The following is a 144,179-nucleotide window of genomic DNA, read 5'->3' on the forward strand; positions in this document are numbered from 1 at the left end:
TCTACCACCATACAGTGAGAACTTCAGAGATGGTGTTCCAGAGTGCTGTACATACTGACACCACTAATACCTAGTAGCACATCCTCTTGCATTGATGTATGCCTGTATTCATCATGGCATACTATCCACAAGTTCATAAAGGTACTGTTGGTCCAGATTGCCCCATCCATAAACAACCCTTTTCAATCTATCCCAGGCATGTTCAATAGGATACATGTCTGGAGAACATGCTGGCCACTCTAGTCAAGCAATGTCCTATCCTGAAGGAAGACATTCACAAGATGTGCACGATGGAGGTGTGAATTATCATCCGTGAAGACAAATACCTCACCCATATGCTGCCAATATGGTTGCACTATCGGTCGGAGGATGGCATTCACATATTGTACAGCCAATATGGTGCCTTCCATGACCATCAGCGGCATATGTCAGCCCCAAATAATGCCACCCCAAAACAGCAGGGAACATCCACCTTGCTGCACTCACTGGACAGTGTGTCTAAGGTGTTCAGCCTGACCAAGTTGCCTCCAAACACGTCTCCGATGACTGTCTAGTTGAAGGCATATGCAACACTCGTCAGTGAAGAGAATGTGATTCCAATCCCGGGAAGTCCATTTGGCATGTTGCTGGGCCCATCTGTATGGCACTGCATGGTGTTGTGGTTGCAAAGATGAACCTCACCATGGCTGTTGGGAGTGAAGTTGTGCATCATGCCACCTATTAGGCACAGCTTAGGTCATAAATGACGTCCTGTGGCTGCATGAAAAGCATTATTCAACATGGTGGTGTTGCTGTCAGGGTTCCTCCGAGCCATAATCCATAAGTAGCAGACATCCACTGCAATAGTAGCCCTCGGGCGGCCTGAATGAGGCATGTTATCAACAGTTCCTGTCTCTCTGTATCTCCTTCATGTCCAAACAACATCACTTTGGTTCACTCTTGAGACACCTGGACACTTCCCTTGTTGAGAGCCCTTCCTGGCACAAAGTAACAATGGGGATGTGATTGAGCTGTGGTATTGACCATCTAGGCATGATTGAACTACGGACAACACGAGCCGTGTACCTCCTTCCTGGTGGAACGACTGGAACTGATCGGCTGTTGGACCCCCTCCGTCTAATTGGCGCTACTCATGCATGGTTGTTTACATCTTTGGGCTGGTTTAGTTACACCTCTGAACAGTAAACAGGACTATGTCTGGGATACAGTATCCACAGACAACATCTATCTTCAGGGGTTCTGGGAGCCGGAGTGATGCAAAACTTTTTTTGATGTGTGTATAAATCATCATAGCCCTGCTTGAACTGACCTCTTGATTTGTCCCATAAATGTTCAAAGGGATTCATGTTGGACAATCTGGCTGGACAAATCATTTGCTTGAATGTCCATTATGTTCTTCAAACCAATGACAAACAATTATGGGCTGGTGATGTGTTGCATAGTTATCCATAAAAATTCCATTGTTGTTTGGGAAAATGAATTCCATGAATGGCTGAACTATTTCCAGTCAGTGGTTGGTTCAGTTTGACCAGAAGACCCAGTCCTTTCCCTGTAAATGCATCCTGAACTATTATAGAGCCATCATCAGCTTACACAGTGCTTTGTTGACAACTTGGGTCCATGGATTCGTGCAGTCTGTGCCACACTCAGACCCTACCACAAGGTCTTACCAACTGAAACTGGCACTCATCTAACCTGGCCACTTGTTCTACATTTGCCTAGTGTCCAACCGACATGGTCACAAGCCTAAGAGAGGCGCTGCAAGCGATGTCGTGGTGTTAGCAAAGCCACTCACATCTTTCGTTTGCTGCCATAGCCCATTAACACAAAATTTTACTGCACTGTTGTAAAGGATACATGCATCATACATCTCACATTGATTTCTGCAGTTATTCCACAAGTGTTGCTTGTCCGTTAGCACTGATAATGCTACAGAAATGCATCTGCTCTCAGTTGTTGAGCAATGATGAATGGCCACTGTGTTGTCCATTGTAAAGGGTAATGCCTGAAATTTCATATTCTTGGCACACTCTTGACAATGTGGATATCGAAATATTGCATTCCCCAACAATTTCGAAAAATGAATGTTCTGTGCTTCTAGCTCCAACTACCATTTCATGTACAGTCTGTTAATTCACATCATGTGGCCATAATCACATTGGAAAACTTTTCATGTAAATTACCTGAGTATGAATGACAGCTTCAGCAATGCACTGCTCTTTTATACCTTGTATGCATGATACTACTGCTTTTTGTAGATGTTCACATCACTATCCCATAACTTTTGTCACCTCAGTGTCTGTAACATACAGGGGGAACACTACATGACTAAAGTTGTATGTGATTTTAGGGCATACATGCTGCAACATTTAATACACAGAGCTGAAAGCCACAGTAGTTCATGACATCGCTGGGCATTGAGTTGAACTATTCTAGGATGACAGATATGGGTACGTCATTCCATACTGCTCCATCCCTGTACCAGATTTCATCAATTGTAGACTGGGAATGGTAAATGCTGAAAGTGGGAAATGCCAGTTTGCAAGAAAACATGCAAAAATTGTGACAGATTCACGTTACAAGTCATTTTACTCAAAGGAATACAAATTATGATAGTTTTACACCTTTTGTAATATTTGGCAGAAAAAGTATTGCAAAAGTGTAATACGCAGAATTTTTAAAAATGTCTTTATAAAAATGAAAGTTTTAGTTAACATGTAAGTGTCACATCTCACTTCCAAGAAATCAATGAATCTGCACAGCAGCACCTCCCTTATTTCTGAGCAGTAACAAAGAACATAGTATTGACATCAGTGACGAAGGACAAATAAAATTCCCTGTGCTTAGCTTCAAGAAAATCAACCACTGCTAATAGGTCCTCCCCCCCATGAACCATGGACCTTGCCATTGGTGGGCAGGCTTGTGTGCCTCAACAATACAGATAGCCGTACCGTAGGTGTAACAACAACGGAGGGGTATCTGTTGAGAGGCCAGACAAACGTGTGGTTCCTGAAGAGGGGCAGCAGCCTTTCAGTAGTTTCAGGGGCAACAGTCTGGATGATTGACTGATCTGGCCTTGTAACACTAACCAAAATGGCCTTGCTGTTCTGGTACTGCGAACGGCTGAAAACAAGGGGAAACTACAGCCGTAATTTTTCCCGAGGGCATGCAGCTTTACCGTATGATTAAATGATGATGGTGTCCTCTTGGGTAAAATATTCCAGAGGTAAAATAGTCCCCCATTCAGATCTCCGGGCGGGGACTAGTCAAGAGGATGTTGTTATCAGGAGAAAGAAAACTGGCGTTCTACGGATCAGAGCGTGGAATGTCAGATCCCTTATTCAGGCAGGTAGGTTAGAAAATTTAAAAAGGGAAATGGATAGATTAAAGTTAGATATAGTGGGAATTAGTGAAGTTTGGTAACAGGAGGAACAAGACTTTTGGTCTGGTGAATACAGGGTTATAAATACAAAATCGAATAGGGATAACGCAGGAGTAGGTTTAATAATGAATAAAAAAACAGGAGTATGGGTAAGCTACTACAAACAGCATAGTGAACGCATTATTGTGGCCAAGATAGACACAAAGCCCATGCCTACTACAGTAGTACAAGTTTATATGCCAACTAACTCTGCAGATGATGAAGAAATTGATGAAATATATGATGAGATAAAAGAAATTATTCAGGTAGTGAATGGAGATGAAAATTTAATGGTCATGGGTGACTGGAATTCGATAGTAGGAAAAGGGAGAGAAGGAAACATAGTAGGTCAATATGGATTGGGGCTAAGAAATGAAAGAGAAAGCTGCCTGGTAGAATTTTGCACAGAGCGTAACTTGATCATAGCTAACACTTGGTTAAAGGATCATGGAAGAAGGTTGTATACATGGAAGAATCCTGGGGATACTAAAAGGTATCAGATGGATTACATAATGGTAAGACAGAGATTTAGGAACCAGGTTTTAAATTGTAAGAGGGGCAGATGTGGACTCAGACCACAATCTATTGGTTATGAACTGTAGATTAAAACTGAAGAAACTACAAAAAGGTGGTAATTTAAGGAGATATGACCTGGATAAACTGACTAAACCAGAGGTTGTACAGAGTTTCAGGAACAGCATAAGGGAACAATTGACTAGGAGGGGGGAAAGAAATACAGTAGAAGAAGAATGGGCAGCTTTGAGGGATGAAGTAGGGAAGGCAGCAGAGGATGAAGTAGGTAAAAAGACGAGGGCTAGTAGAAATCCTTGGGTAACAGAAGAAATATTGAATTTAATTGATGAAAGAAGAAAATATAAAAATGCAGTAAATGAAGCAGGCAAAAACGAATACAAATGTCTCAAAAATGAGATCGACAGGAAGTGCAAATGGCTAAGAAGGGATGGCTAGAGGACAAATGTAAGGATGTAGAGGCTTATCTCACTAGGGGTAAGATAGATACTGCCTACAGGAAAATTAAAGAGACCTTTGGAGAAAGGAGAACCACTTGTATGAATATCAAGAGCTTTGATGGAAACCGAGTTCTAAGCAAAGAAGGGAAAAACCGGTAGAAGGTGACCTCGGGGAAGATCAGTTTGGATTCCGCAGAAAGATTGGAAGACATAAGGCAATATTGACCCTATGACTCATCTTAGAAGATAGATTAAGGAAAGGCAAACTTACATTTCTAGCATTTGTAGACTTCGAGAAATCTTTTGACAATGTTGACTGGATACTCTCTTTCAAATTCTGAAGGTGACAGGGGTAAAGTACAGGGAGCAAAAGACTATTTACAATTTGTACAGAAAGCAGATGGCAGTTATAAGAGTCAAGGGACATGAGAGGGATGCAGTGGTTGGGAAGGGAATGAGACAGGGTTGTAGCCTCTCCCCGATGTTATTCAATCTGTATATTGAGCAAGCAATAAAGGAAACAAATGAAAAGTTCCGAGTAGGTATTAAAATCCATAGAGAAAAAATAAAAACTTTGAGGTTGGCCAATGACATTGTAATTCTGTCAGAGATACCAAAGGACTTGGAAGAGCAGTTGAACAGAATGGACAGTGTCTTGAAAGGAGGATATAAGATGAACATCAACAAAAGCAAAACGAGGATAATGGAATGTAGTCAAATTAAGTCGGGTGATGCTGAGGGAAATAGATTAGGAAATGAGACACTTAAAGTAGTAATGGAGTTTTGCTATTTGGGGAGCAAAATAACTGATGATGGTCAAAGTAAAGAGGATATAAAACGTAAACTGGCAATGGCAAGGAAAGCGTTTCTGAAGAAGAGAAATTTGTTAACATCGAGTGTAGATTTAAGTGTCAGGAAGTTGTCTCTGAAAGTATGTGTATGGAGTGTAGCCATGTATGGAAGTGAAACATGGACGATAAATAGTTTGGACAAGAAGAGAATAGAAGTTTTTGAAATGTGGTGCTACAGAAGAATGCTGAAGATTAGATGGGTAGATAACTAATGAGGAGGTATTGAATAGAACTGAGGAGAAGACGAGTTTGTGGCACAACTTAACTAGAAGAGGGGATTGGTTGGTAGGACATGTTCTGAGGCATCAAGGTATCACCAATTTAGTATTGGAGGGCAGTGTGGAGAGTAAAAATCATAGAGGGAGACCAAGAGATGAAGACACTAAGCAGATTCAGAATGATGTAGGTTGGAGTAGGTACTGGGAGATGAAGAAGCTTGCACAGTATAGAGTAGCATGGAGAGTTACAACAAAGCAGTATGAGGACTGAAGACCACAACAACAACAACTGTATTAGTTATTTTAAAATACTTAAATATTTTTAGGGTGTAGGGCCAATTAAAACCTGTTATTTACATACTTTTTGACTGAAATTGTTAGGCATACTGTATTAACTTTATTAACTGTATTAAAGAATTAACTTTGAGATATTGTTTTTATTTAATGAACCCTGAGCCTTATTCAGAGTAAGCTTAAATGAGTTATTTCACTTATTAATCAAAGTGCTATTACTGTGTGACAGCAATATTTTATGTTTTATTCTTTTAGTGATAGTTTTTTCAGAGCTATATATTCACTGTTCTGTAATAGTCTATAAACACCATTATTACTGTAAATTAAATTATCTTTTTATGAAAATACCATCTGTGTTTATGTTTTGTTTCCTTTTTTAAAGCCAAAAAATGTCAGGTTTGTAGTTTTTCCCAGAGTGTTGAGTTATCGAGAGTTCAGTTTACAGGGTTGTAACATTGATCATATGACTCTAAAATGCTTTAAAAAACTTTAAAACTCACTATTTTTGTATCTAAGATTTAGAAAATTTCCCGGGGCAAGATCCCCAGTATGCACCCCCCTCCCCTCAATATTTTTTATAAGTCGGCACCTCTGATGATGTAATGCTTCTTGCTCCAGCAAGAAGACACTCCAATGTGTGTTGATGTGGCATATGGATCACAATGTGCTGCATTTTTGTAAATTGAGCTTTATATTCAAACAAGAGGGCAGCAGCTAATTTACCAACACGTTTCTCCTCTGTTTAAACTTACAATCAAACAAATGCGGTATGACCCTTATGGTTTTATGAAACATCCAACTTATTCCCTAAAGTCTTATGTAGAAGTTTTTAATGTGCTATGAGGGCTCATCCATGTTTTTTTGCAAGCAATCTGCCAATTCCAATTATATTTCCTTGTGTAATTATTTTTAGCTTTTGCCTTGTATTATTTGTGTTTTAATTGCCAGTTTTAGTACATCATACCATTTTTATGCTGTCTGAAAGAATAAGAGGTAGTGTGATTGTGCAGATTGACTATAAGTGAGGTGGGAAAAAGTAAGTGTAACTGAGTCAAACTTGCTCTTAGCTGTTTTTTCACATGCGAGCGTGTGTGCACGCTCTCTCTCTCCTCTCTCTCTCTCTCTCTCTCTCTCTCTCTCTCTCTTTTCTCTCTCTCTCTCCTTTCTCTGTTGAAAAGACATTTAGGACAATTTTAGAAGAATTCCTAATAGAGAATCATGTTTGACCAGTCCAAAGAACTGGCTACTAACAGTAACTCCTTTATACATCCATGTACTTCACAGTGGTTTGCAGAGTACAGATGTGGTTGTAGATATCTTCAACCTATAGTTATGTTAGTCCCACCAACAATGCATTTAGAGACTTTATCTTGCTGAAGCACTAAGCACAATTACAAAACCAAGAGGAAAAAACAGTACAGATTTTAAAATGCCATATAAGTGTGAATGTCTAAAATATATTTCTGCTGATAGTGAGAGACTTTCCCTGCGAAAGTATAAACAGCCTACTGATTAGAATTGCATATATAAGATATAAAAATGCTATCACAGTATCAGTTAACATGCTGATTGCTCTGTGATCACTGGTGGCCACAATAGAACCACACACATGATGCCATGTGGCTGCCAGGCACCACAAAGTCCACTTTGTTTAGTATGGTATAACATTCAGTGGCAAGTTTCTAATACAGACACAGAAACATGTGGCTTGTTGATGAAACATTATTGTGGATCAACATAGCCTGTGAAGACAATCTTAAGTTGTTGAGTTTCTGTCAGTTTAGACGTTGTCCTATAGTTTTGCTTCATGCAGAAGTGTGCATTACTTTGTATTTCCTGACTGAATTGATGCCGGTGTAAAGAAAATCAGGTACAATATCTTGTGCAGTTTGTAACTTTGTTTATTACAGTGTTATCTACAACAGAGCTTCCATTAGTAATTATTACAAAATGGCAATTTCACTCTATATCTGTTATAAAGTTGACTGTTAATTTATATTTTGTTACGAACAGCAAGATTTGCTTTATCAAATAATCCAAGCATAAATATTTTTAACTGAAATGGGACCCATACCATCAATCAGTGACAGGACATCATGGTATCGTAGAAGTTGAAAAATGATTCACTGTTAAAGAAGTATGGAGGATGTTGGAAGAGTCAGATTTTGATGTCAACAATCCTGCACCATTTGTGTATTCTGATGATGAAGATGCATATGTGTCCACTACCCATAATGACATACTGATGATGATAATGATTGTGTTGGTACTAGTGATGGAAACTGTGAGAAGTTCAGTGGTGCTGTTGCAGATATTAGTCAGCCTGCAGCCACTATGGAATGGTCTGATGTCAGCAGTGCTCATTTGAAAGGGATTGTATTTCCAGAGCATAAAAAGTATAATTCCCCTTATCCTATAGACAGAAATGCTTGGGCACCACAGCACACTTTCAATGTATTTTTGTTGAGGAAGTGTTAAACTGATTGTAAGTAAGGCCAATAACATGCTGTGCAGATTTTACATGGCAACAATGTAAGATTGCAGATAAAATGTTGTAAGGAAACAAATCATGAAGAAATTCATAATTTTTTTGGAATTGTTATGCACATTTATTTATTTATTTATCTCTTGTTTTGATGATCCATGTTGTGACACTATCACAGGATATGGAACGTGTCAATTTTACAAGCTTTTGGCCAGAATTTATGGTAATACATAAAACAAAACAAAAACAGTAAACAGTAACTTAGGTCCCACTACAAAAAAATACATTTTAGTGATAGAGATTACAAAACAAAAAACAGTAACTTAGGTCCCACTACAAAAATACATTTTAGAGATAGATAAAGATTACAAAATAATAAGTGTTACAGAGAAATAAATATTGCAAAATATATGTTTACAATAAAAATATTCGGTATTATAAATACAAAGTTGGGCATACATTTGCAATTTAAAATACAAGAAATGTTTAACACGGTAGTTCAGGAACTCTTCTAATGTATAAAATGATCCTTGCAATAGGAACTGCCTTAAGGTTTTTTTAAACAAGATATCATCATCTACCAAACACATAATTCTTGAAGGGAGGGCATTAAAAATCTTACAGCCACTGGAATGGACTCATTTCTGCACCATACTTAGATTTAGCTGTTCATAGTGGATATCATGTTTCCTTCTAGTACTGTGACTGTGATATGCACTATTCAGCTTAAAGATGGATTTTTCTTTCCTTATGAAGCACATCAATGAGAATATATATTGCACAATGGATGTAAGTATTTCAAGCTTCTTAAAAAGATTCCTGCATGTGGCTGTAGGATGGACTCCACACATGATCCTTATGGCTCTTTGTTGTACAGTACTTTTTAGCCAGTGGCTGATTTCCCCAAAATATAATTCCAAATGCCATAATTGCATGAAAGTAACCATAATACGCTGACTTCATGGTTTCCATATTTCTATAAGAAGAAACAATGTGCAATGCGTATGTTTCTGAACTTAGTCTTTTGCACAGATCCATGATGTGGTTTGACCAATCCAGTTTGCTATCAATATGCAAGCCTAGGTATTTTGAGGAATCTACCCTGGTTATTGTCTGCTCACCTATCTTTACAAATATTTCCTCATCTTTGGATGTTTTGTGGAACTGAATGTAGTTTGTTTTACAGTAATTTAAAATAAGACCATTAATGTTGAACCAGTTCACCGTTTCATTTAAAACCTTATTTGCCATTACCTCAAGTTTATCTACTGAATTATCAATAAGTAGTGAAGTGTCATCTGCGAAAATGGTGAATCTACAATATTCCATAGAGAGAGGAAGATCATTTATAAATATAATAAAAAGTAGGGGGCCCAGAACTGAGCCCTGCGGGACTCCACATGTGATGGTACCCCATTCTGAAGATACTGGGACACCATCTTGACTATCTACTACAACTTTTTGTTTTGTGTTTGACAGAAATGAGTCGAGCCATTTCCCTGCTGCACCACGTGTACCAAGATGTGCAGCATTTTGTAAAAGAATTTGGTGATTTACACAGTCAAATGCTTTTGTTAGGTCACAAAATATGCCAATCGCTTTCAGTTTTTTGTTGATACATTCCAAGAGTTTGCCAGTAAATGCAATGGGATTAGTACTATATCCAACAATAGAAGATTATCAAAGCACACATCCACTGTTCAGAAACAATATTTTACTTCAAGTAATGAACAGAAATTGCTTTCAGTAACTCCTCCATTGCATCTATTTTGCAGGTACGGGTGATAAAGCAGATAAGTTCAGGGAAATATTAGGTACATCATGATGAAAGTTTTGTACAGCATATACAACAGTTGGAAGGGTTGAAATAGATGAAACCATAATACCATTTAGAGGATGACTTTCATTTTTACAGTATATGCCAGGTAAAAGTCATATTAAATATGGCATTAAGGTTTCCAAATAACACAGTAGTGCTGGTTATACTCTACACATGGTCACTTATTGAGGAAACACTGGTGTTGTGTCTAACACTTCAGCAGGATGCATAAGTTGGAACTTATGCATAATTATTTTGGAGAGGGTTGAACAGTTGTTACAGAGAACTATTACACATCTGTTCCTCTCACAAAACAACTCTTTGAAAAAGAAGGCAAATTCAATGGTAAACTGAGAAAGAACAGAAGGCGTCTTCCAGCAATTATGAACAATAACATAAAAGAGGGTGAAATGGTAAGTAAAGCGTCATCCAATAGCACTATGGTTGGAAAATGAAGGACAGTTCTGTGACAAGCTAGGCTGTGACTTCCTGGACTTCTGCTGTAGGGTTGATAACTGTACAGTGTCCCTAAATGTATCATGTGTGCACTCCCCATCATCAGAGCCTTCTACCTCAGTAGCTGGCTGTGTGTGAGGTGCACACTAGATCCTTTTTAAATTATGTGACCCTCCATCCAAACCACATAATGACAGCTGTAGGAAACATGGAAATGTCAGTGCAAGACTGAAAGAAATCCCTGCCATGGGTGAGAGCATTGAAAGTCTAATGGTTAACAAAGTGCCAGAGTTTGAAGCACTCATGAACAGCAGTGAAGCTCACATAATACTAGGTACAGAAAGCTGGTTGAAAGCTGAAGTTGATAGCAGTGAGATTTATGGGGAAAAAAATTAAGTGTATATCAAAAGGATAGGAAAATGGGAAACGGAGGTGGTGTGTTTGTTGCAGTAGACAAAAAAACTCAAATCCACCGAGATAGAAATTGAAGTAGCATGTGAGACTGATTGGGCAAGACTCAGTATCAGGTGTGGGCATAGAATGATGTTTGGATCCTTCTATTGACCATGACTCACCTCCTGATGTAACTGAAAACTTTAGGAAAAACCTCATTTCACTTGTATGTTAAGTCCCCAAATATCCTGTAATCCTCAATGGAGACTTTAATCATCCAACAATCAACTGGAAAAATTACAGTTCTATTAGCAGTGTGTGCGACATGGCATATTGTGAACCACTGTTAAATGGCTTCTCTGAAAGATATGTAGAGCAGATTGTTCAGAACACCATTCATAAACAGAGATATATTAAAATTAATGGCAACAAAGAGACCTGACCTCTTTGAGGATGTCCACTTCAAAAATGGTATCAGTGAGCATGACGTGATTGTGGCAACAATGATTACCAAAGAACAAAGAACAACTTGCTTGTGTCTGTGTATGTGTGGTTGGATATGTGTGTGTGTGCGAGTGTATACCCGTCCTTTTTTCCCCCTAAGGTAAGTCTTTCCGCTCCCGGGATTGGAATGACTCCTTACCCTCTCCCTTAAAACCCACTTCCTTTCGTCTTTCCCTCTCCTTCCCTCTTTCCTGACGAAGCAACCGTTTGTTGCGAAAGCTAGAATTTTGTGTGTATGTTTGTGTTTGTTTGTGTGTCTAATGACCTGCCAGTGCTTTCATTCGGTAAGTCACATCATCTTTGTTTTTAGATATATTTCCCACGTGGGAAAAATATATCTAAAAACAAAGATGATGTGACTTACCGAATGAAAGCACTGGCAGGTCGTTAGACACACAAACAAACACAAACATACATACAAAATTCTAGCTTTCGCAACAAACGGTTGCTTCGTCAGGAAAGAGGGAAGGAGAGGGAAAGACGAAAGGAAGTGGGTTTTAAGGGAGAGGGTAAGGAGTCATTCCAATCCCGGGAGTGGAAAGACTTACCTTAGGGGGAAAAAAGGACGGGTATACACTCGCGCACACACACACATATCCAACCACACACACACACACACACACAGAGATATATATATATATATATATATATATATATATATATATATATATATATATATATATATATATATATATATATATATAAAAAACAGAGATTCCATGACTTACCAAACGGGAAAGCGCTGGTAGATAGGCACAATAAAAAACACACAAACACACACACAAAAATTCGAGCTTTCGCAACCCCCGGTTGCTTCGTCAGCAACCGGGGGTTGCGAAAGCTCGAAATTTTGTGTGTGTGTTTGTGTGTTTTTTATTGTGCCTATCTACCAGCGCTTTCCCGTTTGGTAAGTCATGGAATCTGTGTTTTTAATATATTTTTCCCATGTATAATGTTTCTTTCTATTTTATATATATATATATATATATATATATATATATATATATATATATATATACAAAGATGATGTGACTTACCAAACAAAAGCACTGGCACGTTGATAGACACACAAACAAATACAAACATACACACAAAATTCAAGCTTTCGCAACAAACTGTTGCCTCATCAGGAAAGAGGGAAGGAGAGGGAAAGACGAAAGGATATGGGTTTTAAGGGAGAGGGTAAGGAGTCATTCCAGTCCAGGGAGCGGAAAGACTTACCTTAGGGGGAAAAAGGGACTGGTATACACTCGCACACACACACATATCCATCCACACATATACAGACACAAGCAAACATATTTAAAGACAAAGAGTTTGGGCAGAGATGTCAGTCGAGGCAGAAGTGCAGAGGCAAAGATGATGTTGAATGACAGGTGAGGTATGAGTGGTGGCAACTTGAAATCAGCGGAGATTGAGGCCTGGTGGATAACGGGAAGAGAGGATATATTGAAGAGCAAGTTCCCATCTCCAGAGTTCGGCTAGGTTGGTGTTAGTGGGAAGTATCCAGATAACCCGGACGGTGTAACACTGCGCCAAGATGTGCTGGCCGTGCACCAAGGCATGTTTAGCCACAGGGTGATCCTCATTACCAACAAACACTGTCTGCCTGTGTCCATTCATGTGAATGGACAATTTGTTGCTGGTCATTCCCACATAGAATGCATCACGGTGTAGGCAGGTCAGTTGGTAGATCACGTGTGGTGCTTTCACACGTGGCTCTGCCTTTGATCGTGTACACCTTCCGGGTTACAGGACTGGAGTAGGTGGTGGTGGGAGGGTGCATGGGACAGGTTTTACACCGGGGGCCGTTACAAGGATAGGAGCCAGAGGGTAGGGAAGGTGGTTTGGGGATTTCATAGGGATGAACTAAGAGGTTACGAAGGTTAGGTGGACGGCGGAAAGACACTCTTGGTGGAGTGGGGAGGATTTCATGAAAGATGGATCTCATTTCGGGGCAGGATTTGATGAAGTCGTATCCCTGCTGGAGAGCCACATTCAGAGTCTGGTCCAGTCCCGGAAAGTATCCTGCCACAAGTGGGGCACTTTTGTGGTTCTTCTGTGGGAGGTTCTGGGTTTGAGAGGATGAGGAAGTGGCTCTGGTTATTTGCTTCTGTACCAGGTCGGGAGGGTAGTTGCGGGATGCGAAAGCTGTTGTCAGTTTGTTGGTGTAATGGTTCAGGGATTCCAGACTGGAGCAGATTCGTTTGCCACGAAGACGTATGCTGTAGGGCAGGGACCGTTTGATGTGGAATGGGTGGCAGCTGTCGTAATGGAGGTACTGTTGCTTGTTGGTGGGTTTGATGTGGACAGACGTGTGAAGCTGGCCATTGGACAGGTGGAGGTCAACATCAAGGAAAGTGGCATGGGATTTGGAGTAGGAGCAGGGGAATCTGATGGAACCAAAGGAGTTGAGGTTGGAGAGGAAATTCTGGAGTTCTTCTTCACTGTGAGTCCAGATCATGAATGTCATCAATAAATCTGTACCAAACTTTGGGTTGGCAGGCTTGGGTAACCAAGAAGGCTTCCACTAAGCGACCCATGAATAGGTTGGCATATGAGGGGGCCATCCTGGTACCCATGGCTGTTCCCTTTAATTGTTGGTATGTCTGGCCTTCAAAAGTGAAGAAGTTGTGGGTCAGGATGAAGCTGGCTAAGGTAATGAGGAAAGAGGTTTTAGGTAGGGTGGCAGGTGATCGGCGTGAAAGGAAGTGCTCCATCGCAGAGAGGCCCTGGACATGCGGGATATTTGTGTATAAGGAAGTGGCATCAATGGTTACAAGGATGGATTCTGGGGGTAACGGATTGGGTAATGATTCCAGGCGTTCGAGAAAGTGGTTGGTGTCTTTGATGAAGGATGGGAGACTGCATGTAATGGGTTGAAGGTGTTGATCTACGTAGGCGGAGATGCGTTCGGTGGGGGCTTGGTAACCAGCTACAATGGGGTGGCTGGGATGATTGGGTTTGTGAATTTTAGGAAGAAGGTAGAAGGTAGGGGTGCGGGGTGTCGGTGGGGTCAGGAGGTTGATGGAGTCAGGTGAAAGGTTTTGTAGGGGGCCTAAGGTTCTGAGGATTCCTTGAAGCTCTGCCTGGGCATCAGGAATGTGATTACCTTGGCAAACTTTGTATGTGGTGTTGTCTGAAAGCTGACGCAGTCCCTCAGCCACATACTCCCAACGATCAAGTACCACGGTTGTGGAACCCTTGTCCGCCGGAAGAATGACGAAGGATCGGTCAGCCTTCAGTTCACGGATAGCCTGTGCTTCAGCAGTGGTGATGTTGGGAGTAGGATTAAGGTTTTTTAAGAAGGATTGAGATGCAAGGCTGGAAGTCAGAAATTCCTGGAAGGTTTGGAGAGGGTGATTTTGAGGAAGAGGAGGTGGGTCCCGTTGCGACGGAGGACGGAACTGTTCCAGGCAGGGTTCAATTTGGATAGTGTCTTGGGGAGTTGGATCATTAGGAGTAGGATTAGGATCATTTTTCTTCGTGGCAAAGTGATACTTCCAGCAGAGAGTACGAGTGTAGGACAGTAAATCTTTGACGAGGGCTGTTTGGTTGAATCTGGGAGTGTGGCTGAAGGTGAGGCCTTTGGAAAGGACAGAGGTTTCGGATTGGGAGAGAGGTTTGGAGGAAAGGTTAACCACTGAATTATGGTGTTGTGGTTCCAGATTGTGTTGATTGGAATTTTGAGGCTTTGGATGGAGTGGAGCTGGAAGTGGGAGATTGAGTAGATGGGAGAGACTGGGTTTGTGTGCAATGACAGGAGGTTGAGGTTTGCTGGCAAGGTTGTGAAGGGTGAGTGAGTTGCCTTTCCGGAGGTGGGAAACCAGGAGATTGGATAGTTTTTGGAGGTGAAGGCTGGCATGCTGTTCTAATTTGCGGTTGGCCTGTAGGAGGATGCTCTGAACAGTCGGTGTGGAAGTCGGAGAGGAAAGATTGAGGACTTTTATTAAGGATAGGAGTTGACGGGTGTGTTCCTTGGCTGAGTTGATGTGTAGGTGAAGGATTAGGTGGGTGAGGGCAATGGATTGTTCAGTTTGGAACTGGTATAGGGACTGATGGAAAGAAGGGTTGCAGCCAGAGATGGGAACTTTAAGTGTGAGGCCTTAGTTATAATAGAGGGAAACATTCCACGTAGGAAAAATATATCTAAAAACAAAGATGATGTGACTTACCAAATGAAAGTGCTGGCAGGTCGACAGACACACAAACAAACACAAACATACACACAAAATTCAAGCTTTTGCAACAAACTGTTGCCTCATCAGGGAAGAGTGAAGGAGAGGGAACGACGAAAGGATGTGGGTTTTAAGGGAGAGGGTAAGGAGTCATTCCAATCCCGGGAGCGGAAAGACTTACCTTAGGGGGAAAGAAGGATGGGTATACACTCGCACACACACACACACACACATATCCATCCACACATATACAGACACAAGCAGACATATTTAAAGACAAAGAATTTGGGCAGAGATGTCAGTCGAGGCGGAAGTGCAGAGGCAAAGATGTTGTTGAATGACAGGTGAGGTATGAGTGGCGGCAACTTGAAATTTGCGGAGATTGAGGCCTGGTGGATAACGGTAAGAGAGGATATATTGAAGAGCAAGTTCCCATCTCCGGAGTTCGGATAGGTTGGTGTTAGTGGGAAGTATCCAGATAACCCGGACGGTGTAACACTGTGCCAAGATGTGCTGGCCGTGCACCAAGGCATGTTTAGCCACAGGGTGATCCTCATTACCAACAAACACTATCTGCCTGTGTCCATTCATGCGAATGGACAGTTTGTTGCTGGTCATTCCCACATAGAATGCGTCACAGTGTAGGCAGATCAGTTGGTAGATCACGTGGGTTCTTTCACACGTTGCTCTGCCTTTGATCGTGTACACCTTCCGGGTTACAGGACTGGAGTAGGTGGTGGTGGGAGGGTGCATGGGACAGGTTTTACACCGGGGGCGGTTACAAGGATAGGAGCCAGAGGGTAGGGAAGGTGGTTTGGGGATTTCATAGGGATGAACTAAGAGGTTACGAAGGTTAGGTGGACGGCGGAAAGACACTTTTGGTGGAGTGGGGAGGATTTCATGAAGTATGGATCACATTTCAGGGCAGGATTTGAGGAAGTCGTATCCCTGCTGGAGAGCCACATTCAGAGTCTGATCCAGTCCCGGAAAGTATCCTGTCACATGTGGGGCACTTTTGTGGTTCTTCTGTGGGAGGTTCTGGGTTTGAGAGGATGAGGAAGTGGCTCTGGTTATTTGCCTCTGTACCAGGTCAGGAGGGTAGTTGCGGGATGCGAAAGCTGTTGTCAGTTTGTTGGTGTAATGGTTCAGGGATTCCGGACTGGAGCAGATTCGTTTGCCACGAAGACGTATGCTGTAGGGAAGGGACCATTTGATTTGGAATGGGTGGCAGCTGTCGTAATGGAGGTACTGTTGCTTGTTGGTGGGTTTGATGTGGACGGACGTGTGAAGCTGGCCATTGGACAGGTGGAGGTCAACATCAAGGAAAGTGGCATGGGATTTGGAGTAGGACCAGGTGAATCTGATGGAACCAAAGGAGTTGAGGTTGGAGAGGAAATTCTGGAGTTCTTCTTCACTGTGAGTCCAGATCATGAATATGTCATCAATAAATCTGTACCAAACTTTGGGTTGGCAGGCCTGGGTAACCAAGAAGGCTTCCTCAAAGTGACCCATGAATAGGTTGGCATACGAAGGGGCCATCCTGGTACCCATGGCTGTTCCCTTTAATTGTTGGTATGTCTGATCTGCAAAAGTGAAAAAGTTGTGGGTCAGGATGAAGCTGGCTAAGGTAATGAGGAAAGAGGTTTTAAATAGGGTGGCAGGTGATCGGCGTGAAAGGAAGTGCTCCATCGCAGCGAGGCCCTGGATGTGCAGGATATTTGTGTATAAGGAAGTGGCATCAATGGTTACAAGGATGGATTCTGGGGGTAACAGATTGGGTAAGGATTCCAGGCGTTCGAGAAAGTGGTTGGTGTCTTTGATGAAGGATGGGAGACTGCATGTAATGGGTTGAAGGTGTTGATCTACGTAGGCAGAGATACGTTCTGTGGGGGCTTGTTAACCAGCTACAATGGGGCGGCCGGGACGATTGGGTTTGTGAATTTTAGGAAGAAGGTAGAAGGTAGGGGTGCTGGGTGTTGGTGGGGGCAGGAGGTTGATGGAGTCAGGTGAAAGGTTTTGTTAGGGGGCCTAAGGTTCTGAGGATTCCTTGAAGCTCTGCCTGGACATCAGGAATGGGATTACCTTGGCAAACTTTGTATGTGGTGTTGTCTGAAAGCTGACGCAGTCCCTCAGCCACATACTCCCGACGATCAAGTACCACAGTCGTGGAACCCTTGTCCGCCGGAAGAATGACGATGGACCGGTCAGCCTTCAGATCATGGATAGCCTGGGCTTCAGCAGTGGTGATGTTGGGAGTAGGATTAAGGTTTTTTAAGAAGGATTGAGATGCAAGGCTGGAAGTCAGAAATTCCTGGAAGGTTTGGAGGGGGTGATTTTGAGGAAGAGGAGGTGGGTCCCGCTGTGACGGAGGATGGAACTGTTCCAGGCAGGGTTCAATTTGGATAGTGTCTTGGGGAGTTGGATTATTAGGGGTAGGATTAGGATCATTTTTCTTCGTGGCAAAGTGATACTTCCAGCAGAGAGTACGAGTGTAGGACAGCAAATGTTTGACGAGGGCTGTTTGGTTGAATCTGGGAGTGGGGCTGAAGGTGAGGCCTTTGGAAAGGACAGAGGTTTCGGATTGGGAGAGAGGTTTGGAGGAAAGGTTAACCACTGAATTAGGGTGTTGTGGTACCAGATTGTGTTCATTGGAATTTTGAGGTTTTGGAGGGAGTGGAGCTGGAAGTGGGAGATTGAGTAGATGGGAGAGACTGGGTTTGTGTGCAATGAGAGGTGGTTCAGGTTTGCTGGAAAGGTTGTGAAGGGTGGGTGAGTTGCATTTCCGGAGGTGGGAAACCAGGAGTTTGGATAGTTTTTTGAGGTGAAGGGTGTTATGCTGTTCTAATTTGCGGTTGGCCTGTAGGAGGATGCTGCCTGGAACAGTTCCATCCTCCGTCGCAGCGGGACCCACCTCCTCTTCCTCAAAATCACCCTCTCCAAACCTTCCAGGAATTTCTGACTTCCAGCCTTGCAACTCAATCCTTCTTAAAAAACCTTAATCCTACTCCCAACATCACCACTGCAGAAGCCCAGGCTTCCGTGAACTGAAGGCTGACCGATCCATCGTCATTCTTCCGGCGGACAAGGGTTCCACAACCGTGGTACTTGATCGTCGGGAGTATGTGGCTGAGGGACTGCGTAAGCTTTCAGACAACACCACATACAAAGTTTGCCAAGGTAACCCCATTCCCGATGTCCAGGCGGAGCTACAAGGAATCCTCAGAACCTTAGGCCACCTGCAAAACCTTTCACATGACTCCATCAACCTCCTGACCCCACCGACACCCCGCACCCCTACCTTCTACCTTCTTCCTAAAATCCACAAACCCAATCATCCTGGCCACACCATTGTAGCTGGTACCAAGCCCCCACAGAATGTATCTCTGCCTACGTAGATCAACACCTTCAACCCATTACATGCAGTCTCCCATCCTTCATCAAAAACACCAACCACTTTCTCGAACGCCTGGAATCCTTACCCAATCTGTTACCCCTGGAAACCATCCTTGTAACCATTGATGCCACTTCCTTATACACAAATATTCCGCACATCCAGGGCCTCGCTGCGATGGAGCACTTCCTTTCACGCCGATCACCTGCCACCCTACCTAAAACCTCTTTCCTCATTACCTTAGCCAGCTTCATCCTGACCCACAACTTTTTCACTTTTGCAGATCAGACATACCAACAATTGAAGGGAACAGCCATGGGAACCAGGATGGCCCCTTTGTATGCCAACCTATTCATGGGTCACTTAGAGGGAGCCTTCTTGGTTACCCAGGCCTGCCAACCCAAAGTTTGGTACAGATTTATTGATGACATATTCATGATCTGGACTCACAGTGAAGAAGAACTCCAGAATTTCCTCTCCAACCTCAACTCCTTTGGTTCCATCAGATTCACCTGGTCCTACTCCAAATCCCATGCCACTTTCCTTGATGTTGACCTCCACCTGTCCAATGGCCAGCTTCACACGTCCGTCCACATCAAACCCACCAACAAGCAACAGTACCTCCATTACGACAGCTGCCACCCATTCCAAATCAAATGGTCCCTTCCCTACAGCATACGTCTTCGTGGCAAACGAATCTGCTGCAGTCCGGAATCCCTGAACCATTACACCAATAAACTGACAACAGCTTTCGCATCCCGCAACTACCCTCCCGACCTGGTACAGAGGCAAATAACCAGAGCCACTTCCTCATCCTCTCAAACCCAGAACCTCCCACAGAAGAACCACAAAAGTGCCCCACATGTGACAGGATACTTTCCGGGACTGGATCAGACTCTGAATGTGGCTCTCCAGCAGGGATACGACTTCCTCAAATCCTGCCCTGAAATGTGATCCATACTTCATGAAATCCTCCCCACTCCACCAAAAGTGTCTTTCCGCCATCCACCTAACCTTCGTAACCTCTTAGTTCATCCCTATGAAATCCCCAAACCACCTTCCCTACCCTCTGGCTCCTATCCTTGTAACCGCCCCCGGTGTAAAACCTGTCCCATTCACCCTCCCACCACCACCTACTCCAGTCCTGTAACCTGGAAGGTGTACACGATCGAAGGCAGAGCCACATGTGAAAGCACCCACGTGATTTACCAACTGACCTGCCTACACTGTGATGCATTCTATGTGGGAATGACCAGCAACAAACTGTCCATTCGCATGAATGGACACAGGCAGACAGTGTTTGTTGGTAATGAGGATCACCCTGTGGCTAAACATGCCTTGGTGCATGGCCAGCACATCTTGGCACAGTGTTACACCGTCTGGGTTATCTGGATACTTCCCACCAACACCAACCTATCCAAACTCCGGAGATGGGAACTTGCTCTTCAATATATCCTCTCTTCCCGTTACCCACCAGGCCTCAATCTCTGCTAATTTCAAGTTACCGCCACTCATACCTCACCTGTCATTCAACATCATCTTTGCCTCTGCACTTCCGCCTCGACTGACATCTCTGCCCAAACTCTTTGTCTTTAAATATGTCTGCTTGTGTCTGTATATGTGTGGATGGATATGTGTGTGTGTGCGAGTGTATACCAGTCCTTTTTTCCCCCTAAGGTAAGTCTTTCCGCTCCCGGGATTGGAATGACTCCTTACCCTCTCCTTTAAAACCCACTTCCTTTCGTCTTTCCCTCTCCTTCCCTCTTTCCTGCCGAAGCAACTGTTTGTTGCGAAAGCTAGAATTTTGTGTGTATGTTTGTTTGTGTGTCTATCGACCGGCCGTGTCTATCGACCGGCCAGCACTTTCGTTCGGTAAGTCACATCATATATATATATATATATATATATATATATATATATATATATATATATATATATATATATATAATTTTTTAAATTTTGATAACATCTCCAGAATTTCCCCAGAATTTCCCTGCAGTCGTGCTATTCATCTGTGTCCTCGGTGGCTCAGATGGATAGAGCGTCTGCCATGTAAGCAGGAGATCCCGAGTTCAAGTCCCGGTCGGGGCACACATTTTCGGCTGTCCACATCGAGGTATATCAACAACACCTGTTGGCACCTGAGGGTTTCCGTTAGTCATCATTTATGAAGTAAAAGTTCCTGTAGCAAAAGATAGGTTACATAGGTGGGTTAAGGGCTCAGTAATCAAGTCCCCACACTTCTTTATAATGAAATCAGGTATATCATCTACACCTGCAGAGTGTTTCATTTTGAGACTTTTTATTGTAAGCTGTACTTCTTCTACATTTGTTGGGTACAGAAACATTGATCTGCTTGAGACTTTTTCTCTGTTTCTGTCTGACGTTTTCTATTAGAGGTCTGTTGTAGTAATTTCTCTGTTACATTTATAAAATAGTTATTAAACATATTAGCTATTTCCTGTGAGTTATTAATGTTTCCCAAGCCAGCCTTTAATACTATATTATTAACTCTATTTTTGTAAGATTTGGTTTCTTTCTTCCCAACTTGCCATATTGCTTTGGTTCTGTTTGAAGCATCTTCTATGTATTTGTCGGTGTCTCATTTCTTTGCCTCCTTTATTATTTTATTTAAGATAGATTTATATTTTTTAAAGTAACTATCAAACTACTGGGTTGTGTTGTAGCTTCTTGCAATATTGTGAAGGTATTGTTTTCTAGCACAAGATTTCATTATACCACTAGTAATCCACTTGTTGCTTTTAGTGGTTTGGGTTGTTTTGGCTTTCAGTGGAAAAGCAAGATCAAAATAATATTTAAAAATATTCATGAATGTCTGAAACTTATCAGAAATAATGGGAAGGTATCTCCGTGATATACAGTCAGTGTAAAGAAACTTCCAAAGAAACAGACACTACTGCATAATATGTGTAAACCAAAGGGTAGGGCTATAAATAGAGAGGTGCTGAATGAAACACATTAGTCTGTCAAGAGAGCAATGCATGATGCCTTCAATGACATAACATAATATTGTCAAGTGACATTTACAAAATCAAAAGAAATCCTGGTCATATGTAAAGGCTGTTAGTGTCACCAAAGTTAGTGTCCAGTCCCTAGCAAATTAGACAGGAACTGAAACTGAGGGTCGCAAAGCAAAAGCTGAAATGCTTAACTCCATTTTCATGTGTTCCTTTACAAAGGAAAATCCAGGAATATTGGCACAATTTAATCCTCGTACCACTGAAAAGATAGAAATAAATGTTAGTGTCAGTGGTGTTGAGAAACAGTGAAATCATGATATCATTAAAACTGAACAAAGCTCAAGGCCCTGATGGAATCCCTGTCACATTATATACTGAATTATTTGCGACCGAGTTAGCTCCTCTTCTCACTATAATCTATTGTAGATCTGTTGAACAAAAAACCATGCCCAGTTCTTGATAAAAGGCACAGGTCTCACCCATCTACAAGAAGAATAGTAAAAGTGATCCACAAAACTACCATGAATATCCTTGACTTCAATTTGTTCTAGAATCTTAGAATGTATTCTGAGTTCAAACATAATGAGGTATCTTGAATGGAATGACCTTCTCAGTGCTAACCAGCATAGTTTTTGAAAACATTGATCATGTGAAACTCAACTCACCCTTTTCTCGCATGCCATACTGAAAGCTTTGGATCAAGGCAACCAGGTAAATGCAGTACTGCACTACACTTATTATCAAAAGTGCAATCATAGAGGACTTTTTGATAGGGAGGACACAGCATGTTATCTTGGATGGATGTCATCATCTGATGTAGAAGCAGGCCTAGCTTCACATGTGCCCATGGAAGTGTGTTGTGACCCTTATTGTTCATGTTGTGTATTAATGACCTTGCAGAAAATATTCATAGTAAAATCAGGCTTTTTGCAGATGAAGCAGTTATCTATAACGAAGTACTATCTGAGAGAAGCTGTATAAATATTCAGTCAGCTCTTGATAAGATTTCAACATAGTGCAGAGATTGGCAAGTTGCTCTAAATGTTCAGAAATGTAAAATTTTGCACTTCACAAGATGAAAAAAAATGTAATATCTTAAGACTATAATATCAATGAATCACTGTGGAATTGGCCAACTTATACAAATACCTGTGTGTAACACCCTTTAGGGATATGAAATAGAATGATCAGATAGGTTCAGTCATGGGTAAAGCAGGTGGTAGACTTCAGTTTATTGGTAGAATACTGGGGAAGTGCAATTAGTCTATAAAAGAGATTGCTTACAAATCACTTGTACCACCCATCCTAGAATATTGCTCAGGCGTGTGGAACCCGTACCAGATAGGACTAACAGGAGATATTGAACATATATAGAGAAAGTTAGCATGAGTGGTCACAGGTTTGTTTAATTTGTTTGAGAGTGTCACAAAGATACTGAAGGAACTGAACTGGCAGACTCTTGAAGTCAGATGTAAACTATTCCAAGAATGTCTGTTAACAAAGTTTCAAGAACTGGCTTTAAATGATTTCTGTATGGATATGCTACAACCCCTACATATTGCTCACATGGGGATTTTGAGGATAAGATTAGAATAATTACTGCATGCACAGAGGCATTCAAACAATCATTCTTCCCATGCTCCACATGTGAATGAAATATAAAAATGAACCTAATAACTGGTACAGTGGGACATACCCTCTGCCATGCACCTCATGGTGGTTTGCAGAATGCAGATATAGTGTAGATGTAGACAGAATGGAAGTGTTATTTCTTTAAACCAAACACATGTTAGATACGGCTCAATCAGGCAAAGAAAGGTCTGAAAATGAAAAACTAAGCAGTAGCCAGTGTTGAATATAACATAGGAAACCAAGGAGTAGAAGTTTTGGATCAAATAAGTAGTTACTTCTCATCATTACATAAAACCATTTGATGGTACCTGAGACTTCTCTGTGAATTCATCTTGGACACCTCAGTGGTAAATGGAATATTGTATGGGAAACTAACTGGAAAAACAATGCAGATGAAGTACTTCAGGAATAATGGAAAGTCCAGGATGGAATAATTACTTCTGCATGGAAATGATACAACATTTACTTGGAATGCCAACAGAGCTCAAATTGTTGCATGTCTCCAGGAGCCAACGAAGATTACCACAGTGATGTACAATGATTCCTTCTTTCTTTCACTGGTGCCATGTCCCGCACTGACGCATGGTCGGCATTGTTAGGAACGGATTTGGCAAGGTTAGTGGAAACAGGTGGCCGGATGCCCTTCCTGCCGCCACCCCGTACCCCCCCGGGACGGAATTAGAGTGGGGTAGGCTGTGCTAAGAATTAATTGTTAAGGAAAAAATCCAATAGATTGTGCTGTTTCCAAGATTAGGTAGTACAAAAGGTCACAAACTAAACAGATGAGCAAAACAGAAAAGCATGAAGACATGTGAAGAGTATTATGTGAGGATTGCTGAGCTGCATGGATATTCTGAAGCTACAATATGAATGAGGAATGTAATATTCTGTGAAAAGTGCACTAAATGGCACTGCCCACAATGTTATTCAGAGACACACTGAATATATTATTTACCTGCATACTCATGTCTAGTCATCTATTCAATAAAGTGCTTATTGTACATCTAATCATGTCCTTTCTTTTAATTTATAATTCACCTTTTTTTACACTTAGTTTCTGCATTTATTATTACTATTCAATAATTAACGTGCAATAGTAGGCAGCCTCATGACAGACTGACATGCCATATTTCTGCAGGCATCCCAGATTTCTTTCTCTTTTCAAAATCATTTCATATAAATAATCTGTGTTAATTAACTGTGGTATGAAATAACTTTATTTTATGAGATTTCCAAATTATTTTGTTAATGTGAACTGGTGTGGCCTGGGCTGGTGGCTAAATATCCATCACTAAGTGTGCAGCAGTCAGCATGTTAAATAGATGCTATGTTAAGTGTGATGCTATAGTTGTAATTATGATGCTGCTCATTTTGACAGTTGACGAATATTCCATCATGTTATAAACACATGCAAAACTAATTTTGCAGGTTGGAGCACATCTCCGACTAGACGCATCATGTGTGGATGGTGCTATCATATGGGGTAACTCATGGGGTGTGCACTTCTTACCTGATCTCTATCATGCTACTGTTACTTTGCCTGAAACACTGGCCAGACTGAGAGAAAGAAAGCAGCCAGCACGTAAAGTAGTTGCGGATGATGTGTGGCTGAAAAAGGACCTCCATAAAGTTAGTTCAATGACTGTGTACCATAAATGTTTTTTATGAGTAGATGTATAGCTCTCAAAGTTTCAAATTGCAATAAACTGAATTGATCTTAATCAACTTTCATCAATAGTATAAACATTTTTACAGTATGAAACTTTGAGATTTATATCTGTTGCATCTCGAAGATCTTATATTGAAGTATCTTGAACAGAATGATGTGCTCCACATCAACACTACTCAGCAGCTAGTGCTAAATATTAGGGTAACTTAACTGATTACAGAGGAGATTACCACTGTCTGTATACAGGAAAAGTTAGAGACATTTGTAATATGATCCATTTCTTCATGTAGGGTATCACAGCCATGTGTGTGTGTGTATTTTAAGTAGTCACTAGTTTAGTTTTCTAATGATGCACCATCTAGCTAAGTTATATTTCTAATTATTTTAGATCCAAAATGGAATAAAGACTTCCTTTCTCCTTTTCCCGGATTTCACCTCAGTCTGTAGACAAATGATGCTTTGTCACACTGTTCATTCTGGACTTGTTTTTTACAATATTGTCCTGTATGTACAGGGTGGTCAGGAACAGTCTGATAAGCTGTGCAGGGTAGGCTGTGCTAAGAATTAATTGTTAAGGAAAAAATCCAATAGATTGTGCTGTTTCCAAGTTTATTAGTACTGAAGTTAGCAAATTAGGCTGTTGCATGAACAAATACAAGTGGCCCAACAGAAACAGTGTCACCAAATGCATTCTTTGTTTGGTTTCCTAAAACCATGTGAATGGGTGAATGGCTGAGCAGTCTTGTGTGCCACCATCCATGCTGTGAGAGCAACTGACACTGATTGTATCTGATGACTTGTTTGAATTCGGACACACAATGGACTGTTTGACTGACTTCAATGTAAATTAACTTAGAAACAGTGCAACACATCGAATTTTTTTCGTTACAGTAATTTATCAGCACAGCCTACCCTGCAACACCATTACAGGTTCTCAGACTGTTTCTGACCACCTGTATATACTTATACTAATATATAGTATGTTGTGTCACTGACACATTTTTTGATATGTGCACAGACAGATTCAAATTATGTGTTATGCCACTGATATTTTTTCAATCTATGGACACACTGATTCAAATTGCTGCATTGTTTCTGTAAGTATGTCCTGCATAAGAAGTGGCAATTGATGTTTAGCATTGGAAATGAACACACAGAGTGATCTATAATGTGGCATTACTTTGGAGATGATTATTACTGTACTCAGTAAGGATTCCAATTTCAATTCTCATTCCTGTACATGATGTACTCACTTTTCGTAGTCCGATTCCAAAAGGATTTTAGAACATTACACACAATACAAAAATTTAGTGACAAGGATTATGCAAGTAGTAGAGGTGTTGTCTTGTAGCATAAGACTGCAATTTCAACCCGTATGTCAACTTTCCCTTTAACTTTCAATCTGGGTGATTGTGACTGCCATTGGTCATACAGCAAAAGTCCCATCTGTTCAGTATATTCCTATGAAGTCTATAATTTTGATTTTCAAGTTTCTGTCATTTGTGCTGATGGAATTTGCAAACACAACAATAAATGAAAGAAGCTTGAAGTATTTTGCTGCAAGATGCAGCTTAACCACATTTCTAAGTCATCCCAATAAAATATGATGTGTAAGTGAAATTGTAAAGTTCTTTTGGAATTACCCTATACTTGATGTACCTTTAACTATATATGACGGTAGTATCTGTTCCCGAAAGAACAGTTACCATGGATGACCAAGCAGCTTTGCTACAAATGAAATGATAATTAAATAGACGCCCTAGCTGCAAACAGGCGTTGATGTACTTCATTGGGGACATGTTGAAAATGTGTGCCCTGACCGGGACTCGAACCCAGGATCTCCTGCTTACATGGCAGACGCTCTGTCCATTTGAGCCACCGCGGGCACAGAGGATAGTGCGTCTGCAGGGAGTTATCCCTTGCACGCTCCCCATGAGGTCAACATTCCCAACATGTCCACACCACTACATTCACCTAATAGATGTTTGCCCATCATACTCATTACTCGTGGCAGATTAATCTACCAAGTCCCGTATGAGTTCGGGCATAGTGTGTGCATTCGCACAGGAAGGTCAATGGCCAGGAAGCCATATTTTAACTATATATGATGGTAGTATCTGTTCCCGAAAGAACAGTTACCGTGGATGACCATGCAGCTTTGCTAGAAATGAAATGATAATTAAATAGACAACCTAGCTGCAAACAGGCATTGATGTACTACATTGGGGACATGTTGAAAATGTGTGCCCTGACCGGGGACCTGTTTGCAGCTATGGTGTCTATTTAATTATCATTTCATTTCTAGCAAAGCTGCATGGTCATCCACGGTAACTGTTCTTTCGGGAACAGATACTACCGTAATATATATTTAAAATATGGCTTCATGGCCATTGATCTTCCTGTGCGAACGCACACACTATGCCCGAACTCGTACGGGACTTGGTAGATTAATCTGCCACGAGTAATGAGTATGATGGGCAAACATCTATTAGGCAAATGTAGTGGTGTGGACATGTTGGGAATGTGGACCTCACGGGGAGCGTGCAAGGGATAAGTCCCTGCAGATGCACTATCCTCTGTGCCCATGGTGGCTCAAAATGGATAGAGCGTCTGCCATGTAAGCAGGAGATCCCGGGTTCGAGTCCCGGTCGGGGCACACATTTTCAACATGTCCCCAATGAAGTACATCAACGCCTGTTTGCAGCTAGGGTGTCTATTTAATTATCATTTCATTTCTAGCAAAGCTGCATGGTCATCCATGGTAACTGTTCTTTCGGGAACAGATACTACCGTCAATAGTTAAAATATGGCTTCCTGGCCATTGACCTTCCTGTGCGAACGCACACACTATGCCCGAACTTGTACGGGACTTGGTAGATTAATCTGCCATCTGCCACGAATAATGAGTATGATGGGCAAACATCTATTAGGCGAATTTAGTGATGTGGATATTTTGGGAATGTGGACCTCACGGGGAGTGTGCAAGGGATAAGTCCCTGCAGACGCACTATCCTCTGTGCCCGCGGTGGCTCAAATGGATAGAGCATCTGCCATGTAAGCAGGAGATCCCGGGTTCGAATCCCGGTCGGGGCACCCATTTTCAACATGTCCCCAATGAAGTACATCAACACCTGTTTGCAGCTAGGGTGTCTATTTAATTATCATTTCATTGATGTAACTTTGTTCGGTTTCTTTGTACATTACACTTGAAAATGGCTTGTAATGCCACAGTTGGCCAACCATGCAAGATGTAATAAAGTGAGTACTTCTATCCACAGCTGAAGTGCTAACCTTTAAAATGTATTGTAATAAACTCGGGAAATTATTTTGTGACATCAGATACCGGTCGCCCCATGTTGGGCACCTACACTGTAGTGAATTCAAGAAATTAAATGAAATCAAAGGGGTTTCTGTATGAATATAAAAGATTGCTTATATGTTCAAAACATGAAGAAATGTATTTATTTTCTTGCTGTTTACACAAAACAAAACAAAATTATAAATCTCAGGGCTGATTTGAATAATTGACATGACTCAGTTATTAAGGGGAAGTAGGAAGGAATGAATCGTCTCACCATTCTCATTATCGTTTGTCATATACTGCTGTCAGTGGCAGGCACTGCATCGGTACAGTGCATCTCATCGGATCTGTGCTGCACATGTTGGCTGCTCTCATTAGCAATCATGGCTTTGCAGCAGGTCCCAGGTACAATCTCCATGTTGTCTGCCCGTCATCGGTTACATGGCCAAAGCTGTGCTATCACAGTGTCAGAAGGCAGATGTTGGCGATGGGTGGAAGAGTGCCCATGTCCTCTTGCTTATGCGGTGTTTCCATGACTCCCCCTTTTCACTTCTCATCCTTCTGTCCACTCAACTACTCTTCAAAACATTATTCCTTTTTGTGTTGTCAATGTAGCCCAATGACAAATTGCCATTTCATTGTCATACCTCTCTGTGCAGGGTGGAAATTTTCTATCTGGTGTGGGCTGGCGTGTGCCTCGTGAATTGGCATCTTTCTCATGATTTCACATTCTTAAGATGTTTCCTGCATTCCGAGGCTGTCAGAAGAGCAGCTACACAACACTTCTTCATAACCGCTCTCTCTGCCTGAGCCCTGGACAAACTCATGTTTGGTTTCCATCCCAAAATCTGCTGCTTCCATCATTTACAAGGAATGTCCTCACCATCAAGGAAAACATCTTCATAAGAATGCTGGCTTCTTTCACACACCAGCGCCAATTCCCCACGATTTTTGCATGCTCCTCCCTGTGCCCGTGGGTTGCTGGAATTGTTGGCACATCCCTGTTTTCTAAGGCAGGTAAAATGACTGCTGCAAGGCCAGAAGAACTCAGATGTTTCAGCGCATACATTCTTGGCATTCTGTCCTAATGGCTGCAGGTGTCAATCAGCTGTTGGCCTGCTTCCCATTTTCAGATGGGCCCTTTTGCATCATGTCCCTTCTTGAGTGAGGCGAGGTCGTCGGCCCAGCTTCTCGCTGTTTGCTTGCAGAATGTCTGCACCCAGGTGCTCATCCCAGGGAGTTCGACCCCTTCCTCCTCCATGGCCACTTGGCAAAAGTGGCTGCGGTATTGCAATATTTTAACACATTTCTAATAGGAACAGTAGTCTTAACCTTAATTTACACTTTTAGGTCCAAACAGTCTGATAAATTATAGAGATGGCTAACAAGGTACACTTGTAGAATCCCACAGCTATGCACTATGAAACATGAATTCATCACTGCCACTGAAGAGATACTGACAAATGATTTGAATATAAAAAATGATTTGATTATTCTTGGGCAGTAATTTCGAAAATCAGACTTCATCCTAACATGACAAAGAACCAGTGCGTGCTGCTACCACCTATGAAATAGTCACGTGAATGTTCAGCAACATATCCAGTACGTTCATAAATTAAACTGGTGCAAAAACTAGTACAAGACCCAAAATAACTGGAACAAGACTGTGACAACGGGACTTCTGCCATGTTGCTTATGTAACAATTTAACAAGTGCATTCATAATTTAGCATTGTTAAATACATGTTTTAATAAAACTACAATCAAAAATTTATGAATTTATACATGCCCTGCATGACTTAAACGGCAGGATGAGATAAACAGTTTCTTTATTTGGTTATCATGCTTGTTATATGGATGAAACATGAAAAGTTATATAAAGTTAAGTTCATTGGCAATGACTTTTTATTGTTATACAAATTACTACAAAATTACTCTGGGCTGAAAGATGCTACCATATTTTAAGTATCCTTATACTCAATGTTTTTAACAGAACTTTTACAGAGCAAAATTGTGACACCTTGATTCTTGTGTTATGTCAATTACCAGATTGCTTTTGTAATCAATTAATTTCATAATTACACTATCTGTGTGGTATAAAATTATCTAAATATAACATTTCAAGTGAATGGTAGTCAGTAGAGTCTGAGTTACACATATAAACAAAGTTAGTTGGCGTTCACAATAAGTTAGTGTAATATACAACATGAGTATCAAGTATTCTGGCATAGAATACTCTGGAGAATTTGGATATACAAATATGTCTCACTCTGCCACATTCCTAGTTCCCCTCCACTGGCTACCTACACTCTACAGTACTCCACCACCATATATCAGAAGGCAAAATGCTCTTGTATGGTATCCAAGAATGACATCAAGAAATCGTCCAATGTCTAAAGGACCCAGAGAGTCAGAAAATACCTCCACTTTTGAAATTAAATGGAATGAGGAGTGGACCACCAAAGCACCTCCTCTGTGGCAATACAGGGCTAGATTCAGCTGACAAGGGGAGGCCACAATGTTTTGAACGCAGATTTTCTGCAAGCTTTGTACAATTGTACTACTCCAAGAGGACAAAAAAATGTGTAAGCAGTAGCGTGTACTTTTCAAGCGTTACTGAGAAAATCGCAAGATAATTTTGGTCATCAAATATGTATCTGTGCGTGGCCATTTTAACCACGAAGTGGCTGCAGCCGAGTTGTGATGGCAAGGTAGCTCAGCATGTTCGGCCCGAGCATTAGTTACCCTTTATAATATATAAATTGAGTGAATGGATCATCGAACAAACTGAATGGGTGTCATCAGACGTCCGACCTGAAGAAATTCAATGAACAATATAGAACAATTTTTTTTTTTTTTTTTTTTTTTTAAGTATTTAGCGTTCAAGCCGCCGGATTGCTGGATTGAGTTCAGTTCGTCAGTTTTTATTTTTATTTTCAACAGTCATTTTCTTTATTATTTATATTACAATTGATATAATGGGGAAAATACGTGTAACCAGATGAAATTTTATTAATGTTATAATGTTATTTGGCAGTCTACCAATTTTTACTGTCACAAATAATGTAATTATCATAACTATCGACTAGTAAGCGACCAAATGCATAAAGTCATACTAAAAATGTATGCTTTTCCATGATTTGAGAAATCCCTTATACCTGGAAGGAGCCCAAAACGGCTTGTTACCTCCAAGTTTTGACTGGCACAGAAGGCTTTTGAAAGATGTACAATTAATTGTCGCTTACAACATTACGAGTACAAGTTGCGGGATGGTATTTTTCGTAAAAACATGGAAAACATAAAGTTAAACGGCACCGCATACGCAAGGTCTTTTGAAGTTTTCTGTGGAAAAACAAACCTTGTTAACATTTTCAAAAACATCTCTTTCAGACGATAGTTTGGAAGCAAACTATGCATACAACAGTATTTCCTTAAAAATTGGCACTGATAATTGGTTATGCAGTATCGAGTGTATTTTAAATAGGGTCTTCCGAGAAGCAATTTCTCGTTTTCTTTCGATTAAATATGAACAGTTTTGAAGACACGGACAAGCATACATTTTCAGTATCACTTTATGCGTTTGGTCATTTACTAGTCAATAGTTATGAATATTATATTATTTGTGATAGTAAAAATTAGTAGACTGCCAAATAACATTGTAAATTTAATAAAAGTTACACCTATTTTTCCCATTATATCAATTGTAATATAAATAGTAAAGAAAATGACTGTTGAAAATAAAAAAAAAAACTGACGAACGGAACTCGATCCAGAAGAGATCCACTGGCTTGAATGCCAAACACTTTAAAAAAAAAAAAAAAAACATTTTGTTCTATATTGTTCACTGAATTCGTTCAGGACGGAGTCCAATGACACCCGTTCAGTTTGTTCGTTCATCTGTTTGCTCAGTTTTTTTATTAGAAAGGGAAGCTAACGAGCTGACCGAACATGCTGAGCTACCATGCCATCACCATTCAGCTGCAGCCACTTCATGGTTAAAATGGCCCTGCACAGATACATATTTGATGACCGAAATTATCTTGCGATTTTCTCAGTAACGCTTGAGAAGTACGCGCTACTGCTTACACATTTTGTTGTCCTCTTGGAGTACTACGAGTGTACGAAGTTTACAGTAAATCCACATTCCAAACATCGTGGCCTCAACTTGTGAGTGCAAACAAATCAGAGATGCTGTGCTGCCTCAGCAGTAAAATGGGATGTCCAACAACTAGCTGCCTATGAACAGTAGAACTGAAAACCAGACTTTGAAAGACTTTACCTTCTCATCAGGGGCTATCTGGGAAAGGAAGTAGGGGTGCATACATGGTTGGAGGTTATAGCAAAATGTGGCATGTGGCTTGAGCTCCATTGACTTACCTCATGAGGGCTGTAGTTGTGGCACTGGGTGAAAACAGCGGCAGAAGTCATGCTGCCATATAGGAGGAGGCAAAATGAGAGTGCATGGCTAAGAAAGAGGCAACTGGAGGGCTTATGTGGCTGTTAAGAACATTGTGGTGTCTTGGTGTCTGTCACCCCACTTGTTGTTGTGGCCACAGCTGCTTATGATGGTGAACCAACTGGCTCTAGCTGCCCATGACTTTGAATACCGTCAACCCTTGCAGTCAATGATGATGCCTGGGGTCCATCCCAAGTGCAACCAATCTAGCAAGCCCTGATCCCTCAGTCAACATCATATTACCATGCAGGCTCCCAAATAGGGGCCCATACATTTAGCTGCTCCTTGGCTGTGTTGGGTAAACCTTTTGGCTTCAAATAGCACATAAAATCTGCTGCACTGTAAGCTAGACAAATCATTTCACTACATGAAGATGTTCAGAATGTGCCCAGAGTTAACAACATCACTATGTACTTTGATTACATGTTGGATTTTTCTTTGGACTGTTTGTACTTTGGTGTTAATGGACTCCGTTGCGTCAGCTCACAGTTTTTCTTGTGAAGCTGTTTGTCCCCATTGTCAGGCAAGTATTAATTCTAAACATAACTATTAAATTCTCCATCTAATTCATGAGCATTTGGTATTTATGGGTTTGAACGCAAGCACTACTTTGTAGAACTCATGTCTGTTGATTTTGGTCTCGCAACAGCACCACTTCTCTTATCTCTACTTTGGCATATGTAACAGATAGTGCTTGTTTTTATCTTCTGGGATAAAAAATGCATTTTTTGTGCTAAGCTGTTTCAGTTTCATGCCATCATCTCTTTGCATTTCATTTCGTACTTTACTGTCCCAAGTTTGTTTGTTAACAGGACCACCCTCCCATGGAACATTTCTCAACAGTTCTTGAGCTATTCTTTAATCACAGCTTCATGTATGTTCCATCCTTCACATATCCATAATACCGGTATTTGTTGTATTTCACCTATAACCTTTTCCTTGAAGGCATTGCTGATATGTGGATTGGCCAAGTTTCCACCACATGCTTTTTGTTGCTGTTTTCTTTAATTTTTTTCTTCTTTCTGTAAGTGTAATCATAGTCCCTTCCTAAAAGTCTGTATTGGGTCATTACATATTCTCCCATTACAAACTCACAGTTATTGAGTTATTTCAGCTGTAGTCTTCCACTCATCATCAAACGTATCTAACGTTTTCTTCCACTTCTGTAAGTAATTAACTGTCTGCCTGGCTTCTCAGAAAAGCACATTACATACTACCACATACCTTAGCATGGCACTCCGTTTCCTTATTGATTCCTCTCATTTACTCCCCATCCACCATGAAGTCAGCTGAACACCTTTTCTAGTGACCCCTAGGAAATGATTTAGATCTCCACTTAGGGTAAATCTACATCCGTTCTCAAGGCTCTTAAGTTCTTGAATCATAGCATTCCAGACAGCATCCTTTTCATCTCATCATGACCAATCTGCAGAACATAGATGCTAAGGGTATTGAAAGTCTCTTAAAAGCAAATATTGATGTTCATTATTAAGTTGTTTTCCTGCTTTCATCTTGATGGGGATAGTCAGCTTAGGCAAAATGATTGTTACACCATTCCTTCTTGCCTGTTTTTCTTTCTCGTATCTTCTGTAAGCTCAGTGTGTCATTCTCTGTCATATCAGCTACCTTTCCTGAAATGAGCTAGCTTATTTAGATGAGCCAAATCTAGACTCAGTAGCCTTTGATTGCATCTTGCAGGAAACAGGTGGGCTTCATGCCTCTAAAGGAATACTGTTGTGGTGTGCGTACTGTAAGACCTTCGGTACACACACCATCAGATTATTTGACTTGTCGCTCTAATGAAGTAGGCGAGTGTCAGCAATATGTCTCGTGGTCTTATCGTGGCATGTTTATCTTCTGCCGTTAGGTCAGATGATAGAAATGCCACTTGCATGCTTAGAGTAGCAGATTGACGGTGACCAACTTTAAACAGAACTTGATTAATTTTCACACACATTTATTAAAATAATAACAAGCATAAAAATAACTTAACTTGGTTCTGGATGCTATTTACAATTGACAATCTGAAGTTCATTTGATCTTGTTATGTTAATCTTATTCTCACATGTCTCTGATACATGACAAAGTGTCTAATCTTTTATCTTCATGACTATGTACAGGAATATGATAATCTTATTAGGCACAGACTGAAACTTGACTATAGACTGGTACAGACTGGTGCAGACAAATTCAGACTAATGGAGACTAATGCAGACTGGTGCAGATTGACTAATCGGAGGTCTGTAAACTCGTTATAATACCTCGAGCGTTCAGGTATCACTGCGCGAGTGTGATCCGCAAGGAGAAAAGGTTCTACGTTAGCAACAATCTCATTGGCTGCACTACATATTAATATGCAGATCGGCAGAAGCAGAATTTGGTCCGTCTCTAAGACAGCGCCATCTCGTAGTGCGGAGACGGATGAGCGCTGCGTCTGCGCTGTTGTGCTTAGCGTGGCGCGCTCTAGTGGGAAAGTTGTGTACGCGCTGACTATGCGGAACTATGTACACAACAACTGTAACAGTTTCTGAGGCATTTCTTGAGCTGTATCCCATCTTCATTTTCGCATTTTATTTTCCAATACCATAACTCAATGAGACATTGTTTCGTTCTTGAAAGTGCTGTACAATCTTTCCAAAGATATACCAACCACGGGAACTGTCTGTTCTGATGGAAGAACATCAGTTAAAAGTTCTTAAAACAAAGTCTATAGGTTTTGAATCACAAATCGTGAAGAGAAGACACAACACAGAAATCCACATGCTTTCACAGCAAACACCAAGAATATACATAATAAATTCTGGAAGAGTTCAATGGGCAGGCCATCTGATGAGAATGAAAAAGGGTGAAGTAGTTTCAGGAATATTCATGGTGAAATCATTTGGTAAAGTATGGGTGGGGGGGGGGGGGGGCAGGGACTTATGAGTACATGGGTAAATGAAATTAAAACAGTGCGCAGCAAGATGGGTGTAAATAACTGACAGGAAGCAGCAGAAGGTAGAAGCCTTTTGAGGCAACTTGTCAGACTGAGATGGGAGCTTCAAGTGTCTTAGAAACCAAGATGAAGATGAAGAAGAAGAAGAAGAAAATTGCTGATATAAGCCACAACATAGCACCTTTTTTTTTTTTTTTTTTTTTTTTTTTTTTTTTTTTTTTTTATATGATTGACGGAACCTACAGAAGACTAAACTTAACAGCCAGATGCTCTTCCTGTCACCATATGTCCTCCTTTGTCTAGGCTGGGGACTTGCAACAGCTTTGTTGAATCACTCAATCTACGCAGCAAGGTGTAGATGGAGATTTATTAGAGAAAGTAAAAAGAAAATACATTGATATTGTACAAGATCATCAAAGCAAAAATTAAATTTGTACTGAATAACTGCTGGGAAAACTGTGGATCTGTGGGCATGAGAAGCACTTGCAGAACAACTTCACTCTCTGCAAGGTTAAAAGACCTGAGTCAAGGCTCACACTGTAAGAAAAAACAGAATTAAAGACAAAATGATGTGAATGTAGGAACATATGTCAACATCAAAGAAACTCCATGACACTAACAATTAAAATATTACAGTGCCCTTTCACATTTTCCATACATGATTAAAATGAAAGACAAAGCCTTACCTTTAGGAATGTAGACACAATGACCATGTCCTTCAACATACAATACTTCTCATGCTTGCATACAAGAAGAATTTTTTTCAATACATTTACATCACGTTCTTTGTTGGCTGATATCCCACTTTGATGTGTAAAATGAAACTTTATGTGAACATGTTCTAATGTTACTTAAAATCTGTCTTGATTGCAAATTTTTTTATTCATATGACCGGTTTCGGGTCATTCAGAACCATCTTCAGATCTGACATTTCAGTTACAGTAGTAACCCGTCCAAATCCAGCAGCTTTCACATGCTACGTCATGTGAAAGTTGCTGGATTTGGACGGGTTACTCCTGTAACTGAAATATCAGATCTGAAGATGGTTCTGAATGAACCGAAACCAGTCATATGAATAAAAAAATTTGCAATCCAGACGGATTTTAAGTAACATCATAAAATCGCTGATTGCTGTTATCCCATAAGACATTATGTCTGTTTTTGCAAAAAATGAACATGTTCTATCTTTGAGTGAAAAACTGGGTTTTATGCTAACTTTCCAGCAGACTGATTGCCACTCAACAAGGAAATGCTTGATAGCTGTCTCAGTGCTAATAGTTCTGAAATGCCTGGACTAGCAGGACAGAGCAGGTGAGGTTATATTTGTGGAAAGGGGCCAAAATAAGTTGCTGTCAGTTACACTCAACATATAAATTTTATTAGTTAAAATACAGTGAAAGAGCTCCTTTGATTTGATTTAAATTGGCTGAAAGCCACATACGAAAATCCAGGGCCCGAGGCCTAAGCAAAGAATTGAGGTACAGGAGTTCTTCTGGAAGTTTCACTTCTTTCAAAAAAAATCCTTTTTACTTCAATAAAAATAGGCTGAAGACCACATATTAAGCAAGAACAGTGTTGCAGCTTAAGGCCAAAACAAGGATTTTGAATGTTAATTCTAAATAGGCTGAAACCCGGCTGAAGGCTGCATATCAACCAAACAATTTAATGGCTTAAAGCCTAGAAAGAAGGGCTTTCAATTTAAGAGGCTGAGGGCCTTAGCTTAAAACATTTCATGCAAACTTGGCTGAAGACCTAACACTAAAGAATAACAATATTATGACTTAAAGCAAGACCAAGCTTTTAAATTTTTAGTCTAAGAGAGATTAAAACTCAGCTGAAGGCCACATGCTAAAGAATAACAATCTTATGACTTAAGAGCAAGACAAAATTTTGAATTTTAATTTAAGAGAGATTAAACTCAGCTGAAGGCCACATACTAAAGAATACCAATCTTATGACCTAAGGGCAAGACCAAAATTTTTAAATTTTAATTTAAGAGAGATTAAAACTTGGCTGAAGCCACGCACCATGTCAAAACAATTTTATGGCTTAAGGCCTAGGAAGAAGAGCTTTGAATTTGAAAAGGCTGAGGGCCTCGGCTTAAAACATTTCAAGCAAACCCGGCTGAAGGCCTCAACCCCAAAAAATAACAATGTTATGACTTAATGGCAAGAGCAAGATTTTGAATAGTTTAAAACTCAGCTGAAAGCCACACACCATGGAGAAAATAATTTCATGGCTTAAGGCCTAAAGAGAAAAAAGCTTACAATTTTAATAGGCTAAAACTTGGCTGAAGGCCACACAGAGTACTTAAGACTAAAAGGAAATCACTATGTGGAACACAAGGAGTGGCACTCAGAAGGTTCCAAGGTTATCAGCCTTGGAAGTAACACTAATGCACATTTAGGTGAGACAGGCAGCCAGACCAACAACCTCTTAATCGGGAGGCAACCAAACTGAAGGCCAGCTGACAAACCAACCAACATCAGTCCTACTCCACCCAACATGCAAAACAGCAACAAGACATCAATAGCTCAATATTCTGGATACTGGTGCCCAATCCAAACAAGTCAGAATAAATGCCCAAACCTACCAACACACCTCAGCTGTCAAACTACACGCCGTGCTGGACAGCAACAACACGATGAAGAAAATACACTACCAAAAACTACATCAACACCAAGGGCCACAAGGCAGAAGATACTACTGGTGCACTTCATTAATGAATGAGTGAATTAAATTAAGTTAAACCCCATCCAAGAAAATGGCTGCAATTCTAGCCGACTTCAATGCACACATGTTGTTGCACGCAGGAATCTCGCAGAAAGCAACAACCAGGATCAAACGAAGAGAAGTGATAGCAGTTGAGGCTTGATAGTAGGTTAAGTGAGCACTCAACTTTAGAGTCCAAGATTGGTGAGTGACGAACTTCGTAAACCTCTCAAGAATCACCTCACAACTCCAACCGCGTGTGGATGCTGCCAGCGGCTCCGGCCAGACTCCACACGATGGGAACCTCCTCGCTGCTCTGCACCAACCAACTGACTGCCTAGGCCCAGAAACGGTCAAAGGACCAAATAAACATCAGCCGATGAGGTGATTAACCGAACAACCAAACAACGGTTGTCCCGCTCCAATCTCCTTCCGTTGGACAGTTCATGTGTATCGCCAGCGGTCGGCGAGCATTGTCTGCCCACGCCTCACTGGCGCTCTGTCCCCAACTTCACTGCTGCTGCATCCCGACTCCTCTCCTGGTCCATCTCCAACTGCCTTCCAGACACACGATGACCCGGAAATACTATCAATTGCTCCAGAGATGGTACGACAGTGCACTATCAATATGCGCTGTTGCTGCCACTCACGGGCAAGTAAGGCAGAAAGTTAGTGATGCCAGTAAATGAAATAAGAAAATGAGGTGGCAGTACCATAATAGAAGATGACAAACAATAAAAGGCATGAACACGAGCCATACATGGCTCAAGTTCTTTGAATGTTGGCAAGTGCTTCACTACTTCGGTGAGGCTCATGCATTCAGTACCTGTTGATGAACACCATAAGATTACCAATCCACAAAAGGGGAAATTGTAACTTGTATATGATGCCCTGTCACTTTCAAATTTCCTCACAGGAGCAACTGCAAAACTGGAGTGTCTCTCCTCATCCTGGATGTAGATCACTTTTTTGTCCACTGTTCTCTTGCCGTGTCTCAGGATTCACTTTGCGGCTTGACAGTGAACAATATTGGTATCATTATAAGATCTTGTTGAATGCTTAAGATATGTCATATCAAGTGGCTACAGTAGTGTACATCAGAAATCTAACAATTGCCAGCCGCTGTGGCCGAGCGGTTCTAGGCGCTTCAGTCCGGAACCGCACTGCTGCTATGGTTGCAGGTTCGAATCCTGCCTCGGGCATGGATGTTTGTGATGTCCTTAGGCTAGTCAGCTTTAAGTAGTTCTTAGTCTAGGGGACTAATGACCTCAGACATTAAGTCCCATAGTGCTTAGAGCTACTTCAACCACTCTAACAATTTCTCTGAATGGAAGATGTGTGTGGTCTTCTGCAGTGACAGCTATTGAATATATCTTACATCCAGTTTCCATGTAGACCTTACTAAGGTTAAATTCAATAATTCTGTGTGATTTTTAGAGTTCTCTAATGTAGCCATTATGACATAATGTAATTTTGTCACTTGAATTATTTTTCTTGCTGCTTACAAAATATATCATCTCCCAAGGCCATTGGCATGAGATGTGGAAGATACCATATCCTTGATTTGCTTTGTTCCATCCAAATCTGCTGAAGGAGTTATAATGTCAACCACATATATAACTAGGTAGACAATACTCTTTTCATGACTTTTGACAAACACACAGATATCAATTTGCTGGATGCATTCTGATGAATATTAGAGTTCCATCAAAGTTGCCACTTTCAACTTTCTGATGAAATTCATAAATGGATTTTCTTGTATTACATATGCTTCATCACCAGATTTCAACATTTAGAGTCTATCACTTGTGTTCTTGATTACATGGTTCTCTTTCTCAACTTCTGTCATTCTTTTTAAGGTGTTTAATGTAAGCCTGGTTGTCATGAATGCTTGTGTTACAGTGTCACTATTTAGATATCCAGTGGTTACATGAAACTGTCATATATGAATTAAGATGTCCAGTTAGAGACATGAGTAGGGTGAATGACATAATGCTTGCAACCAGAGCAAACATTTCCATAAAGTCAGTTGCAGGACATTGGTTGAAGCATTGTACAGCTGTTCTCCGTTCTCTCTGAAAGGAGAAACCATCACTACTGCAGTCAATTATTTTATTATTTGGTGGTCTGTCAACAATATACTAAAGTACGGCATCTGACTAGTGGTTTGATATCAGTTTGAACAACTTTTGATGTTCTGACCTATTTAATACATAATAGATGTTGATCTTCTAGTGTGTAGGCCAGACCAGATGTTCTGCCTGCCACCTCAATACAATAGCTGCCTGAGAAAGGGGCGAGGAAAACCCTTTGGAGCAGCACACTGAATGATCCCCAGGATGTTCACCCAGCTGATATTGTATTTCTGGGCAGGTAATGGAGCAGTCACAGACCTAAACACATATTGACAACCTGTAGTGGAAGCAGCCATTTGCAAAGATAAAAACAGAGATGACTTATGGATGCATCCACAGGGCACAGGGGATCAAGACACACCTTCTAGGAATAATCTTCTTGGCAGTTATGTGTGGTATTTCTGCTGTGGGAACTGTGAGCAGTGTAAAATAGTTAGTGGCAGTATGACAAATAGGTGCATCAATAGGGCATGAGACATCAACACATATGATCTAGGATTATCTTTCTTAGTAGTTATGAGTGGCCTTTCTGCCATGAAAATAGTTGCTAGTACAAGATAGTTAACGAGGATGTTGCAAAATTAATTTGATTGGCCAAAAGAAGAACATGAGATGGCTAATAAAGTGCATGGCGATACCCAGTGAGAGAGCTCTGCAGAATGTTAAGAGAAAGATAGTTCTGATGGTGGCCTTCCAGACTGCAAAAGAGACACTTCTCAGTGATAGTAGTGGAATATTCAGTTGGAGATGCCAGATCAGAGCCTTTGATGATGGCATTGATGAGAATTGGCTTCTGAGCACAACTGCTGCTAGCGCCAGACATCCGTCTATGTTTCTGAAGACACGCTCTACTCACAGTCCCCATGCAACCACTGGGAGATGCTGACAGCCAGCTACAGTGAATATTTAGCTGTGCAGCCAGGAGCCTAACCATCATCTGATATATGACTTGTGCTACAGCTCACAACACCCACATCAAAGTCTGCCTGCAGTTTGTCTCTCAGTAACAAAATTTTTAAAATACAGTAAGGTCTGAACGTCTGTCACCCCACTTGTTTATGCTCATAATTCATATTTATACTCCATATGTCTTTTCTCTCTCTTCAGATGATGGACACGAGGATCTACTGTGTGGACGAACGTGTTCTGGCACATGCAAGGGCTCAGGAATGTATGCGCACTAGCAAAACCTTAAGAGGTGTGCAACAAGATTTTGGGACATGATTCCATAAAGAATTTCCACCAAAGTAAATGATACTGTGATGGCAACAGAAACTCCTCAGAACTGGATTTATTTTGGATGGAAAGTGGACAGGTCAACCATCAACATGACAACTGACATGTGCAGCAGTGGCAGATCATGTGACTAGATCTTCAATAAACTCACTGTGGAAAACATCTGCTGAGCATGGAATTCCAAAAACAACTATGCTGACACAAATGAAAAAATCTTTTAGGCCAAAATTTGTAAACAAGTTGAGAGATAACGACATTTGGCAAAGACATGAAGCTTGCTCTCAAGATTACTCAATGTGTTTGTGAGGCTCCCATAGCATGGCATAGTTTCCTTCTCAGATGAATGTGCATTTTATCAATCTTTTTGGGATAGGAGTATTTTTTCTGGAGCAACAAAAGCCCATATTATAATGAAGAGTTAGAGAAAAATGCTCCACTTGTTATGATATGGGGTGCAATGTCCAGTAGGCACCTCGTAGAGTCATGTTTCTTTGACAGGTGGACAGGGAGAGGATCAGTGCATCTGCCAGCACCAATGGAGTGGCCTCTGAGGAGTCCAGATCTGACATCATGTGACAGTTCTCTGGAGGGAATAATTAAGCAGCACTTCATGAAACAACAATACCAGACAATTGATGAATTTAAGCAACTGTTATGGAGGCATTCAAGGAAATCACACTACCTATGCATCATAAAATTTCACACAGAACTTAGCACCACATCATTTTGTGCCATGGTAATGATGGTCCTGATACTGATGTTCTGGACTATTAAACGAGCTGGAATGTAAAGTATTAATTTTGAGGTCCAAAACACAGTTTGTCATAATAAATGTTTGTGACAATCTACTTACATTCTTGTGGCTGGTGCTCCCAATCCCATATTTAGTGTGTAAATGCCACAATAAAGCCCAAAATTAAGATTCTATAATTAGTAAATGGCAAAAATCTGATCACTACAACCTCTGATGCATTTGATGTGAAGTTGACATCATGTATTGAAGTTCCTTCTACATCAGTCAATGGTTTAACACTTGGCATTGGTTGCTGATCTGGTATATATCTCTTCAAGAAATATGGTGCTCACCTCATGCAAGTGCAGATCCAGGTTTTGTTGTGGGGTGGTATCATAGTAAAGTTCCACCTCCTTCTTTTGAATATAACTTGAATGTCACCCACACTTTTAACATGTCACATAAGCCAAGGGATTGAATAATAATAACAATAAAATATATAGGAGATCATAACAGAACAATAGCAATTTGTTAATATCAGTACTTATTTCATTGCTTTAATATAATTTCCAAGAAATTGATGCTCAGAGGAATTTGTAACCTGAAAAGCATATGTCTAAGAATTTGACAATTACATATGTCATGCTCATTTAAGAATGATAGTAGCAACAGATTCTCACAACTTTGGCAACAGCATAATTCACACAAATAAAACGGAGGTGTATACTCAGCATTATGAGAATTTCACATAGCACTACGTTTGTGAATACAGGTCTGCAGACTGGGGCTAAGCCAGTGTGAAAATGGGGGAAACCCTGTTTCTTTCAGTTATTTCCATTCATGTTCAGTGGAGGTGAATTCCATGTCTGCCATACCTTATGCAGCTTAGTGTGGTTTGCTGCTTCTCCTTGTGGACTTATTTACTGTGTGGAATTTGCTATTGGCAGCATGTATGGTTAGTCTGTGCATGGGCACCTTTCTTAGAGGGAATGTCCTCTGCAGGTGGTTAGCTGTTTAGCAAGTGACTGAAAAGTATCCTGTGTTGAACATAAATTGTAATGACTGATATCTGATTTATGGGCATACACCCATGGTCCAAGGCATAATTTTCTGCCTAAGGTTTAGTCTTGCAATGTTTTGAACTTCATAACAGGCTCTGTTGATCAAGAAGCTGTTAGAGACTTAAACAAACTCAAAAAAGGTGAATTGTTTATATGTATCCATACAACATTTGGTTCATGACATCATCAGACTGCTGCTTAAGATTGGGGTGTTGTGCTGACATATGCTGTGGCATTTGTAGTCGGAAGTAGTTGATGCTGTTTGTTTTATTTAGCACTAATGTCCACAACTTATCTAATTTCAATCCTTCTTCTCTTCTACTGAGATTGTTTATACAATTCTGAATTTCTATGGTCTCTTTGTGCATCCTAGAATGGTTCCTAGAATAGCAATTATTAGATCTTGCTAAAGTCGCAGTGTCAGACAAATGAATTTGATGGTTCACTGGTCCTAGTGCATGATGTGCTACAGCTGATTTATCCATCTTGGCCAGGTGGCAATTACTCTAGTGTTCCTTAAGGCAGGTGTTAATCCTCCTTTTTGTAGTTCCTCTGTACACTTAGCTGTAAGGGCATTTCATACACTGCTGCTGTGGCAATCAGTGGGTGTAGGTTCTTTGCAATGTTCAGATATTTGTGTACCTTTCCTGTTGGTTTAAACATTGTATCAATACCATGTTTTGAGATTTAGGATGGAGTCCCCTATATCTCTTTTTCAGAGTAACCATTTGTTCTGAAGGCTATTCTTAAGTGACCAATCATGCTCGTCCTACAAGTATTGTGGTCCACACATTCTTTTAGCATGGTCCACCAATGTTTTGATCGCTCCTTTTTTTTGCTTGGAATTGTGATTGAAATTTCTGTGAAGGCATCTGTCCTTGTGAGTAGCATTTCTGTAGGCTTTATGCCCTAATATTCCCTCAGGTTTTCTTGTACCTGTACATAAAAAAATGAGACCTGAGAGTCTTTCTCTTTTTTCAACAGTGAACTTCATATTACAACTAATATTATTCATAAATTTTGGAAATTCATAGGGTTCTTTTTCTCCATGAAGTCATATAATTAAAGTATCATTCACGTATCGAAATCAGCATGAGGTTTTCTTCTTTTCTGCTGCTTCTTCAATTTCTTCTTTAGTGCTAAATAAAACAAACAACGCCAATTCTGTCCCACTATAAGCTCCATAGTGTACATCAGCACCTCCACACTCTTAATTACTGGTCTGATGATGTCACAAACAGACCAAGGCATGGCTACAAGTAAACAATTCAGCTTTCTGAGCTTGTTCACATTCAGATTCTTTATTCACCGTTGACCACCTGAGGTAGAATAGGCAATTTACATGTATATTGTTGTGGTTGGCAGGAGAGCCAACACCGTGTTACTAGAGGAGGCCGAAAGGCACGTGTTTTAGCTCACGCAGGCTGGCGTGAGGTCTGGAACAGGACAAGGAAATTAAACTTTAGAAAAACGGACGTAGCTGGTGGAATACTTAACTTTAATCCATTAATGATGAACGTCGGTATTGACGGTACATGATTCACAATATCAATAGTAACTGATAATGGCGCCTTGCTAGGTCGTAGCAAATGACGTAGCTGAAGGCTATGCTAAACTATCATCTCGGCAAATGAGAAAATAAGTAGGCAGTGAACCATAGCTAACAAAGTTGGCTGTACAACTAGGGTGAGTGCTAGGAAGTCTCCCTAGACCTGCCATGTGGCGGCGCTCGGTCTGCAATCACTGATAGTGGCGACACGCCGGTTCGACGTATACAACCAGACCGCAGCCGATTTAAAGGCTACCACCTAGCAAGTGTTGTGTCTGGCGGTGAAACCACATTCCTCCCCCCAAATTGGCGTATGGTTGTGGTGTAAAGCTTCCGCCCGGCGTGGGGAGGACCCCATGTTGACATATGCGACAAGGTGGGGAGCCTAACAACAGGCGAGGCTGTGCCACGCGCACCCTGCCATTCGGACCGCGGGGAGCTAGGAAACGCCTGAAAACCTGCTCCAGGGTGCACACCAACATGCGGTGTATGTGCCCGTAGAGAGACAGGAGGGGCCAAAGGGTCAACCTCCATCGGGCCAGGGCACCTGACGGGTGAAGGCGACACATGGTCCGGAGTGGGCAAGAGTTCCATGTCGGAGGACAACTGGACCTGGGAGCGATCGGCAGCGCGTGACCCAGGGAGGCGCCCGGCGGCTGCAGCGAAGCGTCCACTGCGGGCGTAGCCGGTGGGAGAACAGGCGGCGGCGCGTCGCCATGGGGCAAAATGGAAGGCAGTGTCGTTAACACCTGGGGCTGAGGCAAGCCAGTAGATGGGTCCCCAGGGCGCTGACCGGATGGCACCGTCGCTGAAAGCAGACGGGGAGTGGCAGATCCCATGTGACGACAGAGGTGCAGCTGATTGAGATGCCAGAGGCCCCCAAAACCAGATACATAGTGCGGCCGACGCACCGAAGAATGCGCCCTTCAAGCCAACACCGTGAACCTCGATAGTGGTGATAGTAGACAACGTCACCTGGAACAAAAGCAGGTGTCTGCCACTGCACAGGAACCTGATGCGGCGGATGTAGCAAAGACATCAAGGTTCGATGGTGACGACCGTGGAGCAACTCAGCCGGCGAGCGACCATCTCGGGGCTGAAAGCGATACAAAGACAAAAAGAGCAATAACACGTCCTCCCGAGAATGCAACTCTTTCAACTGCAACATCTATGACTTGAAAGTCCTGACCAATCATTCAGCGGCACCGTTTGACTGTGGCGAAAACGGCGCGGACGTCAGATGTTGAATACCATTGGCCTTGCAGAATGACTGAAATTCTGCGGACATGAATTGTGGGCCATTGTCGGAAACAATAGTCTATGGAAGACCTTCAATGCAAAAGATAGCAGATAACGCTTGGATGGTGGCAGATGACGTCGTGGAAGACATCTGGACAACAAAAGGAAAATTACTGAATGACTCTACCACAACCAACCATCGAGCATTCCAGAATGGACCAGCAAAATTGATGTGTAAGCGTTGCCAAGAGGAAGTGGCATTTCGCCATGCAAAGAATTTCCGCAGTGGTGCTGATTGTTGATCGGCACACACCATGCAAGAAGAGGACATATTTGTAATCGCGGCATCGATTCGGAACCAAGGACAGTGCTGATGAGCAAGTTGTTTCGTTCTCCCTATTCCCCAATGTCCTTGGTGGAGAAGCAAGAGGACTGTAACGAACATGGTACCACGACCCTGAACTGATCATTATCAGAACGCAACAGCAAAACACCACATCGTACAAAAAGTCTCTCCTGGTGAGCAAAAAATCGGCGAACCAACGGATCCCCTATCCGTGACTTTGACAAGGGCCATTGCGTAGCAACAAAACGCAGAACGGTAGCAAGGACAGGGTCGGCAGCTGTGGCTGTAGCTACACGACGAAAATCAATCAGAAACGATTCAACCATGTCATCGGCTTCTGAATCAATGAACATGCTAGCAAGTTCAGAGGAATTGAATGCTCTATCCTCAGCAACAGGCAAACGGGACAACGCATCAGCGTTTCCGTGTTTAGCAGTGGACCGATACAAGATATCGTAGCAATACTGCGAGAGGAAAATAGACCAGCGAATGAATTTCTGCACTGTACGTGGAGGTACAGGCTTGTTCGGATGAAAAAGCGATGTCAAAGGTTTGTGGTCTGTCATTATGGTAAAGTGACGACCATACAATAAATCATGAAACTTTGTAACACAAAATACGAGAGCCAATGCTTCTTTCTCTATCTGTGAATAATTTCTTTGCGCAGACGAGAGCAATTTGGACGCAAAGGCAATAGGGCGATCATGCGATCCATCTTTGAGCGCAAGCACAGCACCGATCCCGAAATCCGATGCATCCAACATCAACAAAAGGGGCTTCTGGGGATCGAATGGCGTAAGGCAAGTATTGGAAAGCAACGCCGATTTCAACTGGCGAAAGGCGCATTCGCATTCCATCATCCAGATGAACGGAACACCTTTACAGCGTAAGCGATGAAGCGGAGCTGAAATGGAAGAGGCATGTGGAACATATCGGTGATAATAGTAGATTTTTCCCAGCACACTCTGTAGCTGCTTCAAATTCTGCGGCGAAGGCAAGTCTTGTATGGCAGAGAGGTGCTCGGGACTGGGATGTATGCCATGGGCATTGAGTACATGTCCCAGGTATGGCAAGTCACGAGCAAAAAACACACATTTGTCCTTCTGCAAGCGAAGACCATTTTGTTGCAAGACCTGAAATAATGTTCTGAGATTGGCTAAATGTTCTTCTTCCGTCTTTCCGGAGATCACAATATCGTCCAGATAGTTTGCTGCAGTAGGGACCGACGCACAAACAGTTTGTAGATATTGCTGAAACAATGGAGGGGCGGATGCACACCTGAATGGCAGTCGTTTGAATTGATACAACCCAAGATGTGTGTTAATCACCAAAACGTGCTGGGATTCTTCGTCCACCGGTATTTGCAAGTACGCATCTGCGAGGTCCAACTTAGAAAAATATTTGCCTGGGCACAGTTTGTCAAAAAGATCTTCCGGGCGGGGTAAAGGAAAAGTTGCAATCACTAGTTGTGGATTCACTGTTGCCTTGAAGTCCACACAAAGTCTCAATTTTCTTGAAGGTTTTGGCAAAATTACTAAGGGTGATGCCCAGAGAGAAGCCTGCACACATTCAATTACACCTTGTGATTCCAAATCGTGTAATGTTTTTGCAACCCCATCACACAATGTGTGGGGAACATTGCGTGCTCCGAAAAATTTCGGTTGCACTTTTACTTTCAGTTCCAAATGTGATTTATAGTTCTTAGCGCAACCAAGGCCCGGTGCAAAAATGTCTGCAAATTCTTCACATAGACGAGAAACACTGTCTGAAGGCACAGTCTGGTTCACTGATAGGACCTGATTTACTATAGACAAGTTAAACAACTGAAATAAATCGAAACCAAACAAGTTCACTGCAGAAGAAAAACGAAGGACGTAAAATGACACAAGTTTTGTATGTCCTTTGTATGTTGCAAGAAGGCTGCACTGTCCTAAACAGGGATTTCTTGACATGAATAGCTAGTTAACTTAACATTTGCTGCATGCAACGGAGGTGTTTGTAAGTGTCTTGATTGATCAGTGAAACTGCAGCCCCGGTATTGAGCTGGAATGGTATCACTTTGCCATTAATGTCCAAGTCCACAAAAAACTTATTGTCCTGCTGACGACAAGAGCGACTGTCTTGTGCAACGTGAACTGACACTGGTACAAAATCAGTTGCGACTTGATGGGAGTTCCGGCGATGTCGACGCACACTATTTGTTGGACGAACACAGCCACTGTTAGAGAGAGTGACACTGGGCGGAGTGGAATGAACTACATGAATTTCCATGTTCGAAGTTTCGCGAGCCTGAGTATCCTTGGTTCGATTCCGATTCCGGCGCGAAGCAAAGGGCCTGGAATGGTTTTGAGCTTTCGATCTGAGCGTTTTCTGGCAAACACTCTGAACATGCCCTTTTTTATTACAATAAAAGCAAATAGCTTGGCGTGACGGGCAATTCTCACGCGAATGTCTAGTAGTGCACCGCGGGCAGGATTTGAGCACTGCATTTGCTTGCCAGCATGGCACATGTGGCTGAGAGCCTGGCGGCAGTGGCGCGGCCGGGTGCAAGGGCTGTTTACTGTTCTGTGGAGCTCGCCCGGTGGGCCGGTTAACCTGACACATGGCTGGTGAAGTTTCAAATGATTCCTGAGCAAAGTCAAGTGCGTCCTGCCGATCCAATATGTCCATTACTTGTTGAAGGGAGGGATTGACTAGTTTCAAAATCTGTTCCCTTATACGAACATCAGAAACGTTCTGTGCAATTGCATCACGTACCATAGTATCTGAATAAGGGAGTCCACATTGACACGCAAAAGCACAATCCCTAGTAAGGCCTTGCAAGGTTGCAACCCACTCCCGATTAGTCTGACCTGCCGTACGTTTTGTACGAAAGAAGGTATACCGTTTCGCAACTACATTGACTGATTCTTTGAAATATGCATCTAATGCAGACAAAATTTCTTCGTACGACAGAGTTACTACGTTGTGTCGGGGAAATAATTTGACTATCACATGGTACGTGTTCACCCCGACTGATAACAAAAAAGGCTGCCGCTCATTACCTTGAATTCTGTAGGCAGTGAGATGGAATCCAAATTGGCGTGACCACTCTGTCCAGCTTTCCAGGGCAGCATCAAAAGGTCGAAAAGTTGGTGTAACTGTGTCTTGTGGCTGCGTTAGCAGTGGAGCGGCTGCTGCCGCATCATTTTGCGTCACACATTGACCCAGGACGAGCTGTCCAAGGGCATCCAGTAAGGCCTGCGTCTGCTGATTCTGTAAGCGATAAAATTCAGACAGTACATCTGGAGATTGTGGCGAAGCCATTACGCAAGTAAATCAGGGCAATATCGATAAGAATGCGATTTTGCCTCATCGCCAATGTTGTGGTTGGCAGGAGAGCCAACACCGTGTTACTAGAGGAGGCCGAAAGGCACACGTTTTAGCTCACGCAGGCTGGCGTGAGGTCTGGAACAGGACAAGGAAATTAGACTTTAGAAAAACGGACGTAGCTGGTGGAATACTTAACTTTAAGCCATTAATGATGAACGTCGCTCTTGACGGTACATGATTCACAATATCAATAGTAACTGATAATGGCGCCTTGCTAGGTTATAACAAATGACGTAGCTGAAGGCTATGCTAAACTATTGTCTCGGCAAATGAGAAAGTAAGTAGACAGTGAACCATCGCTAACAAAGTCGGCTGTACAACTGGGGTGAGTGCTAGGAAGTCTCTCTAGACCTGCCGTGTGGTGGCGCTCGGTCTGCAATCACTGATAGTGGCGACACGCGGGTCCGACGTATACCACCGGACCGCGGCCGATTTAAAGGCTACCACCTAGCAAGTGTGGTGTCTGGTGGTGACACCACATATATCATATAACATTTTCCTTGAATAGTAGCTTAAAGCTAAATGAGCATTGCAAATAGTGCCCATAGATGATAACATACACCGTAACATAAGATAAATACATTCAGTGACATCACATAATGTGGTATGTCTAATTTTGTTTTGCCTCTGGTATTATGGTGGTGTATGCTTTCCCTCATTTCAAAATCTGCTGTATTGTTTTTTGCATACAATGCTGAGGCATATATATAAAGATTAATAACTGTTAATATTTTCAGCTGAATTAACAGTGGCCGGTGCTCTGATCTACCAGAATTGCTCATTGCCCTTATCACTTTCTTCTGAATTTTTAGAACTTCAGTGATGTGAAGAGAGTGTCCCCATATCAGCAGTCCATACTCTTATAAGTGACTGAAAGAGTCCAAAATAAATAACTCTTAAATATCCTTTTGTCACCAGGTGCCTCAGTTTCCACATTAAATATGTAACTTGAGACAATTTTGTGCAGGTATGGTTGATGTGTGTTTCCCACGTTAACTTAGAGTCTACATGAATTCCTAGAATTTTAACTGCTTTCACCTCTATCTGTCTGTAACAGTTTCCTGAGTCATTAAAGTCTCTGATGATGTCTTCAGTCTTGGAAGACAAAATATTAGGAAAAAAATTGTGCCTTGCACCATGGCCACATATCAATAAAGCAAAAATCAGCAATAATGTAAATACCAGCTGTGAAAGTTACATTCTGTAATAACTTGTAATTTTTTTTAGAAATAATCACTTTTCAAGATTCTTAGTTTTCATGCTATTTTGTTGTCCAAAAGTTACCTGAGAACTGTGGAAATTGATGTACACAAAAATGTTAATGCTTTTCAGAAAATGATCTTGGCGGCGAGGAAGGCAGTCATTACTCGGTGATTTCACTCTTCATTCTGCACCTGATCACAAAACAAATAGTTGTCATAGACTGATTACTGGCTTGCATTGTTTATGGGTCTGTGCATGTTGGTTGGCTCCCTCTTCTGCAGATTACAATATTTTCAGTCTACTGCATCCACATCCTGTTGTGATACTTCAAAGCCACTTGTCACATGTAGACAGAACATAGAAGGGTTCATTGTCAGATGTGTAGAAGACCCCAGGAGTATCTTTCTACAGAGTTCGGTATGAGACATATTTACTGATGTTGAGCCATGTTGCATTCATTGAAATTCACAAAAGTCTACTTGTGTTCACAACTGTCATGGCGAATGAACTTCACCTCTCTTAATATGCGGAACCCACACTCCCTTTCTGTCCAAAAGTGGCGCAGTCAGAATAGCCTACACATATTCCTTATTGTCCATTATAACTGAATTTCCTCTTGTGGCGACTATCGACCAAGTTGCGTTTAGTATCTTTGTTTTACGAAGCTCTTTGCACCAGTCTGTGTCCGCACGCAAAAGTTTACACACATGGAGAGAGATCAAGAATGTATGTAACTGTATATGTGTGCTTCCAAGTAATAAAATAGTGTTTATTACATGTGGTATAGTGTGCATCATTGGATTCGGCAGTCCTACAACACTAAAACACATACTCTTCATCACAGTCTTTTCTAACAAGAGAACATTGTCACCAAATGCACAATGATGAGACATACCAAGCAATGATTTTGATGTAGTTTACTATGTTGATGGCTTCAGCTAAAAATAATGATGATAGTCCTGATTCAAACAAAATGCAGCAAACCACTTTGAAACCATTTTGTTGCAACATACTTTGACATTTTCAGTTGTTTACAAGTGTTTGTGCCTAATACATTTTAGCAGTAATATCTTTGTTAAACAAAAAGAAAGTTTACTCCATGTTTGTCTGTTTATCTGTGTGAATAAACATATTTTTGAGAATTTTCAGGAGTTACTAGTGTTATACTTAACGTATTTTATAGTAAATCTTCATTTGTGAGTTACGGTTACTATACTATGTATCATAACTGACAGCCTGTGTTACATTTAGTTTTCTGCTGTAAGAAGGGTGTATTGCACCAGTCTAGATAACAATAATATAGGAGAGTCAGAAGTTTTAATGTAAGTTACAAACAAATGCCTCCAACATGAAAGAATATTAAACTCCTAGCAGTTAGATATTGAAGCATTTCGAATAAAGTGCCGTACTTTAAAGAGCTCCTAAAAAGCACTGGAGCTCACATAATACTGTGTTCAGAAAACTGCTTTAAACTAAAAGTTGATAATGGTGAAATTTTTGGGGAAAATTCAAGTGTATATCAAAAGGATAGATGCACACAAGGCTGTCTGGGAAAGAGTTAGTATCAAGGGTAGGCATAAACAATAATGGGATCTTTGTGATCATCAGTAGTCACCCCCTCCCCTGGTGCAACAAAAATGTCGGTAAAAAGCCTAGTTAATTAGTACATAAGTTCCCTGCAACAGATAGTTCAGAAATCCACTCATTATGGGAATATGTTGGATCAAACCACAACCAACAGACCCGATCTCTCTGAGGATGTCTACTTTGATACAAATATGAATAACCATTTTGCTATTGCAGCAGTAATGGTTATCAATGCACAAAGGGCAACTAAAAAATTGTAGGAAGCTTTGCATATTCAACAAACTAGATAAAGAGGCAATAGTATCAAATCTCGAACAGGAACTTGAAGCATTTATCTTCACACTGGAGCATGTACAGGAACTCTGCCTCAACTTTAAAAGAATAGTTGACCATGCACCTAGTGGAACAGTTCATGATGGGAGGACCTCACCAAGATATACAGTCATGGTAAAAAAACCAGGGCTGTTGCTAGGTGTTTTGCCACCTTAGGCGAGAAATGAAACATGATGCCCCTTCTTTGTTACTACCCTCAGTCTCCACGATACGCCTCCATCCCCCCCCTCCCGACCCTCCCCCCCCCCCCTGCAATCAATATCCAATGGCACAACAATGCAAATCTCCTAAGGTGACCAGATGTCCTCATTTTCTGGGGACAGTCCTCAGTTTCCATGCTTTGAACTCATTTCCTTTAAAACGGAAAATAGATGCCTTCAGTTTCTCATTTTTTGTCCTCAGTTTTTGAAATTTCCAAAATAATTCAAGTAGGAAGAATGTGCTCAACATTTTAAACTAGAACTCAATTTAATATACCAGCACCACCAAATTTGGCATCAATTACTTATTTAATTGTAAGAAATTGGACTAATAAAGATGTGGAACTATATTATCAAATGTATGAATTTATCCTTGAATTTAGAAATTATACTATCCTGATGAGAGACAGGCCAAAGCATCAGACTAGTTCATCTGGGTAATTGTGTTGTTATTTTGTTTCTGTTCTAATTGAAATATTTTTAGAAATAGGAATAAATCTCATCTTTTTCATCATCCACTTTCATCAGAGTAAGTAAAGAGTTATTAAGTAACTGTTCTGTATACATTTGATAACATTTGGTGTCTTAATTTTTCCTCTTTTTCATTTTTTCTCCTCATTTTCTCAATTTTTTCATTGACTGATTTGAAATTAATTTTTTCTGGCGTTTTCCGCCCCTAAAATTTTGCTGCCCTAGGCGGCCACCTAGTCTTGCCTAATAGTGAAAATGGATCTGAAAGAAACTTCTAAAAAACAGAGACTACTACATTTTTCAGTCATTTTTCTGTATTGGCACATGCTTTTGAATGATATAAAACAAATTATTGAAACAGGTTGCTTCCAAGATCTGCCACATACAAAGCATTTTTCAGCATTATGGAACTGCCAGCATGTTTCATGCAGCATGTTGTGTATTACTGGCCATGGGGACAATGTTAATAGTAACCTCAGATTTTTCACAGATTTTCAGATGTTATCTGAAATGAAGGATTGTGCGAAAAAAACTGCAAAGGATTCAGTTGTATCTTGCTTGGATTTCAATGAGGTGCAAAGATTGACAAATTACTGTGAATTTTCAGAAACATAAAATTATGCACTTCACTAAACAAAAAACTGTAGTATCCTATGACTACAGTATCAATGATTCAGAACCAGTTAAGTTGTATCAATATTTGGGTATAGCAAGTTGGGGGATATGAAATTGAACAATTACATAGTCTCAGTTGTATATAAAGCAAGTGGCAGACTTTGGTTCTTTGGTAATACACTACAGAAATGTAGTCAAAATACAATGGAGATTGCTTAAAAAAATCGTGTGACCTATTGTAGAATACTGCTCAAGTTCGTGGGGTCCACATCCAGTAGGACTAACAAAGGATATTGAACTTACACAGAGAAGAGCAGCACAACTGCTGAGAATTTTGTTTGACCAATGGGAGAGCATAATGGATGTGCTGAAGAGTCTAAATTGGCAGACACTTGAAGATAGACAGAAGCTATACTAAGACTACCTGCCTACAAAGTTTAAAGACTCAGCTTTAAATGATGAACTTATGAATATACTACTCCTCCCTCCTCTCCCCCCTTACATATCAGTTCCATGGAGATTGTGAAGACAACATTAGACTAATAACTACATGCACAGAGGTGTTTAAACAATCGTTCTTCCTGCATTTTTTTCATGATTGGAGTGGGAAGAAGCTATAATAACTGGTGCAGTGGGATGTACCATCAGCCATGCACCCCACAGTGGTTTGCAGTGTATGAAGGTAGAAGCAGATGTCACCTGTATTCTGTACTTGAATAATGTCATTGACTGCAAACTTAAAATGTACTTGTGATTTTGTTGTTTATGAGAATGTGTTTGGAGAATGTGTTTATTGGCACTGTTCATGGCTCATTCGTTGTTTCTTCGTGAAAAACCACTCATCCTCTTAATTTTCTTTTTATTACAAGAGCTACACTTTTTCTGGTTTTGGTTTGATTTTTGTCTCATATTTGTCTTTCTCATTCATAGCACAAATCATTTACTCAAGTTAAAAAACATTGTAGCATTCACAGTTTCATTGTGGTCTGAATGCTTCCATTGTTTTCTCCCAAGAATTTTAGTTTTAGAACATTGGCATCTAGTCAATTGCCATGAGACTCAGTTGAAGTCCTAAAAACCACCATAACCATGTGGAAGACTGCAAAACAACTTTATTAACAAAAGATCACCATAAATCTTGATATCTATTGCTTGTAACTTATTCATAGTATTAAACTATTCAGAAATGTGATACATCATGACATTTCCAGCTTGTATTTCATGAAGTGTTACATATTTAAGCTGTGCTGCTGTTGAACAGGTCCTTTTGATGCAGAAATAGATTCTAGTTTAAGCTATATGTGATGTGATGTGGTGCATGTCTCAATTTGTTTCAGCTCATTTGGACTGATGGATAACATCAAATCAGCTTTTGCTTTTGTTAGGTCCTAGCCATGCTTAGTGTGTAGCTTCTCTGCTAGCTTGTTTATCATCTTCACATCACTGCAGGTCATAATATCATTGTCATTGCAATATTCATTGTGACATGTTATTCATGTCATGTTAATTGCAGCAAAGTTTCGTTTGCTATATCAATGTTTTCTGCATTCTTTACAGCAGATGGTGAAACAACAAAACATACAAAGAGGTTCAAAGCCAGCACGTTTTAACCTCAGTCAATCAACAGCAATTATAAAACATATACATGATTTGTGGCATGGCACAGAACCAGATAAGGCTGTGTCAATGGCTGTGTTCTCAGACGGCTCTTATGATGTTCCTCCAGGTTTGATGTTTACAATGCCAACAGTGTGGAAAGATCGCTCATGGAAAATCAAACAGGTGAGAATAACTGAACATTCACAATTATTTTATTTAACTAGTAATGATGGTACAGAAAAATATAGTGCATGTAAATAGGAAAATAAGGTATAAAAACATACAAAAATATTAACAAACAAGTATACATAGCAAGCGAACTTGTACAGACCTTATTAATTTCACATTTACATTCTAGGTCTATGTCCAGGGAGCTTAACTATGTAGTACACTTTGGAGAGGCCATAATGAAGTCCTATCAGTCTCCTTGAAATTTTCTTATTGGTCATTCATGAATATTGTAGCCTGCTGTTTTTCTCATTGTACCACAATCACATTCAGGGCTGGATATAATCCACCACTGATAAATGGATGCAGTTGGTTTTGATGCAGTTGAGGCAGCTTCATATTTTTCTTGGCAGCTTCACATCTGTAGGTGATATAGGCAATACTCTACAAGAACAGAGTTGCTAAATGTCATTACAAATTGTGGCAAAATGATATATAATATTTCTCATAAGATGAGAAGGCTACAGAGTATTCACAATACATTTTGTTATTGACACTGAGAGGTAGAGCTCTTAGAAATTGTAATGAGTAAAATTTATATTGCCATCCACATAGAGCTATCATAATTGACCTCATAGGTTACATTTACATTAAACATGTACTTCACTAAGCTGTTGTTACAGTGTCTACTGTTTAAATATGGTAGTTGTAATGTGATGCAAGGCCGGAGGTCCATCACTGCTGATGTGGATCTTAAAATCCTGACTGCATGATTGGTGTATTATAATATTTCTGCTCTGGTTCAGAGTTAATCATTAAAAATGTTTACTAATGGAACTGATGAGAGCTGCAACATTATGATGAAAGATGAGACATTTTGATAAAGAAAATAAAAGAAATAAAAATCATAGTTCAGAATCCACAAAGCTGGTTTTGGATGTCAGTTATTAATAGGATGATACCAGACCATGTATCATTGATATAGGTTTGAATCACTGATGCTGGCATGCATAAAAATGCATTCAACAAATTGCAATCAGATTTTGTAAACCATGAATGGACAATAAGGAAAGTTTCTATGGTTGTGCATGCAAAATTGCATATAGGCTACTACAATGGTGACCAATCAGTTGCATCACCTTATCAAGACTTCCACATTGTTTTGCCCCAAATTAATGCTGAAACAGATAAATACAGGTTAAGACAAAGTAGATGGAGTATAATACACTTTAAATAAGAACATTTCAAAGTTTAACTGATGTACTGTTATAGAATTTGTATATTAAAATGCTGCATCTCCAACAAAAGCATGCAAGTACATTGGGAGTGCAGACAGAAGAGGGTGAGGGAGATAAGATCCCTCTCTAAAGATACTAGAATCATTTGTTTCAACAGAGATTAGTTGTAGAGGCACAGATCACTTTTATATAATTGTTTACTATGTTGCATCATTCCATCTATGGAGAGGCAGGTTGTCCAGGTAATTTAGAAAAAAGGCTACTATAGTATTACAAGCCTACATCACAACTTGTCATGTTGTTATTAACCTATGCTGAAAATGTTGTTAAGAGTGGTGAAGGATATATGGTCAACAGAACAGTGAGTTAGAAATAAAACATCATGCAAAAGTTTATTAGAAGACAGTTATTAAAAGTATTCTTCGTGTGACAATCTCTTCTTGTGATTTTTAAATAGAAGACTCAAAACCATAACATACAATGTAAAGCCACAAATAGGCTATACTACATATATTTGGAACTTGTGTTTTAGAACTGATTCATATACATGTGTGTGTTTTTGTGTGTTTTATTCTAATGTAGCTATCTGATTATTTTAACGTAAAAATCTTACTTTTGCCAGAGTAAAGATTATAGTACCATTTAGCTGATGAATTTGTTGATATGTCAACTCAAAAGTATCACCAGATGCCATCGGTTAATCAGATATTTTCAGAGCAAAAATATCATTAATACTTATTATAATATTGTTACATTCCAGCCTGGATTTTCCATTGTTTGATTCATTAATACTTATCTTCCACATAAAATAATCTAGTCCAGGGTTTATTGATCATAAATAATAACCTGACGTGTTTGTCTACATTCTTCCAATACATTCTTTCCTGATGCAGCAGCTAAATTCACAATTTTTCACTGTCATTGATTCAATTTAGTTGACACTATCATTGATCCCATTTAGTTGATTAACTCAAATCCAATATTTGATATTACAGTCAGTATGAAATACAACAAATATCTGAGCAACAATGATAATACATGCCCTGCTTGACTTTGCACCAGCCTTCATGTAGAAATGTAATAATCCATGACACCAAACTCATTATTAGTTGTTTGCAAAGATGTCATGAAAAATTACATACCCACAAAAACTTCAGTGTAAAAGTATGTTTTCCAGTCATGAGGAAAATGTTTAACCCAGTCTGTTTTCTTAAATAATTATTTGCATTCAAACAAAATGTCATAAAAATATCAATTGTAAACAATTAGTTAAAAAATCTAACTTTCTACAAAACAGCATAATAATTTCAATTTTTAGCAAAGGCCTTGCAACAGTGGAAACACTGGTTCCCATCAGATCACCAAAGTTAAGCACTATCAGGCTAGGCTAGAACTTGAGCGGATCACTGTCCATGTCTGCATGTCTGCAACTGCTGTTGACAAGCAGTGTACACTCAGCCCTTGTGAGGCCAACTGAAGAGCTACTTGATTGAGAAGTAGTGGCTCCAGTTACAAAAACTGAAATTAGCTGGGAGAGCAGTTTGTTGACCACTTGCACACCATATTTACATACAGCGATGCCTATGGTGAGAGGATGACACACCAGTCATTCAGTATCGTTGGACCTTACAAGGGCTGTTCAGATGGAGTAGTTCTGTTACTAACATTTACACATGTTTCTCACACAAGAATTACATTTTTTGGTTCAGCAAGTTACTTTATACTTTATGTTATGCATTACTAAACAGTCTTGTTATATGTTATGCATTACAAAACAGTCTTGTTATATCCATTCCAGTATTCTGGAACTCCCAAAATGATAATTTTGCCTTAAAGTGGAATTAATATTTCTTCAAAATTTGACAATTTTGTTTCAGCTAATTATAAACTTATAAAAACGTTGTTACTAACTATTAAGGATAATACATTTGTTAATGACACAGTGTTTTTAGCATCAACTGGTACATAATCTACAATTTTTACATACTGTGGTGTCACCGCTAGACACCACACTTGCTAGGTGGTAACTTAAATCGGCCGCGGTCCTGTAGTACATGTCGGACCCGCGTGTCGCCACTGTGTATTCGCAAACCTAGCGCCACCACATGGCAGGTCACAAGACACGGACTTGACCTCGCCCCAGTTGTACGGACGACATAGCTTGCGACTAGACCTACCAAGTATTCCTCTCATTTGCCGAGAGACAGATTAAATAGCCTTCAGCTAGTCCATCGCTACTACCTAGCAAGGCGCCATGTGTATCATTGCTAATTGCTTACTACTATGCAAGAGATGTATTTCAACAAGAACAAGACTACATTAAAGTTAAGTATATTAAAATCTCTCTTCTTTTCTTTATAGTTTTCATCCAGTCTCCTGTTTCAGAATTTACGCCCGTCTGCGTTAGTTTCGCGTGCACCTAGCCACTCATTGTGTCGAGACCTTAGGGAATCGACACAACACATACAACACTAAATAATGAATCACAAACATGATAGGTGTGTGTGGGGACTTCAATTTCAAGTGACAATCTGTTGTATGCAATTACCATTGTCAGATATTTTCTTTGAGTGAAGTTGTATGATTGGCGTTGAAATATGCTCACTATTTTTATTTACTTAAATTTGGCATATTTTGTGACAGTACCTTTACCGTGAAATGTTTACAAGGCGATATTTGTCTTGGTTTCAGTCGTCTAGTGGAAGTATGATTCCACAATGCAGTTTTGTCAGCTGCAGAAATGACCTGGTTCAATGCGTTTGCCTCATTTTTGGTGCTTCAGATACCATTTCTTCGAATGTGGTTTCTTCTTAAAGTTTATATAAAAAAGTAGTAACATAATTCATTTTTTCCTGTTCACTAGCAAATTATTTATGACGGCAACCTGCACATTGTTCTACCATCAACACACACCAAGAGTTCACTGCCGACTGACTACAGTCAAAGACGACTCCAGCATCAAAGACATTTTACACAACAAACCTTCCACTAGTAATCAGTCTCTTTGATATTTTTCATCACATCTACTAATGTTAATCAATATGCTGTCACTCTCAAAAATATAAGTGAATTAGCATGAAATAAGGCAAATTGCAATTTAAAAAAAATCTGACAAAAATATAAGAAAACATTTACAATTTGGTATTGACAAATCCAGTAGAAAATAACACATCTCCCAGATCCATTACAGAGTGCTGCTTGCATTTGTCTGTTCTTTGCTTTTCAATGATGTGAATATACTGTGCATGTTCTCAGCAATATTACACATAATATACAGTCTATCTTATTCTGCAGTCTGCTCATGTGTCATTGCTTCTACCCACCTGGAATTCCCACAGTGTGTCTGTGACAAGCAAACCAAGATTTTTTGGCAAAATTCAAGATAAATAAAGGAGTGCTTTGCAGCAACAATGACAAGTTACAAGGAGCAACATATACTATGACAATTTTCTCAGCATGCTGACTTTAATTGTGGTTCTCCAAGTGTTTTTAAGAAATCTGCACAGACAATGAATGTGATGAAAAGTGGAAGAGACAAACTGCAACAATTTTCATAGTTTCAATAATATGGAACATTTGCATAGACCAGGGCCAGCCAAATGCTGCACATTGTGCAAAGGTGTGGAAGTGTGGCACAGTTGTGCACATCTCAGCCAGCAGGCAATGCGGAACGACAACATCTGTGACTAGACACATATAGTAAATGAGTGGTGATGGTTCTGCTTCTTGCTTACATGGAACCAGGAGGACCAAAGCACAACAGTCTTGCTTCCCTCTGGCAACTGTAGCCTTATGTGAGACATACTGAGAAATGGCGAGTACTGCATAAAAGCAAAGAATGGGAGATCTGTGTTCTCAGTCATTTAAACACAACTGGGAACTGCAATTCTTCCTTACAGCAGTAGATGAAAACTTGCAGTTTTTACTGTGCTGCTGAATAATAGGTGGCCAGCACAAGTTCGTGATCAAAAGATACTACAACTCATTTCATAAAGATGAGTGTAGTACCCTGAAAAGTGAAGAACAGCAAGCTAAATTAAGTGTGCTTATGAAAGTGGATGAGGCACATCAACAGGTTTGAAATCTAAGTCATAACAGTTGATAGCTTTTGAACTCTTCATTACTTATTACTGTACAATGTACTGTTTTCAATTTTTCAGAATAACAATCACAGTACATCTGTTGCCAGCAAGTTTCAAAATTACATCCAGGAAACAGTTTTCTGAAGAGGAGTTTGTAAAACACTGTGTCATTAAGGCTACAAAACTTTTGTGTCCCATAATCATTCACAGGTTTCAAGAAATTGTCCATTACAAACAAACAGTGACAAGACATATAAATGTTATGGCTGATGATGTGCAGAGGCAGTTAATAAATAAGGCTAGGAACTTTGTTGCTTTCTCTGTTGCATTGAATGAAGCAACAGATCATACAGATACTGCTCAGGTGGTGATATACATACAAGGTATTGATAATGATCTGTGTGTAACAGAGGATGTTTTGGGCTTAGTGGCTTTGAAAGGACCTACAACAGACGTAGATTTATCCCAAGCAGTCAAGCAAGTGATTGATGGTGTTGGTATGGATTGGAAATGGTTAATCTCAATGACCACAGATGGAGCATTGGCAATGCAATTCCATCAGAGTGGACTCATAGCACTGATGCACAAAAAGCTAGAATGTACAGAAGAGACATTGTCTCAAATTCACTGCATTCTACGTAGAGCAAAATCAGTTAAGTAAGCTATCTGAAAACACCTGGGCTTACACATTGTGAGTTTCAGCAGTTATTGGAGGAATTAGGAGAGGAATATAGTGACATATCTTACTATATTGTAGTATGCTGGCTCAGTCAAGGTAAAATGCTGAGAAGATTTTTTGATTTATGATTGGCCATGTACATTTCTTACATAGGGAGGGAAAGAAAACCAAATTAATAGATCCTTGCTGCATGTCAGACCTAGCATTTCTCATTGATATTATGTCTCGCATGAACAGCCTGAATGTCATTTTGCAAGGTGACAGTAATTTAATTTCTGATATATCAGAAAAAGTAAATGCTTTTGAATGGCAGCTTACTGTCTGGAAGAGCCAATTATTGTCTCACAACACTGCACTTTTCCCAACCTTTAATTTGGTCCATGAAAGTGCTTGATATCAAGAATACATGTCAATAATTGTAAAAATTAAGGAGCAATTTTGAGCATGTTTTGTAGATGTTATGAGTGTGTCTCCTACCATTTTATGTTTTGCACAGCTGTTTTCTGCATCATTTGAAGACGCTCCACATCATTTACAGATGGAATTAATCAATCTGCAGTGCAGTACACAGGTGAAGCACCAGTTCTTTGCAGTACCCAGTACAAAAGAATTCTAGTAAAACTTTCCACAGCAAGAATTTTCACACATGCATCATAGAACTATGAGAATTATGTTCATATTTGGATCTAGTCATGTGTGTGAAATATTTTTCTCCATAATTAAAATGAAAAATAAAGGTGTCAGTCTAGCATTAGTGACAAAACTCTTGGCAAATGCTTGCATTTGTCAATGTGTGGTGTGTTTGTGCTTGATATTAACTTTATCATTTCTCATCATCAGTGATAATATGTTTCAGAATTCTTTCTTTTTTCTAATTTAAAATTGTTATTTAGTAACTGTGCCTCATCCTCCTCCATGCTACATAGGCAAAAATTCTCATCTGAAACATTTGTTATTAAACCAGTTGTTCAGCATATACTTACATGCTTGAAAATTATCCTTTAATTATTGAGAGATGTGTGATACCCCTGCCATGAAGCATATATAGGTAACTAATCTGGGCATACAACCAATTTAATATATTTATGCACCATTTTTTAAAGTTTTGTCTTAGATGTTTATTGATAGGGCAATGGAATAACATGATACCTTCCCATGGTTGCATTACACACTGTGAAAATAGCATGAGAGTGCTCCAGGTACAGTGGATCCCAGATTGTGGTTAAAGTGAAGCAGTGACATCTGTGATTAGAGACATATACTAAATGAGTAGTGGCAGTTCCATTTCCCTGTTTACACAACTGCTAAGTGTGCAAAGTGTGACCAGGAAGTTTCACATGTGCAGCATCTCCACACATGTGCAGAATTTCTGGCCAACCCTCATGCTGAAAGTGTTTGGCACAGTTTGATCCTCTAACTGACTTAAAAAATTATTCAGATCTTGTCCTACAACCTCAGGTCAGTGTTTACTTTTGTGTTTCCTGGACATACAGACCTGTGTAGCATCACTTGACATCATTTTATTAGTGCATCTGCACCAGTGGAAATGCAGGATGATTTGAAGTTTTCTGCACTACTCAGAAATTTTAGTGAATATGCTTATATTATTAATGGTGTGGTACAAGGGTGGTTTGAAAAGTTTCCAGAATGGAAGAAAGAACTTACACCAGTGCAACTTATTTATTTTTCATTGTAGTCTTCCTGTACATTAATGCACTTCATTCAGTGATGTTCCAGTGCCTTTATCCCATTTCAAAAACTAGACTCCTGCAGGCCTGCAAAATACCTATCAACTTTGGCTGTCAGTTCTTCATTTGAAGATAATCTCCATCCACAGAAAAAAATATTGAGCTTGGGGAAGAGATGGAAGTCTTATGGAACCAAAGGAGGTTAATAAGGTTGGTGTGACAACAGTTCGTATCTAAGTTCATGTATTTATGCCATGGCAATGACACTTGCACATGGGCACCCACTGTTTTGATGAAAAATGACTGTCTTCCTTACAAAACCTGGGCTTTTGTCATGTATATTTTGCTGTAGTTGGTCCAGGAGGTTATCATAGTATTCTCTCATAATTTTTGACCAATGGGAAGATAATCTGTCAGGAGAATACTTTTCAAAACCCAGAAAACTGATGTCATGACCTTTCAGGCCAATGATATTTCCCTTGCTTTCTTCAGTAGTGATGAATCAACACATCTCCAGTGTGTTAATTGTTGTTTTGTCTCCAAGGCATAGTAGTGGACCCAAGTTCCATCTGTGGTCACAAACTGGTGCAAAAAGTCTTCTTGGTTCCTTTGAAAACAGATCAAACATTGTTCGGATTTCTGATCCTGTGTTAAGAGCTGTGGCACACATCTAACAGATAATTTTCTCATATCCAGTTCCACTCTTAAAACATTGTGTGCCTATTCAGATGAGATGATGACATCTGTAGAGCTTTATCAATTTCTTGCATTTTCAGTTGGCAATCCTTCATGAACATCTTATGCACTTTTGCAACAATTTCTGCAGTAGTGGCACTTCTTGCTGACCACGACATGGATCATCATCTAAGCCATCCTGATCAAATTTAAAATCATTTATCTACTTCGCAACAGTTGAATACAATGGAGCAAAGTTCCCCATTTTGTTCTGAAAAGTGGCAAGAATTTCCTTTGCTTTCATACCTTTCTTTACAACAGACTTAATCACTTCTTCAATCTTGATTTTTTCAAACTTCACTAATCACTACATAGGAACAACAACAGAGAGACATCCACACCACAGATCTCTCTACCCAGTGCACTGACAGGTCAAGTGTTTACACTTAAAGGATGATGTATTATTACATGGGGACCTCTACAAGTTAGTGCTGATATCTGGTGGTGATTCCATGAACTTCTAAAACTGCTCTCATAAATCACCACTTGCTACCAGCAAATTTAGAAATTTGATAAGACAAGAGTGACTTTGCACCAACAATTAATTCAGTCACTGGATCAGCAGCTGCAGCAAGCAATAAATGGACAAAAATTGGGCAGTGGAATACCTTCACAGTTTTGGAGACTCTTGCATGACCTGGTAGACACAATAAACTTGCCAGACAAGACCGTTTGAACACTTTCATTAACTAGATTACCACCACATATTCAGACACTGGTGATTCCGTGTGAATATGGGAATCTAAATTATAAGTAGCAGGCAGCATTTTTGCAATTCTGCAATCATGACAACACTATTAAGGAAGGAGCAAAATAAACAAATTGCTCTGCTGTTGCAGCTGTTTGCCAAAGGACACTGAATGCTCACAGAAATACAAGACAGTGACATCACAAGTAAACACCAAAAACTAACGGCAATGGCAGATGCCAGCCATCTACATCGTTTGGTAGTCAGCTTCAAATACTGGTTCTCTAAATTTTCTTAATAGTGTTTCCCAAAAGGAAAGCCACCTTAACTCCAGGGATTCCCGTTCGATTTTCCGAAGCATCTCTGTAACACTTATGTTTTGTTCGAACCTACCGGTAACAAATCTAGCAGTCCTCCTCTGAACTGGTTCAGTGTTTTCCTTCTATTCAACCTGGTACTGATCCCAAACACTCAAACAGTCTCAGGAATAGGTTGCACCAGCATCCTATAGTGGTTTCCTCTAGAGGTGAACCACTTTTTCCTAAAATCCTCCCAATAAACTGATGTTGACCATTTGCCTTCCCTACCACAGTTTTCACATGCTAGTTCCACCTCATATCACTTTGCAATGTTATGCTCCGATCTTTAAATGACTTGACTGTGTCAAGCTGAACACTAGTAATACTGTATCTGAACATTACAGGTTTGTTCTTCCTATTCATCTGCATTAATTTACATTTTCCCACATTTAGTGCTAGCTGCCATTCATCACACAAACTGGAAACTTTGTCCAAGTCAGCTTGTATCTTCCTACAGTCACTCAACCTTGACACCTTAACGTACACCACAAAATCATCAAAAAATGGCTCCAAGCACTATGGGACTTAGCATCTGAGGTCATCAGTCCCCTAGACTTAGAACTACTGAAACCTAACTAACCTAAGGACATCACACACATCCATGCCTAAGGCAGGATTCGAATCTGCGACCGTAGCAGCAGTGTGGTTCTGGACTGAGGTGCCTAAACTGCTCATCCACAGTGGCGAGCACAACATCAGCAAACAACTGCAGACCACTGCCCACTCCGTCTGCCAAATCATTTATAGGTATAGAGAACAACCACAGTCCTATTGTACTCCCGTGGGGCACTCCTGATGATACCCTTGTCTCTGGTGAACACTCGCCATCGAGTACAATTTACTGGGTTCTGTATGCTGCAGTTGACCTCAGAGTACATGAAACTTTCATCTGGCATTTCGTTATTGCAGATGTAAATGAGCCTTTATGCAGTGCAATTTTTAGGACAGTTCCACCTCTCTCCTGATTTAGCAGATGGCACACTTTGACACATGAGCTGCAGAGCATCTGTGATGGGTGTCATTGGTAGACCGCTCCCCCCTTCCCCTTGAAGCACCCAAACAGATAATATTCAAATTCCAAAACAATGATCAATAACCAATTGAAGAATGCATATCATCCTCTAAAATCAATTCTAGAAGCTATGAACATGAAGTATGAAGACAAAAGAAAAGAAAAGTTATATGAGGATAACCAACAGTTAAAAACAAAATTGTCCTACAAGACAATGGAACTAAAAGTGATTAAAGTGTGAATAGAGAAAATCAAGAATAAAAGAGCTCATCCCAGGAACTCATCTGTGGATCATACACCAAGTGAACTTGTAACAGTACTGAGTGACATTTGTGAACAACCAGAGGAGCACATGTAATATGACATGCGAGGAGGAGAAAAACAGTTTATGATAACAAAGTATGCCAGTAACACATGAGAAATCTTACTCCATCATGCAGGTCAGTACCACAAAATGTAAATAACAGAGCACATACTACCACCCACAGTGATATCAGTGTTCCCAGTGTTCATAGGAAAAATATATGAATAGTGATATGGTCCACAGGATAAATACCGCATCAGGGCCACCAGTTTTCCACAAGACTGACTGGCTAACTGTGGACAAGTTACGAGCCTCTCAGGCCGTTATCAATAAATTACTACAAGTGGGAATAGTACACCCTCCAGACAGCCCGTGCACATCCTTCACACATTTAGTGCCAAAGAAAAATGTTTTGTACTTCCTGTGTGGTGACTACCAAGCTCTTAACTCCTGTACAGCACCAGATCAGTACCCAGTATCTAATATCCTAATATTCAAGATTTTGCACGTGCATTTGCAGATGCCTCCATATTTAGCATCTTGAAATGCCAGAAAGTGTATTTGCAAATCCCCAAGAACCCCAAATATGTACAAAAAGTATGATAGTTATACCATTTGGACTACATGAGTTTCTTTTTGTGCCCTTCAGATTAAAAAATGCCACTCACACTTGGCAACAGTTTATAAATAAAGTACTCCATATTGTCCAGTTTCGTTTCTCTTACTAACATCTTAGTATATTCGAAACGAGCATTATATTCACACCCTCATACAGTATGGGATGATCATGAATGAAGAAAAGTGTCAACTACATAAACAAGAAATCATCTTTCTAGCTCATTCTGTGACACTGATGAGTATTAAATCAATACAGTAATACATGGATCTTATCCATCAGATGTATGGGCCAGAAACTTTCACAAATTGCGACACTTCATTGGCAGCAATCAATTTCTACCCTCACAATATACACCAGGCTGCCAAAATTCAAGTGCTGCTGACTGACACATCAGCTGAAAAGACTGCACATGGTGAACAAACACTGTCATGAATGAGTCAGGTGCAATGTGCATTTGACCAAATAAAAGGTAGTCTACACTGAGCTGTCATCTTGGTACAGCCATTGTCTTTGGCACCCTTATCAGTTCTCATTGATGCTAGTGGAACTGCTATATGTGCAGTTCTGCTGCAAATGGTCAGAGGCCAGCAACAGCTGCTATGGTTTTTTTCTCAAAAGCTTATGGCATTGCAATGCAAGTGATAAGCTTACAGCCAGAAAATGTTGGCACTTTACAAAGCAGTGAAGCATTTCTGAGAAGACAGTGAAGGCAGATCAGTCACAATTTTTACAGACAATCAGTCACGGGTGCACACCCTCCTTAGCTTGAGCAAGGATGGTATCCCATGCTGATTCTGTCACATGGATTTTATTAGCTAGTTCCCTACAGATGTTCAACATCTTAAGGGAACAGACAACATTGTGGTCAATTTCCTCTCATGTGCAAATGCAATGTCAACACCAATTATGAAGACCTTGCAGTAGTGCAACAGCAGAATCCACAAATCAAAGAATTACTACAAGACTCTGCTAATGGATTTGAGTTATGGCAGGAATACTAATTTCTGGAACTGCTACTTAACTACGGTGTACTTTGAGTAGTCCCGCAAAATTTCAGAAAACTGTTTTCCACAAACTGCACAACGTGGCTCACCCAGGGGTACAACCAACTACAAAACTGGTTATGGAATATAGGGTGACTCTCATAGAGAAGATATCAGCAGGAATTGATGGTGAGTGAAAATTAAAAATTTGTACAGTAAGCATAAGTACTGAAGTAAAACAAAAACTTTGTGTAAAGAAATAGATTAAGACCAGTAGATATATGGATATGGTAGCAGAGGTATAATAAAGTACATTTCAGTTGAGACAATTTCAAATGCAGTTATAATCCCTCTGAGTTCCTCAGTGAAACATGTTCAGCAACTCACAAGCACAATCACAGAACATTTTTGCTAAGCACTGAACTGAGTTGTCAATGTCATTTTAAATCAAATGACACACCCACATGGCCACTGCATCGACGATATGCCTACTGTCAACAATGTAGTGTTTGATGAGCGACAAGCCACCAATGATGGTTGACTCATCCACAGTTCATCCACACTGGAAGTTTAATCTTTCTCTGACACTTAAACTTGAGTGTTAATGAATTCAAGTCAGCTCCTGCACCCAACAGTCACATCTCTCACGTGTATACAGATAACTCAAGGATTGTACACTAATGTCTTAATTGCACCATCAGATCAAATATTCTCTCCTCCAGTTCACAAAACTCACAGCTTATAAGTACTTTACTCCATGACAAGAAAGTGAATCCACCCCCATGAACCATGGACCTTGCCGTTGGTGGGGAGGCTTGCGTGCCTCAGCGATACAGATAGCCGTACCATAGGTGCAACCACATCGGAGGGGTATCTGTTCAGACAAATGTGTGGTTCCTGAAGAGGGGCAGCAGCGTTTTCAGTAGTTGCAAGGGCAACAGTCTGGACGATAGACTGATCTGGCCTTGTAACACTAACCAAATCGGCCTTGCTGTGCTGGTACTGCGAACGGCTGAAAGCAAGGGGAAACTACGGCCATAATTTTTCCTGAGGGCATGCAGCTTTACTGTATGATTAAATGATGATGGCGTGCTCTTGGGTAAAATATTCCGGAGGTAAAATAGTCCCCCATTCGGATCTCCGGGCGGGGACTACTCAAGAGAAAGTTGTTATCAGGAGAAAGAAAACTGGCATTCTACGTATCGGAGCGTGGAATGTCAGATCCCTTAATCGGGCAGGTAGGTTAGAAAACTTAAAAAGGGAAATGGATAGGTTGAAGTTAGATATAGTGGGAATTAGTGAAGTTCGGAGGCAGGAGGAACAAGACTTGGTCAGGTGACTACAGGGTTATAAACACAAAATCAAAAAGGGTAATGCAGGAGTAAGTTTAATAATGAATAGGAAAATAGGAATGCGGGTAAGCTACTACAAACAGCATAGTGAACGCATTATTGTGGCCAAGATAGATACGAAGCCCACGCCTACTACAGTAGTACAAGTTTATATGCCAACTAGCTCTGCAGATGACGAAGAAATTGAAGAAATGTATGATGAAATAAAAGAAGTTAATCAGATAGTGAAGGGTGACGAAAATTTAATAGTCGTGGGTGACTGGAATTCGGTAGTAGGAAAAGGGAGAGAAGGAAACGTAGTAGGTGAATATGGATTGGGGCTAAGAAATGAAAGAGGAAGCCGCCTGGTAGAATTTTACACAGAGCAACAACTTAATCATAGCTAACACTTGATTCAAGAATCATAAAAGAAGGCTATATACATGGAAGAAGCCTGGAGATACTAACAGGTTTCAGATAGCTTATATAATGGTAAGACAGAGATTTAGGAACCAGGTTCTAAATTGTAAGACATTTCCAGAGGCAGATGTGGACTCTGACCACAATCTATTGGTTATGACCTGTAGATTAAAAGTGAAGAAACTGCAAAAAGATGGGAATTTAAGGAGATGGGACTTGGATAAACTGACTAAACCAGAGGTTGTACAGAGTTTCAGGGAGAGCATAAGGGAACAATTGACAGGAAGGGGGGAAAGAAATACAGTAGAAGAAGAATGGGTGGCTTTGAGGGATAAAGTAGTGAAGGCAGCAGAGGATCAAGCAGGTAAAAAGATGAGGGCTTATAGAAATCCTTGGGTAACAGAAGAAATATTGAATTTAATTGATGAAAAGAGAAAATATAAAAATGCAGTAAATGCAGCAGGCAAAAAGGAATACAAACGTCTCAAAAATGAGATCGGCAGGAAGTGCAAAATGGCTAAGCAGGGATGGCTAGAGGACAAATGTAAGGATGTAGAGGCTTATCTCTCTAGGGGTAAGATAGATACTGCCTACAGGAAAATTAAAGAGATCTTTGGAGATAACCACTTGCATGAACATCAAGAGCTCAGATGGAAGCCCAGTTCTAAGCAAAGAAGGGAAAGCAGAAAGGTGGAAGGAGTATATAGAGGGTCTATACAAGGGCGGTGTACTTGAGGACAATATTATGGAAATGGAAGAGGATGTTGATGAAGATGAAATGGGAGATACGATACTGCGGAAAGACCTGAGTCAAAACAAGGCCCCTGGAGTAGACAACATTCCATTAGAACTACTGACGGCCTTGGGAGAGCCAGTCCTGACAAAACACTACCATCTGGTGAGCAAGATGTATGAAACAGGTGAAATACCCTGAGACTTCAAGAAAAATATAATAATTCCAATCCCAAAGAAAGCAGGTGTTGACATATGTGAAAATTACTGAACTATCAGTTTAATAAGTCACAGCTGCAAAATACTAACGCGAATTCTTTACAGACGAATGGAAAAACTGGTAGAAGTGGACCTCGGGGAAAATCAGTTTGGATTCCGTAGAAATGTTGGAACACATGAGGCAATAATGACCCTACGACTTATCTTAGAAGCTACATTAAGGTAGGGCAAACCTACGTTTCTAGCATTTCTAGACTTAGAGAAAGCTTTTGACAATGTTGATTGGAATACTCTCTTTCAAATTCTGAAGGTGGCAGGGGTAAAATACAGGGAGCGAAAGGCTATTTATAATTTGTACAGAAACCAGATGGCAGTTATAAGAGTCGAGGGACATGAAAGGGAAGCAGTGGTTGGGAAGGGAGTGAGACAGGGTTGTAGTCTCTCCCCGATGCTATTCAATCTGTATATTGAGCAAGCAGTGAAGGAAACAAAAGAAAAATTCAGAGTAGGTATTAAAATCCATGAAGAAGAAATAAAAACTTTGAGGTTCGCCGATGACATTGTAATTCTGTCAGAGACAGCAAAGGACTTGGAAGAGCAGTTGAACGGAATGGATAGTGTCTTGAAAGGAGGATATAAGATGAACATCAACAAATGCAAAACTAGGATAGTGGAATGTAGTTGAATTAAGTCGTGTGATGCTGAGGGAATTATATTAGTAAATGAGACGCTTAAAGTAGTAAAGGAGTTTTGCTATTTGGGGAGCAAAATAACTGATGATGGTCGAAGTAGAGAGGACATAAAATGTAGACTGGCAATGGCAAGGAAAGCGTTTCTGAAGAAGAGAAATTTGTTAACAGCGAGTACAGATTTAAGTGTCAGGAAGTCATTTATGAAAGTATTGTATGGAGTGTAGCCATGTATGGAAGTGAAACATGGACAATAAATAGTTTGGACAAGAAGAGAATAGAAGCTTTTGAAATGTGGTGCTACAGAAGAATGCTGAAGATTAGATGGGTAGATCACATAACTAATGAGGAAGTATTGAATAGGATTGGGGAGAAGAGAAGTTTGTGGCACAACTTGACTAGAAGGAGGGGTCGGTTGGTAGGACATGTTCTGAGGCATCAAGGGATCACCAATTTAGTATTGGAGGGCAGCGTGGAGGGTAAAAATCGTAGAGGGAGACCAGGAGATGAATATACTAAGCGGATTCAGAAGGATGTAGGGTACTGGGAGATGATGAAGCTTGCACAGGATAGAGTAGCATGGAGAGCTGCATGAAACCAGTCTCAGGACTGAAGACCATAACAACAACAGCAAGAAAGTGGATATAGTTACTGCATTACAAGATGCCACTACTGACAAAGAATATGACTCACCATAAATTACAATCTGATCAGAACTGCCTCCAAACCACACATTATGTCAGCTTATGTGTGTGAATGTCAATAAAAGTGATGTCTGATCAAAACTAAACTATCTACCTCTCATGAAACTCAAAAACCTCCACTCTAGAGGGATGTCACTACTGTACACCATTGCCAGTCAAACAAGACAACAACATCCACTCTTTAAGAAGGATGTATCTTGCACAGTGACAATGTACTGTAACCACTCCCAGAGAATAGCTCATACTTGAACTGAGCTCAGTAAGGTGGATAACTAGAATAACACAATTCATCACTGAAAATCACTCATCAAGACTCACAAACAAAGGTGACAGATTCAACTGTGGTGAGACTAGTTCTAATAGAATTGACTTTTGAAATTTCCACATATGGAAAGGTCCACTACAGCACTGCTAAAAATGTTGCCAAAGACAACAGTTAATATCACAAGCTGTGACATCGTCATGAAAAAACGGTAACCCATATATGTAATAAGTTTCCTTTAATTTACGTCTATGGTCACAAACTTTTTGTTAACAGATTACCAGTTTCGGTCTTTAATGATCATCATCAGAACTGTTTCATAAAAACAAAGTCCTAATGCACTGCAGCCATAGTGGCGTCGTCAAATGTTAAATGCAGGTGCTGGTTCTGATTCTGCATGTAATTACATTGTCATCTGTTCATTACAGGGGAGATGAGAGGTCAAACATTTTGGATAGCCTTTGGCATAGCCATTGTTTGTATACCTACTGGAAGAACAGGCCTTCTGTAGCTATACTACACACATCAAAAAAAATTTTGCATCACCGCAGTTCCCAAAACTCCTGAAGATAGCCATTGACAGTGGATACTGTATCAAAGACACAGTTCCTTGGACTGTTCAGAGATGTCACTAAACCCGCCCAAAGATGTAAACACCCATGCTTGAGCAGCACTTATTAGATGGAGGGGTTCCAACAGCCGATCAGTTCCAGTCATTCCACCAGGAAGGACGTACACGGCTCGTGTTGTCTGTAGTTCAGCCATGCCTAGATGGTCAATACCATGGTTCAATTGTGTCCACATTGTTACTTTGTGCCAGGATGGGCTCTTAATGAGGGAAGTGTCCAGTTGTCTCGGAGTGAACAAAAGCGATGTTGTTCGGACATTGAGGAGATACGGAGAGACAGGAACTGTCAATGACATGCCTTGCTCAGACCACCCAAGGGCTACTACTGCAGTAGATGATCGCTACCTATGGATTATGGCCCAGAGGAACCCTGACAGCATCGCCACCATGTTGAATAATGCCTTTCATGCAGCCACAGGACATCATGTTTCGGCTTAAGCTGTGCGCAATAGGCAGCCTGATGCGCAACTTCACTCCTGACGTCCATGCTGAGGTCCATCTTTGCAACCATGACACCATGCAGTGTGGTACAGATGGGCCCAACAACATGCCAAATGGACAGCTCAGGATTGGCATCACCTTCTCTTCACCGATGAGTGTCACATATTTCTTCAACCAGACAAACGTCAGAGACGTGTTTGGAGAAAACCCGATCAGTCTGAATACCTTAGACACATTGTCCAGTGAGTGCAGCAAGGTGGAGGTTCCCTGATGTTTTGGGGTGGCATTATGTGGGGCTGATGTACACCACTGGTGGTTATGGAAGGTGCCGTAATGGCTGTATGATATGTGAATGCCATCCTCCGACTGATAGGGCAACCATATCAGCAGCATATTTGTGAAGCATTCATGTTAATGGATGACAATTCATGCCCCCATCATGCACATATTGTGAGTGGCTTCCTTCAGGATAACAGCATTGCTCGACTAGAGCGGCCAGCATGTTCTCCAACCCTATCGAACGTGCCTGGGATAGACTGAAAAGGGCTGTTTCTGTACGATGTGACTCACCATCCACTCTGAGGGATCTCTGCTGTATCACCATTGAGGAGTGGGACAATCTGGACCAACAGTGCCTTGATGAACTTGTGGATAGTATGCCATGATGAATACAGGCATGCGTCAATGCCAGAGGATGTCCTACTGGGTATTAGAGGTACCGGTGTGTACAGCAATCTGGACTACTACCTCTGAAGGTCTCGCTGTATGGTGGCTCAACATGCAATGTGTGGTTTTCATGAGCAATTAAAAGTGCGGAAATGATGTTTATGTTTATCTCTATTCAAATTTTCTGTGCAGGTTCTGGAACTCTCGGAACCGAGATGATGCAAAACTTTTTTATGTGTGTGTGTGTGTAGTACAGGGTCAAAATTTAAACATTACACACTCCCTTCAACCCAGAAAAACTGAGAAAATTGGCTGGTTCTTCTACATTAGGGTGGGCCTTAAATGGCTTATAAAAGCACCATTTGTTCATGGGTGCCTCCTGAGAAAACCCTGAAAAACAATGTACCACTTGTGGGGATGGTTGCTTCTATAATTTCAATTCATGGTAAATCACTGATATTTTTACTATGTGTTCTTAAGATGATGTTATTGGAAAAAATTTAAAATGTTTTTCAATATGATTTTCTGTTAGTGAGATCCAGAGGTTTTAAGTTACCATACTTACGCAGAAAACTGCAAAAATTGGTTTGCAGTAATTTTTCCAACCTGGGTTGATATCATCTAAAATACGCTCCATAGAAAATTTCTCAAGTTTTAAATCAATAGTTGTTAGACATTTACCTAGAAACATTATTTCCATATTTTTGAAAATATTAAGATACACCTAAAAAATTATGATTTTTGGGTCCCATAAGTAAACTTTGTGGGGATGACTACATCTACAATTTATATTTATGGCATAACATCAAAATTGCTACCATATATCCTTATGATGATGGTCTTGCTGACCTTGAAATTTTTCTTGTTCTCATTATCTGTTTCTGAGATCTAGAGTTACTGTACTTCTGCACATAATATCTAGTCTGAGGCATATATGTAGGTTTAAATGATTCAGTGAACACATTTTAAGGTTCTGGAGTCATCACAAGGGTTCTGAGATCATGAGACTACGTTTTCAGTTGCCATTTTTCTCCAATAAGACTTTATCCTGCACCATCTCTGCATAATGGGATGAAAAATGCTCTTTTTGGAGCACAAAAAAGTGAATATATTTCTCCTTAAAAGACTGACAGAAAAGTAGAGAACCAGTTACCTCAACACTCATTCAACCTTCCTCAATAAAAATGTTGTCTTTCGAATATGTTGGTGCTTTTTTGTGCTGAAAGAGAGTAGCAGAGCGACAGTCACAGTGTAAGACAGAGGAGATAGTGCCAGCTGGAGAGAGAGAGAGAGAGAGAGAGAGAGAGAGAGAGAGAGAGAGAGATGAGACATTGATAGTGGGAGAAAGAAAGTGGCAGCAAAAAAAAAAAAAAAAAAAAAAAAAAAAGAGAGAGCTGGATGAAGACAACAGCAGTGGGACTGAAGAGAGAGGAGATGGTAATGGTCAGTGAGAGATACCAGCAGAAAAAGAGAGAGAGAGATGAATGGCAATAGTACCAGTGGGAGTCAAAAGAGGGAGACAGTAGAAATGAAAAAGAGAAATGAGTGGAGGCATACATAGTGATGTGTCTGCGTAAGCAGAAGACACTAACGATCAAAGTCCGAAAACAATTTATTGAACTGTTCAATTAACCAAAACAAATTCTCCAAGTATAACACCAACACAAACAGTGATCCATCTTCGAATCACAACTACATACAAGAATAAGATAGAAAACAACTGAAATAATTTCCTACTAGTCTCCGCCAGAGACTTCTCCAATATACCAAGACAAATCCAGAGATCAGCGAGAAGATCCAAGCCAGGCTGCGGGGGGGCAGCTATCCAAGTCTGCTGGCGGTCGATGAACTGCCGATGTGTGGCCGAGTGCCAGCCTTATAGTGCTTCGGCGGATGAGTACCTTGGAACTATTTTCCATCACGTGGTTTGACGTGTGAAAATAGTTCCGGGATCTGCAGCGACCTCTTCCTTATGTTTATGTGGGCTGGTAGTGGCCCCTGGTGGCCATTGGTGTCTTTGCTGTGGTGTTGTTGTTGTGGTTGTTGCTGTGGCCATTCATCAATATTGCCTGTCGGTTGTGTAGTGCTTCGGTGTGCCTGCAAGGTGGGCAACCCATGGCTGCAGGCTGTCAGTTTGGTTGTTGATACTCTAGGCGCCATGATGTCTGGTGGAGAAGGCCACAGCACGTAGGCTTTTGGTTCTGGAGCCCCCAGACTATTGAACAACACAAAAAAATATTTGTCCACATACCTCCATCCCCTACACTCAACTTTATGTTTACCAGTCTGTCGGTCAAAAGTCTGAGCAACCATCCCTAAGGACATGTGTGGAGAAAAGAGAAAGACAGCAGACTGTAAGCAAGAAAGAAAGAGAAATTGGCACTGGAAGAGAAAAAGAATGGGACAAAGATAATGGTTGTGGGCAGAGAGACAGTGAAAGTGGTGGAACAATAAAAATGGATGAAGACAGTGACAGTGGGAGAGACAGGCTAGAGAAAGTGCCAGTGGCAGGGAAAGGAGACAGTGAGCGGTAGATATATATAGACAGCGGCAGTGAGAGGGAGACAGGGAATAAGCAGGCTTGACTGCAAAGAAAGACTGGATAAAAGGATTTAAAATGTTTTGTGTTAAAAGACCACAAATATGTTTATATCCCAAAATCATTGGTGTCAGGACTGAGGCAGCTAGTTCCCCAGTTTTCTGTCAGAATCTTTTAAAGAGGGGCATATCTGTCTTTTTTGTGCTCTGATAGGAGCATTTTTTTCAGCTGGTCACTTAATACATTGTGTGTTTCATATAAGACTTAATAGAGTACTGAATTTTTTGTAATTATTTATGTAAGATTTCACTCTTCATTATTACTTCTGAAAATAAATCACAAATCCTACATGCTAAAAGCATTTCATATCTATCACACTCATGCATATATGTAAGTTCCCAAAAAATTGTCACTAGTTGTGCAAATATTTCTTCAATATCACCAACCTCATATTTCCGCACTTTGATCAGTTTATTGTCAGTAGTAGTGTTTCCGTGTTTTATTTTGAACATTAATTCTGCATGATTAATTATTACCCTTCTTCACCCAAGGCATCTTCTTCTATTTCCAATCTAACCTTGTAACTCTCCACTTCATTTGAACATGTCTGCAGTAAGATCAGCTACTGGATAAACCCTCATAAAGTATACTGCAGCTTTCTCTGACAGATTTTCATTTGTACTTCTTTCTCTTCTCACTGTCCCTGCAGGTGCCCTATCCTCTGTGCTCTCGGTGGCTCAGATGGATAGAGCATCTGCCATGTAAGCAGGAGATCCGGGTTCGAGTCCCAGTCAGGGCACACATTTTCAACATGTCCCCAATGAAGATATTGTGTTTCTTTGGTGGATGACGGAATACCACTGTGGGAGGGACAGGAAGGATAGTGGGTAGGACATTCCTTATTTCAGGGCACGATAAGAGTTAGTTAAAACCCTGGCAAAGAATGTGATTCAGTTGCTCCAGTCCTGGGTGGTACCTTCCCTCCTATATAAAAGATACCAACCATTTCCTCCACCAACTTTCCATAGTTCCTCTTCCTTTACCACATGATCCACCTCCCTGTAAACTAACATCACTAATGCCCATGACCTTTCAACTAGTGAACACTACCTTTCCCAGTGCCCCAAGGATTTCAAACCTACAACCTCTTTCCTAATCGCCATGAACAACTATATCCTCACCCATAATTAATTCTCATCTGAAGGCATTACCTACAAACAAATCTGGTGTATGGCTATGGGCACTGCATGGCACCATGCTATGCCAACCTATTCTTGGGCCATATTGAGGAATCCTACATAAATACTCACAATCCCAAACCTCTCACCTGGTTCAGATTCGATGATAACATCTTCATGATCTGGACTGAGGGTAAGGACACCCTATCGACATTCCTCCAGAACCTCTACAGTTTCTCCCCCATTTGATTCACCTGGCCCTACTGAACCCAACAAGTCACCTTCCTACATGTTGACCTCCACCTACATCACTACCTCTGTCCACATCAAACCTATCAACCACCAGCAATACCTCCACTTCAACAACTGCAACCCATTTCATACCAAGAAGTCCCTTCCATACAGCCTAGCCACCCATGGCTGTTGCATCTGTAGTGATGAGCAGTTCCTCTAGAAGTACACTGAGGGTCTGAGGTCTTCACAGACTGTAATTACCCTCCCACCTTGTTCAAAATCAGATCTCCCATGCCTTATCCCTTTAGTCACCCACCATCTCCAAAAATCCCACCATCTGGCCATAGAAGAACATTCCCCTCATAACTCAGTACCTCCCAGGACTGGAGCAACTGAATCACATTCTCTACTATAGTTTCGACTACCTCTCATTGTGCTCTGAAACGAGGAATTTCGTACCCACTATCCTTCCCACCCCTCCCACAGTGGTATTCCACAACCCACCAAACCTACATTATATCCTCATCCATCCCTACACAACTCCTGCTCACAACACCTTGCTTCATGCCTCATATCCTATTAATAGACCTAGATGCAAGACCTGTCCCATACATCCTCTCACCACCACTTACTCCAGTCCGGTCACAAGCATCATCTATCCCATCAAAGGCAAGGCTACCTGCAAAACCAGTCGTGTGATCCACAAGCTAAGCTGCAACCACTGTGCTGCATTCTATGTGGGCATGAAACTAGCAAGCTGTGTGTCACCATAAAAGGCCACAAAAAAACTGGCCAAGAAATAGCTGTACTACCCCATTGCTGAGCACGCCACCCAACACAACATTCTTCATTTCAGTGATGTCCGCCCCTGGTGGCTGAGTGGTCAGCGAGACAGAAGTCAATCCTAAGAGCCCAGGTTCAATTCCAAGCTGGGTCAGAGATTTTCTCCGCTCAGGGACTGGGTGTTGTGTTGTCCTAATCATCACTATTTCATCCCCATCAACATGCATGTCGCAAAAGTGGCATCAAAATGAAAGACTCGCACCCAGCAAACGGTCTAACTGACAGGAGGCCCTAGTCACATGACATTTATTTTTATTTCAGTAACTGTTTCACAGCCTGTGCCATATGGATTGTTCCCACCAACATCAGCTCTTCTTAACTGCGCAGATGGGAACTCTCCCTGCAATTTATCCTATGTTCCTGTAACCATCATGCCTCAACCTTAGTTAGTCTTTGCCTCTACCCACTAGCCCCTTCCAAGTTCCCATTCCAGCACTACACAGCCTTCTAAACCACCAATGCACCCACAGTCTTTTTACCTCTCTCCTTTTTTACGAACCTCCCCTCTTGCCCTCCATGTGACCTCACGACTGTGCCTAGCTGCACTACCCTCTCTCCACCTCATCCCCGTACGTTCCCACAGCCAGCATTTTACCATCCCCCAACCCTACCCTACTATCCCTCCCCGCCCTAGCCTCCTCCTTAGCCCCACCACCTGGTTGTGTCCCCCATGTGCAGCTGCTCGCCATGTGGCCTCAGCAGGCAGAGACTGTGGCCATCTGTATGTGAGTTACATTCATGTGAGTGTGTGTGAGTATGTTCTATCTAGGACAACGGTCTTGTTGGCCGCAAGCTAATTTTTGGATTGTCTTTTTGTTGAGCCTATCTGCGACTCAGCATCTCAGCTATATGGAGAGTAGCAACTATCCTTTTTGTAATATTGTTAGTTTACATCCTGGATTTTCCATTGTTAAATGTTTCCTTTAAATATTTATCACATCCTCTTTTTAATTTTTGTTAGATCAGAATTTTTAAATCTCAGAAACATTAAAAAAACACTCTGTCTTCAGGCCACAAGTGGCCCATCGGAACCATTCGACTGCCGTATCATCCTCAGCTGAGGATGCGGATAGGAGGGGCGTGTGGTCAGCACACCGCACTCCCGGTCGTTATGATGGTTGTCTTTGACCGGAGCTGCTACTATTCGGTCGAGTAGCTCCTCAGTTGGCATCACGAGGCTGAGTGCACCCCGAAAAATGGCAACAGCACATGGTGGCCCGGATGGTCACCCATCCAAGTGCCGGCCACGCCCGACAGTGCTTAACTTCGGTGATCTGACGGGAACCGGTGTATCCACTGTGGCAAGGCCGTTGCCCTCAGAAACATTAAGGAACATCAAAAATATCCATTTCACAAATAGATCATTAAAGTAAACAATTTAAATAAAATTTCAAAGGGAGCTGAAACTGAATGCATTAGGCAACATAAAAGAAATGTCTTAAGTGCAGTCCATGCACCATACACTTGCTTGATCAGCTCAGCTTCTAAAACCACCCGAAAACACATGAAAGACACTTTAAAATTGCATAGCAGAAATAAATTACAGATTACACATGGGTCATCAGCCTTGACATAATAAACTTAAAACTAGAGAAACTGTGACTGTTCAAGCCACAAGTGCTTTAATGTAAATAGACAATTGGAGAAAAAGTGTTTTATAATTTTTGAGCATCTGAACACTCAGAATAAAACACACTTACCATTTAAAGGAGTCCATACAAGAGTAGTTTAAAGTTAACATTCAAATGGAAATACAAAAGTTTTGTCAACAGTTTGAACACTTGGGTATTCAATGAAAGACACACATACCATTTTAAAGAATAATCTTAATGCCTAATAAAGCAATAATGGAACTTGAACTAGAGAAAATATGCTCCCTTTCACACCTGTCCTAAGAACAACTCAGGCATGTTTCAGTTATCAGGAATGCCAATCCACATTAAGAACACAAATCAAAACAAAGCTACACAAAGCTGTATACAGGAACACAAAGCAAACTCCAGGGCCAAGAGCTCAGTAAAAGAACAGCGATTTTATCAAATCACATCCAACACTTAATCACATACAAGACTAGGTGCTCACCATTTATCTTGATGCCAGACCTTGGGAATAAGGAATGTTAACAGATGCAATCATGCAACCCCAAAGCCAAAGGGAAGCAATGATTCCTCAAATGGAGTTTGCACATTCTTCATCTTAATTTGTTGCCAACTAGAATGTGGCGGCCGGTTCTTCATCCTCATCCTCATCCTCATTGGGAAAATGACTCCAGTTAGCATCTGAGATCAGCCAACAAGACAAAACTCTGCAGAGAGGTGTGCATGTGATGAACTTCAAAAGAGCTGCAAAGCTGTCCCTTCATGAGACATCAGGGAATCTGGCAGTAAGAAACAAAATTCAGAGTAGTTCAGAATCAATATGAGTGCATGCATGGCTCATATACTTTCCTGCTATGTGGGAAGCCTCCCATGGTTTCCTTACAAAGATTAAAATTCACCTTAATCCTTGTGGGATATGTCAGTAGATGATATCGAAAATGCAAAACCAGCTGGCTAATAGTTACAAAAGATGGAAGATGATACCACATTCCATCAGTCATCATCAACAGAGAAGGTTGAAGAAGTTCCAGAGCTGCTGAGGCATGAAGATACTGACCACAACTATTTCTCCCATTATGAGAAGATACTTAAGACCCCCCACTACCACCGTCAATAACAGTTGAATTAGTGCGACACCACTGAGTGAGGTGATGCAGTGGTTAGCACACTGGATTCGCATTCCAGAGGACAAAGGTTCAAACCTACCTCTGGCCATCCAGATTTACATTTTCCATGATTTCCCTAAATTGTTCTGGGCAAATGTCAGGATGGTTCCCTCAGAAGGGCATGCCTGATTACCTTCCCTATCCTCAATAGAATCCGAGCTTCAGCTCTGTCTCTAATAACCTTGATGTTGATGGGACATTAAAACCAATCTTCCTTCCTTCCTTCCTTAGGGGGACATCAGACTACCCTCTTACCAGTGATAAATGACTGAATCATTGTTCTGCACATGCAACAAGCCATGTCAGCAATTGGTCAGAAGTGGACATCATAGAAATGGTCTGGTCGTGCTTTGTTTTGCAGCATGTCATGGCACAACGTGTCATGCTCAGGTGCAGGGATGTTCCAATGCCATCGCCAACCTTCCCTACCAACTCTCTGCTCTGGAAAGGATGGTTCAGTGAGAAATTTGCAAGTGAAGCTCTGTTGTGTGCAGTTACATTAGTCAGATATTTTCTTTGAGTTAAATTGTATCTTTGGAGTGCTAGTTGAGTAAGCCTGTGCTTTGCTTGTCTGTAGTGTCAATGTACTGTGCATGTGCTCAGCAATATTATGAATAAAATACCATCAATCCTATTCTGCAATCTGCTTGATTGTGATCCCTGGCACCTACTTACCTGGAATTCCCACATACTCATAAGAAACTACAGTGCTCAATACTGTGTATTACACATTAAACTTTCTTTAACAGATAGTCCAACGTAGGATTCAAGGCCATTACATTACAGCATGTTGTTATAACAATGGCTGTTGTGATTATGTAATGATAATTCGGGGTGCAAGTTGTAGTTTGGAGTAGAAGCTTAACTGTATGATTGAGAATGCCATCAAGAACAATGCTAAGACTGCTCCTCACACTACTTTGAAGATGGTTTTACTCTTGTGTGGCATGACAATCTCTGAATGAAGGTTTTTAATGAATGTATGTATGTGGGTGTTGGAAAATCACTCATGGAAGAGGGATTGCAGACATTTATGCAATTGTTGCATTACCTCTCACACAGTTGCATCATATACTGCATGGTGTTGGTACATATTGTGACCTTCCCAAAGTTTGTGATCGTTTGGATCACAAAATTCTTCTTGGCGAACTAAAATTGATGGCAATAATGACATCCCGCTTGCTTGGATAAGGTATTACTTTCATAAGAAGGTGATCTACCCATGCTAATAACACAGTTTGTACACAAAACAAGGAAAATATGCAGTCACTACAAACAAAACAAATTATCTTAAGTCCATATTGCAAAGCTGTGTCCAGCTTGAGCTGTAACAGAGTTCCATCGATTACAAATAGAGTAGAGCTGAATAACACCATAGTCAGTATGATAACACTCGGGGTGTGCACTTCAGCGCTCACATCAAGACTGGCTTAGGCTGGGTGTGGGCAGGGTTATAAGCCAGAGTCTATTGTGATCCCTCCTGAGGGTACACCTGAGGATCAGAGCCTTCTGAGTAATAGCGTTACAGCAGACAATAGTAGTGTTGCAACAGCTACTTTGTTTCTATGATAATGCCGGGTGGTGCCACCACACCCACTCCCCCAAGCAGTGATAACCAAGGAGGAGACAACAGCAGTGCATAGTGCATGGGAGCTGCACCAAGGAAGGTAGAGAGTTAAAGTCTGCGGACATCAATGTGGAAGGTTGAGGCAGGATGAGGCTTGATGGGTGCTGCTCAAAGTGGTACAGCGCCAGAGGGCCAGTTGGTAACAGATAAACAGGCAACTGCTGGCCAGGATGCTGGATGTGAAGTTGGTTCCAATAGCACCACAGGTGTCGGCAAGCACAGGCCACGCAATATATAAGATAGACCAATGGCTGGGTGGAGAGGATCATGTGAATCCAGGTTCTGTGGTGCCTGAACTGCTGGATCCACAATGGGGTGTGAATCCAGAAAGAAGAGAATTCTGCTCTGATGGTGGCTGCAGCATATGCAAGAGGGTGCATTGAGGATGACCACAAAACTGTTCGGCAAGGCTGCAGCCTGCATCCCTTGACATAGGTGGCACTGTATGTTACCAGATAGCTACAGAGGCCATTAGATGCAGCATTTGACATCATTTCCTTGCGGAGGTGTGGTTTAAAGGTGCAGACAAAGCATGCTGCACAGCTGTTAGAAGCCAGGGGAATGGGTATGGCGTGAAGGTGTTGAATTCCATAATGAGTGTGAAATTGTTTGAAGTCATAGGTTGTAAGTGCTGTCCTCTTATCAGAAACTAAGGAATGTAGGGTGCCTTCAGGGACAAAAGACTTTTTCCTTGGCCACTGTAATAGTGGTAGTGGTGACTTGAAAAATGCAGAACATCAATGAGAAGTGAGAAATGAATCAAATCACTCCTGATCAGTTATGTGGAACCCAAAATTAGTCCAGCAAAATCTAAGTGGATACACTCCCATTTTTCTGCAGCATTGGGTTGGGGAGAAAACCAATGGAAATGTCATCATATCCAGTCACTTGTGTTGTTCACAGCGAATAAGATGGCATAACGTCAGATTTTTATGAGCGGCGGCCGTGGCATTGCATGATGTTATGCTGAAGCTGGACCCAACTAAATCCAGGTCTGCATCAAGCTGGAAACACAACATTTCATGATGGTTGAAGTCTGAGTCGTGTCCTATGGTGAATCAGGACAGTGTGACCATACACTCCTAGAAATGGAAAAAAGAACACATTGACACCGGTGTGTCAGACCCACCATACTTGCTCCGGACACTGTGAGAGGGCTGTACAAGTAATGATCACACGCACGGCACAGCGGACACACCAGGAACCGCGGTGTTGGCCGTCGAATGGCGCTAGCTGCGCAGCATTTGTGCACCGCCGCCGTCAGTGTCAGCCAGTTTGCCGTGGCATACGGAGCTCCATCACAGTCTTTAACACTGGTAGCATGCCGCGACAGCGTGGACGTGAACCGTATGTGCAGTTGACGGACTTTGAGCGAGGGCGTATAGTGGGCATGCGGGAGGCCGGGTGGACGTACCGCCGAATTGCTCAACACGTGGGGCGTGAGGTCTCCACAGTACATCGATGTTGTCGCCAGTGGTCGGCGGAAGGTGCACGTGCCCGTCGACCTGGGACCGGACCGCAGCGATGCACGGATGCACGCCAAGACCGTAGGATCCTACGCAGTGCCGTAGGGGACCACACCGCCACTTCCCAGCAAATTAGGGACACTGTTGCTCCTGGGGTATCGGCGAGGACCATTCGCAACCGTCTCCATGAAGCTGGGCTACGGTCCCGCACACCGTTAGGCCGTCTTCCGCTCACGCCCCAACATCGTGCAGCCCGCCTCCAGTGGTGTCGCGACAGGCATGAATGGAGGGACGAATGGAGACGTGTCGTCTTCAGCGATGAGAGTCGCTTCTGCCTTGGTGCCAATGATGGTCGTATGCGTGTTTGGCACCGTGCAGGTGAGCGCCACAATCAGGACTGCATACGACCGAGGCACACAGGGCCAACACCTGGCATCATGGTGTGGGGAGCGATCTCCTACACTGGCCGTACACCACTGGTGATCGTCGAGGGGACACTGAATAGTGCACGGTACATCCAAACCGTCATCGAACCCATCGTTCTACCATTCCTAGACCGGCAAGGGAACTTGCTGTTCCAACAGGACAATGCACGTCCGCATGTATCCCGTGCCACCCAACGTGCTCTAGAAGGTGTAAGTCAACTACCCTGGCCAGCAAGATCTCCGGATCTGTCCCCCATTGAGCATGTTTGGGACTGGATGAAGCGTCGTCTCACGCGGTCTGCACGTCCGGCACGAACGCTGGTCCAACTGAGGCGCCAGGTGGAAATGGCATGGCAAGCCGTTCCACAGGACTACATCCAGCATCTCTACGATCGTCTCCATGGGAGAATAGCAGCCTGCATTGCTGCGAAAGGTGGATATACACTGTACTAGTGCCGACATTGTGCATGCTCTGTTGCCTGTGTCTATGTGCCTGTGGTTCTGTTAGTGTGATCATGTGATGTATCTGACCCCAGGAATGTGTCAATAAAGTTTCCCCTTCCTGGGACAATGAATTCACGGTGTTCTTATTTCAATTTCCAGGAGTGTATTTATGTGTAATGTTGTTGCTCGATAGTGGATAGAATAATGAAAATATAGGCGCCAGTCTTGGAGGCGTTGGATTGGTAAAATATGTCTGGAGCCAAAGATGGTAGTAATTGTGATGAGCCATGACAAGATGACATTTTTGTCCAAGTCTACATCGGTACACTGAACGCCACCAGATGATGTGTGGAGGAGGGTACTTCTTCTGTACCGCTAAATTGCTGCCCCACCTCTTTCCATGTTCCATTCGTGAATGGTGCATGGGAAGAATGATGGTTGGTAAACCTCTGTATTAGCGCTAATTTCTCGAATTTTCACGTTGTGGTCATTTTGCCAGACTCATTGGGCAGGAAGTAATATTTTGTATGTCTCCTCCCAGAATTCATTCTCTCGGAATTTCAATAGTAAACTACTCCTTGATGAACAACGCCTCTCTTATTGCGTCTGCTTCAGGAGTTTGTTGAGCATTTGTGTAACACTCTCGCGCCGGCTAAACACTGACCGATTCAGTGTCCTACATTGTGAGGATCCGAGATTGATCAACAGTACTCAAGAATCGGTCGAACATGTGTTTTCTATGCTACTTCTTTTGAGGAAGAGTTACATTTTCTTAAGATTCTTCCTATGGATCTCAGTCTGCAATCTGCTTTTCCTATTGTTTGTTTTGCGTAGTCATTCCACTTACTCCTTTCGTGGTTAATGTTTGTTTTGCATATCTTTGAAAAATAAAATGTCAAAAACTGTCTTTCTTTATGGTAAATAATACGCCTTCATTACCAAAAAAATTTTAAGCTGGCTGATTTTGAAAATCGGTAAAGTCATGAAACTAACGAGATCCATATTTTCATGTGGACCTAGTATTTTCTGAGTTAGATTTTTAATGTTAGAACAGTTTTATCAGGATCGTTATTATGGAAAAAAGTATACGGTAATAAATCAGTAGCAAAAGTCGTTTATTCTCCTGACAATTGAAAACATGACATATCGCACCCAAGTTCCATAGATCATGAATGCGACGTTTCGTAATGATGTGGAACATGTCAGTTTAACATAAGTTTTCATTACACAATATAACTTTTTTTCTTTCTTTTACAGTTACTAATTCGTTTCTAAAAATTCATCTATTGAGTGAAAGAAGTTGTGGTTCAGAAATTCTTTTCATTTGTTTTTAAATGTTTGTTGGATATCTGTCAGGCTTACTTACTGAGGTTCTCACAACATTTCAAAAGAATGTCTATGATGTATAAGAGGACACAGTTAGTTACTTCTGACATTCTTTGGTACTGAAAAGATGGGGTATTGATCTGATTTTCGTGAAACAGACACACTAAAAACACACGCCGCCCTACTTGATCGCTCACAGCCCTCTCATATCCTCTTCATGGTCCGCAGTATTTTTCTTCAGATTCTGGAAGCATCCCGCTACATGGTAGCACAAGACAAGTATGAGATACAGGCTTCTGAACGCTCAAAACTGCGATTGCTTTAGTGGCCTATCCCATCATCCATGAAAGGACTAAGGTAGTTCCGGATGGTTACTCCTAGACATTTTACAGTAGACACTGTTTCAGTAATTTATCATCAATGATGGAGTTGCACAGTAGTGTATTTCTTCTCCTATTTGTGCGCAATATATTACATTATTTAGGTCCAGGAAAAACTAACTACCAATATTTGCACAATTCATCAACTCCATGTCCTTTTGCAAATCTCTACTGTCTTCTGGCGCTGCTACCTCCTCATAGACAACCACATTATCTGCAAACAGTCTTATGGAACTTCTGCATCTACATGACTACTCTGCAATTCACATTTAAGTGCTTGGCAGAGGGTTCGTCGAACCACAATCATACTATCTCTCTACCATTCCACTCCCGAACAGCGCGCGGGAAAAACGAACACCTAAACCTTTCTGTTCGAGCTCTGATTTCTCTTATTTTATTTAGATGATCATTCCTACCTATGTAGGTTGGGCTCAACAAAATATTTTCGCATTCGGAAGAGAAAGTTGGTGACTGAAATTTCGTAAATAGATCTCGCCGCGACGAAAAACGTCTTTGCTGTAATGACTTCCATCCCAATTCGCGTATCATATCTGCCACACTCTCTCCCCTACTACGTGATAATACAAAACGAGGTGCCCTTTTTTGCACCCTTTCGATGTCCTCCGTCAATCCCACCTGGTAAGGATCCCACACCGCGCAGCAATATTCTAACAGAGGACGAACGAGTGTAGTGTAAGCTGTCTCTTTAGTGGACTTGTTGCATCTTCTAAGTGTCCTGCCAATGAAACGCAACCTTTGGCTCGCCTTCCCAACAATATTATCTACGTGGTCTTTCCAACTGAAGTTGTTCGTAATTGTAACACCCAGGTACTTAGTTGAATTGACAGCCTTGAGAATTGTACTATTTATCGAGTAATCGAATTCCAACGGATTTCTTTTGGAATTCATGTGGATCACCTCACACGTTTCGTTATTTAGCGTCAACTGCCACCTGCCACACCATACAGCAATCTTTTCTAAATCGCTTTGCAACTGATACTGGTCTTCGGATGACCTTACTAGACGGTAAATTACAGCATCATCTGCGAACAACCTAAGAGAACTGCTCAGATTTTCACCCAGGTCATTTATATAGATGAGGAACAGCAGAGGTCCCAGGACGCTTCGCTGGGGAACACCTGAGATCACTTCAGTTTTACTCGATGATTTGCCGTCTATTACTACAAACTGCGACCTTCCTGACAGGAAATCACGAATCCAGTCGCACAACTGAGACGATACCCCATAGGCCCGCAGCTTGATTAGAAGTCGCTTGTGAGGAACGGTGTCAAAAGCTTTCCGGAAATCTAGAAATACGGGATCAACTTGAGATCCCCTGTCGATAGCGGCCATTACTTCGTGCGAATAAAGAGCTAGCTGCGTTGCACAAGAAAGATGTTTTCTGAAACCATGCTGATTACGTATCAATAGATCGTTCAAATGGTTCAAATGGCTCTGAGTACTATGGGACTCAACTGCTGAGGTCATAAGTCCCCTAGAACTTAGAACTACTTAAACCTAACCAACCTAAGGACAACACACACATCCATGCCCGAGGCAGGATTCGAACCTGCGACCGTAGCGGTCGCGCGGTTCCAGACTGTAGCGCCAGAACCGCTCGGTCACCAGCGGCCGGCAATAGATCGTTCCCTTCGAGGTGATTCATAATGTTTGAATACAGTATATGCTCCAAAACCCTACTGCAAACTGACGTCAATGATATTAGGTCTGTAGTTCGATGGATTACTCCTACTACCCTTCATAAACACTGGTGCGCCGGCCGGAGTGGCCGAGCGGTTCTAGGCGCTACAGTCTAGAGCCGCGTGACCGCTACGGTCGCAGGTTCGAATCCTGCCTCGGGCATGGATGTGTGTGATGTCCTTAGGTTAGTTAGGTTTAAGTAGTTCTAAGTTCTAGGGGACTGATGACCACAACAGTTAAGTCCCATAGTGCTCAGAGCCATTTCAACCATTTAAACACTGGTGCGACCTGCGCAATTTTCCAATCTGTAGGTACAGATCTATCGGTGAGCGAGCGGTTGTATATGAGTGCTAAGTAGGGAGCTATTATATCAGCGTAATCTGAAAGGAACCTAATCGGTACACAATCTGGACCTGAAGACTTGCCCGTATCAAGCGATTTGAGTTGCTTCGCAACCCCTCAGGTATCTACTTCTAAGAAACTCATGCTAGCGGCTGTTCGTGTTTCAAATTCTGGAATATTCCATTCATCTTCCCTGGTGAAGGAATTTCGGAAAACTGCGTTCAATAACTCCGCTTTAGCGGCACAGTCGTAAGTAACAGTACCATCGGCACTGCGCAGCGAAGGTATTGACTGCGTCTTGCCGCTAGTGTACTTTACATACGACCAGAATTTCTTCGGATTTTCTACCAAATTTCGAGACAATGTTTCGTTGTTGAACCTATTAAAGGCATCTCGCATTGAAGTCCGTGCCAAATTTCGCGCGTCCGTAAATTTTAGCCAATCTTCAGGATTTCGCGTTCTTCTGAACTTGGCATGCTTTTTCCGTTGCCTCTGCAACAGCGTTCGGACCTGTTTTGTGTACCATGGGGGATCAGTTCCATCTCTTACCAATTTCTGAGGTATGAATCTCTCAATTGCTGTTGCTACTATATCTTTGAGTTTGAGCCACATCTCGTCTACATTTGCACAGTCAGATCGGAAGAAATGGAGATTGTCTCTTAGGAAGGCTTCTAGTGACACTTTATACGCTTTTTTAAATAAAATTATTTTGCGTTTGTTTCTGGTGGATTTGGAAGAAACGGTATTGAGCCTAGCTACAACGACCTTGTGATCACTAATCCCTGTATCAGTCATGATGCCGGCCGGTGTGGCCGAGCGGTTCTAGGCGCTACAGTCTGGAACCGCGCGACCGCTACGGTCGCAGGTTCGAATCCTGCCTCTGGCATGGATTTGTGTGATGTTCTTAGGTTAGTTAGGTTTAAGTAGTTCTAAGTTCTAGGCGACTGATGACCTTAGAAGTTAAGTCCCGTAGTGCTCAGAGCCATCAGTCATGATGCACTCTATCAGCTCTGGATTGTTTGTGGCTAAGAGGTCAAGTGTGTTTTGCAACCATCTACAATTCGCGTGGGTTCGTGGACCAACTGCTCGAAATAATTTTCGGAGAAAGCATTTAGTACAATCTCGGAAGATGTTTTCTGCCTACCACCGGTTTTGAACAAGTATTTTTGCCAACATATCGAGGGAAGGTTGAAGTCCCCACCAACTATAACCGTATGAGTGGGGTATTTATTTGTTACGAGACTCAAATTTTCTCTGAACTGTTCCGCAACTATATCATTGGAGTGTGTGGGTCGGTAGAATGTGCCAGTTATTAACTTAGTTCGGCTGTTAAGTATAACCTCCACCCATACCAAATCGCACGGAGTATCTACTTCGACTTCACTACAAGATAAACCACTACTGACAGACACAAACACTCCACCACCAATTCTGCCTACTCTATCTTCCCTGAACACCGTCTGAGACTTCGTAAAAATTTCTGCAGAACTTATTTCAGGCTTTAGCCAGCTTTCTGTACCTATAACGATTTCAGCTTCTGTGCTTTCTATTAGCGCTTGAAGCTCAGGGACTTTCCCAGCACAACTGCAATAATTTACAACTACAATTCCGACTGTTCCTTGATCCAAGCACGTCCTGTATTTGCCATGCACCTTTTGAGATTGCAGCCCACCCCGTACTTTCCCGAGGCCTTCTAACCTAAAAAACCGCCCAGTCCCCGCCACACAGCCTCCACTACCCGTGTAGCCGCCAGCTGAGTGTAGTGACATTTTCCAATAGATCATTTACATATGTTGTAACAGCAAAGATTCTGTTGCATTAACTTGGTGTACTCCTAAAATAATATTTACATTTGTCGATATTGTTTCTTTAAGAATGATAGGCCTATGCTGAATTCTGTATGCAAGGAAGTGAAGTCTTGAACTGAGTCACAAATCTGATCCGATATTCGGTAAGCTTGTGTTTTTTTTCAGTAAATGGCAGGGCGTGACAGTGTCAAATACCTTCCTGAAGCGAAGGAACATAGCATCAGTCTGTGCGTCGATATCTGAAGCACTGTGGATTTCATAGAGGGACAGAGCGAGCTGAGTTTCGCAAGATCTCTGTTTGCGGAATCCATGTTGATTTGTTCACAGGAGATTTTCGTCCCCCAAAAACGTCATAGTTCTTGAGCATAAAACATGTTACGCAATTCTACAATACATTGACGTCAGCAAAACAGGCCTTTAATTATACGCATCTGTGCTAGACTCTTCTTCTAAAGGTTGTTCATCTGGTCCTGATGCCTTTGCACTACTGAGCGATTATAGCTGCTTTTGCATTCCGCAGTCTCTGATCTCAGTATCTGCCCTTTCGAGGTTCGTCAGTGATTGGAAGGAGAGACCATATTACTTACTCCCTTCCGCTGTGAAACAATTCCTGAAGTCCGCAAAGTAATCATTTAAATTTCTGAACTGCGTAAATACCAGTGAGGGCTTCCCACACTGAGAAAAGAATTGTTGAGAAGCTGATAAGTTCATCACGGTATTTAGGGAATAGTATTGTGCCGATACTATGTGGTAATGCGTCAGTTGCCGCTATTAGAGCACAGCAATTTTACTATAATTTCAAATTCACAAAACGGTCAATTTTTTCTGCCATTCGACTTTAACTGCTTTTTGAAAGTTATTGAACAATATTAGAGCTATCTGCAGTACACTCTTACTTATTTTAAGTTCCCTTCATTGTTGTAACGATGATTATTATTGATCTTGCTTCTCTGCAATAGAATTTTATAACCAGATTCATTATGCATAGGGGTTTCAAAGGTAACACACTAATTACAGAAATGATGTACACACATCTTTGAAGTTATTTCCCCTACATTAATTAAAACTAGCAAATTACATTAGTTCTTACAAAGATTTGTACGTACTAACTGAACCCGGTCAAAGTCTGACTTCATATTGACCTCAACAAAGATTGATTGATCCGTGTGGTCACTACCACGAAAAATTAAAATAAAATCACAGCACTTACATATACTGCATTTCATTATTGCCGACGATACGTTCATGGAACTACGAACGAAAATTTGTGTTTTACAACAGATTACTTATGTTGCACAATATTTTGAATTAATAAAAATCTCCTGAATATTACCATGATTTTGGTTCTGTAACGGTTTCATATGAAATTCAATTAAGTGTTGACTTACAAAGGGTGCGTTTTCATTATGTTTTAATAAGATTATAAATCCCATCACTAACATGTTTTCAGCGTTTGTTATGTGTTGTTGATTCTGTTGCAAACATATATTTTGTGGAGAATAAGTATTAATGGCCCATTCCACACCTTTCAACAAGACGACAATACTAGAATGTTCTATGGACAGTAGATTTACATCATAAAAATGTATTAGGGATGGACTGTAACATAAAGATGACAGAAAAGTCAAAATTAAGCCATCAACAATATGGAAGTACAGATAGACAAGACAACAGCTCAAAATGTGTGGGAAAATACGCGACTGTAGACTCGAAAAAAGTCACAAGTCCTGATATCGGTCATTTCAGTATGTGCTCTCCCAGTGTGGCACATTACAAGAAGAAAACCAGGGTTATATATCATTAAATAGGGTGCCTGCTTAAGGAAATCATTTAAACCTTGGAAAGCTTGTTGACTGGCGGGTGATCGAAACGTGCGTCTTGACCACAGAGATAGTTCAGTGGATATGATAATTCTGCTAGGTTTGCTGTGTATCGACCATAGGAGTTAAATTTACCCAGAAATGCTTGTAACATTTTGACGCTCTCGGGGTGTGGGGAGGAAGGGGGGCGGGGGTTCGTTGTTTTATCGATCGCTGCAACATTGTCCCTTGTTGGTACAAGTCAGTTTGACCTAAATATGTCAAGGAAGATTCCATGAAAGAACACTTGCGCATGGTGTATTTACACTGTCTGCCCAAATGTTCTGAGACGTAACCGACATTCAAGTGAACGTGACCGAGCTACGTGGCGCAGTGGTTAGCACACTGGACTCGTATTCGGGAGGACGACGGTTCAATCCCGCGTCCAGCCATTCTGATTTAGGTTTTCCGTGATTTCCCTATTTTCCTCCAGGCAAATGCCGGAATGGTTCCTTTGAAAGGGCACTGCCGACTTCCTTCCCCATCATTCCCTAATCCGATGAGACCTCACTGTCTGGTCTCCTCCCCCAAACAACCCAACCCAAGTGAACGTGACGCGCGAGTTGAAGAACATTCCAAACAAGAATTTTGCTGACAATTTAACGTAGTGTTATGAACGTTCTGTGGATTGTCCGCAAGTAGCGGGACATTACGCAGAATACCTGAAGCACCCAAACCAACATCTTAACTTTTTTCTGTTTTTCTGTTGTTGTTTTTTATTAATCCAGTTTGCAAACTTTTTGGACTGACAGGGTAAGTCATCTTGCTGCAAGTCTGAGACTGTGTAGATGATGCTCTGGAGTTACATCAGTGTCCAACATATAGCCAAGTTATGCAGCACAGTTTGGGTGCCCTGTAGTAGTTGAACCATAAAACGTTGAAATATGGCAGGGGCTGAAGAGGTTCCTATAGTTAACTGATTGTAACGGTAGAGACCATATGTTGCGTTTAGCACTCGGTAAGGGCATTTGAAAATATGTCTCTGAGAGATCAGTTTTACTGAATAAGGTAAGGTGGCGTAATTTTGTAAAAACTTCATCCTGGGGAGGTAGAAGATGACTGTCGATAACATCTTGTTCGTTGATCGTTACTTTGGGATCCCCACAAAGTCTCAAGCCGCCGTTGGGTTTGTATACTGGCCCATTGTATATGGGGAGTAGGCATTAGCACAAATTCGAAAATTAGCCTGTCCGACTCTGTATCGAGGGCGTCCTTAAGAGACAAGGGCACTTTGAAAATGGCGGAGCCACCGTCGTTTCAAGAGTGTCATGCGATTCGTAATCGTGTGTCTTCCCTAATCCAGGAAACAAAATTTGGATATATCTGTTGCAAAAAGATACACTAAGGCGCCGCGAGGTCCTTGGAGTTGGGTGACATGCTGTGTGTCATGAAATGTAAATTCAAAAGCGTGAAATGACATTGTCACAAAAAACGTCCTCCACTTTGGGACTGAGAGCCACAAGAAAATTTACTCGCTGAGTGACGTAGTTCTCAATAAGTAAAACTGGAATCTTTGCTAGCAGAGGCACATAGACACATGCGCCCAAAGATTTGTGTCAGTTGCCTGCAACGGTAATGAACCTAGACGTAAGTAAGTAGACTGGTTTAGCAACGACACAGAAGCACCCATCTCCAAAAGTAATGTTACGGGGTGTTTTACCAATGAAAGGGATCAAGTACAGTTTCTGGGCTGCGTTTTGAGAAGTCTGCACTTCCGTCGATTGCTCACACGCTTGCTTCACTTCTGTAGGGTGGAAAATATCTGCACCGGAACTGCTGCAACACACGTCTTGCGAGGATCCTTTTGTGCCGCATCGGTGGCACGTTGCGCGCTGGTGAGGACAAGCGAAGCGTTCGCAGCCTGGCAACGGCTGTGCCGCTGGCGAGATCCGTCACCGCTTGTGTGGTTGTTTCGTGGACTTGAGCTGTTCGCAGATAACTTCCGCCAGATATGGATATCATTTTACACAATAAGTAACTCATCAATTCCGAGTCAGGCGTAAGCTACAATATAATATCTCATCAGAGAATCCGTGTAGTCCTTCCCATATGAACGTTTAAAATTCCAATTCTTACTTTATCACTGTAGGCTGCCAGTCCAATATCACCGTGTGATTTTCGGTGCCAAAATTCTAGCCTGGCTGCAATAATATATTTCTTTATTGATAAATATTCTTGTTAAACATTCCAGGAAACTCACGTTCTGCCGCATTCGTTAACAGCTCTAGGTTGTGTGCTAGATCATAGAGTTCAGGATTCACTTTTTGCGTTTGTGGTGACTGCCATTTTTTTTCTTACTGGTTCTACAGTAGTAGAGCATAGATTCATATTCATCAAGATGAGCCTGTTGGAGTTTTAGTTTACCGAAAGCACTCCAAGATAGTTTTACTTTTCTGTTTATTTCTATAGCTGTCCATTCTGTGGTAGTACCCATAACTTGTTATCAGTTACAAATTCGACTAGTAAAACTTTTCCTTTTGTGGAAAATCGACTATTAAATGCCTAGGTCCTATGTTCATTATCCAGAGAACGAAGTGAAATCAACAGGTAGTGACATTTCCGCCACTGCACAGCTTTTTGGGCTCCGTAGCTGCGGTACACTTAAAACCGTAACTGGTAACAAAAGTGAGTTGGTAGTATTTCATTATTATCGCAGTGCCGTAAGACGAAATCGCATGTCCAAAGTAACATTACAGCGTACTTCTTAGTAACATAGGTACTGCAATTTCGTAATTATTCGCCAGTACCAGGCCATCGACTCTCGATAAATATGACTTTCCTGGACGGGAATATGCAAAACATACGAGTTCAGGTTGTGACGCATGGACGATGACATACGGAAATTTGAGTCTGGCCGCGATCCATGTACGGATAGCCGAAGCAGGTAAAGCGACCACTCAAAAAAGCGGGAAATCCATGTAAGAGTCCAGGCGCAGAATAAATTTTCTCTGTCCCCATTGTAATATACTGTTGAGGATTGTTCATACTCGCAACTCGAAATACATTTCTTGTAGTCTGATTTTGTCTTGACGGTCCCAGCGGGAGCAATACATATTGGGGAAGATCTCTAAAATCTTCACTTAATACCGCTGTTGGTTCCTGAAATTTTGTAAGCAAGCTTCCGTGGCATGATTTTCTTGTCTTCAGAAATCTTCCAATCTAGATGTTTCAACTGTTTTTGACGCTTTGCTGAAGGTCAAACAAATCCTTGACTATTCGTGCAGCCCTTGTTTGTATACATTGTCTCCCCAGTTAGTCCTATTTGGTCCAGATCCCACACACCGCAGCAGTATTCTAAGATGATATGTGCAAATGACTTGTAAGCAGTCAGTCTTGTACACTGACTCCATTTTACTGGTATCCTGCCAATGAACGAATGTCTGGCACTCGTTTAACCTATGACTGGGACTACGCGGTCATTCCATTTCAAGACCGTACGTTTTGTTACACGCAGATGTTGATGTGAGTTGACTGATTATAACTGTGAATCACTGATTTTGTAGTCATAGGATACGACGTGTTTTCGTTTTACGAAGTCCGTAATTTGACATTTCTGCACTTTTAAAGGAAGATACCAGGCCTTGAACGATTTTGAAATTTTATCAAAATCTGATTAAATATTTCTGCACCTTTATCCAGTCGGTACGTCATTATAAGTAACTGAACTACTTGAAAAATATCTGGGTTTGCTATTAATATTGTCTGTAAGGTCATCAGTGTGCAATATGAACAACAACGATTTATTAAAGAAATGTATAGAAACATGTCTGGTTTAGTTGTTTATGTGTTAAATAAGTATATTTTAGTTTTCATCTCTTTAAAAGTGTCAGTGTATTTTCTAAGTTTATTTATGTTCTAAAGTTTTCGTGTATTGGATGATATCTGATCTCGTTTGGGGGCAAAGATCTTACTCGTACAATCAGAGAGGTTGCGAACCACTGCTGTGATAAGATATCAGGTAGAAATTATTACGAACGAGAGGAGACGAACTGCTAAATATGTGCTTTTGTACTTATCGTGGACCGCCTGGTGCAGAACCTCTGCTGAATAGGAAACGTGCTTGAACCTGGTCATGTAACACCAAGTGCTCAATAGTAAAAAACTATTGTCCCAACGTTTTGAATGCATAGCCTGAAACAATAGGCCTTGGAATGTGCAACATTAAGGGCAATTTGGCTGAGCTCCAATTCTTGGAAAATAGCGAATCTAGTAGTAAAATTAATAGTAACTAGGATTTTATAATTCCTTCACAAGTTACACATTTGTGTTTCAGACACGATAACTACACCTCACATGGATATTTCTTAAAAATTTATAAACGTAAAAGTATGTAAATCATGCAGGTAAATGTCCCATTATTTACTGATCCTTCTTCACGAGTTATTAATATATTTTTGTTTTGTTAACAGCTTCCCATTGATGCATTTGTGGAGCTGAGTATCAAGAGGATAGTGCGTGAAATTGAGGCAGAAACCAAGAGAGTAATGAAGGTTTGGGAGGAGGAAGAAAGGGCCTACACTTCTCTAAAGACTCAAGACTGAACTCAAATTAATGTTTTGTGCGTTTTGTTCTATATTATGATGTGTTCAGCGTTAATAGCTATTCATGTGGTGTAAAGGAAGATCGTGTTGAAAATATATTTATGTCTGTAAGAGAAACAATCAAAGCTCATCAGATACTCAAAAAGAAAATCAGCATACGATATTTTGGACAGCTGTTTTAGTAAATTACCGAACAACATGATTTAAGCACTCCGTAGTAAAAGGAACTTCCTTCCTATCGAGTTTTGTGATTCGACAGCTCGTCAGAAGATTACGAGTGCTCTTTGTTGTTGTGCCTGCTAATAGTCTCCAGAGAATTACCAGAAGTCAGTTATCTAGTTCCTCTGCCTTACTATCTCCTGTAATAGTGCTACAGCTTACAGAGGAAGCAATAGATGTGTAAATTTAATTACTTTTGATGGTACCAATGATTCTATCCCTTGTGTCACATACTTCAAAAATGGTACTGTCAGTAGTTAAAGAGAGGAATAAAAAGGAAATGGATTGGAGCTTAGCCAATGATCAATTTGGCTTTAGAACAGGAAAATCAATGTTCGCACTACATCAAATTTTGGAAAGAAAAGCAGAAGTAAACAGAAAAATACGTATATCATTTATCGACCTAGAAAAAGCATTCGATATGGATGATTGGAAGTTGTTATTTAAGCAATGCGCTAATTAGAACTAGACTGGAAGGACAGGCGATTAATTTTGAGTATATACCAAGTCAAAGTACTGAACTAGATACTAATGGTACAAACAAAGAAGCAAGAATGGGAAGAGGAGTAAGACAGGGATGCCCTCTATCACTTTACTTATTCCGTATTTTCACACCGATGGCAATGCGTCAATGACAAACTAAGAGAAAGAAAGAAAATGATTGAGGTGTTAAATCAAGCGATAACAAAACTAAAAATAAGTATAAGGAACACAAAAACCACGGCTATAGACGAGAAAGGGGATGAGGTAAGACTGACATAAAAATAGGCAATGAGCAACTCGTGGAAATAACCGACTTTAACTATCTTTGTAGCATTGTGCAGGAAGCAGGAAAACACTCATATGTCTCAGTGAAATCGAGAGAAGAATAACATTGTCCAAGAGTGCCTTCCAAAACAAGCACATCAGCTTCCACACTAAGAAAAGATATGTAAAGACATCTGCGTGGATTGCCCTGACATACAGATGTGAAACCTGAACATTAGCAAGGCACTAGAAAGCTCGCCTGGAAACGTGGTTCTGGAGGATTATAAGAACTTGCTGGACTGACAGAGAAACGAATGAGATTGTTCCACAGGAAACAAGAGGGAAGAAAGTACTACAAAAAGTTATAGACCGACACAAAGCAAAACTAGATGGACAGTTAATTGGACTTCATATTCTTCTACAAAACATTTTCGAAGGCAAGATCGTTGGGAAGGAAACGACGAGGCGAAGGAGAAAATCCTCTTTCTTTTTTTTATTTTAAAGCATGATCATTGGGATGGGATGTTTTTCAGTCAATGAGATAAAGAGAACCGCTGAAGAGAGAAAGCTGTGGCTACCGAGATAAGGCTTAGGTTTTTGAAACAAGAAGAATATACCAATGATGAGTCGTGCTGTGAACTAGTGTCGCTATTCAGACCTTATGTATAAAAGTAAAGTTACATGAAACACAATGATCTCATACGCTAATGTGGCTATGAAATCATACGCAACACAATCACTCCATAAAATGTTCTCGGTTAACTTACCGCATCAAACTTGATACGACAAGCTAACTCAGAACTTTTAACCCATTCCTGCCCAAGCTATGAAAAACTGTACCAAAGGATTTAATATTTAGAGAGAATATTACTTCTTACCAAAGTAGCTAACAATAAGATTAGTGCATTGTGAGTTTGGTACATACATGAATTAAAACAAATGTACATACACTAGATTACATGACCAAACGAACAACACAGCATTACGACAGTCTGTCGGTTTTGTGTGTACACAGCCAAAGATTTTCCTCGTCTACAGCAAAGGTACAGCGACAAAACGACTGGATACCCAGTGCATGAGCTTAACTCCATGCTGTTTTATGGCTCTAGATATCGAATATCGAAAGGGACTCTTTAATCCCATGGGGCAGGAAGGAATTAACGACTCTGAGATTCTGGCAGAACAAAGATGAACTCATTATGCATCGAAGGTAGCACAGAAAACGCTTCATGCTGTAGGAGTCGAGTTTATGGTATCCATATGCAGCAGTAGGTGCCCACGGGCTAATTTGAGTCTCACGGAAATGAGACGTTGTACCCACCACTCATTGTCCTCCTTCACAAAAGTTAAAAATAATGACTGCCCTCAAACCTGATGAAACAGTGACTAACTCATTTCCTGTGGGTGAAATGGTTTTATCTTCCATCTACACCACCCACTGTCCTCAAGAAATTTTCGTGTTCAAGGTATTTCGTTGAATCCACATTTCGCATACTGTCACAAAGCGAGGTTTTCACATTATCCTCCAACTTCACCAAACAAGATTTAGAAATGCTCTTCTTCGATCGTGTTTGGGCGGGAGTGGACGTACATCTTTGGGGCGTGCATCCGGAGCTACATGTGGAGTACGATGATACTTGCTTAACAAGTGAACGTGGCATGGAAAGAGGTGTCGAGCCGTGTAGTTCATCATCCTTGTCGGACATCTAGCCACAAATCCCTTCTCCAATAAAACTTGGTGAAGGACAATCGTTGCCCAATGACTGGGTTGTTGTTTGTTGTTGTGGTCTTCAGTCCTGAGACTGGTTTGATGCAGCTCTCTAGGCTACTCTATCCTGTGCAAGCTTCTTCATCTCCCAGTACTTACTGCAACCTACATCCTTCTGAATCTGCTTAGTGTATATATCTCTTGGTCTCCCTCTACGATTTTTACCCTCCACGCTGCCCTCCAATGCTAAATTTGTGATTCCTTGATGCCTCAAAACATGTCCTACGAACCGATCCCTTCTTCTAGTCAAGTTGTGCCACAAACTTCTCTTCTCCCCAATCCTATTCAACACCTCCTCATTAGTTATGTGATCTACCCATCTAATCTTCAGCATTCTTCTGTAGCACCACATTTCGAAAGCTTCTATTCTCTTCTTGTCTAAACTATCTATCGTCCATGTTTCACTTCCATATATGGCTACACTCCATACAAATACTTTCAGAAACGGCTTCCTGACATTTAAATCTATACTCGCTGTTAACAAATTTCTCTTCTTCAGAAACGCTTTCCTTGCCATTGCCAGTCTACATTTTATGTCCTCTCTACTGCAACCATCATCAGTTATTTTGCTCCCCAAATAGCAAAACTCCTTTACTACTTTAAGCGTCTCATTTCCTAATCTAATTCCCGCAGCATCACCCGACTTAATTCGACTACATTCCATTATTCTCGTTTTGCTTTTGTTGATGTTCATCTTATAGCCTCCTTTCAAGACACTGTCCATTCCATTCAACTGCTCTTCCAAGTCCTTTGCTGTCTCTGACAGAATTACAATGTCATCGGCGAACCTCAAAGTTTTTATTTCTTCTCCATGGATTTTAATGCCTACTCCAAACTTTTCTTTTGTTTCCTTCACTGCTTGCTCAATATACAGATTGAATAGCATCGGGGAGAGGCTACAATCCTGTCTCGCTCCCTTCCCAATCACTGCTTCCCTTTCAAGCCCCTCGACTCTTATAACTGCCATCTGGTTTCTGTACAAATTGTAAATAGCCTTTCGCTCTCTGTATTTTACCCCTGCCACCTTTAGAATTTGAAAGAGAGTATTCCAGTCAACATTGTCAAAAGATTTCTCTAAGTCTACAAATGCTAGAAACGTAGGTTTGCCTTTCCTTAATCTTTGTTCTAAGATAAGTCGTAAGGTAAGTATTCCCTCACGTGTTCAACATTTCTACGGAATCCAAACTGATCTTCCCCGAGATCGGCTTCTACCAGTTTTTCCATTCGTCTGTAAAGAATTCGCATTAGTATTTTGCAGCTGTGACTTATTAAACTGATAGTTCGGTAATTTTCGCACCTGTCAACACCTGCTTTCTTTGGGATTGGAATTATTATATTCTTCTTGAAGTCTGAGGGTATTTCGCCTGTCTCATACACTTTGCTCACCAGATGGTAGAGTTTTGTCAGGACTGGCTCTCCCAAGCCCGTCAGTAGTTCTAATGGAATGTTGTCTACTCCCGGGGCCTTGTTTCGACTCAGGTCTTTCAGTGCTCTGTCAAACACTTCACGCAGTATTGTATCCCCCATTTCATCTCCATCTACATCCTCTTCCATTTCTATAATATTGTCCTCATGTACAGCGCCCTTGTATAGACCCTCTATATACTCCTTCCACCTTTGTGCTTTCCCTTCTTTGCTTAAAACTGGGTTTCCATCTGAGCTCTTGATATTCATACAAGTGGCTCTCTTTTCTCCAAAGGTCTCTTTAATTTTCCTGTAGGCAGTATCTACCTTGCCCCTAGTGAGGTAAGCCTCTAAATCCTTACATTTGTCCTCTAGCCATCCCTGCTTAGCCATTTTGCTCTTCCTGTCGATCTCATTTTTGAGACGTTTATATTCCTTTTTGCCTGCTTCATTTATTGCATTTTTATATTTTCTCCTTTCATCAATTAAATTCAATATTTCTCCTGTTACCCAAGGATTTCTACTAGCCCTCGTCTTTTTACCTACTTGATCCTCTGCTGCCTACACTACTTCATCCCTCAGAGCTACCCATTGTTCTTCTACTGTATTTCTTTCCCACATTCCTGTCAATTGTTCCCTTATGCTCTCCCTGAAACTCTGTACAACCTCTGGTTTAGTCAGTTTATCCAAGTCCCATCTCCTTAAATTCCCACCTTTTTGCAGTTTCTTCAGTTTTAATCTACAGTTCATAACCAATAGATTGTGGTCAGAGTCCACATCTGCCCCTGGAAATGTCTTACAATTGAGAACCTGGTTCCTAAATCTCTGTCTTACCATTATATAAGCTATCCGAAACCTGTTAGTATCTCCAGGCTTCTTCCATGTATACAGCCTTCTTTTATGATTCTTGAACCAAGTGTTAGCTATGATTAAGTTGTTGCTCTGTGCAAAATTCTACCAGGCGGCTTCCTCTTTCATTTCTTAGCCCCAATCCATATTCACCAACTACGTTTCCTTCTCTCCCTTTTCCTACTACCGAATTCCAGTCACCCACGACTATTAAATTTTCGTCACCCTTCACTATCTGAATAATTTCTTTTATTTCATCATACATTTCTTCAATTTTTTCGTCATCTGCAGAGCTAGTTGGCATATAAACTTGTACTACTGTAGTAGGCGTGGGCTTCGTATCTATCTTTGCCACAATAATGCGTTCACTATGCTGTTTGTAGTAGCTTACCCGCATTCCTATTTTCCTATTCATTATTAAACCTACTCCTGCATTACCCTTTTTGATTTTGTGTTTATAACCCTGTAGTCACCTGACCAGAAGTCTTTTTCCTCCTGCCACCGAACTTCACTAATTCCCACAATATCTAACTTTAACCTATCCATTTCCCTTTTTAAATTTTCTAACCTGCCTGCCCGATTAAGGGATCTGACATTCCACGCTCCGATCCGTAGAATGCCAGTTTTCTTTCTCCTGATAACGACGTCCTCTTGAGTAGTCCCCGCCCGGAGATCCGAATGGGGGACTATTTTACCTCCGGAATATTTTACCCAAGAGGACGCCATCATCATTTAACCATACAGTAAAGCTGCATGCCCTCGGGAAAAATTACGGCTGTAGTTTCCCCTTGTTTTCAGCCGTTCGCAGTACCAAAACAGCAAGGCCGTTTTGGTTAGTGTTACAGGGCCAGATCAGTCAATCATCGAGACTGTTGCCCCTGCAACTACTGAAAAGGCTGCTGCTCCTCTTCAGGAACCACACGTTTGTCTGGCCTCTCAACAGATACCCCTCCGTTGTGGTTGCACCTACGGTACGGCCATCTGTATCGCTGAGGCACGCAAGACTCCCTACCAACGGCAAGGTCCATGGTTCATATGGGGGGAATGACCGGGTATTAAACATAATTACGTACATGGAAGATTATCTGAAGCATAGTAAAAAAACAGTATGAAGAGATTTCCAAGAATTCCGTAGAAACATGACTATGTAGTGTATAAGAACAATTACAAATGTTCAAGAGAGGACAAGGCGCACTTGTTACAAAAATTGGTGTTTGCGCGTTTCAAGGATGTTCGACACAATTTGTAGAATGTGCATGATAGTCACCTATCGCGTTAAGCACATGAAATTATGCGTGACGTACGAGTAACTTCAAGAGAAGCAGTGGATGGCTACATAACTCCAAACAGTGATACAGAGTTGGAAGACGTAACATAACGAAATTAAAAAAAAAAAGCATCAACTTGACGATGCTCATCAAACTGCGGAATCGGTCCGAAAATTTGTAAATGAGGTAAACAAACTTATCCAATCGTTCGTTGAGGAACCTGTTTTCAACTCCGACGAATCGGGATTTGAAGAGGACATGCATGTGAAAGGAACCCTGGAAATTAGAGGCACCACGTGAGTTCTGTCAAGACCAACTAATATCAATGCCTTTACGCATTTGTACACAATTATGCTGACTGTGAACCTAGCTGGTAAATTGGCCAGAAAGTTAATTATTATACTGCGAGAAGCTGGAGGTGCTCTGCCCCGTACGATTCTTTCTAATGTGCGTGATCTTGCAAGGGCAGGGAATATTTACGTTACAGAATGCAAGAGTGGGAAAACGGGCGTAAGAGAACTACAAGTATGGTTTGAGCACTACTTTTGGCCAATAGCTGGTCAAAACAATTAGCTTTTGCTTGTTTCCTGGTCTGCGTGTAGAAGTCATACTCCTTCTGAAAAGGATGTGTAATTGCACTTCATACCACCTGGAACTACTGGACAAATTCAGCTTCTGGATGTCTGTTTTTTCCGCACCTATGAAACATATTGTCGCACTATCTGCAGGTACGCGTTAAAGCATAACCAGTTTAACAATAAATTCCGCGACCGAGGTTTCGCATTCGGTTGGACGCCATCAAATTCAGGCAGTTCTCATCACCCCGTTATACCAATATGACTTTAGAGGTATTCTTTAAGAGTGGATTCCTAAGTGAACGTCCTGCACGGTTTGTAACTCCCAAGCAGTTCGCCTTCGATCGTGATGGCGCGCCTTCTTTCATTCGGTGTACATGGTACAAGTCAATGGTTTGTTTGAATATTTCTCGAATGTTGATGTCCATTTTGTGAAGTGTAATACATACATCCCATAGAAGGTTGATCTGTGTACCGGTTCCCGGGTTCGATTCCCGGCGGGGTCAGGGATCTTCTCTGCCTCGTGATGACTGGGTGTTGTGTGCTGTCCTTAGGTTAGGTTTAAGTAGTTCTAAGTTCTAGGGGACTGATGACCATCGATGTTAAGTCCCATAGTGCTCAGAGCCATTTGATCTGTGTACCTCCAGGACACTCATTTTCGGTCGCCCTCTTGAGGCACACTGTGAGTCATTAGCAGCTAATATAATAGTGGTTAACACAACACTTTCAAATGAGCCTAGCCTTACTCAAGACAGAACTTACGACATCGCACTCAAGAGGTTCCTTGAAAGAAGATCAGAGACAAGAGGCACCACTTCCGTCTACTGTAGCTACGTTATACACGAACGAGAGTGAACTAAATCTGATGTCGGTTTACAGATCGCAAAGGGAGACCGTAACTAAACAACAACTGAGGTGTTGCTTGATTTCGTAGCGCACCCGAAGGCTACATTATTTGATTATAATGCTCATCACTCTGCTTGGGGCTCAGACCAATACTACAGCGTCGGCAAAATGGTAGCGGAAATTGTCGACGAAGAGAACATAATCATTTTAAATGACGGTTCCCCGACGGGTATAGCTGTACCAAACCAATGACTGAGCGCCTTAGGTACATGTTTATTACGGAGACTTCACATGGAAGTAAGTCACAGAAGCCCTTCGATCTAATCATCTACACACCATTCTCAGAAGTGACACACTGACGATATTTGGTGTCACGCAGCCAGTCTACAACTGGAACATTCAGAAAGCAGACTTGAACAAGTAGACTACTAAGCTTTCGGAAAATATACAGACGTTTGCAGAATGTGGAGAAACAAGAACAGACTACGCGAACTTTATTGCTTGCATTGAAAAAGCTACAGCGGTATTTATCCGACAAAAAACCCTTTGCTTGGAAAACTCAAAAATTACTATTAAGATGGAATGAGGGATGCAATAATGCATTGCTAGAACGAAGAGAAGCGCTAAAATTATACAGGAGGCACCCTCCGGAAGAAAATTACATTAACATCAATAGGCGGCAAGCGAAAGTAAAGGGACTTTTCAAAAATTATAAGATGTCTGCTACATAGATAGTACCTGCCTTACTGCGTCAAGAAAGAGAGTATAAAGTAGTTTACACTACGCAACACAATTAAAGGGTCGCTTCTTCGAAATCTTGTAATTGTCTCCCAATGCGACGTATAGGTTTGGAATTTGGCTCCAAGCTGCCGACAACGTTCCTCTGTAGTGCTGCAAAAGCGTGGCGCCCTACGAAAAAAAGGCCAAAGCACGTCACACTTCTGCCCAACACCACCGTGGACGTGTCATACGATGGAAAGGTCGTCATGCCTCCTCTTACCCACATTTCATCCTTTCTTTCGACGCCTCTGCGACGTCCAGCATTAAAATCACGCGGTTTTGTAATGGGCGGCCGAGGAAAACATTTCAGACCCACCACCGCTCGGAATCTACTCGAAAAGTCGTCAGTAGGTGGCATAAAAGGCGTTAGCGAAACCACCATTTTCCTTAAGGCGTTGGCTGCCACACATTTCGCGGTCGAAAACGACAGTTCGCAGTGCTGTGAGCAACAGTACGACGTTCTTGACAACATCTGACGATTCAACCATTCTCTGACATCGTGGACCAGAAACCAATTGAACGTGATCGCACCGCTTTGGAGTGAAGCACGAACGTAGTTTTTGCTGTGGTGCACAGGGTGAAACGACTAAAGTGCGCGTCATATATCTTGGCGGCCGAGTTTAAGTTCGTTCTGCGCATCTGACGTCAAAACATACAGTCAGCCAATGAACAGAGAACGACGTTGCCAGATCTCGACTGTAGTACAGAGCACGGACGAGTGTCTTCAGTTTTAGAAACGTTCAGTCATAAATAAAGTAATAGAACAAAAGCAATGTCTTGATAGCAGACTTTGTTTTTTGAAAGTTTGGAAAAACCATTCTTTATGCCAATTGCTTCATTTTCTATTAATTAATTAAACCAACAAGCAATAAGACTCTTAATTCAGGCGATAGCAAGGAAAGGTGTTTGTATCAATTTCACGAACCGCTTTTTCGCAATAAAGAACAGCGGTAATTGTTTATTTCCTATTGTACTTCGACGAAGTGCGAGTAATTCATAGGCATACCAACAGTGTTTGTCAGAATTTTGCGTGACGTGTTAGAGTCCTTATTGAGAGAAATTGCAGGATGAGCTGCGTTAGCGTAATGGTTAAGGCGTTGGATTGGAAGGCGTTAGGTAATCAGTTCAAACCTTGTGCGATGCTAAATTTTATTTTTATTTTAAAACGATATCGAAGTGTCTTACTTCACGAATTTTATTCGTTTGAATGCAGTTTTTTGAAATTTCTAGTGCTTTGTCTCTTCATTAACCCTTTCGCTGCTGCAGTCACGTGCTCCCCGCATTCCGCGCTGTGCGCGATTTTGTCATCACTGCACTGCTCGCCTGTGCAGACACATGGTGTTTCCACTGCTTTGACACACTTATCATTCGAGTTCACAAAAACTATTTGGTCCAAAAATTAGATTTTTACACATCTTCTTGACTGATACCTTCCCCCCATAAATGACTTAATTTTGTTTCGATGTTCAACCCAGTTATTGTGCAGCATTAAATGTAGTAAACCATTGCACGAAATTTTGAAGAGTTTGCAGAGGTAAAAGTCCATAGCGTATACTTTCGGTATGGTCGATTTTAGTTGCCACAATGTTGAGAATGAAATGTGGACAAGGTACCTAAATTTCATATAAAATTTACTGTATAACAATATCTCATTTAATTTAAGTACCACATAGGTGTCGTATGTAATATTGAGAAATATTCCGTCTTTCGCGACTGTAATAAAAGTTTTATTTACACCGGGCGCGTTTGGCTTTATTTTAAAGCACTTCAGTCAGTCAAAGGAAGTGGGGGGAAGGTATCAGTCAAGAAGATGTGTAAAAATCTAATTTTTGGGCCAAATAGTTGTGGAATCGAATGATAAGTGTGTCAAAGCAGTCGGAAACACCATGTGTCAGCACAGGCGATCAGTGCAGTGACAAAATCGCGCACAGCACGGAATGCGGGGAGCACGTCTCTGTAGCAGCGAAAGGGTTAATGCGGCCGTGGTGGCTTTACTTCATAAACTGCGCGCTCCCCCTAAACGTAAGCTTGCGAACTATACTGTACTATGGCGCTGTTTCTGTTGGCGCGTGCGTCGTGTGCAACTGGCAACGCAGCAATCTCCCGCGTCTGGGCGGGCATGCGCGAGCCGCCAAGATAAAAGAATTCAACTATAGGAACCGTTTAAAGCTATTCAATGCAATTTGAACATGATCTGAAGTAACAAAGGGTGTTTATGTTTTTCCGGCCTTCCTGTTTCGTACCCTCCTATGGCGCGGTCATGGAGGCATGTGACACTGACACATGCGTGAATAAAACAGCGAATATTCCCTCTGAACTCCCCCTTCCTCCCCCCCCCCCTCCCCCACCCCAATTCGGCAACACTCTCAGTGCTAAACACCAGCCTGCGTTGAGCACATTAAAAATGTACGTGTACACAGAACACTTGTGACAGAGTCCAAGGCGCTTGCAAACTGGCTACCCCTCGACACTCCTCCGATTTGGCATGTCTACCAGTGGACTGTAAAGTCCGATCCTCGAGCGATGGCGGTTCGCGCAGCTCTAGACGCAGACGGCGACTGCGTTGTTGCCGGTTGTAAGCGACGGCTGCGGTGATTACTGTGCGGTTGAAGAAAGCGTTTGTACTGCTAAACTATGTCTCCCGCTTGCTTGTGCAGAATTTGTCGCTTACCACCACGATCAGCCGAAACAGGCCGGCCGGAGTGGGCGAGCGGTTCTAGGCGATGCAGTCTGGAACCGCGCGACCGGTACGGTCGCAGGTTCGAATCCTGCCTCGGGCATGGATGTGTGTGATGTCCTTAGGTTAGCTACGTTTAAGTAGTTCTAAGTTCTAGGGGACTGATGACCACAGCAGTTAAGTCCCATAGTGCTCAGAGCCATTTGAACCATTCAGCCTGTAATGTCTCTTGCAGCGGTCTCTCCGCGATATTTTCAGAAATTTTATAAATTATATAACTCAGTACATATCTCGAAATTTCTTATCTTACCGATTATCAATGCAAAGTAGTTTCAAGCCCAGTTATTCCTTGGAGCGTCCATTTACTCCATGGAATAGCTTCTCTGCTATGTATGTTTTCTCTTATGAAAAGAATGAAGGAATGCTTGCGGATTAGTCGTGAAAGAAGGAGGATGTATATGTATGTATTGTTGAGCTAGTCGCCATCTTGATGAGATTCTGTATGAGAAGGAATTTAATACATGAACTAAACTAAAGTAAGTGTGTTCGCGTATTATTTTACTGATTATTATTGACAGTGTCTGCTTACTACGCTGTGTTGCACGGGATCTGTGGGGAACGTCTGATTTACACTGGACGAACCTGCCGTTTTGTATGCTCAAGATATCCAGTTACTTCAAATAAATAGGCTAACACGGTCTTACCAGCAGATCTCCGGTCTTCCCCATGTGATCACCGAAAGTGAATAATTATTACAAATGTTTCCAGGAGATCGACTGACAATTTTCGTCGCACCGAGACTTCGAAATTGCTTCACTGCCTTATGGAATTTAAGTTAAGCTCAATTTAATCAGGATAGAACAGTATTGAACTGTGTGAATGTGATAAGCCTGCTTTGTGAATGAAAATTCCCTTAACATACGCATGTTTTTACTATCCTGATCAGTGAAGCTAAATCAGGCCGGTGTGAGAGAGGTTTTTAAATTTTAGATTCCACAAAAAATATTAAAAGCCGAGACAGCTCGCAAGAGATTGAATAAAAATTCACTAAATAAGTCGCGACGATCACGTTAATGCTCGCACTGGGTAAGAAATTCATAGCACAGCGCTGAGAACTCTACTGAACGGTCATTGGTTGCCGGAGAATGCGTGACGTAGATGCGTAGAAAAAACCTAAACGCGACCACCATCGTTCGTGACTTAACTATAGTGGGACAGTTCAAACCCGTCTCCTGTCATCCTGATTTACGTTTCCCGTGATTTCCCTAAATCATTTCAGGCAAATGTCGGGATGGTTCCTTTGAAAGGGCACGGCCGATTTCCTTCCCAATCCTTCCCTAATCCGAGCTTGTGCTCCGTCTCTGATGACCTCGTTGTCGACGGGACGTTAAACCCTAGTCTCCTCCTCCTCCTCAACTACAGTGCAGCGGCGTAGCCGGGTTGCAAGTGCCTAGGACTCCGTCAGGGATTGTCTCTATACAGGTGTATTTTTAATGGGCTGAACAAAGGTAGGAAAGCGGCTCCGAGGCTGTTGCCGAAGTGGATGGTCGTAGCGGAACCCTTTGCCGTTTTAATCACGTATATGTCGATGTGGTAGCTGCTCGTGGTCACGTCACAGGAGGGCACGAAACAGCAGGGCCGTAAAAGCATAAGCACACTTTGGTGCTTACGATCACGTTCAAATTTTGTTGAATGGTTTTGAGTGATCCCTAGTGCTTCCACTCTAAACACCAGGGCAAAAACTGAGGTTGCACTGCACTACAAGGGGGTGTGAACGCCTTCAGTGGCGTTTTTGGCTCACAAGAAGTTCCGGGAGGGGTTGAGTCGTCCAGAGGGTGTCAACAGTGTCCAAGGTTCCCAATAACGTCACCTTGTTGGCGTTTTCGACCGTGAAATGTGTGGGAATCAATGCCCCAAGAAAAGGGGTGGTTTCAGTGGCACCCTTTATGCCACATCCTGAGGCCTTTTCGTGTCGACTCTGAGAGGCGGTGTGTCTGAAATGTTTTCTCGGCCACTCATAAGTCAACTGCGTGATTTCAGTGCTGGATGTTACCGTTCTCACCTCTATCTTAAAAGCGTCAAAGAAAGGATGAAACATCAGTAGGAGGGAGTGTGACCAGTCCACGTTGTCGCCTAGGGTAGAATTATGATGGAATTTGGTGCCAATGTGAATTCATTAACCCGTATTACACCTAACGCGTTTGACCTCTTTTTCGCACGTGTCGACACCTTACTGTTTGAAGTGTTGTCTAGCCGGGGAGTCACATTGTAGGGCACAATGCTTTTGCAGATTTACAGGGTAGGGTTGTAGGCACCTTTGAGCCACATTTCAAACGTCTATGTCGCTATGGGAGACAACTACAAGGTTTTTGAAGAAGTGAAGCTATAATTGTTTTGCGCAGTGTAAATTACTGGTGCTTTCTTCCTTGACGCAGAAATGGAGGATTAGGTTTATCTTTGTTTGGGTCAGCTTCGGGCACATGTTTAAGATAATTACGCTACTGGCCATTAAAACTGCTACACCACGAAGATGACGTGCTACAGACGCGAAATTTAACCGACAGGAAGAAGATGCTGTGATACGCAGATGATTAGCTTTTCAGAGCATTCACACAAGGTTGGCGCCAGTGGCGACACCTACAACGGGCTGACATGAGGAAAGTTTCCAACCGATTTCTCATACACAAACAGCAGTTGACCGGCGTTGCCTGGTGAAACGTTGTTGTGATGCCTCGTGTAAGGAGGAGAAATGCGTACCATCACGTTTCCGACTATGATAAAGCTTAGATTGTAGCCTATCGCGATTGCGGTTTATCGTATCGCGACATTGTTGCTCTCGTTGGTCGAGCTCCAATGACTGTTAGCAGAATATGGAATCGGTGGGTTCAGGAGGATAATACGGAACGCCGTGCTGGATCCCAAGGGCGTCGTATCACTAGCAGTCGAGATGACATGCATTTTATCCGCATGTCTGTAACGGATCGTGAAGCCACGTCTCGATCCCTGACTCAACAGATGGGGACGTTTGCAAGACAACAACCATCTGCACGAACAGTTCGACGACGTTCGCAGCAGCATGGACTATCAGCTCGGAGACTATGGCTGCGGTTACCCTTGACGCTGCATCACAGACGGTAGCGCCTGGGTGCACGAATGGCAAAACGTCATTTTTTCGGATGAATCCAGGTTCTGTTTACAGCATCATGATGGTCGCATCCGTGTTTGGCGACATCACGGTGAACGCAGATTGGAAGCGTGTATTCGTCATCGCCATACTGGCGTATCACCCGGCTTGATGGTATGGGGCGCCATTGGTTACACGTCTGGGTCACCTCTTCTTCGCATTGACGGCACTTTGAACAGTAAACGGTACATTTCAGATGTGTTACGATCCTTGGCTCTGCCCTTCATTCGATCCCTGGGAAACTCTACATTTCAGCAAGATAATGCACGACCGCATGTTGCAGGTCCTTTACGGACCTTCCTGGATACAGAAAATGTTCGACTTCTGCCCTGGCCAGCACATTCTCCAGATCTTTCACCAACTGAAAACGTCTGGTCAACGGTGGCCGAGCAACTGACTCGTCATAGTACGCCAGTCACTACTCTTGATGAACTGTGGTATCGAGTTGAAGCCGCATGGGCAGCTGCACCTGCACACGCCATCCAAGTTCCGTTTGACTCAATGCCCAGCCGTATCAAGGCCGTTATTACGGCCAGAGGGGGTTGTTCTGGGTACTGATTTCTCAGGATCTATGCACCCAAATTGCGTGAAAATGTAATCACGTGTCAGTTCTAGTATAATACATTTGTCCAATCAATACCCGTTTATCATCTACATTTCTTCTTGGTGTAGCAATTTTAATGGCCAGTAGTGTAGATAGAGGTCAGTACAATGCACTTCGTGTATGCGTGGGGGGATGCAGTGTACACCGACTAGCACTCTTTACACTGAGATAACAGAAGTCATGGAAAAGCGATATGGATGTATACAGGTGGCGGTAGTATCACGTAGATAGGAGAATAAAGGGTTACTGCATTGGTGAAGTTGTCGTTTGTACTCAGTGAATTCATATGAAAAGATATCCGGCGTGATTATGGCAGCACAACAAGAATTAACAGACTTGGAAAGCAGGATGGGACTTCGAGCTAGACCCAAAGGGCATTCTATTTCGGAAGTGGATAGGGAATCCAAAATTCCGAGATCCATAGTGTCAAACGTGCGCCGAGAACGTCAAAGTTCAGGCTTTACCTCTCTCACGGACAAAACAGTGGCCGACGGCCTTCACTTAACGACCGAAAGCCAGCATAGTTTGCGTAGAGTTATCAACGCTGAAAGACAAGCAACATTGAGTGAAATAACCACAGAAATGAATGTGGCTCGTACGACGAACGTATCTGTTAGGACAGAGCGGTAAAGTCTGTCGTTCATGGGCTACGGCAGCAGACGACCTACGCGAATGCCTTTGCTAACAGAACGACACCGCCTGCAGCACCTGTCCTGGGCTCGTGACCATATCGGTTGGACCCTAGACGACTGGGAAATCGTGGTCTGGTCAGATGAGTCCCGATTTCAGTTGGTTAGATCTGATGGTAGGTTTCGAGTGTGGCCCAGACCCCACGAGCTGTGGTCCAAGCTCTCAACAACGCACTGTGCAAACTCGTGGTACTCCGTAAATGATGTTAGCAACGAATGGCCTGGGTCCTGTGGTCCAAATGAACCGATCATTGACTGTAAATGGTTGTGTTCGGCCACGTGGGGACTATTTTCAGCGGTTCATGGACTTCATGTTCCGAAACAACGATGGACTTTTGTGATCTTAGTGTAATTGAAGCACATGAGCATCCCCTAAATCTACGTGCGAAATTTTTACTCATATGGTCGAAGTTAGCCCAAGACCATCTATTACAAGAAACCTGTGCGTTAGCAGGGTTGTTCCGTTTGTATGGGTATTGGTACAGTCAAAATCTTTCTTGTGTTGTTTCCGCACTACGTGGGTACTAGTCCATTTTTAAAATGAAGCGAATCTGCAAGTCAATTATTCTCACTCGGTGCAGGCTGTCGTACCAGTCTAGTGGAACTACAAGTTGTTCTGACCAGGACTTTGGCTGTGGTTATTCAAATACTAATTGTATTTTGAGGGAATACTTCTCCTAACATAACAACGCAACATTCGTCTACACCGACGCTTTGAAGAATGAAGATGGATGTGAATGTTCGTGCTGGAATAGCAGGTGTCATATTGACACGAAATTCAAGCACCATACGGAGCTCACGACTATGATAATCGAGCTTTTCAATATTCCTCGTCAGTACACCGAGAATCGCTAAGGTTCTGATTTCGTTGTCCTTTCCGATTCTATATGTGCACTGGACCTATTAAGACATATGTACAACGGCATCCATCCATCCAGCAGCATATGACATCATGAATTTGATGTTACAGATCACAAATAGGAATCGGGACGTTACCATACCCTGACTGAAAGCACACTGTATCGTGCCTGGCAACGAAACAGCAGAGAGGCTAGCCAAGGCAGAGGTCTATGAGGGAGCGGGGGATGGAATTACCAGCTATGGACGTTTTAAACGTTACTAAAACAACAATCAAAGATAAGTAGAACACAGAATGGCAAGAAACCTCGAAATACAAAGTCAGAGATAATGCCAAAGTGAACCTAGTGCTGATTCCTAACTTCTGGCACGAGACAAATCGATGCACTGGAAGATTCACGAACACTATAACTGCTGTTACATCGTACTAGTCTGGGCGCATCCCCAATATGCGACAGCGGTGAAGAAGAGCATGTCAGTCACATCTTAATTGGCTTCATGGACAGGTGCAACGCTCCGAGCCACATCCTACAGTATCTGGTCACCATCGATTGCTGGTAGCCGACTTTTATCACCGCACTGCTTTACTTGAAAGACTTGAGAATATATTGGTTTTTAATGCCTTTTCGCTGGAAGAGCAGATCAACGTGAAATGTGATTGTACTGCAATTTTATGTTTGTGGTGATGTCCAGTCTATTAAATCCAACGTGTACTTCGGTCTTCAGTGCGTTTACATGTTTGATGATGGCTGTATGAGTCGTGCTTCAATGAAAAAAAAAAAAAAAGATACAGCAAGCGCCTAATCAGTAAGTCCACAGTACTTATAAACTATGTGTTTCGTTAGTGAAATGGATGGCTTGTGTTAGAATATCAGGTAGCGAAGACACAGAAAATAATTCATCTGAGAGCGCAGATGTGAAATAATCAGTTTCTGTGATCGAGCAGGTTGCCTGCTAGTTGAATTATCACAGCTTTCTGGACCGCTGAATCCCAGTAAGATGAGTCTGTAGCCAGTATCTTTGAGTTTCCCGCAGTCCTTGGGTGACCGTGGAAATCCAGTGTTCAGCCCCTGCAGATTTCTTGGACTGCATAAGACTTCTACAGTTTTCTTCTGCAGTGTGTACTGTTTGTCCTATGCGACTTTTACCACTCTGATAAGGAATTTCATATGGAAAATGTTTCTTCAAAAACTGCCAGAATAATGAAGAAGTGAATTTGATTTTCCTCCCACCAGCCAAGACTGTAGCTCTTCTGGGATCTGTGAAAGATGATTTGCTTTTAGGAAAGGCGGTTATTTATGAAAATTCATGAAATTAATCAGTGTCAGTTTTCTCATAGAATTCGTATCTCTGAAAAGAAGTGGGATAAGTTACTCGTATTCCATGCTGTATTTTGACAAAGTGAAGGGTTTAATTCGCCCTTAACATTATGCCTTTTTTACATATCTTTCCCTCAGTAAGTAATATGTGTAATCAAGTCTGTTCGCACTTGCTACAACAGTAAATACAAACATAACTCTCTCGTACAGAATCCAGAAAAAAACACAGGGAGCAATGGGGTTCTATCACAGTCACAGTCTGTAGAGAATGTTGGACGAGTTTTGAAACAAAGTTCCAAGAATCTTTCTGCCAAAAATTTGTCATAGACCCAGTTTCCAGTTGTTCCAGCTTCTTAAGCAGTTAAACAGCTTCAGGACTTCCCAAGGTCTCCTGAAAATGTAGTAAGAGCTGATTTTATTGCTCCTCAAGAATATCGAAGAGCATAACGGGATTTTTGACCAGTTGATCGTGTCGCTTCTGACAAAACTGACGACAGTATTGTTTTGTCCTTTTCTCCGTGGAAGCTTTACTTCGCCAGAAGTTGATGAGTATGTCACTCGTCGAAACGTCGCAGTTTGAAGACACCGCCACCCGGCTGGAAGCCCGAGAACTCTTCGCCAGCTGTATACGCCGGGAAAGCATACATTCACATTTCTTTAAAATATTTCCACTGTCCCGTACTTTCAGCAAAAGGTTGTAGATTGCTTGGAGAAATTTGAAACAGAAACTGTACGCAAAAAAGACGCAAGCTAATAAATTGTAAATCGAATTTAAAAAATAAATAAATGCGTTGACAAATACTATCATTGAATGGTGTTAAAATTCTTGACTGTCAATGTTACTACTACCGTTCAAGAGTTTAAAATGAGGGGTGTCACCCTTAAATAAAATCTGATGAATCATTTAGCTTGAACGGCATGTTCGTTTTCTCTTTCCATTGTTTGTTTCTTGTTTCGCGCGAAATTTACTATTAGCTTCTTCACACCGCTTACTGCGTTGGATGAAGAAGATATTATACCACAGAAAGACGAAACCACAACGACAGTGTAGCAAATTGAACAACCACCGGCCATGGATTTGTTTGAAAAGAGAGAAGAAAAAAGCAGATGGGTGCGGTGTAGGATAGTGGTCGATAATGTGTCAAGTAACTTCGAAACAATATCTAACAATGAACGTTCTGAAATTATAGGTAGAAATGAAATTATCTCTGATCATAGCGGACGCACTCTTCATACACACAGTCTTCCAGCAGTAACAGTACCATAATTACACACACACTATTTTAATAAAAAATATCCGGACACCCGTAATTAATGCGATAATGACCACTAATAAACTGAAATGAGCCTTTGTGATAGCAACACATGGAACTATTCGTTGCTGCAGTCATGTTCTTTGAAGCCCCACTACAACACGATCTTACCTTGCTAAGTGAAAATTTTATTTAAAACAAGAACATCGCTACTGAAGACAGTTTATTCTCACTCGTCTTTAAAAATAATGTAACCGAACGAAGTTCGTTCGATAATGAAGCTCACAAGTGCACACATGCGTGTGAGAATTTGAATAAAGGTCAGTGGGATGAAAAATAACTTCGTAAGAATTTCAAATTACATGAGTACTAATATACATGTAAATATTGTGTACAAAATGAATACGGAATCTCGTGTCTTACATGTAAGTGCCCGTCAACGGACCAGTGACGTTACATGATCATACATTTTCCGAACATAACGAAGAATACCCCTACACAGGGTGATTCCCGAAGAGATGCAAATATTTTAATATGTTATTCTACAAGCAAAACTAAAGAAAAAAGTTCATATAAACATAGCTCTGGAAATATTTAGTTACGGAACTATTCGTTGCTGCATAACAAAAGATTTTGCCTGAAATTCATCAACTTCGTTGATATGAAGCCATCTCAAAACTGTATGGGGTTAAAGTAAAGCTCGCTTTCCATTTATTTTGTTGTTATTGATCTGGTAAATCTAATAAAACATGTCCCAGACGTGTATCTGCTGTAGCTTTCCAGAACATCCAGAGAAGCAAAGACATAATTTCGAAAAAAATTTAATTTATTAACTACTTGGCCCAATTTGTTTTTTAAATTCCAGACAATTGCACAAAGTTTTCAACAGATGTTGTAGAGAATTTAATTTTGGTAAAATGATGGTAATAACGATAACTGAAACTGTATGAATGTGTCAGGTAATCTGGTTTTATTAATACCATAGCACACCTGAATTCATGTTAACTGGAAAAAACAAAGCTCAGTGTTAAGGAAGTACACACAATTTCACAATACATTCACAATAATTGTTCAAAAACGTCTCCACCGAGTTCAAGGCATTTAGTTGCACGTGTATTGCATTCATAATGCGAGCAAGTAATGACTCACGTATACTTTGTCCTCATAAACTATGTTTTTCATCTACACCATACACAAAAATCCATTGGTGTCAAACCGGGAGATCTGGGTGGCCACAGACGTGTAGCACCATGACCAATCCATTTCTGGGGAAAATGTTCATTTAAATGTTTAGTAACGGCGTTGGTGAAATGTGGAGGCGCGCCGTCATGTTGAAAATACATTTTCAATCGCGTAGCAAGTGGAACATCTTCGAGCAAACGGGGCATTTTTTCTTATGAATGGTCCAATAAAGTGAGTTGATTAAACCACACCACACAATTATGCTAAATCGATGCTGGAAATTGCGTTGTACTGTTGTATGTGGGTTCGCTTCAGACCATACGTGGTCGTTATGTAAATTGTTGATACAATCTCGAGTAAACTGTGCCTCATCAGTAAATAAAATGTATTTGTGTAATCGCCGATTAGTATTTAACTAGATCCACAACTCCAAGCGAAGGGCAGGATATCCTGGATGTAAATGACGCACTTTTTGTTTACGGTAAGGATACAGATTATTGTACTTGAGTGTACGCCATACATTAGATTGTGAAATGCCTAATTACTGAAATATACGTCGTGTACTGGTACCCGGTCACATTTGAACAGCATCCATAATATCCTCATTATCGTCTTCACGCTTCGAGCACTCGTACTGATTATGAACGATAGGTAGATAACATGTCTCTCGTAACATTCGAAATACTCCGCTAATGGTTGGTGCATTCGGATCTCTCCGAGTTGGATAACGTACGCGATATTCGTTAACTGCAGCCGTAGCATTACCATCTCATTTGCTATAAATAAACACCATATCGGCGTATTCCACTGTCGTGAATTTGAAAGGCACCCCTATTTCATAAATAATCTACAAACTACAACAGTTACTATGTGGTTTCACTTAAATACACTGTTGCTATTTTCTTTCACTGAACAATACTTCTTTCACTGAACAATACAGAAAACTAACCCGTTTCAAGGTTAGGAAACGACTGAAACATCTCAACGGTTGCCAACAATGATGTAAACGTTTCTACATTCTTAATGCAAAGTAAACAAATTTACTTATATAATAACCATTGCTTCTCTGGACGTTCTGGAAAACTACTGCACATACACGTCCGGGACATGTTTTAGTAGATTCACCATACCAGTAACAACAAAATAAATGGAAATCGTGCTTTACTTTAACCTCGTACATTTCTGCGATGGCTTCATACTAGCGAAGTTGCTAAATTTCAGGTAAAATTTTTTATTAGCCGTAACTCCGTAACTAAACATTTACGGAGCTATGTTTATATGAACTTTTTTCTTCAGTTTTACTTGTAGAATAACATATTAAAATATTTGCATATCGTTGTGAATCACCCTGTATTCATATTAACGCCCGTAATACTATTTAATGAGTGGAAAAGCAGTCAGATAAGAGACTTGCAGACCCGAATGACTGAATACAAACTGGATATTGATTGCTATGTGTTGTAACGAAAATGTGAACTCGAACAAAGGACTAGCATTGCCAACATGACATGCAAATGCAAAAGTATCTTGCGCAAAGAAGTGTCATGTTCGGCGTAACGTATAATTACGCAAAGGAACTGCAAGTAAGCAAACATCTCACCACAACGCATAACAACGTCGCTTTCTTTTACCAGAAGACAAAGCTACAGCAGGCAGGAAGGCAGAATGTGTTCCCTTTTGTCCACAAGCCGTTCGGGCTTTGTAAATTGGATCTCCGTGACAAGCAATATGATTGGATGAGTAACGTCAGAGTTCCTGTCGATACGCATGTTAATACATAGTGTGTAAGGTGTCTACAACAGACGACTTCCAAGTTACAAAGGCGCCATTCATTACGCTGTACTATTACTTGAGAATCGGCAACAATGGATAGCCCTAGTATTAAACAGTAGATAAATATATAGCATAATGAATATTATCAGTGGGATACTTGCCGGCAACAGTGGAAAATTCGAATTTTTTTTTTCGAATCTAACCCGAGGACTTTGACCAGATGTTGAAACTGACTGAAACTGCAGTACTGAAGCGCACAAATTATGCAAATGCGGTACTACATTGCGCAAAGAGAGGTTCACACACACTTGTGGTCTTTGGTAACTGAAGGTCCCTTCATGAGGTTTGATGTAGCGGTTCTAAACATCTAAGCAAAGTATATCAACGACCATCAGTGAAATATAATATACTCAGCTTTTCACTGATCTACTCAAACACTTCGTACAGATATTCAGATATTAATCTTCGTTGTACAATAGAAATATATTCTTCACAAAAAAGTGTAATAATTTGATACCAGTATGAGCTAACACCAACGGCCTTGGTGCAGCGGTAACACCGGTATCCGTCACATCACTGAAATTAAGCGCGTCGGGATGGGCTAGCTCTTGGATGACCGTCCCGTCTCCCGAGCGCTGTTGCAAAGCTGGGTGCACTCAGCCCCTGTGAGGCCACCTGAAGAGCTACTTGACTGAGACTGGCCACGAAACCAGACAACGGCCGGGAGAGCAGTGTGCTGACTACATGCTCCTCCATATCCGCATACAGTGAGGCTTGTCGGCTGGGGGTCTGTCGTTACCATTAGGCCTTACTAAGCCTGTTCCGACGGAGTCTAGTTTTTAGTAAGAACTAAGGGGTAGCACACGTAAGAAATGTTAAATGAGTAATTTTTGCTTCAGACAGACCAAAAGCATTAGATTCGGGAAGTTGTTCACAAATCTATGTGTATTAAATTTGGGGTTTCTTATTGGTTACAAAAAAGTGTATGTGACATTTACGTACGTACACTGCACAACACAATTGAACTATCACTTTCGAAATCCCTCAGTTCTTTCCCATTGCGATGCAGTAGTTTGAAATATGGCTCAAAGATACCTACAAGCTTTCTCTTTAGGTGCAAAAGCGTGGTGCCCTGCTAAGTCAACCACGGCCTCGGCGACGTTCGAAGCTTGAAACGACAAGATGTCGACATATGCGAAGAAAACGCCAGAACTCAGAAGTTGATGCAGTGTCTAAGGTGGGTTCATGATGTCACATTAGCACCAAATACCACCACAATTCTACCCAAAGCCACCGTAGACGTGTCACACGATGGGAAAGTGGTCAGAACACCCCATTATCCACTCCCTGCTCACTCCTTCTTTTAAGGTCTCTGCGATGGAGGTCAGAGTCGCGAAAGCCTACGTTGAAATCACGCATTTCTTTGTGCGTGGCCGAGAAAAACGTTTCTGAAGCACTAGCGCGCAGAATCGACTCTAAAAGCCCTCAGGAGGTTGCATAAAAGGCGTCAGTGAAACCACCACTTCCCTTGAGACGTCGGTTCCCACACATTTCGCGATCGAAGTCGAAAGTCTGTAGTGCGATGGGTAACAGGACAACGTTCTTGACGATCCTGCTGATACCCCCTGGACGATTCCGTCATTCTCTAAGGACACCACGGGCCAGAAACTCCAGTGAACGTGGTCTGACCCCTTTTGAGTGCACTGCGACCATAGTATTTCCTCTGGTGTACAGCGTCGAAGCAACAGGGACTATTTCAAAATTATTCGAGAAATTTGAAAATGATCTGAACCTGCAAACGGTGCTTACGCTTTTTTAGCTCTCTTGTTTCGCGACCACTTGTGACGTGTTCACTGTGGGGGGGAGTGATATTGAGGCATGTGTGAGCAAAACAGCAAACAGTTCCTCTACGACCACCCTGGCAACAGCGTCGGTGCCACCTGTCCACCTTTGCTGAGCACATTAAAAAATATGTACCTGTACAGAGAGAATCCGCGACGGAGTCCTAGGCACCTGCAACCCAGCTATGCCGCTGCACTAGCGTCCGCTAGCAGACATACCGAATCGCAGGGCTCTCAAGAGATTGCCTGTCTGTAAGCGCCTAGCTCTCTGTCACAAGTGGTCTGTGTACATTTGTAAAGTGCTCAACAAAGGTGGGCTGTTAGCACTGAGGGTGCTGCCGAACTGAGGGGGGGAGGGGGGGAGAGGAGGGGGCGGGGCTTATACCGAATATTTGCCACTTTATTCACACATGTGTCAGTGTCACATCCCTCCGTGGTCACATCATAGGTGGGTGCGAAACAGGAGGGCTGAAGCCAACAGTGTCAAAGGTTGTCAGGAACTCGTCCTGTTGCTCATCACATTCCGAACTCTTGTTTTCGACCGTGAAATGTGTGTGAAGCAACGACCCAAGAACACCGTCGATTCTGAGCGGCGGTGAGTCTGAAATGTTTTCCTCGGCCACCCATTACAGCGTGATTTCAACGTTGGACGTCGATGTCTGACTTCCATCGTAGAGGCGTCAAAAGAAAGGACGAAATGTTGATAAGAGGAGATGTGACGACTTTTCCATCGCGTCTCACGTCCACGGTGACGTTGGACACAAGTGTTCTGGATACGTGACACTCCAGCGACAAGCAGCAACATCGGACGAAAACCTTGGGTGTCCTGCGTGTGAGTGACCATGTCGCGCTACAAGATGGCTGCTGTGTAAAAAGCATTCGTATTTAATTTATTGATGAGATAGTCGAATGCTCCTCTGCTCATTCACGTGTATTCGAAGAACTTGTGCGGTGATATTTGTAGTTTACGATACTTATGAAATTATCTGTGGAGATTCCTCCTTTTGCAAATTTCATGCACAACATTCCTTTCTGCTTTATTTTCTTAAGTAAAACTAATTCTGTAGCCTTACTCTCCAGTTATAGTATTCTACAGGTTAGGGACGCCGTTTTATAGAAACAGCTGGTTGGCTATAATCTGCCATCTTGTAGCGCGACATGGTCGCTCGCACGTAGGGCACCCAAGGTTTTCGCCCGATGTTGCAGCTTGTCGCTGGAGTGTCGCGTATCCAGAAGTCGCTCGCTGTCGCTCGCTTCTGTCGCTCACGTAGGACACGGCCTTAGATGTTTGAAATTAGGCTCGAAGGTGCCTACAACATTTCTCAGTAATGACGCAGAAGCGTGGGGCCCTGTGACGTCATGCTCTGGATCGGCGACGCTTCCAACAGCTAGCAGTCAACAGACGTGAAAAAAGAAAAGGCCGGAGCTCAGAAGCTCATGTGAGCTGTCAGGTGTAAGTCACAGTGAGAGACAATTATGAGGTTTTGAAAAAATGATCCTTTACTTGTGTACGCGCAGTGTATAGATTACACGAATAGTAAGTCCACAGCTTGTGGTTTCGCGGTGGTGTTCTTGCTTCCCGAGCACGGGGTCCCGGGTTCGATTCCCGGCCTCGAGATGACTGGGTGTTTGTGTTGTCCTCATCATTTCACCATGATTCACGAATGTGGCGAGATTGGGCTGAGCAACGGTTGGGTATTTGTACGGGCGCTGATAACCGCGCAGTTGAGCGCCCCACAAACCAAACATCATCATTATCATCGTCATCATCATCATCACCGATAGTAAACAAAAAATTATCACTCCATTAACGAGATCACTGTGAAGATTACGTAGTTAGTGAAGTCATAATATTCAGTTATCATAGGAAAGTTTAAAACCATCAGTATGAATGCAACGTTCTTTGCGTTCAGAAGCATTTAGGAAGCGCTACACACTTAGGGAGTGAAATGAATGAAGTTCTTACAGCTGTTGATGTTAATCGAGCTGCGTTAGCTGTCATCGGCTGCGTGGGTAATGCAAGTAGTAGAAAAAATGGTCTGGAGATTTTTGTGGAGGTAGCAGAGACGACTGGGATGGCATGGAAGCGGACGGAGACTGTACAAAATGGGACTACAATGAGGAGAGTGGGGAAAGAAAAAATATGGCCTGTGTGTTGCTCAGGGTGGTAATAATTAAACTTTCGCTTCCTTACTCAGTGTAGGCTGAATACTACTTACAGTGTGGGTACCCAACTTTATAGGAATGATGTTGAGACTGTGTGAAGCATGATTTGCGTTGTTAATAGCGTTAGTGAGTGTCATGACTCGCATTTAGGCACCGCTGCTGGTGTGGCGGCGTAGGAGTCAAAACGGAGTGTCAGTGTGCGTTACAGTTACAGACGGTTAACATGAGTGTGGACAAGTTTTTGTATGTCCATCGTTTTCACTGGAGGTCTTGGCGATCACGGCCGTTGACTATTGTATGAAAATGAAACGGTTACAACAATGGGTGTATTTGTTCGATCTGTCAAATATTTAGTGTAAATTCACTTGTAGAGTCTTATCCTTGATTCTCATTCTGTTTTTAATCAGTTTTTGTGCTGCATGGTTGCTAAGTGATAATGCTATCGTTACTGTTTATGCATACAGGCCTGAAGGTGGCGCATTGAAGTGCCGAAATGGTAGCTACACGATAAATAAGATCATAAGGACGGCTGTAGGCGTTTAATTTTCTTATACTCGATGTGGACAAGATGCATTCGTAAAAGCGTTTTATCAAAACTACAGCAGTCGACTCACTAGATGAATCTGGAGAGCTCCTCTTTTCGTACCGGAGTTGAAATACATGATCGCGAAGTTGAAATTATCTGGCGATTTGGGAATTTCTGTAGTGAGAGGCCGACAGCTAATTCCGCCACAGATTGTTGAAGAAGTTACTGTTGCCATGACTGAGAATGCTGGAAGCTGTGTGCGATCTTCAAGCAGTGCACGAGCTGTTGTCACTATAGCTGAACATTTCACGGTCCACCGTTGTTTCGGACAGCAATAGAGTGATCTGTAGTGCGGTTCCAGGCTGTCGTGGATGCGGACGGTCGTCACAAGTGCAACGTTTGTAAACGGAAGTGTAAACAAATGTTATCCTCTCAAGTGGAAATCAAAATGTTATTCTTTCAGTGGATTATCCGTTTTTATCTTCCGCATCTCCATACAAACCTTTCCGCAAAGTTTCGCTGTCCTACGAACACTCGTTTGTCATGGGGGCCATTTGAAGTAGCAAGAATTTAATTATAACCACCGAGTGTGTTGTTCACGGGGGTACGTATGGCCATGGTGGGTCGGGGAAGGTATGTAAATTGGGGCCGCTTCTCCCTTCCGCACCCTGCCCCCTACCCATTCCAAACTTCCGCTTCTCCCTCCGTCTCCCTCCACACACACATACACGTGTTACACAAGACCCGATTTTACTAAAAAAAAAAAAAAAAAACATACTGCATACCCTCGGTAAAATTACGGATATAGCTTCCCGTTTCCCTCAGTCATTCGCAGTACCAGCACAGTAAGACCATTTTGTTTGATGTTACAAGGTTACAAGGCCAGATCGGTCAGTCTTCCAGACTGTTGCCCCTGCAACTACTGAAAAGGCTGCTGCCCCTTTTCAGGAACCGCAAGTTTGTCTGGCAACGTCACGTTGGGAAACGGGGGGAGGGGGGTGGGCTAGGGATAAAAACAAAACGCTATATAAATAAATTAGAAATTACAACCCTAATATCATAGGATAATTTCAATGTATACACCCAAGTAAATATTTTTTGTCTTCGTGCTTGTACTCGTATGTGCAGACTGGCCAGTTATTTTCGGAAAATCAATGTTTCTTGCTTTTTCTTTTTTTACTGATATATCTTCGTCTACTCCCCGAAAATCGCTGTAAAGTGAATGGCGGAGAATACTTTTTACTGTTTCTGTTCCATTCAGAGTCTATGGGGGGGGGGTAGGAGGGGGGGATAGGGCGTGCTGCCTGTGCGTGAGCTGCATTTTGCCTAATTTTACCTACACGACCAGGATGGCTATGTAGAAGGCCGAAGAATATTTGTAGTTTTTGCGCTGAAAGATATATCTTGGAATTTTACACGTATGTTATTGTTAGACGTGTTGCGTCTTGCTTCGATTTTTGACGGTTAATGTCTCCCAAAATTTCTGTTACATCTGGCCAACTATCAATAAGTCCTGTGGCCATACGCACCGACTTTCTGCTTTTGACAGTACTGGTAAACCACATAACAGTTCCTCACTCAGTTATAACGTATATATTTTTAAAATAATTTTATGTTGGAACAGAATGCTTAGCTTTTGTAACAAACATAGATACATCGGCAGGGTTATCTATACTTTGGGTATCTCGATTTCTGATACGCTAACTGTGATTCTTGTACACCGAGAAATGTCGTTAAAGTTCTTACCAACATCACCGCAATATATCCCTCTGCAATTTTCTTCGTTACCAGCTATTTAGTTGCGAATAAACGTCGTCAGTCGCTGGATAAATAAAGTGTAATTCTAGGTTTAGTTAATGGTTATGCCAGTTTCTTTTATATTTACAGAATTTGATAGTTTCATCAAGCATTCTGTCGAATGATTGTTTCTGGCAGGACACTTCCTGAAAGGTCATATGCAGCTGCACCATCCTAATCTCAAATGTCTAAGCCACAGGTACTGTAGTGATTCATTCTAGTACTTATCACTGAATAACAAAGCTATGGGATTTAGCTAACTTTGTAAGACTTACTGCTGCTACACATCGTTCATTACTTGTAAGGATTATATGAATAACTATTTCTTGAAATGCACAGATGGTGTCGCATATACCAGCCTAACGGGTTGTGTTTAATGTCTTTAGCTCTTCTTTAGAACATTGTAAATCCTACCACCGTAGCGCTGACGCCAAAACCATTGTAGATGTCAACTTTTCCGAAATAGAGACTGTGACGCTATCACCTGAGGGATGCAAAAGCACTTGTTCAAAGTACAGTCTGCCACTTTAGTCACACATTCACCCACAGGGATGCCAAGTGTAACATTATAATGTGGGTGGAATGCTTTCTGTTAAAATTAACCGCTGTTTAATGGCATTTTTCCCCACACGAGGGATGCCTAGTGTAACAATATCACAGCAGAGAGGGGAATGAATGTTCGAAATATCGTCTGTCACAATAGGTACACGGAGACACAATGATGCTACGTGTGATTTACAGATGACAGTCTAATGCGTCCACCCCCTACTTCTCGTAACTAAATTGTTGTCCAACTTACTTACCTCGCGTCTCGTAGATGTTGCCCCAGTTGGTTTCTTCTCCGTCGCTCGCGAGCTCTGACGCTTGTGCAGTAAACAGTGCATAATAATGTGGCAAGTGGCTAGGTTTAAATGCTTGAGAACAATTAAAATTGTAAAATGCTACGATGCGAAGTAATATTGTTTTATTTGTGAAAAGTAATAGCAAAACTAATAAAACAATTTTTACAGCCAGTCTATCGTTAATATACATAAAAACATTTCCGGTCATTACTCATTAGTTCCAGAACACCGCAAAAGTCACAAAAATTCTTCACGCGATCTTACAATCAACACGAGACAGCACAAATACGTTTTTCTCGAGGCAACTTTAACAATTAATTCCGTCTTTACGCAGAGTTGCACTTCACGCACTAGTTCGCGTGTTGCCACTTCGAAAACCGATCGCAGACTGCCTTGGTTTAGCACAAGATCGCACCAGTTCGTTAGCCGAGGCAGTTTTTCAGCAAGTCTTGACGCTGTTCACGGATTCATTTATCAGTTCCTCGGAAACCGATTTTGTCCAGTAGTGAACTATCTTAGCAGTTTGCCGCCTCTCCTTCCAGTGTGTACTTGTGATTGTTACATACTTTCCATTAATAAGCACAGGCAATAACTAAAATCTGTAATCATCATTTCCTAAAGAATTGAGAAGTACTGAAATTATTGTTAACAAGTTCTCAGTGCAAGTAACATCATCAGGGCTACTGGATCTGTGTATTAATATTGAAACAGCACACGTAAGGTACGTTAATCCCTACTGTCTCTCTCTGTTCCAGCAAGATACGACTCCTGCTCGCCCCGTCGTTCTCACGCTATGTGACCATTTGGTGCGTCGTTCGCTGAGTCTGCTTTGTGATCCTATCTACTGTCTAGCCTCCCGTAACGAAGTCTGCCTATACTATGCATACCAACAAAAAGTGTAATAAACACTGGCAATGACGTAGCATAAACGCCAGCCATTAAAAACTAAATTTAAATTTGCACTTGATTCGTTTTTGCATGCAAGTGTATACGCTCCTCAGAACGGATGGTCTGGCATAGCCTGGGCCGAACGTTTATTCAGCTCTAGGTACTTTCGTTCTATAGATTCAGTTGACTGATGTTCGAGTCCTACTTCAGATTGTTCTTTGATCTGAGTGATGGATGTAAATGATTCACGTATTGTAACCTCTGAAGGATTTCCAGAACCGTATTTGATTGTTCAAACACAGCGGTAGTTGACTTGACGCGACTATTTTACTGACTGTCCATTTTTCCTTTCCATCGCCCCTCAATTATCGCCGAAAGTTCTGCTAATTATGCGGTGACTGTTTTCCGCATGTCAACGAGCCGCGCGCAACGTGACGCAGTTCTAACAATACTGTGGTCGCTGCAGCTGCCTGCAGCGTTGCTTAGCAACAATCTGAGGCGAGACGAATGACGAGCAATATTAACGTTTCAGTCACCAGTCGGCAAAATCTTAAGAAAAGCCGTGAAATGAAGGAAGAGCACGGAGAAACGACTGCAGTTAAAAGGTAAGCAAGCCTTCAGTAAACATCTGAGTTCTGCTGATCTGTGGGGTCTAGTGAAGCACGGGATACAACCCGTAGGCTTTGACCGATCACGTCACACATTACTCATAGATAAAAATGTCTTCACTTTCAGCCATAGATAATCAAGCAGTTATGTGTTCCCGATAAGCGTTATCATTGTACATTAAGATAATTGAATGTGATTTTAAAAGAGATCGCTACATATTGCTCAAAATATTATTCAAATAATTGGTTGTTTGCAATTCATTCGGTACTTATTTTTATTCTTAGTGATACTGAGGTAATCTGGACTATTAGTTTCTTATTTTAGGATAATTTTTAGTATCTCAATTTCATTTGTGGGTATCTACTTATCTGTTCCGATGAACCTGGATAATTTGAGAGAGGCCATGGACGTAGACATGTTGACCACGATTTGTTTTTTACAAATGTTTGGTCTCGTTGCCGAGTATGTTCGATGTCGTGAGTATGGGGAACATATGCGCCTCACAAGTGTATCTCGTCGCCGTACTCACGTATGGCGCTGTAGCAAAGATCGGTTGTGGCGGTCCATTAGACGAGGGACGTCGTTCGAAAAATCTAAGTTCTCCTTGAGACACATTATGAAAATCACGTAGTGTTGGTGTCTGAGATATCCTGTGTGGCTGTGTGTCCATGAATGTCGTGTGAGTAAGCGTACAGTTGTGGATTGGTACTCTTTTTGTAGGGACGTTTGTGGGGAATCCATGAAATATATGGAACCGTTAGGGGGGGGGGGGGCGTGTTATGGTGGAAACTGACGAGTCGTATTTTGGCAAAAGGAAGTACAACAGGGGGGGACCTCCGGTGGGATTATGGGTTTGGGGGGCTGTAGTTTCAAGTCAAGAGTGTGACGATGTAGTGTTTAAAGTATCACCCAATCGAAGGAAGGAAGTTTTGGTCAGCTTAACTGAAGATCACGTTGCAGAATGTTCCATTGTAATTTCAAATGATTTTTCTTCATATTGGGATTAGTTGATCACAATATTGAGTTCAGATCATTATCGACAGGGGCTTGGTCAGCTGTGAAATCTCTTGTAGGGAAGGGGAAACGCTGGATTTCCACACTTCAAAGTCACTTAGACGAATATTCATGGAGGCGTAGTATTCCCCAAACATGTTTTGTTAAACGTGTTGGGCAGATGTGCCGTAGCTAATTTCACATTAGGATGGGGGGGTGAATGTGTGCGTGTGATTGTGTGTTCAAATGTGTGTGAATCTTATGGGACTCAACTCCTAAAGTCATCAGTCTCTAAGCTTACACAATACTTAGCCTAAATTATCGTAAGGACAAACACACACACCCATGCCCGAGGGAGGACTCGAACCTCCGCCCGGACCATCCGCACAGTCCATGACTGCAGCGCCTAAGACCGCCTGTGTGTGTGTGTGTGTGTGTGTGTGTGTGTGTGTGTGTGTGTGTCTGTCTACGTAATGTATTGTTTGTTCTGTATGTGCGTATGTGATTTTTATTGATGTCTTTCTAGGCGTGCTTCAGATCTTTTAAGAAGTTCCCGTGTGGTAAGTTCTGTTTTCCCTTTGTGGTAAGTTCAGTTTTCCATTTTTTCTTTTACTGCATTTGACTATTTTAACGTATTTCATTGTTGTATTACACCATTACTTATGTTTTCATGTACTCCAGTACATAATAGAAATTTCGGAGCTGTCGTTCTTCTTTCGTTTCCCAGCACTAGTAACAGTATAGATTTTTTCGAATCTGTACTAGCAATATTAAAGGTGAAACGGCCGACAGAACTAAAATTTGTATCCCGTCCTTCAGTTGACCTTCACACTGACACTACCTATTCGAAAAGAATAACATATGTAACAATGATGAGACTTACCTGTATATGTCAACTGGGGAGCAGGATACAAATGTTATGTATAGCTATATACCTCAATGGGATACTATTGTCACTGCTGTGATCAAAACTACAACTTTCAGTCGATACTATTAGCATCGAAGACGAATAAAAACTGTACCCCATAGTGAAGTACGGGATACAAATTTTATATGTGTCGTCTTATTGCCTCTTCGCGTAGTTCAACTGAGGTATCGGTTGCAAATGCAACGTACGTCCATTTCCACGGTTTCGTTAGCAGTGTACATATATATAGGTCAACGGAAGTATGGGATAGAAATATTATGTACGTAGCTCCTTCTGCCATCGGTAGTACTACTGTCTGCGTAAGAACAGACTATTAGTGGTAGCAGAGTGGAAGGAACAACACATGTACAATTTGTATCCCGTGCTTCAGTTGACCTATATAGTTCAACTGAACAACAGGATATTAATGCTAACGAAGAAGAAGAAATCGACGTAGGCCTACGCTAAACTTGTATCCCGTTCTGCAGTTAACCAATACAGTTCGAATGAGGTTAGAGATACAACCCATTTATATGTGACGTGAGGTATTCTATGCTAACAATATTTCCATCCATTTTCCCCCTTCATTTTCCACAGAAATAATACGATACAAACACGCGATATCCTTAACGTGAAAATACTATTTGCCTTGATATATTTCAACTATATTTTTTGTCGTATTCTTTTGTTTCTGAACACTCTTGTCAGCTGTTACACCTGTGTAATAAATAATCTCTGGCAAATTCTGACGTCATTGGTCAAAGCCGACGGGTTGTATCAACACCTAACATATCAGAAGGTGTCGGTTGTATCCCATGCTTCACTAGACCCGATCTGTGGCACCCAAAGCACGGGTGTCAATTCGACTGAACCTTTGTGCGGTTGCACAACGTGAATTATTTAAGGCATTTATGTGTAATGTGTATGGAGAACATCGACACGGACGTTGTGTTCAGAATAATTAAGTTTTAAAAACCAATCAGACGCTATATTACGGCTTGACTGAAGTAAGTTGTGTCGGAGAAGCCTCGTTAATACAGGAAAATCGAAATTCTGCAAATTATACACTCTCCTACGAAATTTGCGTGCCAAGGGCACTTCTGCTTTCACTCATAAAAATAACGCTCAGTATTCACTCATAAAGAGAACGCTCAGAGGTCGAGTGTATCAGCGTGGTTTCATAAATCACACGTTTTCCCTACGAGCTTTGTCGTCTTCGTGCCACTGCAGTTCGTACCATCATTCTCAGTACAGTGCGCCACATATACTTGCTTGGTACTGAATCGGTAGGGATCACTGGAATTCGAACTACTAATTTGTTGATTCGTCCCGCTGCCAGCTCTCATGATCAAACGATACTGTGATCAATAGGCTTGACAATATGGTCGGCTTGCTTAATGCTGCATTCATTTCGGTTATATATAAGTATCATTTGCACGTGACCTCTTACAAACTTGTGTTCCTGGTGTGACGCACGTAGTCTCGTACAATATGAGTCCTTAAGGGTCCACGATCGTTATATCGCTGACAATCTTTGGCGGAAATATGGCGTACAATCGTCGCCACATGTGCAGTTTTTACCAAAGAATTTAAACCACTGCATTGATCGCCGCTCTGTCGGGATGTTGCGTTGTTGACAATATGCTGCTACGAGGCGTGCTGAAACGTAAGGCCTCCGAATTTTTTATGTGGAAACTTTTGAAGCTTTTTAAATAAAACAAACATTACTAACAATTTAAATCTATATTCTTCATGTCTGAATATTCGCAGCCGTTTGCCGCTAGAGGGCTCCGAATTATAGGGTGGGTGTAACGTGGTGTTGTGTAACGTAACCATGTCGGTGTGTGAGAAGTAACATGTTGTAATCAGGTTTCGAATTCGAAGGGTTCGTCCACACATGCAGCGGCCTCTCCTTCAGCGTAATACCAGACCACATACAAGTGCTACGACAACTGGAATAATCCGACACTTTGGGTTCACTGTCTTCGAGTATCCTCCATGTAGTCCCGACTTGTCCCCTTCAGATTTTTATATATTTCCAAAACTTAAAGAAAATCTTTGAGGACTTCACTTTGCTAGTGATAGGCCGTGTAATTTCACATAATCTGCAGTCAAATGTAAATTTTGGTTTCAGAAGTGGTTTAACAACTGAAAATGCTATATCTTCTTTTCTCTGTGATGTTCTCTGGATGGATTAAACGAAACGTTTAGAACGCTTGACACCTTTTTTGATTTAACTAAGGCGCTTGATTGTGTTGATCATAAAACATTGCTCCAGAAGTTGGACCAGCATAGAATACAAGGAGTAGCTCACAACTGATTCTCTTACTTTAAGAACAGACAGCAAAAGATCATTCTCCACAGTTTTGAGAATGGCCATGATGTGGGTTCCAAGTAACATACAGTTAAACAGGGAGTCCCCAGAGATCAGTGTTGGGGCCACTCCTGTTCCTTATTGATATAAATGATATGCCTTGAATATTACAGGCGATTCTAAAATACGTCTGTTTGCTGATGGCACTAGCTTGGTAGTAAAGGATATTGTGTGCAACGGTGCCACTGTTTCAACTAGTACTATTCAAGTCGTAAGTCACATGGCTTGTAGAAAATAAACTAACGACAAATCAGAGTAAGACTCAGATCTTACAGTTTACAACACACAATTCAACTGAAGTCGGCGTTTCAGTGTCACACAGTGGGCATATTATTAATAAGGTTGAACACTTAAAATTTGTAGGAATTCAGATAGATAGTAAACTGTCATGGAAAGCCCATGTTCACAATATTCTTCAGAGACTTAATGCTGCCATTTTTACCATTATAACAGTTCGACTAGAGAAGTAGACTACTTTGCTTATTTTCATTTTGCATTTTTCGGGTAGTTCTTCCCATTCTCAAAGGCTCAGAAACTTGCGATTCGGGCAGTTAGTGGTGTAAGTTAGCGAACCTCTTGTCGACCCCTGTTCATTAGTGTGGATATTCTGACACTGACCCCTCAGTATATATATTCTTTACTGTCGTTACAATATCAGCTTATTACGAAGAATTAGCAAGCTTCACTCAGTTAATGCTAGGCAGAAATCCAGTCTGCATTTGGACTGCACTTCCTTGACTCTTGTACAGAAAGGCGTGCAGTATTGTACTGCATCCATTTTCAGTAAGCTTCCACAAGACCTCAAAAATCTTAGCAATAATCCATGCGCTTTCATATCTAAACTGAAGAACTTCCTCATGGGTCACTCCTTCTATTCTGTCGAGGAGTTCCTTGAAAAATTAAGCTGAGCTCTGTGTCTCATTGTTGATTGCGTTTACATGAACTTATAGCTTCACGTCGTTTTAGGATTCATAAACATTTTGTCTTATCTTTTACTACTTTTTGTTGTAATTTCATGCACGGAACTACATGTTTATAATAAAAAAGAATAGAGGTTAAGCAGTGGCGGTTGTTCTGGCTCCGCCAATGAAGTCAGACATTCTGTAGTGATTGTATCAACAAACCGGTCTCTCGTTGGGAGAGCTGTTAGTAAATTTTGTTGTACCACTGTATTACTTTGTTCGGCGCAATTTAAAATTACGTAAATATGAATTTAATGTAGTAATAAATATCTTTAATATCATTACGCCATACAAATAAGGAGTCTTCCAAGATATCCAGCTTCTTTTCTGCTTGTGGTAGCTTCACCACAAGTGGATTACACAGAGCTGTTGCAGCAGAACTGTCATTTGTGTATCACTCAGTGAAACATAATCTCAGTTCTAACAGCTTGGACTGCAATGTTAAAATCGCAAAGGAGGCATTCAGTGATTCTAGTGTTACAAAAAAAATGTATTGTGGGCGAACTAAATCCGAAGAAATTGTGAAAGAAGTTTTGGCTGCAAAGTGTGTTTCAGATTTTGTTACAATTTTGAACGATGCCTGTAAGTCGAGTAAATTTTTCTCTATAGCAACTGATGCTTGAAACCATAAAAATAGGAAGATGTATGCGATTGCTTTGAGGTGCAGGGAATTTTGATCCGGAAACTGGAATACAAAAGAAACTTCTGGATTTTATAGAAAATAGCAGTGAAACAGCGATGTCTATTCGTAATTTGTTAAGACGTTTGTTGGAGTCCCACAAACTTGATATGAGCAACGGTAGTGCTTCTTGTGAAGATAATGCCATAGTTAATTTTGAAAAGCATAATTCAGTATTTTAAACTGTTAAATGATGATAACAAACAAATATACAAGGCAAACTGTTCGAATAATATTTTGCACAATGTGATGAAACGTGTCTGTGATACCCTAGATGTAGATCTTGAAAATTTGGTCCTAAAATTATATGGTCAACTTCTCCATTTCTGCAAAGCAAAGGGAAGTTCTAAAATCGTATTTTGAATTTTTAGATGTAGAATGGAATGAAATTCTCCGACATGTACCTACTAGATGGCTTTCTTTAACACAAACAATTGATAGACTCATTGCAAACTGGGAACCCATTAAAAGTTATATGAATAGTACTGATGATTGTCCTAAAGCTCTAAAGACATATTTAAATGATTCTGACAACATTGAAAAATAGCTAACTTTGGAGATTTATTTAACTTTTTTTCCCTATATTGGTGAAGTTGTTTCAGATTGTTCAAAATTTTCAGAACGCTCTGATGTTACTATGATGGAAACTTTTGAGGCGATCAAGATTTTGATCAGAAAAACTGAGCAAAGAATGAGTAACAGATATTTTGGTAATAGCACATATAAAGTTTTAAATAAGTTAATGTGTTCCATAACTAGAAAACGCATTGAAATTAATCTCATGGAATTTTATGCGCCATTTGGTCAAGAATTTCAAATTTGAAGGTCAACTGCCAATGTCGATTGATTCTTGGATACCTCTTTGTCTAAGGCCTGAGCTAAAATTTAAGCATCTTCAAGGAATAATGGAGTCAGTGCAGATAGCTGATGTAGATGAAGATTGTTTGTTTGAGGAATTTTGTAATGTAAAGAATATTTTGAAGCAAAGCGTATCTATTAAAGGCAATGAAAACAGTAGGTGGGTTAATGTTTTTGTACCTTGAGAGCTAAAAATGTTCAGGTTCCCATTTTGCCAAAAGTAGTTGGGTTTGTATTAAGCATTCCTGGTTCAAGTGCTAAGGCAGAAGCAAAACAAATGTATCATCGAGCTTATAAAAGCAGAACTGCAAGTAGCAGTGAATTTCAATTTTAATTGTAGAGAATTTTTTATGTGCATAAAATCCAATGAATCTTTGCAAAAAGAAGCAAAATCTGCAAATAAATTCAAGCAATAATGTAAAATAAAACATGTATGTACCTTCTGAATATATTTCTTTGTAGAAAACACTATTTGAATTGTTTATTTTGTAAGCTTCCTCCTCGATCCCTTATTCTCTCTGTAAAAAATTGTCAACACTACTTGCCTCACACACTTAGTAATAGTGGCTTTATAGGCTGTATTATTTAAGTCAATAAAGGTATTCGATATTAATAATTAAATTGAAAGAAGAAAAAGTATTTTGTTAAAAATCTACTTCCAAACAATATTTTTTGAGATAAACAGCAAATATGGTTTTAAGGCATTCAACGATTTCTCAAATGGAGAGACGCCCCTTCCCTTTTCCGACCGAGCTGAAATTAGGCACAATTCTTTTTTTTTGTGTAGAAAAAAACCAAACTATGGGGTAGCACAAAGAAACAACCAAACTTGAAAAATAAGATCTTCTTCACATGTTTGATTTAGGAAGAAATGCGAATATCACGTTTTCCAAAAACATCCTTATACTACAATTTAACAAATGATTAAAAGTTGACAAGTGACAAACTAGTTGTTAAATCAAGCAGATGAAAATGTAAAAAATCTACAATCTAAATAATCAGTTGCTGCGCGTTGAAACAAAACAACAACCGTCCTTGTGATAAGCAAGTAAACAGAAAAGACCGAACCAGACCGCACAGGATCGAGGCAGGAACGAGGATCAGAAGAACTACACCGAAGGACGAGACCAACTGAACGAAACCAAGGCAGGAACGAGACCGGCCGAAGTGAACTGTGAACGCCTTTTCACGGGAACGAAACTGACCGCGGCCATAGTGAACGATGAATGACCGTTTCTTAGCAGACGTTCCACTCTCTTCCTGCTCACGCCATTCCTTCAGACCCACTTGTTTGTTAACTCTCACACCTACTGTAAATGATCTACAAAAATGTTTATTTTGCCCTTTACATGGAATGATTATGATTCTAAGCTCGTAGTGAAGGATATGTATTCTTGAACCTACTGACTTAACTTTTGGATACAAATATACAGCACTCTACTAAGAGTTGTGATCAGTGTGTTTCAGGTTTGTAGTAATTTACTGGTTAATCTGTGTTATTATTATTTGAATTATACACATACATAGTTTTTTACATTTACGTAAATTTTGTACTCAGCTATTAGATCGCTGTACGTAGTAGACCAATTACCTACACGCTATGAGGTCGTAAAACATTTAGTCCCACTGTATAAAATAATATTTTTACAGCCAATCTCTTATACAGAACTTGGAGTTTTCTAAGTACACGTATACTGCGCATTGGCTTCATCTAAAAAAATGTACTGCGAAGAAGGAAAGTAAATTTGAAGAGAAACAGGAGATGCCCTTTACTGCCAGTACAGTCGTCAAAGCGAGACGTTTTCAATGGATTGGAGAAGTCATCAGTGTGGATGCAGGAAGAATTGTCTGTCAGATGTGTGACAGGGAGACCTTCTTGGACAGCCAAGAAGTGGATGGTAAGATGAGGTGACATCAGGCAATAGACTGGTGGTGTCGCTGGATGGAAGGAAGAAACAGCATGAGACAGAAAGAACTGGAGGCAGATAATGAGAACGGGGCGTATCGCCACATCCAAAAGAAACAAATGGAGTAGTGAACTTATGTAGTAGTTGGTGTTTCCTAGCGTTGCGAATGGAATTACTTGGTATCAGCATGTGGTGCATTTGAAAGTAGAACAGATAACATGATCAACTAATTGTTACTAAATTGATAGCTGATGTCTCCTTCCACTGACCTATTCAATTATGGTGAAAGAATTACACGGATGCATAAGTATCTATCAAGGAAGTCGGGCCGGAAACTGTCGTCTAGCTGATGCTTCAATAATATTCCTCTCAATAGTACCCATTCTAAATAGTGCCAACGGAAGACGAGTTGTGTTATTCGCCATGAATTCATTTTGCCATCAAGAGGATCTCACGAAAATGATGAAGAAATTCGATCCAGCCGAGTTTCCAGAAAGACTGTGTACGTCACAGATACTTTTACTCTTAAGAGTAAAAGTCAAAGAGCAATCGGCCTGGAAACACTACTCTCGCTGCTACATGGTCATGTAGGTAGAATTAGAGGAAACCTGGATTGTAAGGTGGATTACGGAAAGTCTCCTCTCCTGCTTGTTATGCTACCAGTACCGAAAGAAATCATCATATGTGAATCATGAAGAGTGTTGTCGGCTCTCATAATGCCGGGTGGTTATACACTGAGCTGACAAGAGTCGTGGGACACCTCCCAATGTCGTATCGGTCCTCCGTTTTCCCGGCGTAGTGCAGCAACTCGACTCGGCATGGACTCAGCCATTCGTGGGAAGTCCCCTGTAAAAATATTGAACCATGGTGCCTCTATAGCCGGCCATAATTCTGAAAGTGTTGCCGGCGCAGGATTTTATGCTCGAACTGACTTCTCGATTGTCCCATAAATGTTCGATGGGATTCATGTCAGGCGACGTGGATGGCCAAATCATTCGCTCGAATTGTTCAGAATGTTATTTAAACCACTCGTGAACAACTGTGGCTCGGTGATATGGCGATCGACATGAAAACCGTGAATGGCTGGAAATGGTCTGCAAGTGGCCGAACATAACGATTTCCAGTCAATGATCGGTCCAGTTTGATCAGAGGACCCAGTCCACTGAACGTAGACAGGTTTCTTTTAGAAGCCATTTTCGCAGCAGCTGTATATAAATTGCAGTTTTTTCAAAGAAAATGCCTTTTTTGCGTGCTCCACACCGAAATGTTTATTTTTATTTATGCACCTAGACGCGTTTCGCCTTTTTTAGGAGGCATCTTCAGTGGGTGTCCTGAAATATTACATGATTTGTCCATTTTTACACCTGTACCTTTCCATTTCATAAAGAAACGTTAAGGAACTATGTAACCTCCCCACAAAATTCGTTCACATTTAGTGTAACCTCAAAACAGAAAAATTCCTAAACCTCTAAACAGTAAAAAATATAATTATGTCGTTCACATTGAGTATAACCTACCATCAGGAAAATTGCGTAAGCTATCAATAATACAATGGGAGTAACCTCTCAATTAAATTATTGTCGCTCACATATAACCTTTCAATAACTGACTGTGAATTTAAACTGGTATAATTTGGACGTCAGCAATGCTGCGTCATGGACCTGAAAGATCATTCTGAAAAAAATTGAAAATTCTTACCTCAATTAGGTCGCCGGATAACGCATACATATCTGCTCCTATAAGAAATTATTGTGGCACAGCCCTGTGCAATGCTGGCCGATAGATTTGTCATTTATAAAAGGAAACAACTGATTTTTCTTTTCAGTAATCGGGATGACCAATGATTGGAGAAATTAGTAAATTCTTTAAAATGAAATGAATGACTGTCGAAAGTTACTTTTTATGAGAAATATTATTATTAAGAGATTTTTTTAAACATTTACTTGGGACTTGATACAACAATACTACATATGCGTGAGGCTGCTTTTACCTTATACTATAACGCTCAGGCACCGCCATCGCTGCACCACGACCGGCCCAGCCAACACGATACACCAGACTGCTCGCTAGCAACTACTTACTCCTACTTCTACACAGTTCCTACTGCAGTCAACACTGCTCTTTGGTCTCAGATTCTCTTATGTCTTACATATCGCAGGCAGCGCGTGAGCAATCCATTGAAATTACATCTGCTCGAGTGCGCTAGCAACAAATTCTTTAATCATGGACCTCTTACAACTGTTTCTAAATCTATAACCTAGATGTGAAACCATAACCTTTGTGTAAAAATGGACGAATCATGTAATATGTCAGGACACCCACTGAAGATGGCTTGTAAAGAAGGCGAAACGCGTCTGGGTGCATAAATAAAAATAAAAATATCGATGTGCAGCATGCAAAAAAGGCATTTTCTTTGAAACACCTGCAATTTATGTCCCATGACTTTTGTCACCTCATTGTACTCGTATTTTGTACTGGGATACGTTTTCGCTGGAGGCCACTGCTTTCGAGTTATTGAAAAAAAAAAATAGGAGAAAGGGGACATTCAAATTCACCTCCGACCTCACACTAAACCCTCACTAACCAGGATTTCTAGTGTGTTGTTCGTGGCACTCCTTAATACCACTTCACAAAAATTCGGACTGTATGAACTATTCCGTATATTCGACCTTTTTTGGTCTCTATTGATTGGGCTATTACGTCACCTGCATAGTCGGCTACTTCATTAACATTATTCATTCAAACGTGTCCGTGAGGGTAATGAATGAAATACGTCTTTTGTAAACGTTATCCTAAAACTAATTACGTTGACAATTCGATCCACCTTAACCCTTACAAACAGAGTAGTTTCGTCGTGAGAAGACCTGGCGAATACAACGATGCAATTGTTTATTTTTAGGTAAAAATTACACAAAAGTCAATTTGTAAGTGACGGTCTGAGCAGGTGTGATGATAACGGCGGTCAAATGAATGTGGGAAAAGTTTGGACAATCGCAAATATTTGTAGACTTGTGGGAGAGAGTGCCATGAACAATATTCTAGAAGTACTTACCGGCGGGAGCTGACTGTGGGAGTGGAGGTGCATGTGAAGGTCACTTCTGTACGGTTTTCTTGAATAATTCGAAAAGCATGGTCTTCAGCGGGAACATACCCAAGTACAAAATTTAACAACATTAAATTTTCTACGAAACAGGTCCTGTTCTCTGTAGAACTAGTAGTTTATGCGTAGCGAACGAGAGAATACGAAAATCTCGCATGTGGTTTTCGGTCAGATTAACTTTGCGGGCTGCATAAAACGACCGTGTCTCGCGTCCGTCGGCCGTCGTAATTTAATATATATATATATATAAATATTGTTATGGTTATTATTATTTTTTGATTGTTGCCGACTTACGTGGTGGGCCTTAATAAAAATGATATTCCATTTAATTTTGATTTTACGATTAAATGCTTTCCTGAAGTTCTCCTTTTTAACAATATTAATTTCAAATTATTCGTTACGTTAATGAATGTTAGACTCGCAGAATCTTAAAACATGAGCATATAAGTTGTACAATGTAATAAACTTTTCATATTAATTTCCTCGGCTAGTCAGTTCACCTTAAAGCATAAGATCTTTAGTTGTTAATTACAATTGCGGCCCACACACGCGCAAGAGTATTTTTCTTACCTCCGTTAACCATTGTATTGTAGTCAGAGTCCTGGCTCTGGGTCTCGGCTATGGTACTGAAAATAAGAATCTTAAAGCTAAGTATTTTCTGCAACGTCTGGCGGCTGTGGAGAAAAATTAATACTATGTTAATAGCGGGCGAGTTTTCCGCTTCCGCAAATTTTTCATGAGTTAATATCGCCACGTAATGGCGTCGATGGCTGCATCGGCTGCTGCGATTGTTGAACTGTAAATTACTTGAATGCAGGTTAATTCAAGGAAGGCGGACATGAAATCGGGAAAACCTCTTACAAATTAAAAGTGCACAATAATATTAAATCAGTATATTATATGCTTAACTCATACAAATATGCTTACATTTGCCAGCACTCGCAAGATGTCCCTCTAAACACATTCAAGACAAAAGAGGAAGTCGAGACGACTAAAAAATTAACAAAAGGGCGTATCTTGTCTCTTTAGATCATTTTGTCATAAATTATTTCTTTGCATTTGAAACTTGGACAGAGAGATTATTATTTTACTGCTACACGATAAAAACATATTATTCAATTTATAAATACTGTTTTTCAAGTCCTTTCGTAATATAGCACTGGGGACGCTATACGTGGTAGGAGCACCTGAATCACCACGTAAGAGTTCAGTTTTTATTCCTGTGGTATCGATAGCTACGATGCCACGGCATAGGTACAAGTTCTTAGGTTGGCACTACGACACCGACACCGACGGCAGCGCCCTCTAGCCGGCGCTGTGCAGCTCTACGAGCGCCGCTCCCGATTCTACCCATTTGATTCCGAGTAGACGACCAAGCAACATTGTTTCCATTTCATAGTGGGCGAGCCACTACAGATTTTGCCTTTGTAACTTCTAGCCGATGCTACATTTGATTGATGTACGGCTTCACACCTACGTGCTCATCTCAGCCAAAGTTAAGTTACAATTCATGGATTCATATTCTTTCTTCTTCTTCTTCGCGGATGGATCACTTAGGACCACTGGTAATCAACATTTGTTAGCCTTCTTTTTCTCCCAGTATTCCTTCATAAGCAACGAAAGGGCTATCTTTCGTTGCGTAGGCCACGTATATCGGTTAGTTTTTTTCTCTTCTTCCTCAAAACCCCGTGTGTTTGTGATTTTTCTGATTACATTTCTGTCATGTAGATTTGGAGACACTAATTCTCTCAGGTCTTTTTCTGTCTGTTTGCACCATCTTTTTCCGTCTGTTTGTACCAGTTCGGTCTTGTAGTTTTGTTCTTTAAAAACGTATGGATTTTGTGCGTTAACCTGTTTGAGTCCATTCTTTCTAAATGCCCCATGAATTGGATTCTTCTCATGCGCATTGTGTCTGTTATTTTGGAGATAATTTTTTTATATTTCTGCATTGGGTTTTGGATAATGCACACCATCTTTAGTTCTTGGTCCTAGAATTTTCCTCATAGTTTTACGTTCTTTCACTTCTAATTCCCCTTTTAGTGTTCTGTGTTGAAGGTTTAGTGTCTCAGATGCGTTGAGAGCTTCGGGTTTAATTACTGTTGTGTAGTGTCGTATTTTGCAGTTCCACGAGAGACTCTTCTTGTTGTTAACGTTTTTTGTTAACTGAAACGCCGTCTCCATTTTCTGGACTCTTGATCTGACAGATTTCTTTTCATTATAATTTTCTGCAATCCATTCACCTAAATATTTAAATTCATTTACTCGAGAGATGTAGTTATTATCAATTTTGAGATCAGAAGGTGCATCTTTGATGTCAGTCATAAATTTTGTTTTTTCAAATGAAATTTGTAATCCTATTTTTGCTGCCTGCTCTTGTAATAATTCTAGCTTTTTCTGTGCATCGGTAATGTCTTGTGCGATCAGTGCCATGTCATCAGCAAATGCTAACCAGTCTAATTCTATGCCCTTACGTTTTGGTCCCACTCTGGGTGCTGGTGCACCTGCTTTTTTCCATTCTCCAACAACTTTTTCCAACAGCACAGTTGATGAAGACTGGGGACAATACATCCCCTTGTCGTACTCCTGTGTCTATTTCAAATTCTGTGCTCAATTCTCCGATAAATTTTACTTTGGATTTGGTCTCCGTGAGTGTTTCTTTTATGATGTTTGTTGTCTTTTGATCATGTTCTTTCTATAGTAAAGGTGCTTTAAATTTAGACGCAGTACCGAAGTACTTCACCTTTTCCTGCTCCTACTCGCGTCCTTCACTCTCGGCCTATGTTGCAGAAGCAGTTCACAGCAGCAGACCCACGCGCCGCCTACCAGGCGGGATACAAAAATTCCCACAAACAAATCCACTGGGATGTGCCAGATAATACTTCATATTTGTGTGTCTTTATCGAACTGAAGTCACCGTACAAACAGGAGATTATGTGGCTGTTTCAATTCAAGGAGGAAAACCGAAGAGGATTATAGGTTTACCTCCCGTCGACGATGAGGTCGGTAGGGACGAAGTGAAAGCTCGGAATGCAGAAGGTTAGGGGATTGAAATCAGTCATGGCCTCTCAGAGGGACCATCACGGCTGTCACCTTTAGTGGTTTTGGGAAATTACGGAAAAGCTAAACCTGTACGATGATACAGGGTTTTGAACAAGAAGCCTCCTGAAAGCGCCTCATGTGTTGCTACCGCGCCACCTTGCTGGGTTTCTTTAGAGTGAATGATTGCGCTTGTACTGTTCATTACCCTCTTTCCCCAGTAATGTGAA

The 144,179-nt window shown here is 41.3% G+C and overlaps 1 protein-coding gene and 1 pseudogene across 2 annotated transcripts; one reads left to right on the top strand and one right to left on the bottom strand.

The window, feature by feature from the left end:
• The first annotated feature begins 24,913 nt into the window (after nt 1-24,913).
• LOC126239862 (malate dehydrogenase, cytoplasmic-like) lies at nt 24,914-98,541 on the top strand. Of its 2 annotated transcripts, none has more exons than XM_049947890.1 (3): nt 24,914-25,223; nt 56,304-56,528; nt 98,338-98,541. In XM_049947890.1, the coding sequence occupies exons 2-3, from the start codon at nt 56,307-56,309 to the stop codon at nt 98,467-98,469; spliced, it is 354 nt and encodes a 117-aa protein (XP_049803847.1). In that variant the 5' UTR covers nt 24,914-25,223; nt 56,304-56,306; the 3' UTR covers nt 98,470-98,541. The 2 variants fall into 2 exon arrangements, with proteins under 2 accessions (XP_049803847.1, XP_049803848.1); XM_049947891.1 differs by having other exon boundaries at nt 56,307-56,528.
• Nucleotides 80,984-81,101, bottom strand: LOC126203450 (5S ribosomal RNA; annotated as a pseudogene).
• Nucleotides 98,542-144,179: the final 45,638 nt, after the last annotated feature.

This window comes from Schistocerca nitens, chromosome 1 (genome assembly GCF_023898315.1).
Source record: "Schistocerca nitens isolate TAMUIC-IGC-003100 chromosome 1, iqSchNite1.1, whole genome shotgun sequence".
NCBI lineage: Eukaryota > Metazoa > Arthropoda > Insecta > Orthoptera > Acrididae > Schistocerca > Schistocerca nitens.

Coding starts and splice junctions, on each gene's coding strand:
- LOC126239862 (XM_049947890.1), top strand. CDS start 56,307: ATGGTGAAACAACAAAACATACAAAGAGGTTCAAAGCCAGCACGTTTT. Junction 56,529..98,337: donor GCTCATGGAAAATCAAACAG/GTGAGAATAACT, acceptor TTTTGTTAACAG/CTTCCCATTGATGCATTTGT.